Here is a 144179-nt window from a genome sequence, read left to right on the forward strand (position 1 = left end):
TGTTCAATCTCCAACATCTGCCGTCTGTGCTTTTGGGTTATTTTCTTTGTCAGGCTGTCAGCTGACATTTCTTATAGCTGTTAGTCCATTTGCTTGTGGCCTTTGCCACCCTTTCTGATTTCATAAAATCTCAAGTGGATGGAACCTCAATTATAGCTAATTTGCTGTGGTTGGAAAGCAGGCAAGTGTGCACTATACGTGTACTTAAGAATGAACAGGCAGAGGGGCAGAGGAGGGCTCCCGTGGACAGCATGCCTTGTGACGATAGGGTTGGGCCCTTTTGGCTTACTGCCCCGGAGTTCCTGATTCCGTTCAGGTAAGTGTGGTTTGGCCATCCCTCCCAGCACATACCGGTAACCTTCCACTTCCAAAACCCACCTCCACATCCTCCCTCCATTCCTTTTAAGAATCTCCAAGTTCATCTTTGTAACACTTCCACCTACATTCCATCACATAGTCCATCCTTCTCTCCTCATTCCTTGGAAAGTCTGTCTACAAATGATCACGCACATATGTTTTTAGGTCATGCCTTTATTTTGGTGGCTTATCAGTATTATACATTATCTAATGACTTCCTGCTTTGGATGAAATGAAATATAGCCTTTTCATCCCTTTGCCCCATCCCTACCACACACACGTCTTTCCCTAATCATCCCCAAACAGTTACTACAGTTTTAGGTTAACTCAATAATCAATATTTTTATGATATTTTTCACCGTACATTGTTTACTGAAGAGCCAACTAGTGGATTAGGATTACATTTCCTTTCTTGTTGAGTTTTGTCTTTCTTGGAATTAATAACTGCCTCGTTTTTTTCATTTGCTTAATTTTCTAAGTATTTAATTTTGGGGGCAACATTTTCATATCTGTCAGATACCCATCAGTATTGTCTTCTAAATGGCCAAACATATCAGATTAACTTTCAACTCCATGCCCACGCTCTCTGGTCCTGGTTGTAAGGGGAAGGGGACCAGACAATGGCTGCAGAACAGAGATTTACCTAATCCCGTTTTCAGCCCTGCCTCTCAGCCTGGCCCACCACCGTGTCCAGTGTCTCCAAGGCCTGAACGTTCATAGTTCCACTTCTCCAGAGCGTAAACCCCCCACTCTCCTGCCTGGCTGAGGGTGTGTACCTGGCTGCTCAGGGTGGGGAGGGTTTCTGGGGCTCCAGCCACTTTCCCAGCTTTGAACCAATTCCTTGCTTCTCAACCTTGCCTCACACCTCAGGACCTCTCTACCCAGTGTCTGCAAGCCTTGAGTCTTCGAGGTGATGTTCTACAGGATGAATTTTGGTTTTTTTCTTTGCGTTGATTTTAGTTGTCAACACTCCATCATCCTTTCCATCTCCCGAATTACTGAACCCTGCCATCCACTGCTGTCTCCTCTACCATTCGCTTGTGGGTTGTCCTTGTTGGTTTATAACATCTTTATTCCTTTCCTCTTCTTTTAGTGGGGCTTTGAGAGAGATCAACTAATACATGACTAATCTACTGTTTAGAGTCTCTGGTTATTTTTTTAAAAGTAGACTAAAAGTATATCTAAGTTTATAGGGATATAGGAGATTGGCCTGTTAGTTGTTGGTGGAAATTTGAACTTAATTCCACATGTGGTATTTTCTTCTAAAGCAGAGGTCATAACTCAAATGCTATAGGAACTTGGAACATAGTTACACATGGGTAAAGGAAGACAAGGAAGAGGTGGGGGACTGTGGCGAACTGGAGAGGTCAGAACTATCCAAAGATAGCTCAATTTCCCAACTAGAAGATATGTATCTAGGAGTTGGAGCTACATTCTGCTGTCTTCCTTAGTGATTTACTCCCAGGGGCATTTAAAAATATTTGGGGGACTTCCCTGGTGGCGCAGTGGTTAAGAATCTGCCTGCCAAAGCGGGGGACACGGGTTCAAGCCCTGGTCCGGGAAGATCCCACATGCCGTGGGGCAACTAAGCCCGTGAGCCACAACTACTGAGCCCGTGCGCCACAGCTACTGAAGCCCGTGTGTCTAGAGCCCGTGCTCTGCGACAAGAGGAGCCACTGCAATGAGAAGCCCGTGCACCAAAACGAAGAGTAGCCCCCGCTCGCCGCAACTAGAGAAAGCCCGCGCACAGCAACGAAGACCCAACACAGCCAAAAATAAATACATAAATAATTTAAAATAAATAAAATAAATAAATATTTGGTTTTCTCAGGCACATCAGCCAGTGAAACAAACAGGCATTGAGATGTGTATGACATTAAACACAGGAAAAAGATATCAAAATCTGTTTCATTTTAACAGATGCGGTTTGAATTATGATAAACGATTTCTGGTGCTCTGGCACCTCGCCTCTCAAGGACAGCAGCATGCTTTGGGTAGTAGGTCTTGATGGCTGGTGTAACACAAAGTCAGCAAAGGCCCTGTGCATTTACGCCGGGAAAGGCTTTTGTGACTTATGTCAAAGAAACTCAATAATGCAAACATGGCTGGCTCTATGCAAACAACTGCTAACAGGACGAAAGTACTCTGCTGCCCAAGGCAAGTGTTTTAATGAAATAGATTAGTGCAGTTTTAAAAATTCTTTATTATAGGTGCCCAAGGACTTCAGTTTCATCCTACGTGAACCACCATTGATCCAAAACCAACTGAACATAATCAGTGCAGGTGTTTTGACTTTCCTGTCCAACTCGCTCCTGTAATTTTTCAGTGTAGGGTTAAGAGTGAGATGACGACACTTGTCACTCCAGGGCAGTTTCTGATATCCACAACAGCAGGTGTTTGATGGAACCGTCACTAGGGAGGTGGGCCAGCCCCCTTCTCCTTTCCAGGCATTACAATCCGCTCTGACAGGGGTATAGAATGGTGGGTAGGTAGAGCCACTGCAGAACTAGCTGATTCTGGACGTGTGAGAGTTAAGTGGGTTCAACAACCTTGTCTCCCCACCAGACTGGTCCTTCACCCTCCTCCTCACCCAGCTCACAGCAGATGCTCAATAACCACCTCCTGACAATGGGCATTCTCTAATGCCCTTTCAAGTCCTAAGATGTCACTTGGTCCCTTTTCTGGGGCCAGGACAGGATTATAGTAAAGCTGGTACAAACACTATCCTTGGGGTCAGTACCACAAGACAGCCCCTGAAATGTAATGGCTGGAAAATAAAGTCCTTTACGTACTTCGGTTATTAAATCTCCTCCATGAAGCCCGAGGCAAACCAACCAGCTGAGCTGGGAATGTTTACAGTAACCTCGACCTAAACCAAGATTTCTATTTATCCTCACGAACTTCACACCGTGGAAAGGTCAGTTAGAAAGTCCTATATAATGTTTATTAAGTAAATAAAATAGCCAACTAAGATTTTAATGGCCTAGAGGGCCAAGTGAGAATGGAGGAAAAGTAGAGCAGCCGTTTCTCTTGGCTGGCTCGTTACACGCAGCTGGGTTACCCCCTCCTGCCACTCACCCATCAGTGATGTCTACTGCTTGGCTTTAGCTCTCACCTGTCTCCAGAGCATCAGAGCCATCATTTAAGTGCCTAACGGGCCTCGCCTATGGGCAGCAAGTCTAAAATGAAACATTTTCTCCTCCCTACCCACAGCTATACCCTCTAGCATTCAATTCCTGTAATATTTACAGCTAATTTTGAGTTGTCTGGTGACGGCCTGAGTGCCCATCTGTGTTGTAGCACAGACAGAGTCCTGTCTGGTGGGGGGAAGAGACGTTCGAAGACCTAAGTATAATCTAACAACTGCTCCATGGCACGAAGGAGGGAACACTTCATCCATCCTGCAGTCAGGACCGCGTCACAGAGGAGGGAGGCACGGAGTCTACACACTGCCTGGGGTATTCTCCTTGGCTCCTCACCTAGTAAGGGCCCTCCAGGCAAAATCCTTCCCTTAAATGTTTATTTCCTAGCAGGTACTTTGCACACAGCAGCTAGCAAACCCTTGATGACGCTTGGGCCAAGGAATCACTGACCCAGGTGCCGGGGAACAGGCCACTGGTGAACACGCCCAGCAGCCCCTCTTGCCTGCACGCTGGGCTTTTCTGTGTGGCTCCGGCCTGAAGGAATTTAAATGTAGCAGAATGTCTCTCTTTTTTAAATTCTCAGGAAGACTTTCCCCACTGAACTGACTGTAGAGATGAATTCTACCAACCTTTTCCAGATCGTTAAATGCAGATACTCCTGCTACATCTGTGTCATCATCGCAAACAGGCAACACTTAACATTCGTCCGACTCTATTTAAAGTCCTTGATATACGGGTTGTGCATTTAACCCTCACAACAAGCCTACGTGGTGGGCACTATGGGTATCTCCACTTTACAGAGAAGGGAAAGGAGGCAGGAGTGGCTAGGGGAGTTGCCCAAGGTCACCGAAGGGAAGTGCTGGCCAGGCTCCCTGCGCTGTGCCCCCAGTCACCGCACCCCTCCTTCTGATCTGAGGTGGTGCCCTAGCACATCTGTCTTTTGCACTCTAGGATCCTTAAGGACTAAGTTGGGGCATCTGCAAAAACAAGAAAAGTGTTCACCAAACTACCAGAAGGAGAGGGAGCAGCCATTTATTTAGCCTTGCTCCCTCCCATCCAAGACCAAGCTGATCTCTAAACAAGCATCAAAACCCGAAGCTCACTAACACTGCTGTGTGCTTCAATAAGGTGAGCACCATGATAATGGACAATTACAAGCTAATAATCCAGTGCCCAAGAGCCCAGTAAAACAATTGCAAAGGCCCAGGATCATGACAGTATGCAAATGCACTAGGAAAATCATTACCTATTTAGTCCCCTTCATTTTGGTGGGTTTAACATGAGAAGAAGAATCCATGCTGCAAGATGAGATTTCATTTTACAGCCGTAGTAACCAAGTACATAAAAGCTTGAATCTGTCCCAATAGCTTCTGAAAGATTTTTCCCATAGTGTCAGAGGCAAAAATAATGAAATCTTGCAAATGTACAGTTAACAGGACCCGGGTGGACACTAACCTCAAAAATGTACGGTCTGTAAGCATCAAAGGCTTGATGTTAGTCTCTGCACTGTTCCTGTTAATAACAATGTCTAATTAAAACATCTGTAAAATACTGATAGTTTTAATTTTACATAAAATTTCCAAAACAACTGTTACACAGTATAATAGGTATCTGCAATGAATAGGTTATTAATGGAAATATTTTAAATTAAAATCAGGTTCTAAATTTAAATTACTCATCTCTGGCTAACGAAGAGAAAAAGAAGTCACCTGTGCTGGAAATAATACAGTAGCTAATCTAGTTTTCAACATCTGTTAAAGCAAATTCACTCCTTCACTTGGGCTAAAGGACACTGTATTTTGTCTCTTCTGTCCTGTACCCCACTTGGCACTTCTGATGGATTTCACAGTTGAACTCAGTATTAAAACTACAGCCTAATGCACTCTTCAGTGCAGTACTTTATAACTTAAAAAACACCATTCAACTTTATTCAGAGTCTGAACCCCTCCAATTTACCAGTGAGGAGACAGCAGAGAACAAGCTCCCTGCAGCAGACTCTTCCCCAGTGCCGCTAACCTGATGAATATTTTAAAAGGAATGGCACAAAATCTCAGCTTTCCCTTTCTTTGGATCTCATCTTCTTTTTTTTTTGTTTTGTTTTGTTTTCTAATTTTTTTGGCTGCGGTGGGTCTTCCTTGCTGCACGCAGGCTCTCTCTAGTTGCAGCAAGTGAAGGCTACTCTTAGATGCAGTGCACAGGCCTCTTATTGCAGTGGCCCCCCCTTGTTGGGGAGCACGGGCTCTAGGCGTGTGGGCTTCAGTAGTTGTGGCGCACGGGCCTAGCCACTCCACAGCATGTGGGATCTTCCCAGACCAGGGATCGAACCTGTGGCCCCTGCATTGGCAGGCAGATTCCCAACCACTGCGCCACCAGGGAAGTCCCAGATCTCATCTTCTTTTACGAAATAAAAGGGATGAGCCAGGCTTGGTGTCTGGCTGCAATTCAATACCTTTCTTTCTAATTACTGCCCAATAAAAGAGGGTTAAATGGTGACCAAGCCTGAGTGGTCTCTGTCTGTCCATGCTGGCATTAAGCTGTTGAGGGATTCTTGCCAGACAATGAAAAGCTGCGTTTCAGGTTGCTTCTGATTCACATAATGGCTCACAGTAGATGCTGCAGAATGTGGTCCACGGCATGCGGGAAGCTGTCACAAGTTAAGTAAGGAGCTGGATTAATTTTTTCTTCGTCTGCTGCTCGGTATTTCCCTGAAATGAAAGTAAAGCCAGTGAACAAAGGCTACTGGTAGAACACCAGATTAATCACACCCTGTGAGCACCTGGGACACCAGGGACCACCCTTACAATGATGAGAGAATCAAGGTCTCCACAGCTCCCAAGGCACCTTTTATCCAGGCTTCAGGAATGCCATGAGGCAATTCAAAGCAAGGTCATATTCAGCATTTCCCAGGCCCTCTGGTCTTTCACGATGGACAGTCACAGGGACTGGGTCACCTGAGAGCTAAGGGTGCCTTCGAATCTCCTCAGCTGGTGAAATCATTTTCTTCCCCCAGCAGCCCTACAGATAGGGATGGTGATTAAATCAGTGCTTTTAAATGAAAGCCCAGACCCCACAGGGCAGAGGCCTTGTCAGCTCCAGAGGGTGACTGGAAACAGCATGAGCTGCTGCCAAACAGGAGCCCTGCGAGCGGGCAAATGAGGGCGCCCGGGGGTGGGGGGGGAAGGAAAGATGGGTGCTCACGGTGCTCACAGGCGGGCCGGCAGCACAGGCGGGCCGGCAGGGCACCGATGGGTGGGCCTGCTGCCGAACTCTCCCTGGACTCTGCAGTTCAAGACCCACAGCTGAACAGCGCAGCACGGTCACAGACTCTTACACATGTACATCAGACCATGCATGGCCCCTGTTTAAACACCCTTAATGTGTTCCAATGCCCTTCAGAAAGAACCCCGTATCTCTGTTGTTGCCCACCAGGCCCCTCAGTCACCCGGCCCAGGACCCCTCACCTCAGCACGTGCCACTCTCACCAGCTGCAGTGCTGTGCTGGACACACCTGCCGCTCCCTCTGCCTGGGACATTCTTCTCAACTGACAACCTCCTTCAGGCTTCGGGTCAGTCCCACCTTCCCATCCAAATGAGATCCCCTCCCTGTTATTCTCTCTCTCTCTCTCGGTACCCTGTTCTTTGTCTCCACAATATTTATAACAATTTGTAATTATATATTTATTTGTTTAATGTGTGTCTCACATCTAAGACTATAAGTTCTCTAAGAGCAGGGACTATGTCTGTTTTGTTCCCCAAGGTATTCCCAGCACCTGACATAATGACTAGCACGTGGTGAGCATTCCATAGCATTTTAGGAAGGAAGAAAGGAAAGAAGGAAGCAAGGAAGGAAGGGAGGGAGGGAGGGAGGAACACTGTTTTAGACGAGGCCTTGGGGGAACGAGGCCGACTGCCCCGTAGTCTCAGCGCTGCCTCTGCACTTGCCCTTTCTCCTCACTCCCTCATCCCCTTTTCTGTGATCTCTGCTATTTATTCTTCTGCATTTTTCAGTATTCTCTGTCTAAATCTGGGTTCCCCAACAATAGACCCACCACTTTCTACAATCCCTTCTGTTTTCTATAACTGCTCTTTAAGAGGCTTTGTTCAGCAAACACCAAGCCTGAAAACCCCCCTTCCCCAACTTGACAATGTGGTGGTGAAGATGCTTCCTGTCCTGGCTTGCTGACTGTGAATTCCTACAGGAAAGGAGCCAGCATCTAACGTACAAAGCTAACTTACTTTAGCGTCCTCAAGGCACCTGTCCACAGTATGGTCCATACAGCAAACTCTACTGCTAGTTTTTCCTCAAGCTTAAATCCCATTGAGTATAAACTCCTTTGCAAGGTTTCTGCTTGTTCTCACAGGTAAGTTAATGACTAACTTTTGCTATACCACCCACTTCTTGGAGCCAGTGGTCTAAAGGCAAATGTGTGAAAGTCAGGTTTCTTAGCCATAAGCTTCCAGAATGCTTCTGTTTAGTCTGGCTCTGCAAGTGGGGTTTCTACAAAGTACAAATTGACACAGTGGCTCATGAATGTGTGATAGTTCTAGCAACGTGCATTTTGTCTGGCATATGGCAGATGCTCAATAACGTTGGCTGAGTGAATGAAGCAGGCCACCATCACTCAGGCCTGACTCAGTGTGGCAGTCTATACTTTCCTGGACGAATAAATGGTGAATGGAGGGAGAATGCAGGAAGCCATGTTGACAACAGTGGACAAAGGGTGATCCCATCTTTTCTAGGTGATTGTTTTACATGCTAAACAGAAATAGATTCTAGTTATGGCTAGTCAAAAGTCTTTACTAACAAATCGTGGAGCAAATGTATATTGAGCATCTATCATGTGTTACTGAGAAAACAAAACTGCTCAAGACTATCACTGAATAATTTAAAATCTCTCTGGTAATTTTCAAACACTGGGAAACTCAGCAATTGTTCACTGCACTGAGTTCAAATTTATGAGTGGAGCCGGCTGCTCTGTACGCTTTCAGAACAGTGGGCTTACTTAGGACTTTTTTCTGACCAAAGATGAGCAGTACACATGGGCCTGTTTTCATGAGCTGTACTTAGCTACGTTTCTAAGTTAGACATTTTAGATTTGATTGTGTGGAGCTGCTGGCTTCTCTAAGACTAACTGGATGCCTCTGTGACAGGCTGACCACAACCAACTGCCAGTCAGAAAAGAAGGCAGAGCCAATGGAGACCAGCTAGGGAAGGTGGGCCTACAAGACCCTGGCATAGGACCAGTTTTCATACTTGGTGTAAATCCTTAGTTATGTGACCTAAAGAAAGGAAATGTTCATGGGAACAATACCCGAGAGGAAAATAGTTATCTGAGGGTTTCCTCAATGACCAGATCATAAAATGATGAGGAACGACAAGAGTCTGAAAATTCAGATACAGGGGAGGATGAGGAGTGTGGCTGTTCTTCCTGACTCCCTGATATATCCTCTTTTTTGCTTCCATCAAAGGGCATGTTTCTGGGAAGACGGTGATCATTTTGAATTAGAAATGTGAAAAAACAATACTGTTAATTCTAGAGTGACTGGAGTCACTATCTGCAAGGCTCCAATGGTTCACTCCAGACGCCCAGCATGACAAGACTGTTCCCATTCTTTGTTCACACAGGGCCTAGAAAATACTTCTTATTCAATTGTAGCAACATCTATGTTTTCTTGTTCCTCTTTTTAAATTCAAAATAGCTTTTATGCAACCACATTTTCTTGAACATCACAGTCATGAGTAAATATACTCTTTCTAAAACATTTCCCAGTGGCAGCTCGTCGGTGACTTAGTGTTTAAATCTTCCCTTTTCTGCACAGCCTGCATGAAGCCAGGCATATGAACTCACAGAGCCATCTATGGAACCACTTAACTGCTATTTAACTGGTAAGAGCCCGATGACAATTCTCGGACCAGACTCCTGGCTGTCATCCTCAAACACGTGCTATTAGTTTTAAGCTCAGCAGGTGCCAGCTGGGGGCAGGTGCAGGGGAGACCTTTTCATTTTATCTGGAAAGGCTCATCAAGTTCCTAGTGCAACAGCACACAAGCCCACACACAGCTCCCATGACTATTCTTTCCGTACCTTGAAAGGACTTTATTAATCACACTCCACAGTGTAATACGCATATACTGTGAGAGCTAGAAGGGACCAGTCCAGCCCCATCATCCGTAAATGGCCCAAAGAGGTGAAGGGCCTTGCCCAGAGTCTCACAGTCAGTGCAGAGCTGAGACCAAGACCCAGGACACCAAACTGGTCCACTGTTGCCATGATACTGTATTAGCTGAGTCTCCCCTATTAGTTTCTTTCCCTTTCCTTAAATTTATTTGAGGGATCACACCCGGTTTACCTAATTTTGGTACAGGAAATTGTTACTAAAACAGTAAGTGAAAAGACAAAAGTTTTTTGTGTGTTTTTTAAAAAAATGTAAACATTAACACAAAGTATCACATCACTTAGCTAGCCAGTTGCTAAAAGATCAACTTCATCTTATAGCTGGTGCAAAAAGAAAACATATTTTTACAGAGCCCCACATCAATGGTCTTTTGGTCAACTTTGGTGATTTGTATATCCAGAAAATCATACAAATGCTAATGGTCAATTGTGTATGGTTATCTCTGTGTAACTGTTAAAATACCTCTGAACTCTGATCTGATCTTCCTAGCTTTGCACAGCATGGGCCCTTTCACATTGTCTTCTTTCCCTGCAATCCTAAGCCCATTTTATTTTTGCTTTGTGGCAGAAAGAGAATTAAAGTGCCCAGTGGGCTTTGCCATTTCTTCAAAGACTGTTCTTTAAGCAGCTGTGTATTCTACCATTCTGTTTTAGAGAAACAGAATATTATACTGAAGATACATACCAGTTTTGACTAAGATGCCCAGCATGCCGACATTCTGAGCCCCACCAACATCATCCCTGCAATCCTAGAAAAGCATAACGAAGCATTTAGTCCAGGGTCATCAGTGAGCTTGCCAACAAAACTGACCAATTGATTTGATTTATTAGGCTAGGATGGCCAACTGTAATCCCATGTTTTTTTCCTTAAAATGAAAGAGAAGCAGGTGTAAAAAAGGATAAACCCACATCTGAGGGAGCATACCATTGGAAAAGGGAAGCGTAATAGAGGTAGAGGTAAAAAATAGAGTAGTAATCCTAGTAACCAAACATAAAAAGCACAGTTACAGTGCTTCATGTTTTGCCACATGTACATCTATTTCCTTTTAAAACAGATCATGGAAAAAAAGTATTCTATCATTTGGCAGCTTTTAAGGTAAATGATCCAACTGCAGGACAGTGAATGAACTAGGTTCAGAAGACAGCTCTTGTGCTGTCCATGTAACATATTATCCTTACTTTCCATCCAATCGTCCCTAACAGGGGGAATCAAATCAGATCAGTTTACTTAAACAGATTCTGAGACTGTCTGATATTCACTTCACACTTAGGAATAACAGATCAGTTTCAAAGGGAAGCTTTTGTTTTCCAATTCTTACTCAAGATTGGGGTGAATATACTTGGCTAATTGTGATGACAAATGCAAAGTAATAAAAATCCAAGAACTGGAAGAAACATCATCAATAAAATCAGTCCTACCATCTCATGTGTATAAGCAGGATTCATTCAGATCACACCCAAAGAAAAGTTTTTTCCTTAAAAATCATTCATATTATTCAACAACAGCCCTTGGAAATGAGTCTTAAAATGTCAAAATCTTCATTCAAGGTCTAACTTAAAACCTTTTTTGTGCACCTAAACTTGCCTTGTTGAAGCAGGGGAGATGGGGGAGAGGGACAGAAGGAAGGGAAGTGGGGAAAAAGTGAACAAGGAAAGGGAGGGAAAAACTTCCACTCTCTTGAATAACAACCCTCCGTGCAGCTGAACACTGCTATTGCGTGCCCTTCCCACCTTCCATCCTGCCCCAATGCCAGCATCTCCAGGGATAAAGAATTCTGAAGTCTCCAGACTAAGATAACCACTTTCTCGAATACACATTTGCCTAGGAAAGTCAGCTAAAGGCCTTCCAAGAGGAAAAAGTGTTACTGAAAAGATGGTTTTTCAAAACAGTATTGAGTCCAGCGATGATCCTATTGGGTTTCAGGTGCAAGGATATAGGAGCGGAAGAGGGAATCGGGGGACCGTGATCCATGTGCACCAGCACAAGACAGCAAGGGGTCTACAGTTCGTTCTGGAGGGAGTCCAGGGCCTCGAGTTCCACTTCCAGCTGTGCCACTCATTAGCTATGGGAATTCCGGCATGGAGGTTTGCCTCTCTGGGCTTCAGTTTCTCAGTCTATAAAATGAGGAGGTTTGGACCAGACAATCTCAATGGTCCCTTCTGGCCTAATGCGTTATTATTCAAAATTGAAATATAATCCTTGCCACCTACTTCCACAAGGCAGTGTGCTTTCTAGCACTTTTCTCCTCATGGCACACATAGAAAATAATGTTTTCCCAGTACACTGGGGTAAACTGACAAGGTACTCACAGCCAGAGGTCACTGGGTAGAGCCCCCGACTGTCCAGGTTCAGCCCTGCCACTCCTAGGCCTGAGGCAATTGATATCTTTAGCTATTTGTGGCACACTGACTGGGAAGTTCTTCCATAAAGCATATACTAGCAAAAAAATCAATAACGGGAGAATTCTTTGTGTATAGGTGTTCTCTGCATTAAGGAATAGTCAAAAAAGTCTAAATCTATGTAGAAGTTTTCTTCAAAAAGACATATAAAGCATTTAATTGCCTTGCAGTTGATGGTCTTTTGAATTCTATATATCTCATCACACTATGAAGAATGTCAGAAACAATATTTCAGTTCTTTAGAATACCAGTAAACAACTACTGGAAAGCCTGTTTTATGGGTAGCCTCTTATTACCATCTGATATCATCAATAAGAGCCTGCTTGTGTTTCAAAGCAGTGCTTCGAAGTTGGTTCCTCCCAGCATGACAGGTAAGCCCAGGGCATTTCCTGGGCTCTTCTACTTACATCTCCAATCATGATGGCCTCCTCAGGTTCACAGCCAGTGCTCCGCAATGCCTCCAAAAAGAACGTTTTCTCTGGTTTCCCCACGACTGTGGCTTTGGTATCGGCGGCATGCTCTAAAGCAGTCACAAACGGTCCAGGCCCCAGGGCTAAGCCGTCCTGCCTCTTGTAATACCTGGCTTTGTGGACTGCTATCAGAGGCGCCCCATCCAGGAGCAACCTAGAGAGACAGAGAAAATGGAAATTGGCTAAAAGCAAGGTTTTTATGACTGGAAAAGAATGTCAGACTTACAAAGTGGTTTTATTCACACTCACAGAAACAAATAGTTTCTTATTAACTTTTAATGACTTGCTGTCTTCTAATGAATTCGCTAGGAACTGCTGAGAATTACACTCAGATACACTAAAGAAAGGTGATAGATTATTAAATTAGGGATTGCTTCAACCTTTTACCTTTAGTGGTTTCAGACATATTACCCAAATCACCACGGAAAGAGAATTAAGGGAAGTAAAGCTAAATAAGACACTTGAGGGAAGAAGCTTAACTTAATGAGACAAGTTGTTTCAACCTCCCTAATGGTAAGCAGCAGGCTCCTGAGCCTTTTACAGTACGACTCAACTGATGCTGCAGTGACATGTTCAGCTAACTCCTAAAATACCTGGCTTCCTCTTTCCTCTGCTCCAAAATATGATTCCTTCGAATTCAGAAATTTCATAGAGCATTTTACAAATACTTTCTGCTTGTATCTTTCCCTCTTCATTTTACCTTTTGACTGCTTCGGACTTTACTTGGCAAATCAGGCTGTCTTCCCTGAAGGACACAGCAGTAAGGCTTAAGGGTGAGCCTATACTGTCAAGTCCCTTCCTTCTTCTTGATGTAGGACAAATACTCTCATACCAACCGAAAGGGCATAAAGAGTTTTCTCGTTAGAGAACTAAACTCTACATATAGTCAAGGATCCTCATTACTGAGTCAGGCAAAACATAACAAATCTAAGAAACCCCTCTAACCTCCATCCAAAAAAATCTGCCAACCATCCCAACAGTGCAGCCTATAAGTCACACAGCACAGAGAGTCACACACATATTATCATCTAACCGAATGCAGGACATGATATTCTTCTTAAACTGCTTTTAACCAATGTAATAAATGATCTCACTTAGCTTAATTTACTTTAAGTCATCTACTTAGTTAAATATTTAGTATGTCCATCGAGGAAGAATTCATCACATCTTACCCTTCACAATTATGAGTAATTAAGCGCTCAACTATGAAACTGCTAAATTATTCTTGTCAGTGGGCATGGAAATGCCTTCCTGTGGGAGATGCAGGATTCAGACATTTATGATTAAATATTTTATTAAGTAAAAACCAATACTGGACTATTACAGGGCCTTATTGTTAGTTACTACGAATTGCTCACAGCACAGGACGGATCCTTCAAATTTATTCACTAATAGTAATACAAATTTATTTCTTAAAGCAGATCTTAAAATCCAACTGTTAGGAAACCTGAATAAGGCCACTATGTTGGCCTTAAAGAACCACAGCTGATAGCAATGAGATAATAACGGGTGATTTATCTATCTCCCCTCTTGTCACCCTGCCCCCAATCCCATTTATTTGCTACTCTACCACGGAACTGGAATTCTTTATGCAACAGACCTCAAAATTGCTTTCCACTTACATAGCTAAACTAAAAACTCATTTGATTTAGCTTTGTTAATATTTTATTATATATTAACTGGGGATGAGACTTATCAGCTTGATTGATGTGTGTACTTAATTCCCGTGCCTTCTCTGGAAGGGCTGAAACTGTGGGTTCCTCTACATTTCTCTAAATGGGAACTGGTTCTTCAGGAGCTTGGAGAGGATGGGCATCTCTCAGGGAAGTGGTTCTTGCTTCTGTCATTCTTCTACGTACAGCATAAGCTTTACTGACTCTTTGAAGAGCCAAGGCATGTTCAGGATAGATTGAAAGGTAAATATTTTCAAGGACACAGATTAAAAGATTTTTGTATAGTTAAACATTTTCAAAATGTAAGAAAATAGACACTCCAATACTTGGGACTGTTTTCACACTTCCTAGACAGGGCAAAAAAAAGTTGGTTGTTTTGTTACCAGAAGTAATGTATCGGGAAGAAATCTGAGAATTTTCTGTCTCTATTTAACTATAAGCCCGTTGAGGTGCAAGAAACAAGAAAAAAAGGCATAAAGAAGGCCTGATGCAAAAATCCATGGCTATAAATTCCATGTAGGCAAAGGAAAAAAACTATAAAAAGTCCTAGCCGGGGAGCTGGACCACATTATAAAAATGTTAGGCAGAGCAGTGAGAGAAAAGCTAAGGGGATGACTTAAATTCAGAGCCACAGTACGTTACTGAAAGGGACCATAAAGAACACCAAGTCCGACACGCCCCATTTTACAGATGAGAAGATGACCTTGCGATGCTGGCCAAGACCAAGGAGAGTCGGAACCCAGAACTCCAGAAAACCAATCCAGCACTCTTCCAAATAAACTCACTTTTTTAGAAAAAATGATCAACTTTTCACCATTTCTGCTGAAGATGGAGCATGTGGAAATGAAATTACACGGCAGCTTAATAAACCTAATATGCCTGACATCGAACTATTGAGTCCTTTTCTTCCCACCCCCCAAAACGACCCTCCCCCAATCTTTCCCAACTCAGTAAATTGGCCCCATTGCTCAAGCCAGAAACTAGCAGTCATCCTTGATTTCTCACTTTCCCTCACCCTTCCACATCCCTATTATTAGCAAATCCAGTCACTTCCAAGTCCAAAACAAAAACAAAAATTTCTCAGAATGGTCTTACTCCCTCTGGAGAACCTCTGCAATAGTCTTAACTCATCTTTCTGCTTTCTACTCTTCCCCTGTTATTCCAACCCATCGTACATGCAATAGGGGGAGTTTTAAAAGTACAGATGGGATTGCGTCCCTCCCCTGATTAAAACCTTTCAATAACCTCTCATTGCAAAGAGTATAAAAAACCCAAAGTCCTTACCGAAGCTTGTAAGGCCTGGCCTTACCTGGCAACTGTCTACATCTCCAATCTCACGTCACCTTCCCCGTCACTGACTATGTACCAAAAACGTACAGTCTTTTCCTGCTTCAGCCCCCACACCTGGTGTTCCCTCCTCCTGAAACAGAGCCCCATACTTTGCACACAGCTATCTTCTGCTCACTTGTCAGGTCTCAGCTTGAATGTCAGCACATCAAAGAAGCCATTCCCAATCTCCCTGCAAAGTGGACTTCCTCCTCACATTTCATCTCTATCTCATCCCCTTTTTCCTTTATATCACTTCCTATAGTTTATAATCCTTACTCAACTGTGTTTGGTTTGTCTTCCTCACTAGCTTACAATCTCCACTATGCCCATTAGTTTTACTCATCACTGTATTTCTTACTTCCAAAAAAAAAAAAATCCAAAACAAAAACAAAAACAAACCCTGGTACCTTTCACTAAATATTTATCGAATAAGTTAATTAATGGATGAAGCACTGTATGCCTTAGTGTCCTGATCTATAAAATGGGGAATAACGCTTACCTTCTTGGGGAATAGAGATGATATATGCAAACTTTTTCATACTATCTATCTGACAGTGATGACAATTATTTTTATTCATAAATATAGGAAGTGTACTGTGTGTGCTACTTAAAATAGGTAACAGCAAATCACTTCACATTTGTGGGCCCCGGTTTCTTATCAAATGAAGGAACTGAATCAGATCAGGTCTTTTCACTCTCAACACTTCTGACATTTTTTTACTGAAAAATGCTTTATGTGGGGAGATCTGTCCTATACCTGTGGGATGTTTAGCCGCATCCATGGCCTCTACCCACTAGATGCCAGTAGCACTCTTCTTCCCCCAGTTGTGACATCCAAAAATGTCTCCAGACATTGCTGAATGTCCCCGGAGGAAAAATGTCCCCTGGGGAGGAAAAATGTCCCCAGTTGAGAACAAATGAACTAGGTGATGCCAAAATCTTGACATTCAATACATTTAAAACTAATACCAATCAACCTGACAAACACAACTATCAAAAGTTCAAATTAAAACAATAGCAAATCATGAAATATATCAAGAGAAAATCCCATCAACACTTAATTAATTGAAACCCCCAGAATATCTCCAATATCATACTGACACAGCAATTTTCTCATTAATAGTAGACTACCTACTATCACCACTTCTATCTGGTATTGCAGTTCCCAGAGAGTGTAATAAAGCAAGAAAAAGAAATGAAAATACAAAGATTGGTAGGGGTGAAGTAAAATTGTCATTATTTGTGGTTGACAACTGTCCATGTAGAAAATCCGATTCAAAAGATTCTATAAATAAATTATTAGAATTAGCAAGTGAATGTAAGAAGGTCATGAATACAAGGTTAACATATAAAACCTCAATTATACTTCTATGTATTAGCAACAAGCAATTAAAAGTGAAATTTAACAAAATACCACTGATAATCGCATAAAACAACATGAAATACAAGGATTAATTTAACAAAATTTCTAAGACCTATACTCTAAAAACTGCAAAACACTGCTGAAGAATGTAAGACTAAAATCTAAATAAACGGAGATATATTCCATCTTCATAGACTGGAAGACACATTACTGTTCAGTAAATTCGACCCAAATCCACAGATTTAATAAAGTAGCAATCAAACTCCTAGTGAGCTTTTTTTTTGTGGAAATTGACAAGTTGATTCCAAAATTTATATGGAAACGATGTAGAATCTTAAAAAGGATTAAGTTGAAGAATGTATACTACCAGATATTAAGATTTATTATAGAGCTACAGTATTCAAGACAGTGTGGAAGTGCACAAGTATAGATAAAAAATCTAGAAACAGAGCCACACATATATAGTCACTTGATTTATGTCAAAGCACTAAAACATCACTGCAATTCTGTGAGGCTTTTGAAAGAATGGATCTATGCAATAAATGTTGCAGAAGCAACTGGATATCTGTAAAGAAAAAATGAAATTTACTTCACATAATTCACAAAAGTTAACTCAAAATAGACCTTAGACCTAATTGCTAAAGGTAGAAAAATAAAGCTTGCAGAAGAAAACACAGGAGAATATCTTCATGACCCTGAGGTGGGCGAAAATTTCTTAGGCATAACAGAAGAAAATATTGACAAATTGGACTCCATCAAAATTAAAAACTTCATGTTCTCATACTGTTAAAAGAATGAACTGGCAAACCACAGACAGGGATAGGACATCTGCAGTACGTATATCCAACCAAAGACTTGTGTGTACATAACACATACATAACCCCAACAAATCACTAAGAAAACTATAACCCAATCAGAAGCGATAAAAGACTTGAATGTGTAGATCACAAAAAAAGTTACCCAATATCCAATAAGTATATGAAAAGGCTTCAACAATATTACTCACCAGGGAAATATGAATTGAAACTCAGTAAGCTACCACTATACACACCAGAAAGAATAGCTACAATGGTATAGACTAACGAGAGACTAGTGAGAGTGTGCAGCAACTGGAACTCTTGTTCATAGCTGGTGGGTCATAACATATGACTCTACATAATCACTGTGGAAAATTGTTTAGCAACATTTACTAAAGCTAAGCAAGTACTTATCCTATTATCCAGTAATTTCACTTCCAGATACAGACCCAAGAGAAATGAGTGGATATGTCCCCAAAAAACATGTAGAAGAATGTTCATGGCAGCTTTCTTCTTAACAGCCAAAACTGGAAAAATCCAAATGTCCATTAACAATTGAGTAAATTGTGGAATATACATACCATAGACTACTACACAACAACAAAAATAAAGAACAAAACAAAAAAAGTACTGCTACATGCAACAATTTGGATAAATCTCAAAAACAGACCAAAAACAAAATGCTACAACTGTGTGATTTCATTCATATGAAGATCAAAAACTGGCAATATTGATAGAAGTCAGAGTAGTGGTTACCTTGAGGAAGGGGTGGTATTGACTGGGATAGAGAGCCTTCTAGGGCGCTGGAAATGTTCTGTCTCGTGATCAGAGTGGGGGTTACACAGGTATATCTATGTGTCAATTTTTATTGAGCTGTACACTGACAATCTGTATACCTTATTGTACCTGTTATACATCAATTTTAAAAGATCAGTAACAATATATTTATGTGGTTTATTCACCTAAAGCTTTTATTTAGAGTAGCAAGAGTTGCCTTGATCATAAAAGAATCTCCCCAGTTAATTAAATAATGAGTAGTGACTAATTTTTTTTTTTTTTTTTTAAACTTCCACCAAAGATGGCTTTTTAAAAAAATTTATGGCTGTGTTGGGTCTTCGTTTCTGTGCGAGGGCTTTCTCTAGTTGTGGCAAGCGGGGGCCACTCTTCATCGCGGTGCGCGGGCCTCTCACTATCGCGGCCTCTCTTGTTGTGGAGCACAGGCTCCAGACACGCAGGCTCAGCAATTGCGGCTCACGGGCCCAGTTGCTCCGCGGCATGCGGGACCCTCCCAGACCAGGGCTCGAACCCGCGTCCCCTGCATTGGCAGGCAGACTCTCAACCACTGTGCCACCAGGGAAGCCCAGTGACTAATATTAAACTCAATTCTGTATTCTGTGTTCTTCAAATTGGCATATAAAGTTGTTCTGCATATACTAATGGAACGCTTTAAATAACTCAAGTTCTTAAGTCTTCAACAATTTCTCATCTCCAGAGTGTTTTATTTTTATAGTCTGGACCTTAATTAAAAAGACTGCATAGCAGTCAGCCCTTTCAAAATGGAAACAGCTCACAGAAATATTTCTAATTTAAGCCTACTGCCACACTGTTCTAGAATTCCTTACGCCCAGGGCTCTTAGAAAAGATTCAGGAGCTGCTGTACAAATGCAGTAACTGAGGCCATTATTGTTGATTTTTCCCCTCCCCTTCCCTGCTTCCCTTTGTAAGGAACTGAATATATTAGTAATTAAACTTTTTATTCTTTTCTTAATGAGAAGGGGAAAAGAAAGCAATCCAACATTCAACAGAAACCATTTACGGGGATAAGAATCTCTTCCCCAAACACACGAGAAACTAATTTCTGCACACCTCTAAGACTTTTGGAGGATTCTTGTACCTTGTAACAATTATAGGAAAGAAGGCATTAACAAAGCTTCAAAACATTATTCTTAAGCAGCCTTCATCTCCGCATTTAAATGTGAAAGTTATATGATGTCACTTATCTTCAATTGTAACAACATTTTAATAAGCTCCTCGAGAAGCTAGAGGGCAGCTGCTCTTAATGTAGAAAAATTTTTTTTTCTGTGAACAATTTTTTTTTTTTTAATTTTGGGTATATAACACATCACTATTTTTTTTTAATTTTATTTATTTATTTATTTATGGCTGTGTTGGGTCTTCGTTTCTGTGCGAGGGCTTTCTCTAGTTGCGGCAAGTGCGGGCCGCTCTTCATCGCGGTGCACGGTCCTCTCCCTATCGCGGCCTCTCTTGTTGCGGAGCACAGGCTCCAGACGCGCAGGCTCAGCAGTTGTGGCTCACGGGCCCAGTCGCTCCGCGGCATGTGGGACACCTCCCCAGACCAGGGCTCGAACCCGTGTCCCCTGCATTGGCAGGCAGACTCTCAACCACTGCGCCACCAGGGAGGCCCTCTGTGAACTATTCTTAAGTTAAGCAATTTCCATGCAGCTTTTTCCCAAAATTCCTTTGATCCAGCAACTGTACTTCTGAGAAAATATGTTATGGAAATATAAATATTGCTTAACAAACATGTTCAGAAGTTTTTTTAAAAAACTAACTCATGAAACCTGAAAATAACTAACAATCAGAAATACATGGCTATGCAATTTATTGCACTTTTTAAAGTGGAATATGCTCTGGGAATCAAATATGTTTTAGAAGAATATTTAAGAATATAGAAAAACACGCACAATATATTGTCGGGTTTTTAAAAGGCAATTACCGCATAGTATGTATACACTCTCATTTTTGTCTAAATATATATGTGCATGGAAACAAACTAGCTATATGCTAAAATGTTAACTGTAGTTTTCTTAGGTGGAGAATCACTGGTAATTTTGTTTATTCATGTTTCTTTTTTGAGCATTTGAAAATTTCCACAATGAGGACATATTAATTTTTTTTTAACATCTTTATCGGAGTATAACTGCTTTACAACGCTGTGTTAGTTTTTGCTGTATAACAAAGTGAATCAGCTATATGTATACATATATCCCCATATCTCCTCCCTCTTGCGCCTCCCTCCCACCCTCCCTATCCCACCCCTCTAGGTGGTCACAAAGCACCGAGCTGATCTCCCTGTGCTATGCAGCTGCTTCCCACTAGCTATCTATTTAATATTTGGTAGTGTATATATGTCAATGCTACTGTCTCACTTAGTCCCAGCTTATGCTTCCCCCTCCCTGTGTCCACAAGTCCATTCTCTACATCTGTGTCTTTATTCCGGGAGGACGTATTAATTTTGAGGTTAGATATTTTTTAGTCTTGTTAATACCAAGTTCATTTAGATTAAGTGATCTGCTTGCCCAGGTAGGCTTTCTCCTAATAGAATTTAATTAAAATTGGTCTCTTACTAAAATGCTCAAGCTTTTTTTTTCCTAACAGGTCAGAAGATGAAAAAAGACCTTGCTACAAGCTATTACTACAACTGTGAAAATGAATGAACTGGAGTTATAGGTATTCATATCGATGAATCATACATTATTTCTAGGGAAGAAAGCAAACTGATGCGTACATAAAGTATAAAACATGCAAGAAAATACTACATATTGTCTAGAAATACCTACGTATGTGTTACAAGTATAAAGAAATGCAAGACAATGATAAACAGAAATTCACAATCCTGATTACTTTTGGGTCTTGGCTGACAAAACTGAGGAGGGATACACAGGGGATATCAAACATGTTGATAACCTGTATTTCTTAAACCGATTGACAGGCATATGGGTATTCATTATATTACACTTTGTACCTTTTAGTATTAGGTAAAAGGAAAAAAGCCATCCATGGCTCTCAGGATTTGAATGTTTCATAGAATCCAAGCCCAAATCACGTCTATCCCCTGTAAGTGGTTCATATCCTTCCCCAAAATCAATTCTTTAAAATTCAGTGTTTTCAATTTTATTCAGACATTTAAGACATTTTTGTAGACAGAGCATACTACGCATTTCAGGGGGGCCTACCCACTCAAAATACAGTAAATAAGAGTGTAATGTGGAAGGTTGATGTATCTGGCTGAGGGCAATATGCCCCTAAAGCTGGTATTCAAGGCAGCTATGCAACGGGGTTTAAAATACAATGTTTATTCTCATTAAGAACCTGAATAGTAATTTAACTAATTGGCGGTGCATTTGAGATGCCACAATCCAAACAGCTGTAGTCATTGGTTGGAAGGCATAGTCTCTGTGGAGACATCAATATGCAAAGAAGGGCAACACCTAAAATCCTTTTGTTAACTTTCCACCCAGCTGTTAAGTGCATTTGTGAAATTAGAGTTGACTTATAAGTGCACTGTAATACTCTAAAATGTGTTTAAAAAAATCAATATGGTCAGGGAAGTGTACTAATTAGACAGCTTCCAAGCAATTACAAAGTCAGTATTATATCAACATACATTTTTATTACCCTGAGTCTAGTATTTATCTAAGACAGAGACCTCCCAACTTCCTATTACATAGGTCCTTCCTAAATTACCAGCTAAAATCAACCAATACCTTCTCCTTGAATTCTGTGGTTCAGAAATGAATAAAATGTAGCAGGGGGTAAATTTGGAAGTAAGAAATAATAGCAGGTTCTCTATTCCAAATGAAAACTGGTTTTGGTTATAGCTATAAACCTTAAGGAGCAGGTGAGATAATCCCTTTGTCCCCCTGTCCCCCAAGAAGCTAGAGTAGAAAACTGAAGTAGGTGAAGCAAAGAAATTTTAATACTCAAGCAATCTGGCACAATAGTGGATCTTCGGGAAATAATGTCTACTGAGCAATTATAAAAAGTGAATTTGTTTTTATTTAAACAAAGGCTTGACTATCACAGTAACTAAGAGAGTCACAAATAAAAGTACATTCAGTAGCCATAGTTTTCATAACCGAGGATCTAAAATTAATGTGCAAATGGAAAAAAGGTGACTGTTCCCAAAGGGCTCTTTCTGGCCATAGATTGTACACAGGGTAGCCATCTTCAAGATCAAATAATCCTTGTAGTGAGTTTTAACATTTTGATTCTAGAACATATACATCAAGAAGTGAAATCTACATCAAGTATAAGTTAGAATGATTCTTGAATATCTTCGTATTGGTAAGAAAATGATGTTAAATTCCCAAAATTTACCAAGCTATTAAAGAAATTTTTTTTAAAGTTAGTTCAATGTACATCTATGCAATATGTAGGACTACTTAACTTGTCATAAATTTAAAGGCAAATTACACTGTTTAATGTTCAACAAGAAGCAAAAGGTAAGATGAAAAATGAAAAATCTATAAAAAATGAAAAATCCAAGGGGAAAAAAAATCACAATCTCACTCTAGAGTAGACTTGCGAATAAATTCTGATCCAATTTAGTTTAGGAAGTATGAGAACCAGTATGCAGTCTGCCTTTTGGAAGTAGCAGTAAAAAGTTCATACAGGTAAAATGCACACACAAGCGAAGATCTATAACATTTTACATGTTAGTCGTGGTTCCCCAATTTCTACCAACAGCCACTGGAACCCCTCCATGTATATAGCCCACAGTTCGAAGAGTCCCACCCTAAACTCATCACCTCCTGAACCCACACAGGGAGTGTTCTCTATCACAGGCACTTAGGTTAGATATCTAGATGTCGACTCACTGTTCTTCTTCACCCCCTTGACCCAACTGTCCATCAAGTCATGCTGACAATATAAGAATCTCGTTTTCTTCATCCCTACTGCCACAATCACAGATCAGACTACCGTTATCACTTGTCGAATAATTTCTTTGAAAGTGTGGTCAAACTTGCCAATTTTTTTCGATAACCTGGATTCTCGCTGGAGGAGGAATCACATTTACTGTTTTGGGTGAATTAGCCTGGATCTTATTTTCCTTCAGAGATCATAGTCAGTGAAGAATCACAGGAGTGATAATAAAAGATAAAACTCCTAGCTTTAGATTTACAATTTGATTATGAATTTCTGCCCTAGAATATTGATCCTACGAACGAGAAAAACCCCAGAGATCATCACGTTTTAACATATTGATTATTTTTTAAAAACTAAGGAAGACAGTAATAAATATTTAATGTTGATCTTGAAGTGATCTTTAAGATATCTGTCCACCTACAATCTAGGTGGCCAGAAAGTAAATTATGTATAACCTTACATGACAAAGACTTAAGAAGAGAAGGGAGTATATGATCACATGAAAAATAAACAGCTAAAGACTTACCGGAATGCTTGATTCAGAATTTGATAATGAAAATGGTCTGGTGCCAATCCTATGACCACAGCATTAGGGTCACTTGTTTGTATTCCTGGGAATGGAAAGAAAAAATTATTGAAAAATGCAATTAACAGTAATGTCACATTTTATTATAAAGTAGTTTTAGTCAATCAAGTACAAATTTTTGCCATAGCAATAATCTGAAGTTTAAGAGATTATCCTGCCCAGTGTACTTTGGAAGTATCAGCTATAACTTAAAAAAAAAAAAGGTCTCCTAGTATTTCTGTATATTCCTTTTGCATGGTCTAACAGCTACTGAGTAACTAGAAGATCTGAACTGAAACTTATAACCTGATGTTCCCAAACAAGCAACAATTCCTAACTTCAAAAAGCTTTACTGATTAAAATCAACAAGAAGAGCCACAGTTCTCTATGAGCTATCAGATCAATAGCAACTGATGAGGGACTGAAAACCTAACAGGCAAGGGAAATTAGACTCTCTAGGTGACACAGCTGAGGCTAACGCCATCATGATAAATACGGAATGCACTGTAGGGTCTATAGTTTCCTACATAATAATACCTAATCCACTTCTAGTTTCACAAATATTATTCTATAATTAAAGCATGTTTTAAGGCCTTGGTACCTGATGACAAGACTTTATATACAAGAACCAAACAAGTACTTTCACCATCACAGATATTAAAACTCTGATTGAAGTGTCTGTGCATTATCCATATGCCGATTCCTATTTGCCTCTCTTATTGCCTGCCTTTAAGCATTCTCATTATCGATTCTACCAAAATGTGAGGGGAAGAAACAGAGCAGATACGCAAGATTTCCAATTTCCTCCTTACCAGCAGCCATGAGTATTGAGTAATTGGTTAAAGTTTGTTAAAGGAAGAAAATAAAATCAATGGCTACAGTTAAGAGTTGGAGTTTTATGTGTTCTTTTTATTATCTCCATCTACCACTGGCTAAGATATTCAATATTAGCCAAGATATTTCCATTCCCTTCAAAAACCTATCTACTTTGGGTATTTTCATGTATACAAAGATGTTGCAAGATTAGTCTTACATCAAATAACAAAGATTTCTTCCAGACCAGAGACTGTGCTTATATATGTCAACTCCAGCTCACTACTGCACAACTAGAAACTTTCTTCAAATAAAGTAAAAAATCTGAATAAAAAATTGTTTTGCAGTACTTCAGCTAACTCAGAAATATAAATACACTGATTATAGAATGTATTTGTCATTGTTTTTGGTAGCCCAGTTTCTGAATACCATTTTCATAATTAGGGAACCCACTAGCTCATAAGGCTTAGTGAGGAGCAGAGCTCACCCTCTCCTGAGAGGGTGAAAACACCAGATACTTATTTTCCAGGCTCTCTGCAGCTACGGGTACTGGCCTGAGACGGAGGTTCTGCCAATCAAAAGCACCCCCCCCCCCAGGGCTTTAAACTGGGAGCTAGGAACATAAAGCAGCAGGGAGAACCTCACTGGAAATTCTGAGGCAGCAGTGCTAGCTGGAACTTCCAATCTCCAGTGCTACTGGGGTGAACAGGCAAGCTGCAGAGGTCAGTGTTCAGCAGGGACACTGAGGGCGCCGGATCAGTTCTGCATGAGACGTCGCATGCTGTTCCTCAGCGCACAGCCCCTGAGGCTAATCTCCAGCTCCCCTGGGCAGTTAGTTCTGTGGGCTACAGTCTTTTTTCTTTTTGTCATGGACATTTAAAAAATATTAAAAAACAGAAAGACTAGCTCATAATGAGCCCTGATGTACCCATCACCCAGCTTTAGCAGTCATCAACGTTTTGCCAATCTTATTTACCATTCTCTACATTTTTTAAAGTCTTTTAAGTATATTCCAGTATCATCTCACCCTTTCATATTTCAGTACGTATCATTAGCTGATAAAGACCTAAAAAAAAAAACCCACCTTAACATTATTACACCAACAAAGTTCATAATAATTCTTTAATATCACTCAATACCTAGTCCACATTTGAATCTCCCCAAATGTCTCAAAATGTCTTTTTACATCTGATATGTAATTGGCACCCAACAAGGTCCATATATTGTATTTGATTGTTATCTTTTACATCTCATTCTACAGCAACATTCCTCTCCACTTACTGGAGCAACTAGATCATTAATCTCGGAAAAGGTCCTACATTCTGGATTTGGCTGATTGCTTGTGACATTATTTAATTTATTCCTTTACTCTTATTATTTCCTATAAACCAGTAATTGAATCTAGAGGCTTCATAAGTTCACATTCAATTACTAGGCAAGAGTACTTATAGGCAATGCTATGAATTTCCAATTATATCACATCACGAAGCACAAGAGTTCTGCTTGTTCTACTTCCAGTGATGTTAAGACTGATCAATAGGTTCAAGTGGTGTCAGCCTGATTCCTCCATTTTGAAGTTCCCCATCAACTCTTTACCTAATGTGTTTAAAATCTATTGATATTGTTGCCTATTTCACTAGGGTTTGCCAAATGGTGATTTTCTAATTCTGCCATTCCTTTTGCATTTACTAGCTATAATTCTTCTATAAAGAACTTACCCTCATCAAATGTTTAGTTACTATAAAATATAGTTAAAATAGGAAAGGCAGGATAAATGCTTGTTTCATTTATCCATTTTCAGAATGAGTTACTGCCCTAACAACTTCCCATAGTGACCAATGAGTTTTGTGGGGTTGAATATCATTTTGAACTTTTTATATGTATGATGCGTTACAATCTATTGCAATCAGTATTCTTTTTGACGCTCAAACTATCCCTTCAAATTGGCTTCAGTGTCCTTTAGGCATGACCTTATTAGTTTTCAATAGTTTCCTTGCTAACAATTAGTTATCCCAGACTCATCTTATACAACGCCTGCCCAGATCTGGAATCACCCATTTCTCCAAGGAACTAAAGTGGGAAACCATAGTAGACACCAGTCTGACCACTGGGCTTCACTGCTTCTATGCCTTTTTAGTAGAAGATCTAGATAATATGTACTTTTTGAGAGAACAAGGGAGTTGATAATATTTTTAATTCAAAATTAATACATACCTCATTTGATTTTTATATTTCTATCTCTTTTCACTTACACTTAAAATCTGAAGTACTAACAATACTAGCGTAACTACTACTTTATCCTATAATACATCTATAATTACAAAATAATATCAACACTACTAGTAACACTAATACTACTGAATGCAGTTTTAGATTTCTTTGCAGTTCTTTTATCCTTAAAATTGATCCCCCCATGAATGAACATGAAATTCAAAACACTGAATTTTAAAGTCATCTGAAGTAATTCTTTTCTCTGAGTGGTTATGTCACCAACTTTATTATATAGAGTTCATTTGTTTCAATCTGTTTTTGGTTTTCAGGGATTGGTTTGTTTTTAACTTTTTAATTGTCTTTTAAATATGTAAAATATTTACATGGTTCCAAAGTCAAAACTAGATAATAACGTACTTTTAGAGAAATCACCTCTCCTCTTCCCACCCTCCCCCTTTAGATAACCATTTTTACTAGTTTTTCATTTATCTTCCTTCAGCTTCCTTTCACAAATATAAGACAAATACATTTATATCCATTTTCCTCTCATTTTCTTACACAGAAAAAAGCGTGTAAGGCTTTCTATACCATAATTTTTTCACTTAATATATCCTATGAAGATCACTCTTATCAGGATATAGAATTCGCCATTACTTATCTTTCAGCTACAAAGCATTCCATTTTGTGGACATTTCATAGTTTTAATCAGTCTCTTCCAATGAACATTTGGGTTGTTTCCAATCTTTTGTTATTACAAATAAGGTCATAATGAACAACCTACCTTATTCATATGTCCTTGCACATTTTTGTCACTGCTTCTTGGAGATAGATTCCTACAAGAGGCAGTACTGCTTCACACGCAATTTTGAGAGCTACTGCCAAATTCCTCTCTGCAGGAGTTGTGCCATTTTATATCCTGTCAGCAGTCAGATCTTTTAATAAATTTACTTTCTGTTTAATTCACCCAAAGTTGGTTTCTGTTTTTTGCAAATTCTGATTGATATACAGTTATATTTCCTGATAGTATAAGTTTTGAGGTTCTGCCTAACCATATATCCATGCTGAAGTTCTCTAATCATTATTTGTAAAGCTATCACATGGTTTTATAATGATGTATTTATACCCATTTTTTCTATATTGTGTATTTCACTCTGAGTATCATCTACAAAAAGCAGTGTGGCAAAGCTTCATAACACAAGGATATTTTTCCAGTTTGTTAATTTTTCCAAAGAGAAAACTTTTATTTTCTCTTGATTGAAAATATTTCATGGTCATTGCAAAAACTTCACACCATACAGAATGACATCTATTTTTAAACAAGTTGACCTTGGTTTATCTCATATAGTCAAACTAATACAGTGGCTCCAGGAATGACGATTATAATACTTAAAGAAATCTTAAACTGTGTTTTTTCAAACTGTGGGCCATGATCCATTAGTAGATGGTGAAACTAATCTGGAGGACTCTAAGCAGCACCAAAATCACACAGTTAGGTAAACCAAATGGAAAACAGAGTACATCTCACAAGTAAGAGTATTGTTTAACATATACAAATACACATACATACGTCCTGGATTTCTATGTAATGTGTTTCACTTATTTTGGAGTGCAGTCAAAACAGGTTTGAGAAACACCAATTTAGATTCAAACTACTGTTGACAGAGGAAATCTGACTAAACACTTCTAAACATCCAGTTTTAAGAATGATTTATAAGCAGATATGAAGAACCAATTTTTAAATCTTTCTGAATTTCTCCTACCTTTAAAATCAGGTAGGGCCCGATCATCAACCAGCAGCATGGGTCGGACTTGTTTCTGCTCTACCAGGTTTCTGGCTGCAGTCAGAGAAGTGAATATTTCATCTTCAGAGATATCAAACTCCAATTTTTTCAATCTTCCCAAGAGGTCTTTCTTGCTCTCTTTGGTTGTATTGGTCACAAACCTAACCATTACAGAAGTAGCACGTAACCTGGAAAAGTAAAATTCAGGTGTCAATAGGCAATTTTACATTCCAGCTCCATAAAACCTAATTTGGTAGCACTTGCCAAAGGTCAGAAAATTAAGGGTAAGTCACTGAGTAAGTGTTTTTGTGGCCAGTAGGTTTTATAATCTATTCAAAATTGCTTACAGATTATCCACACCCTGTGGACTGCTTCATCTCCAAAGGCTGTAAAGTCTACCTTTTCAAGGGCCTTCTATACTTTAACTGAATTTAACTACAGGGTTTTAGTAAAGAAGTAAAAAACAAAAACAAAAACAAAACAAAAAACCCCAACACTTAGTAACCACCATACTCACAGAATATGAGAGGTGAAAGTTATCTTAGAGATTATCTACTAGTGTAACCTTCTGAAGACGAGACAACTCAGGCCTAGAGGATTAATGACTGGGCTCAGCTGTACACAGCGGGGCAGCAGTGGGGCTGTGACAAGAACTCCAGCCTACGTCCTAGACAGGGTCTGACCCTCTATACTAAGAGAACAGAGGACACCTCAAGAGTTCTTCCTTCTTCTTAGCCAATTAGACACTGGCTAAGCCCTAATGTGCTACTAAGTTTACAAACAGAAACTACTTGGAGAAAGAAACATTCCATTTTTACAGACTGGAATGTGTTTTCCCTTTGAACTACTTTTGATTCCATAATCTGCTTTTGGAACCTAAACTGGCAATCAGGTATCAGAGAAAGAATTCATGATAGTCCAGCTTTCTTTCAAAACAAAAATTATTTTCTTGGTCCTACAGTCCTTTAACCTAAAAATAATTTATCTACAATTAAAATTTTTATATTAATACCCTGTTGCTTTTTATCTTATACCTGCCCCAAATAGACACAAGGCATAAAGCACTATCCACAATTTAAAATAAGCAAGCAAATAAAACAGAAAAGAGATCTTTAAGAATTCAAAGACCATTCATATTTATATGATTAAATAGTTCATTATAATCATGATTATCTCTATAATATCTGTATAGTAGCTTTTCTGAAAAACACATTAAATTTGGTAGTTTATCTCTCAAAAGAAATTGAATACTTCAACATAACTATTATCTTAAAAATGAACAAGTCTAAGTACTGAAATGATCATATCATTTTTAACGAGCATTTTAAAAACCTTTTCTTTTTGCTAGTCCCTCAACTTCCCTTAGTCTGTTTGTTTCTATAGAAACCAAAACTGGCAGTGACAGTATAGCAATCTCTCTGGGATGGAAACCCGCCAGTGTCAGTGAGAGAACAATCTGTAGGCTCCTGCCCCTCCAGAATGGCAGGCTCATAGTTTACAGAGGTCCTTAGAGATGTCATTCATTGTTCACCAGAAATAAGATTTTTCTTTCCATCCAGAGCAGAAAGCTCATCTTTGAAGCAGTAAAAGCTCTTGTCCAACAGGAGAGGAGACTGATCGACAGACATCCTTTTCCCTAGGAAGTCTGAGAGAGACCATGGCAAGGAGTCAAGAGAAAGTCCCCGTCTCCAACTGATTTACTTCAGGCTTTAAACATGTTGTTGTCCACCTGTAAAATGAATGTCATGACTGCTGGCTAAGTCAACAGCTTCCAAATGACGCCTACCAGATCTAAAATCTCTTCACACTTATTGAAGCCCCAAATGGAGAGTAAGCTCCTTGAGAGAGTGCCAAGTCAGTGTTGATCTCTTGCCGTAATACCTGGCACTGTGATACTAGTCACTAGATTTCCTTATCAACAGCATACTTTGTGAATATTGTAAGGTTTGAAAATGATAAAGCACCACATGCTAAGTATTGTTGATTTTGAAAATCAAAATTATTTGAAGATGAGATGCTGAATAACATTACTAGTTCTGTTGTACTGAGGAGTACTTTTTTGAGGAACAAACATTCACATTCAGTTCACTTTAACAAGCTTTCATTATGTATTTTGTATCTAGACTTATGGTGACGCATCAGAAATGTAAGACAATCTCTAACCTTCAAAAGCATTAAGTTTAGTTAATGGAAATAATTCTAAAATTTCAAGTTCCTTAATTAAATTTTAGTTGAGCAGCTGCACACTCAGTGTTAGAGCTTAGCTGAAAAAGAGTACGCGGAACTATGGCTTTATATATGTGTGTATTTCTTTTTGGGATTCCAGGATTCATTTGTGATTTTTCCAACGCTACTTATTCCACATTTCAGAGTCTCGAGTTTTCATTCCCAAATTTACACTACTGACTTAGAAAAAGATACACATAAAGAACAAAAAGACTAAATCAAAAGGCCAAACCTAACAAAAGGCTTAGAGAACAATGTTTGGAAGATATTACAATGCATACATCTTCTAGCTAAACCCAAGGCAGTTCCTGTATATATGGTAAACTGGTGAAATGCCACCTTAAGGCCATCCATTCAGCTAATGATCTGCCTTGGTAAAACGGCACCTACAAACATATTTGTCAGCTGAACGTGGAGGATAGCTTGCCTTTGAAGAGCTTCCTGTGCGCCTGGCACAGCTGTATCTTCAATGTGAAGTGTGCCACTGAGATCCACCAAAACAGCTTTTAATGTACGGCGTGCTGCCATCCTTCATTCCCTAAGAGAGAGCAAATGAAATTAAAAATACACTTTAGGAAACAATGGACAATTAAAAGCTGGTAAGTCTTCAAAATATCATTCATATCTAGAAAGATACTTAGTGTTAAGCTGCCTCCCTTTCAGAAAAAAAGTTTTTTAAACGACAAATAACATACAAGGGAACTCCCATAAGGTTAACAGCTGATTTCTCAGCAGAAACTCTGCAAGCCAGAAGGGAGTGGCATGATATACTTAAAGTGATGAAAGGGAAGAACCTACAACCAAGATTACTCTACCCGGCAAGGATCTCATTTAGATTTGATGGAGAAATCAAAAGCTTTACAGACAAGCAAAAGCTAAGAGAATTCAGCACCACCAAACCAGCTCTACAACAAATGCTAAAGGAACTTCTCTAAGTGGGAAACACAAGAGAAGAAAAGGACCTACAAAAACAAACACAAAACAATTAAGAAAATGGTCATAGGAACATACATATCGATAATTACCTTAAACGTGAATGGATTAAATGCCCCAACCAAAAGACATAGACTGGCTGAATGGATACAAAAACAAGACCCATATATATGCTGTCTACAAGAGACCCACTTTAGACCTAGGGACACATACAGACTGAAAGTGATGGGATGGAAAAAGATATTCCATGCAAATGGAAATCAAAAGAAAGCTGGAGTAGCTATACTCATATCAGATAAAATAGACTTTAAATTAAAGAATGTTACAAGAGACAAGGAAGGACACTACATAATGATCCAGGGATCAATCCAAGAAGAAGATATAACAATTATAAATATATATGCACCCAACATAGGAGCACCTCAATACATAAGGCAACTGCTAACAGCTATAAAAGAGGAAATCGACAGTAACACAATAATAGTGGGGGACTTTAACACCTCACTTACACCAATGGACAGATCATCCAAAATGAAAATAAATAAGGAAACAGAAGCTTTAAATGACACAATAGACCAGATAGATTTAATTGATATATATCGGACATTCCATCCAAAAACAGCAGATTACACGTTCTTCTCAAGTGCGCACGGAACATTCTCCAAGATAGATCACATCTTGGGTCACAAATCAAGCCTCAGTAAATTTAAGAAAATTGAAATCATATCAAGCATCTTTTCTGACCACAACGCTATGAGATTAGAAATGAATTACAGGGAAAAAAACGTAAAAAGGACAAACACATGGAGGCTAAACAATACGTTACTAAATAACCAAGAGATCACTGAAGAAATCAAAGAGGAAATCAAAAAATACCTAGAGACAAATGACAATGAAAACACGACGACCCAAAACCTATGGGATGCAGCAAAAGCAGTTCTAAGAGGGAAGCTTATAGCTATACAAGCCTACCTAAAGAAACAAGAAAAAGCTCAAGTAAACAATCTAACCTTACACTTAAAGAAACTAGAGAAAGAAGAACAAACAAAACCCAAAGTTAGCAGAAGGAAAGAAATCATAAAGATCAGAGCAGAAATAAATGAAATAGAAACAAAGAAAACAATAGCAAAGATCAATAAAACTAAAAGTTGGTTCTTTGAGAAGATAAACAAAATTGATAAACCATTAGCCAGACTCATCAAGAAAAAGAGGGAGAGGACTCAAATCAATAAAATCAGAAATGAAAAAGGAGAAGTTACAACAGACACTGCAGAAATACAAAGCATCCTAAGAGACTACTACAAGCAACTTTATGCCAATAAAATGGACAACCTGGAAGAAATGGACAAATTCTTAGAAAGGTATAACCTTCCAAGACTGAACCAGGAAGAAATAGAAAATATGAACAGACCAATCACAAGTAATGAAATTGAAACTGTGATTACAAATCTTCCAACAAACAAAAGTCCAGGACCAGATGGCTTCACAGGTGAATTCTATCAAACATTTAGAGAAGAGCTAACACCCATCCTTCTCAAACTCTTCCAAAAAATTGCAGAGGAAGGAACACTCCCAAACTCATTCTATGAGGCCACCATCACCCTGATACCAAAACCAGACAAAGACACTACAAAAAAAGAAAATTACAGACCAATATCACTGATGAATATAGATGCAAAAATCCTCAACAAAATACTAGCAAACAGAATCCAACAACACATTAAAAGGATCATACACCACGATCAAGTGGGATTTATCCCAGGGATGCAAGGATTCTTCAATATACGCAAATCAATCAATGTGATACACCATATTAACAAATTGAAGAATAAAAACCATATGATCATCTCAATAGATGCAGAAAAAGCTTTTGACAAAATTCAACACCCATTTCTGATAAAAACTCTCCAGAAAGTGGGCATAGAGGGAACCTACCTCAACATAATAAAGGCCATATATGACAAACCCACAGCAAACATCATTCTCAATGGTGAAAAACTGAAAGCATTTCCTCTAAGATCAGGAACGAGACAAGGATGTCCACTCTCACCACTATTATTCAACATAGTTTTGGAAGTCCTAGCCACGGCAATCAGAGAAGAAAAAGAAATAAAAGGAATACAAATTGGAAAAGAAGAAGTAAAACTGTCACTGTTTGCGGATGACATGATACTATACATAGAGAATCCTAAAACTGCCACCAGAAAACTGCTAGAGCTAATTAATGAATATGGTAAAGTTGCAGGATACAAAATTAATGCACAGAAATCTCTTGCATTCCTATACACTAATGATGAAAAATCTGAAAGAGAAATTATGGAAACACTCCCATTTACCATTGCAACAAAAAGAATAAAATACCTAGGAATAAACCTACCTAGGGAGACAAAAGACCTGTATGCAGAAAACTATAAGACACTGATGAAAGAAATTAAAGATGATACCAACAGATGGAGAGATATACCATGTTCTTGGATTGGAAGAATCAACATTGTGAAAATGAGTATACTACCCAAAGCAATCTACAGATTCAATGCAATCCCTATCAAATTACCAATGGCATTTTTTACGGAGCTAGAACAAATCATCTTAAAATTTGTATGGAGACACAAAAGACCCCGAATAGGCAAAGCAGTCTTGAGGCAAAAAAATGGAGCTGGAGGAATCAGACTCCCTGACTTCAGACTATACTACAAAGCTACAGTAATCAAGACAATATGGTACTGGCACAAAAACAGAAACATAGATCAATGGAACAAGATAGAAAGCCCAGAGATTAACCCACGCACCTATGGTCAACTAATCTATGACAAAGGAGGCAAAGATATACAATGGAGAAAAGACAGTCTCTTCAATAAGTGGTGCTGGGAAAACTGGACAGCTACATGTAAAAGAATGAAATTAGAATACTCCCTAACACCATACACAAAAATAAACTCAAAATGGATTAGAGACCTAAATATAAGACTGGACACTATAAAACTCTTAGAGGAAAACATAGGAAGAACACTCTTTGACATAAATCACAGCAAGATCTTTTTTGATCCACCTCCTAGAGTAATGGAAATAAAAACAAAAATAAACAAGTGGGACCTAATGAAACTTCAAAGCTTTTGCACAGCAAAGGAAACCATAAACAAGACGAAAAGACAACCCTCAGAATGGGAGAAAATATTTGCAAATGAATCAACGGACAAAGGATTAATCTCCAAAATATATAAACAGCTCATTCAGCTCAATATCAAAGAAACAAACACCCCAATCCAAAAATGGGCAGAAGACCTAAATAGACTTTTCTCCAAAGAAGACATACAGACGGCCACGAAGCACATGAAAAGATGCTCAACATCACTAATTATTAGAGAAATGCAAATCAAAACTACAATGAGGTATCACCTCACTCCTGTTAGAATGGGCATCATCAGAAAATCTACAAACAACAAATGCTGGAGAGGGTGTGGTGAAAAGGGAACCCTCTTGCACTGTTGGTGGGAATGTAAATTGATACAGCCACTATGGAGAACAATATGGAGGTTCCTTAAAAAACTAAAAATAGAATTACCATATGACCCAGCAATCCCACTACTGGGCATATACCCAGAGAAAACCGTAATTCAAAAAGACACATGCACCCGAATGTTCATTGCAGCACTATTTACAATAGCCAGGTCATGGAAGCAACCTAAATGCCCATCAACAGACAAATGGATAAAGAAGATGTGGTACATATATACAATGGAATATTACTCAGCCATAAAAAGGAACGAAATTGAGTCATTTGTTGAGACGTGGATGGATCTAGAGACTGTCATACAGAGTGAAGTAAGTCAGAAAGAGAAAAACAAATATCGTATATTAATGCATGTATGCGGAACCTAGAAAAATGGTACAGATGAGCCAGTTTGCAGGGCAGAAGTTGAGACACAGATGTAGAGAATGGACATATGGACACCAAGGGGGGAAAACTGCGGTGGGGTGGGGATGGTGGTGTGCTGAATTGGGCGATTGGGATTGACATGTATACACTGATGTGTATAAAACTGATGCCTAATAAGAACCTGCAGTATAAAAAAACAAACAAAACAACTAATACTAAACTTTCATTGGGTTATTTGTATGGAAACATGTTAATATAAATGTTTCAGACATTACATGAAATTTCTAAAAATCTTATATTTGTATTTGTATGGAAATATGTATGGAAATATGTTAATATAAATGTTTCAGACATTACATGAAATTTCTAAAAATCATATTTGTATTTGTATGGAAATATGTATGGAAATATGTTAATATAAATGTTTCAGACATTACATGAAATTTCTAAAAATCTTATATTTGTACTTGTATGGAAATATGTATGGAAATATGTTAATATAAATGTTTCAGACAGTACATGAAATTTCTAAAAATCTTATATGTTCTGGTATAATGTTATAAGTAATAATCCTATTTATTACTTTAAAATGTATATCTCAGAAATAACTAATTTTCTTGTCAACTGCATTATTATGAACTGTCATCAAATCTTTAACCGTGGTCATTTTTAAGTCTTTTGTCATTTACAGACAGTTCTGGGTGTACTCTGATGATTTTGCAAATATGTTCCTATAAAAGGGTTTCATCTTCAAGAAATACATGGAAAAGACTCTGACAAGTACAGGTTTCTGGTAACGGACTGTACTGCTGAACTGAATGAATAAGCATTTTCAGAACTCTAATGAAAAACTGATGAACTCATAAAAGTGCTAACAAAAGATCAAGATGAAAAAAAAAATTAATTACATGGGACTGAGTGAACTGATGAGGATGAGTATAATTTTTGTGACTTTCTGTCTGAATTTAAAAAAAAAAAAAAATTCCACAAGGACTCAGAGGCAAAGAATATACAAATCAATTTTCACTGCAAAGTAAAGGAGCTGTTACAGTGGAGGATTACTGGACTGAATGTCAATACTATGACATAGTATGAGTGTGTTTCATGTTTGGTAATTGCAATCATTGTTGCTTTTGTTGTGGTCATCCATGTACAATGCTTGGTGTCAGTCGATTTATCTCTTGTAAAAATAAAATACAGTGTGTGTGTGTGTGTGAAAAAAAAAAAAAAAAAAAAAAAAAAAAAATCAAAAATCCAGGGGCTTCCCTGGCGGCACAGTGGTTAAGAATCCGACTGCTAATGCAGGGGACACGGGTTCGAGCCCTGGTCCGGGAAGATCCCACATGCCGCGGAGCAACTAAGCCCATGCGCCACAACTACTGAGCCTGCACTCTAGAGCCCATGTGCCACAACTACTGAGCCCACGTGCCACAACTGCTGAAGCCTGTGCACCTAGAGCCCGTGCTCTGCAACGAGAAGCCACTGCAATGAGAAGCCCGCACACCGCAACAAAGAGTAGCCCCCGCTCTCAGCAACTAGAGAAAACACACGTGCAGCAGCGAAGACCCAATGCAGCCAAAAATTAAATAAATGAATAAATAAATAAATTAAAAAAAAAAAATCAAAAATCCAAATTTGATCCATAAAACTTTTATAATGGTTAGGGGTTTTTTTTTTTCAGTCTTAAATTAAAACCATAGGAAGGAAAATGTTAAAAAAAGAGGTTACTATTTACTTCAGGTTTCTTAAAATAACTCTTCGTGGAACAATTCATTCATTTATTTTTAAATATGAGAAAATGTACTCTGAAGAATGGGTGGATGGAAGGAAGCCCTAAATCACTGGCAAAATCTTTTTCCTCTTTGGTTATATACAATGAAATGTTCTAATAGCCCATCTCCATTGTTATATCCTGAAGCAGCATATATGGCCAAAGAGCTACCAGTATTTATACTGGTCAGTGAGGAGGAAATTTCAAGTTACACAGCAACTTTAGTCAGGAGATGTTTTCCTTACCTTACAATGTCTGACTTTCCTTTTGCATATTTTCCCTTTAAAATATGTTTATTATGAGCTATATCATATATACAGTGGAGCATAAGGTATATCTGTGGTTTAAAGATAATAAGGGAGTGGGTAAGAATAGTGTGGAAGCTAAAGAGAATAGGATGGGACTTCATTTTTAGTTTTTTTAAACTTATTCTTTTTTCCATTCCAAAAAAATTTTTTTAGAATAAAATATTTCAGACATACAAAGGGTATCAAGGATAATACAACCCCCTTTACCCATCATTCGGCTTCAAAAATAAAACATCATTGAAGGAGTTGGAGCCCTCTGTGTACCCTCTCTGATCTGATTCCACTTCTCCCCCTCCCCAAGGCTACTACTTTCCTGATTCTGATGTGCTGAAAGCTTTGTATTACTGTTCTTCTACGGACACTTCATGACTTGCTTTACCACTCCACACTGTTTGTGAGATGTAGCCATGTTAACACATGTAGATATAGGTCATTCATTTTTCACTGCTGTGTGGTATTCCATTGTGTGAAAACACAATTTATCTTTTCTCCTGATCATGAAGACTTAGGTAGTTTTGCACATTTTATTATAGTGAAGAGCGCCTCTATGGACATCCTTCTGCATGTCTCCTGGTGGCCGTGTGTGTGAACATTTCTCTGGGGTCTTCCTTAGTCTGAGGGCATGTGCTCATCTTCACCCTTACAGGATGTTGCCAAGTTGCCCCATTCATTGTATCTTCATAGGGCAAATGTGTACTGAGCACTTACTATGTCAAGCCCTGATGTGACAGCAGAGCTGGAAGAGCCATCTTCTTTAAAGTGAGAAGCAGAGAGAAAAGGGGGAAAGAACCAGGGGAGATATAAGTAGTCAATGAACAAGAATTTGTGGAGAATTCTACCAGAAGAGTTCTCAGGTGGTTTATGACATCCATGGGACACATGGTGGATGGAGGGGAAGACCTCTCTCTCCTAGCTAGCTCCCTCTGAGATGTCAATGTGAGAGCTCAGGACTGGCAGTCACCAGGCCCAGGTGTTGGTCCTGGTTCTGCCTCAAATTCACTGTGTGACCTTGGTCTAGTGCCTTCTCTGGTTTTAAGTTTCTCTTCAATATGTGGGGCAGGGAGGCAAGATGAGGCCTCAATCTTTTTTTTTTTTTTTTTTTTTTGGTTTTTTGGCTGCGAGGCATGTGGAATCTTAGCTCCCCAACCAGGGATCGAACATGCATCCCTGCATTAGAAGGCGAAGTCTTAACCACTGGACCACCAGGGAAGTCCCGAATCCTCAAACTTTACTGCCTACAGTTGGGCAACCTGGGATGAAAGAATCAGTGTATCACATACCACTACCCCCCGCCCCGATTTTCTCTTCTTCAACATCGGCCTGCTAGTCCCTGCTGGGTCCATCTCCCAAAGCTGCCAGCAGTACTCCAGAGTGCCCAGTGTTACCCTTTTAAATGTTGCTTTCCCCTAGGTGTAGTCCTGTCAGGAAGCAGAGGGATAGCAAAGATGACCCCTGAATTCCCTCCCAGCTTCTAGCTTTTAGCTCCTTTGCTCCTCTCATTTTCCAGACCCCGCTCCTACTCCAAGTCAGCTATCTCTGCACACAAGGTATAAATACAAAAAATAAACCCAGACTGAACCCAGAACTGTAGCCAATTGCTGGCAAGTGCTAGCTGCTGATTATTGCCACTGGGCATATTGGAGACAACTGCATTTTCCCACAGCATCAGCTGTCAGCATGGTCCAGACTGGGGAGGGATACAGAGGGAGGAAGGCATAGAGACGGTGCTCCGGCTGGATCCAGGCCTGCTCTGTTCCTTATATGTGCTCCCCAAACCGGAGCGGGGTTTCCCTTCAGTGAGCTAGAACCTGGGTCCTAAGTGAGGGAGATGCAGAAGGTGGGGAAAGCAGGGCCAGGTGGTGAGGGTGAGGTAGGTCCAGGGTCCAGGATTAGCTGAGTAACCTTGGGCAAGAGCATTCATCATCCTAAGCCTCCATTTCTTCGTCTGTATAAGAGGAAGAATACTTGTAAAGACTCTGCAGGGATGTGAGGCTTCGCTGAGTTAAAGACAATGCCTGGCAGTGATAAGCACAGAGTAGGAACATAAAGGATGTGCGCTCTTCCTTCCCACTCATCCCTGTGTAACAGGTACCTCCCTCCACCTGCCCACCTACCCCACCCCATGCATAGCCTGGGGTCACAAACCAGGAAAAGTAAAAAGCAAGAGAAGCGACTGGGAGGAATTCATAAAGAAAGAAGGGAAATAAGAACAGCTCATATTTACTGGATGCTGTAGGTGTTCTGCACTGTGTTAAACGCTCTGTAGTCTTTACTACATCATTGAAATCCTACAGAGGAGGAAATTGAGACACTGAGAAGTTACTAACTTGCCCAAGCTTAGTTTTGACTTTGAATCATGTTAATGGTTTATATATTCTAACAAAACCAGCCCTAAAATGGAATACAAACACAAACTAATCTAAGACAACTTCTGCAGAGTGCTGACTCTAGCCCTGCCATAGGATATATGCAAAGGACAAAAGAACTGCAAGGAAATCTTGAACTTTACTTAGTAAGTTTGTTGTTGGTAATGGTATGAGTTCCAAAATAATTCGTGCATGTTATAGGACTGAGCAAATCAGTATAAATATATTGTTGATGTTTAAAAAAATTAGGGTTCTTAAATGGAAGAAAAGAGCTATAAACATGGAATGGGAGGACAGGAAGAACCCTGTGTTGGTTTGGAATCAGAGGTGTCATTATGAATTTGCAATTTAAATATATATACATTTCTTAGCACCGCCCACTAAAAGGAACAAGAAGCAACAAGACTCCAAGAGCTATGAGCGCAGCTAAAGTGCACTAAAGAAAACCTGGACTGGGTCAGCCAAAATACAAGGTGAGCCAACATATTGTTTTACCAGATCACAGGTGGACAAAAGGACACATGAACCAGGGGTTCCAACTAGCCAAATCTGGGGCACCAAAAAGAAAAAATAACAGAAATGAGTAACACATGATAAAACCATTGGATGAAAAATTGTTGGGGAATAGTACAGTTGACCCTTGAACAATGCAGGGGTTAATTCATGCATAACTTAGAGTCCACCTTCCACATCCAGGGTTTGTCTGCATCCTTGGATTCAACCAACCAGTGACTGTGTAGCATCCTTGGAATCTACTACTGAAAAATATCCAAGTATAAGTGGACCTACGTGGTTCAAAGCCACACTATTCAAGGGTCAACTGTTTAATCACTCAGGCTCAAATAATCACCCACAAATTAAGATTCTCCACTAACTACAAAGGAAAAAGATACTTTTACAGTGGAGAAAACAGCCAGATACCCCCTTAACCAAATGATCAAAGTAACACCATTAATAATGGGAAAAACTGACACTATGTGCTTCCTGAGAAGACCACTGTAGTCGTCCTGCCTTTGTAGAATTTCTGCCAAAAATGGTTAACACAAACCAATCATGAGGGAAACATGAGACAATTCCAAATTGTATAAAACAACTAACTTGAGCTTTTCAAAAATATCAATGTCATAAAAGACAAAGAAGGGGCTGGGGAACTGTTTTAAATTAAAGGAATGTGAAAAGACATGACAAATAAGTGTAATGCATGAGAGAAACATAAAACAAATATAGCAAAATATTAACAATTAGTGAATTTTGGTGAAAGGTATATGGTTTTCATTGCAATATTTTTACAAATTTTCAACTTTTGGAGGAAAACAAATTTTACAAAGATCTCTCTTAAAAATGGGCTGAAGGCAAAAGAAAGACATTTTCATACCTAATAATAATAGTAATATAAAAAATGAAACTTGTGTGTTTAGCCAGTCCCTAGTTTAAGATTAGAACACTGTCAATACTGCTGAGGGTCCTATATGAGCCCCTTCAATTACATTCCTGTCCTACCTCCCAGAAGTAATTAACATAATGAACTCTGTGATAATCATTTTCTTGCTTTTCTTTATATTTTTACCTGTCACACAGCTTTAATGTCTTTTAACTTTATAAAAATGAAGTCATAATTTTGCAACTTTCATGTTCTGCTCAACATTGTATTTCTGAGATTCATCTATGCTGATGCCTGTTATTTTCCATCAAAACAAACACCAAAACCCACCTTTTGGGATTCTGACTAGAATTGCACTGAATCTATAGAGCAATATTGGGAGACTGAGATCATTACTATATTGAGCCATGGAACTTCTTTAAGTTGATAAGAGTATCTACAAAAAGTCTATATATAGCCAACATTAGATTTATCAGTAATATACTGATATTTATCAGTGTGTAACTTATACTTTATACTATGATATCACTTTTCAGTAATATACTGAAAGCACTGAGATAGGGAATAACACAAGGATGTTACTTTCACCACTTCTATTTAACATTGCAAATGATACCTTAGCTAGTGCAGTAAGTCAAGAAAAAGAAGGTATAAGGATTGGAAAGAAGACACAAAACTATCGTTATTCATAGATGATTTGACTGTATATACAAAAAATTCAAGAATCTAAAACAGACTAACAAAGTAAAAAAGTATAGCAATTAATATAAAAAAGTCACTACGTCACAAACAAATAATTAGAAAACTAATTTAAAAAAAGATATCACTTACGGTAGTATACAGTTACCAGGAAAGTCTAACAAAAGAAGTCAACACTTCTATGGCAAAATTATAAAACTATAATGAAAGACACATAAAAGACAAATATACAGATAGATCTATTAAAGGACCCAATACTACAAAGATATCAGTTTTCCCTTTTAATGATCAACAGATTCAAAGCAATTCCAATCAATATCCCAAAAAGGGTTTTGTGGAACTTGATAAGCTGATTCTAAAACTTACACACCAGTGCAAATAGCCAAGACACTTCAGCCAAGATTGAAGAGAAAGAAAATGGGAGCCTTGATTTCCCTAATATCCAGACAATTAATCAGGTCTTGTAATTAACTAAGATGTTATGGTATTAGCACATAAAGAGACAAAGTCAATAGAACAGAATAGGGAACCCAAAAAAGGACCCCCCCACCCCCTACCCCAACCAGTGTGTGGAAACTTGATATATGACAGAGATAGTGTTTGAGATCAGTGAAGAAAGAAAAATGGTGTTAGAACAACTGACTATCCATAGGAGAAAAAAATGGAATTGGACTCCCATATCATACCACATACACGTTTTTTCCCCAGGAAGATTAAACAACCATATGTTTAAGGCAAAACTGTAAAACTTTTAGATAGGAGAGTATCTTCATGATTTGACGGTAGGAATGGCTTTCTTATGATATAAAAAGCATAAAGGAATAAAGGAAAAGACAGATATTTCAAAAGTACTGTAAAGAAAGAGTAGAAATATACAGAGTGAAAAACAAATTTGTAATACATGTGAGAAAGGATCAGAATCCAGGAAATATAAACTGTAAATATTAAGAAAAAGACAAACAACCCAATAGAAAAATGGCACAGGATCTCAATATATCCTTTAAAAAGGAACAAATATGAAACAAATGAATAACCATCAACATATCCTTTACAAAAGAGCACATAAACAAATGAAGATGTTCAAAACTCACTGGTAATCAAGGATATGCAAATTTAAAGCAGAATGAGATCACTACAACAAAAAAGACAGGCAAAATTTAAAAGTCAGAAAATATCAAGGGTTTTCAAAAGCAACTCCCTAGCCTCTTGAATAAGTGGTGCTGGGAAAACTGGACAACTACATGTAAAAGAATGAAATCAGAACACTGCCTAACACCATACACAAAAATAAACTCAAAATGGATTAAAGACCTAAATGTAAGGCCAGACACTATCAAACTCTTAGAGGAAAACATAGGCAGAACACTCCATGACATAAATCACAGCAAGATCCTTTTTGATCCACCTCCTAGAGAAATGGAAATAAAAACAAAAATAAACAAATGGGACCTAATGAAACTTAAAAGCTTTTGCACAGCAAAGGAAACCATAAACAAGACCAAAAGACAACCCTCAGAATGGGAGAATATTTTTGCAAATGAAGCAACTGACAAAGGTTTAATCTCCAAAATATATAAGCAGCTCCTGCAGCTCAATATCAAAAAAACAAACAACTCAATCCAAAAATGGGCAGAAGACCTAAACAGACATTTCTCCAAAGAAGATATACAGATTGCCAACAAACACAGGAAAGGATGCTCAACATCACTAATCATTAGAGAAATGCAAATCAAAACCACAATGAGGTATCGCCTCACACCAGTCAGAATGGCCATCATCAAAAATTCTACAAACAATAAATGCTGGAGAGGGTGTGGAGAAAAGGGAATCCTCTTGCACTGCTGGTGGGAATGTAAATTGATACAGCCACTATGGAGAACAGTATGGAGGTTCCTTAAAAAACTAAAAATAGAACTACCATACGACCCAGCAATCCCACTACTGGGCATGTACCCTGAGGAAACCATAATTCAAAAAGAGTCATGGGGCTTCCCTGGTGGCACAGTGGTTGAGAATCTGCCTGCGAATGCAGGGGACACGGGTTCGAGCCCTGGTCTGGGAAGATCCCACATGCCGCGGAGCGACTGGGCCCGTGAGCCACAACTGCTGAGCCTGCGCGTCTGGAGCCTGTGCTCCGCAACAAGAGAGGCCGCGATAGTGAGAGGCCCGCGTACTGCGATGAAGAGTGGCCCCCACTTGCTGCAACCAGAGAAAGCCCTCGCACAGAAACGAAGACCTAACACAGCCATAAATAAATAAATAAACCCAAAGTTTAAAAAAAAAAAAAACAACAACAAAAAAACGAATTTAGGTCTCCAGCTTCCCACTGCCCAGCCCAGCATTTAAAAAAAAAAAAAAAGAGTCATGTACCACAATGTTCATTGCAGCTCTACTTACAATAGCCAGGAAGCAGCCTAAGTGTCCATGGACAGATGAACCAATAAAGAGGATGTGGCACATATATACAATGGAATATTACTCAGCCATAAAAAGAAACGAAATTGAGTTATCTGTAGTGAGGTGGATGGACCTAGAGTCTGTCATACAGAGTGAAGTAAGTCAGAAAAAAAAAAACAAATACCATATGCTAACACATATATATGGAATCTAAAAAAAAAAAAAATGGTTCTGGGGCTTCCCTGGTGGCACAGTGGTTAAAGAATCTGCCTGCCAATGCAGGGGATATGGGTTCAAGCCCTGGTCCGGGAAGATCCCACATGCCACGGAGCAACTAAGCCCGTGCGCCACAACTACTGAGCCGGCGCTTTGAAGCCCGCAAGCCACAACTACTGAGCCCGCGCACCTAGAGCCTGTGCTCTGCAACGAGAAGCCACCGCAATAAGAAGCCCGAGCACTGCAATGAAGAGTAGACCCCGCTCGCCACAACTAGAGAAAACCCCCATGCAGCAACAAAGACCCAATGCAGCCAAAAATAAATAAAAATTAAAAAAAAAAAAGGTTCTGAAGAACCTAGGGGCAGGACAGGAATAAAGACACAGACGTAGAGAATGGACTTGAGGATACAGGGAAGGGGAAGAGGAAGGGGAAGCTGGGATGAAGTGTGAGAGTGGCATGGACATATATACACTACCAAATGTAAAATAGCTAGCTAGTGAGAAGCAGCCGCATAGCACAGGGAGATCAGCTCGGTGCTTTGTGACCACCTAGAGGGGTGGGATAGGGAGGGTGGGAGGGAGATGCAAGAGGGAGGGGATATGGGGATATATGTATACATATAGCTGATTCACTTTGTTATACAGCAGAAACTAATACAACATTGTAAAGCAATTATACTCCAATAAAGATGTTAAAAAAAAAAAGGCAACTCCCTTATACTGCTAGTGAGAGAATAAAACAGTACAATCATTTTGGAAGCTGGTTTGGAATCACTATGCTCTATAACCCAGCAGTTCCACTCCCAGGTATTATATCATTGGGAGAGTCTTTCATACTCTACCATTAAATACAAACAAAAATGTCCAAAGCAGCACTGTTTGTAAAAGCCAGAACTGGAAACAATACAAATGTCTATCAACAGAAGAATGGACAAATAAATTGTGGTATATTCATACCCAGAATGCGAAAGGCAGTGGAAATGAATGAACTACAGTTACATCATCCTAGGTAACCCTCCAAAATCTTCTACAGAGTGAAAGAATCAAGTCACAAAACACTACATACCATATGGTTCCCTATTATAGCACACATAGGTGATAAAACTGGAAAGAGAAGCAAGGGAATGATTAACACAAGAGTGAGGACAGTGATTCCTCCAGGCGATGGGGAGGAGATACAAACCAGGAGGAGCACAAGGATGCCTCTAAGGTCTTCTTGACCTAGACAGTGAGTGCACAGGTGTTTTTTATTATAATTATTTAAAACTTACATATGTTTCGCATACTCTTGTGTAGACGACATATTTCACCATAAAAATTAGTCTTGTTATGTTTTAGTCAGTCATTTCTCATATATTTAATTTTATAAAAAACTAAATTAGTCCAATCATTACACATCAGTATAACCCTCATCAAGTATTTTGATTTTAAAATATATCTCTGGTTCTGTTTGCCTTTTATAGTGAATCTGCCGGGGGATGGGGGGAGAGTGCAGAGGCAAAAAAAAAAAAAAGATATTAAGAGCTCTGGTTAATCAAGATTCCACCGCAAAATCCTTTCTTTTATAACAGTCCTCATATGTTATTCTATTTCTGATCTTTACTATGACCTTGAAATGGAGGATTACATCAACAATAGCATCAACTATTACCTGCCTGAGAGGGGAAACAGTTACTCAAAAGACTAGACTGTTGCTAGCAACTCTATCTGGATGTGTGACAAAGGATTCTTTAATTTAAAATACATTGCACCACAAAAGGTAAGGCTATGCAAAATGTAGACAAAGCATTCTCTTTTATATACAAAAGAACCTAAAATTCCTTCTCTCAAAACCCAACTTTTATGAGAGGCACCTAATATTCAATTAAAAAATGTTAACTCCATTTGGAATTCCCTAGCGGTCCAGTTGTTGGGACTCGGTGCTTTCACTGCTGGGGCCTGGATTCGATCCCTGGTCCGCGAACTAAGATCCCGAAAGCCATGTGGCCCGGCCAGAAAAAAAAAAAGTTAACTCCAAAGGTGATTAAAGAATAAAATATAAACAAGACTAGAAAAACAACAAAAGAATTGTACTGTTCAAAAAAAGAAAAAACTGTCCAACTAGAACCACTAAACGGTCATAAAAATATTGATAATTCTAATCTTTACTGAAGGGTCCACATAGACTTAATATTACCAAAGCGCTTTCATCAGTTCCATAGAACATATCTTTTAAACTCTAAAATGCTCTTATAGAGCTTATTTGAGAGTGACTGAGGCCTATAAGAACATAACTGAGGTGTACCACTCAAACCTCAAAAAATACTTCTTCAGTTAGCCCCACTACAGGCCTTTACCACTTCTGCCATGATCTCTTTTCTTGTCTAAATCTTTATAATACTTGTTACCGAAACTACAAGTTAGTACTTGATAAACTAAATCTTTATAATACTTGTTACCGGAACTACAAGTTAGTAATTGTAAACTATTAGTATCACCCCAGAAAACTGAAAAGGCTTCAAAGCTGGTCCATGTTTGTTTATATTGAGTCCACGTCCCACCATCTCGCACGGCTTGAACAAGTTATGTGGGATATACTTTAGAAAGTCATAAACAATTGATATTGGTACATATTCAATGCAAAGAAGAAAAGTAAATTCTCTCTCATCCCAAAAGGAACTCTTCAAGATACTTCAGAGGACATCTCCCCTTGAATATTCCAGGGGCATCTCAATCCAAGTCCTTGTTACCCTCTAAGCTGCTCTTCATCCTGCAATCCTTATGAGCGAATGGCAGCACCATCAATATAGATGTACCCACCACTCTCCCAAGCCTTCTTCCTAACCAGTCAAGGGCCAAATCAAATCATGTCAGTGCTACCTCCTGTACAGTCCTGAATCCACTCACTTCTCTTCACTGCTACTAAAACTATCTTAGTTTTGAAATCATCATCTCTCATCTAGCCTATTTCAACAACTTCCTAAATGTCCTCTCTGCTTCGACTCTTCTCCCTATTTCTAGCTTCAAATCCATTTTTTGAAATGCAACAGTGCAGTGGTTAAGTACAAGAACTATGGAGTTGTACATGCCTGGATTTGTATTCACTAGCTGTGTGCACGTGGGTAATTTTCTTCACCTCTCAGCCTGAGCTCCTTCATTTCTAAAGTAGAAATAACACCTCTAATGGTTGATTGAAAGATTAAAGGAAGTAATACATATATTGTGAACAGTGTTCCACACATAGAAAGGCTGGGTTATAGGTCATATATGCGGATTGGGTGTGTGCGTGTGTGTGTGTGTGTGTGTGTGTGTGTGTGCTGGCGGGGGGGTACATGATGGATGTGTCAAGGGCTACAAAAATCACAGGATAAATATGATACAGTCCTAAAGCATTAGTATAATTTGAGGATATGAGAAAACATTTTATACCAAAGTAAGGATATACTGTGGCTTATCATTAAGAACGTGCATAAATATTTAAAAAAGATTTCAATATAAATTTTCTCCTGGGAGGTTGGGGCTCTTCTGAATATGTCTCTGGACATATTTATACTCACCCCCTGGAGAGTACAAATTCTCTTTTCTTCCCCATATGCTTCCAGTGAAAAAGTCTGGAACCACACTGCATGCACTCAACAAATGTTATTATGCACTCACTCCCCACTGCGCCCAGGATAAAATATGAACAAGGTACACTGGTGTCCAGAGCCCTGGTTTACCTCTCCAACTCGTTTGTGTCTACTCCTGCACCAAAGTTCAACGGCACTGCAGTCGTCCACCAGTCCTGTACGTTACCTCCCTCATCGCTGGACTTTTGTCTGAAACCGTTTTTGCTCCCTGAATTCTACTATCCCTGTGGCCTACATCCTCCCTTTCCCTGACCAATTCCTTCAGTCCCTGGGTCTCAGACAAACATCACTTCCTCCGTCTTTCCTGAATCCAACTCCTTTTCTCCCAAGGCTGGGCGGGCCAGGACCCCCCAGCGTGCGCCATTAATACACTCCTCACTCTGTTCCATCCGTGGAGCCCTGTGAGTCAAAGAGCTGTTGCCTTTCTCCCTGTACTATACTGATCGGTCAATAAAGAGTTTTTAATTAGCTAAACTCATGAATCCCGGCCTCCATAACTGGAAGGATTCCACGAACAAGGCTCTTTCAGCACTAACTCAACTGCGATCCCCTCCTTCCCCCGGGTGGGAAGGGGCCTCAAGACTGGTCACGCACCCTCCCTCATCGCAAGTTCCAGCACCTGGCAAACGCCAGACTGACCCGAAGGGACGCCGGCTTCGAAATACAGTTCAGGGGCACGTTCGGGGCAAGGACTAACACCCCAGAGTCACCATCCGCCCCGCGCACGCGAGACCTGGCGAAAGCGCGGCTCGCCCCGCGCCGCGCACGCGTAGTGGCGCCGCGCCAAGGGCCGCGAGGGGTGGGCAATCCTCACGGAGAGAGCGCCCGGTTGGTCCGGGCCCCAGGAGGGTGGTGGCCTAGAAACCCAACCGGTATGTCCCCAGCCAGCTCACAAAGAAATGCAACCTCCAGACAGGCGGGCGCTCGCCTGTCCCAGTGCGGCTCCTCACCGGGCTCCGCACGCCGTCCTCAGCAACGGCAAACGCCCCGCTAGCAGAGAAGTCAGCACAGAAGCTCCGCCCCGCAGTGTCTTTGCCGGAGAAAAAAGCACCAGAGCGGCTGCCTGAGGACGCCGGAAACCGGGCCACGGGCCGTGCCGGAAGTCCCGCCTCTCCGCACATGTCCCCGCCCCATCCGTCCAGGGCTACTTTCCGGTTTTGAAGACCAACTCTCCGGTCTAATACTGCTCCTTCCTCACCGTGTAACAGAGCGATAAATTATCGAGACCTGCTCCGTCAAGGGCGGGGCCTACTGGGCCTGGATGCAGCAGGAAAAACAAAAACTTCTGCCTTTGCTCAGTAGCAGTTTCTCATTCCACTGCAGTGTTGTCAGACCAAGTATTATTACCTTTCTTTGCCGCCACCCTTGCTCACTCCACCACTTCTGTTTTCCAGTCCTCACAACCGGGCAAAAAGAGGTGTTGGGGCAAGGAATGGTGACTTTATTTGGAAAGCCAGCAGACTGAGAAGGTGGCGGACTGGTGTCCCAAAGACCCGTCTGAGTTGGAATTCAAGGCTTATTTTACACTGAAAGGAGAGGGGGTGTGGCTGGTTGTTGCAGACTTCTTGGTGCCAGCCAGACCCCAGAGGGGATGCGATAATCCTTTGTTCTTTTAGCTGTCCACTTAAGTCAGGTCACCATGTTCCTGTCAACCTCCAAGAAAACAGATGTTATCCTCTGTTCTGCAACTTTTTATCTCTACAGGAATGAAAAGTATGACACCTTTAAAGCAGCGGTCCCCAACCTTTTTGGCACCAGGGACCCGGTTTCGTGGAAGACAGTTTTTCCACCGACAGGGTGGCGGGGGACTGGTTCAGGCGGTAGTGCACGTGATGGGGAGTGGCAGATGAAGCTTCGCTCGCTCGCCCGCCGCTCACCTCCCGCTGTGCAGCCTGCTCCCTGAAAGGCCGAGGACCAGGACCCCTGCTTTAAAGGGCAAGCCTGGGAGGCAGAGCCTTGAGAATGGGCTGTATTTCAGGCTATGGGCAACATTCCCTTACAAAGGTGCAGAGTCACCGTAACTAAGAACAGACAACAGAGCACACAGATTAAAGATGAAAGGAACAGATCCAATATGGAGTCAGGTTTGTTCTCCCTTACACTTCTCACCCATTCTCGAGGGCTATCTCAGAAGTCATCTCCTTGATACTTCCCTTGAAACACCCAATCTCTGAAGTCATTTCCCGCTTTACTACTTGAATAGCATCTGGCACTTATTGCTGTCTTTTATTAACCACTACCACTGGCAGCAATGTCCCTCTTTTCTTGTATCAGCTATTACAAAACTTTACACTGTCAAGTTTCCTACCCTGCCTCTCTGAGGGACAGCTACCACAGGTCTTGCTGATTATCCCTAGGGGAGCAATATCTTGGGATACATAGAACCACCTCCCTCACTGCTCCCTTCCCACACACATGCTGGGAGTCTCCACTTGTCTCCCTTTGATCCAAATAAATTAAACCCCTTGAGTGCAGAGACGGTCATCCTATGCACTCTATATGAAAATTACTAAATGAAAAGCCTTCAGGAGCAGTCTGACATAATAGAATACAGGCTCTAGTTTACACCTATGGAACCCCTTGACAAAACTTGCTGATCTGCCCTTGACTGGGGACTCATTTACTGCTAGAACACCAACGTCCCCTCTGCCCACTGCTGCAGTCAGCCATGTTGTAAGCTATAACACTTTCTGTTCCCTGGACTAGGGACCCTTTGCTTTTCCTCCTCACTGGGTCTGGAGGTTGTTTTCGTCTTATATTTACTAAGTCTAAGTTTTCTGTTTGAGGGCCTACTTGGTTGAAGGAAATGGAAACTGATCCTAGTTTCCCCTTCAGAATTAGGAGCTGTCTTTGAACAGATTAAAACACCACCGAAGGTGGGTAATATTAAGACATGCATTTTTCTAAATGCTTACTCTGGCTGCAATATGGAGAACAGATGGGAGAGGTGCCAAAATGTGTGTGAGATCAGATAAGAATCTATTGCAGGGCCACAGAGAGATGCTTAAACTAAAAAGTGTGGAAACAAAGCAAACAAAACAAATTTAAGAAATCTTTAGGAGGTAAGAGAAACTGGTGGTAAATTAGATTAAGGGTAAGGGAGAGGAAGGCATCAAGATAATTATTAGGTTCCAGGTTTGGGCAATTGGGTAGTATGGTGTCATTCAGTGTGATGTGGAATAATGGAACATGACTAATGGCTTCCTCCTTACCAAAAGACTCAAATGGCTTTGCCTGCCAAAGGGCAAGATGAGTAAAGATGGGATGGGACTTCAAAAGGAGAACTTGAGAAAGAAAAAGATGGGATAAAGAACCCAGAGGAGGAGCGGAGATGTAAAGAAAACAGTATCAGAACTAAAACAAAAAGAGTAGAATTCCATAACTTACCTTGATCATTAGTATCGGTGGACACTGCCCACTACGTGTCCCAGATCCTTGCACAGATGTTTTCACTATATCTGATATCTAATGGCCAATCAGGGGCCAAGGAAAATTTTAGCAAAAAAGATTTCCATTTTGGTTGGTATCAAAATTTTATTATTGGTAATAACTTTGAAGCTGTAAGTCAGTAAGAAAGTAATTTATTTCACCAAAAACATTTTACTTCAGAAGAACATCTCTTTGACCTAGGATCAAAGGTCAGTGACCTGGAAATTTTATATATATATATATATATATATATATATATATATATATATATATATATATATATATATATATGTATGTATAATCTGGAGCAGACTTCTGTTCTAAAACAGTTATTGACCAATTTTACAGAGGAAGGAACCAAAAACAACTGAGGTCTTAAGAAGTTTATTTAAGTCATATGATAAAAGGTGGTTCTGGCTAGCATACTAGCAATATCCTGCCTCCTATTTTACTCAGATGTATTGCTTTGTCTCAGGTCATTTCACGAGTACACACACATACACACACAAGTGATTGCAAATATCTATAGAGCACAGATCACCGTGCCTACTCTACCTAAAGCAAGGATTTTTAAAAAAAAGATACTTCATAACCATGTTTTTGAAAGCTTAGGGTTTCGTGGAAGTGCCTTAGGAAGCTTGTTAAGAGTGAGGTGGAGGCTGAACAGTGGGCCTATGGGTCCCATTCCCGCTTCAACTGATATATGGTCCTCCTCCCATCTGTTTTAGATATCGGACGATTACACTTCTATGTGATTATTCTTTTGAAAATCCAGTTCTGCTGTTAACAATCAAAGTTTGAAAACCACTGTACTTGATTAAGGACTAGGGTATGAATTTGAGTATGTACACACTGCAGCCAAGAGCCTTCACCACAGGTCACAGGCATATAGACACAGGGTCAGAATACACAGGCCCATTAACACCACAGATATTTGGAGTCCAGAATAATCACAAATTGTTAATCCTGATAATGGCTAAGGGGGAAGATGTTGGCAGGCAGGCAGGCACTTAAGTTACTGTCTACTAAAACAAGATGCTATCGTTACTGAATTGCAACTTTTCTGGATAAACCAGGGTTAACCTGTGAAAGCTTACAGACCTGTCTTCAGGCACAGTAAAGCTAGAACTGTGTAAGAGTCCTTTAGAGATGAAATATTTTGATGTCAATGCTGCACTTTCCTCAGAACCACTTTGCTACAGAAAACTCTGATCCTGCCCTGCTATGACTGCTCTCCATTGGAGTGTGAACTTGGACAGTATTCTGACAATTAATGAATATAAAGGTGCGTTGTAAGGTCTTAATGAAAATGGTATCAGGCCAAGGTCTCTCTTTTCTTTCTCTTTAAAATTCTATATGGCTCACTGCCTGTGGAGAAACAGGAGTGCCCTCAATTAACTGCTACTTTTGAATCTGTTCAGCAGCTTAAACTTGAACTTGTGCGTCAGATCCTCCTAAGGCCAAAAGAACATGGCCTTTAAGTGCCAAATACGTTAGTTACTCCCATGAGCCAAGTTAGGATCCCTGGTACATTTCTTTGGTTCAGCTGCAAGGTCCCCCTGCTCAGAGATCTTCTGCTTTTCCATCTCCAGCTCAGGCATGGCCAATAGGCATCCAATACCTGCTCCGAAGTTTTAGAAGTAACTTAAGTCATAGAATCAAAATTGCTCACGAGTCTTCCTGATTATGTCAGCAATTCTGTTAATTCATTGAAGAAAAAAAAAAAAAGGAATGTGAATGTTTACTTTCATTAAATCTGTGCTCAATGATTTTACAGTAAAGAACATATAAAAGTGTTGCACACAAAATGAGATTGACAGGTTATATACTGAAGTACAAAAACAAGTGTTTGACTTGGAAACTGAACTTTATTTACAAATAAAGTTCTCCTACAGACAAAGATTCCATTCCACCCCCTTTAAAATATTATAACTAATACTTCCCAGAAAAACCATTTACATTGTTTTAATCTTTCTGCATAAAACAGTATTATGGGATAAGCAAATATGGGATGGTCTAAGACATAAAAAAACAAAAGACAATTTATCCACCATGAATGCTCTACTGACTGACAGAATGAAGAATTACAAATCACACCCCTTAATGTGCTACTCCAAGAAACGGAAATGTGATAATTTGGGGAGGTAAATGCTTCACAACAAAGTCTTCTTACGTAGTATGGTTTAATGGTGATTGTTTAGGATTGCTCCTGCAGGCTGCTATTTATGCTGATTTTAAAAAATAAGTCATCATTGTTAAAAAGGGCATAGACTTTTCTATATGGATTTTTTTTTACTTATGGAAATATGTAGATACTGACCTGGTCTCATCATTCAGGCCAATTAGTAAAATAACAAACGCATGAAAAGAACTTAAAACTTAAAAACACAATCATCATGTGACTAACCGACTTACAAAATTAGAATTCTCCCAGAAATCAGAGTATTGCTCTTCAATAGTTACTATGAATTTGAATTTTTCATAGCTGAGGCAGTATACAGATAAAATATTTAACCAAAGAGTCCAAAATAAAATAATCCAAATTTCCTATCTAACATTTTATATTTTAAAAATCCTTTAAATTTTATCTAGGAGAATAATCATTCTCACATCATAGCTAAGTCACAAGGAACTTTGAAAAAAAAATTCATCCCTGAGAAGTCAAAGAAAGAAACCTCTAAAAACACAGAAGTGACAATCCTGCACCCTTTTAACAATCTTTACCATAGCATGAACTTTTATCAGCAGTCAGCAATCAAATGTAGTCCAATCTGGCCTCTGATGATCTGATCTTTTTGCAATAAAACTATAAGTGCAACATTTAAAAAAATCAGATAAATAGGGACTCCGGTTTTATTGGCAGGTTTACATTTTTGTCAAGTCCAAGGTCAGCCAGCTAAGATATGTATATTCCAATAAAGACTGAAGTAATAACTTCTGCTGGCAGCTCTTCTGAGTCTCCATTTCCCCCATTGATCTTCACCCAAATAGTAAAAGTAATACAATTGCAATTGAGTTTACTATTATCAATGGCACTGCAAAGAAAAAAAAAACAAAACAGTTTTTTATTATTAAAAAAATCAGAAAAACACGAAGACATAGTTACTAGCATCCAGGAAGGATGGAAATACAGTATGTCATCAGAATCACGTTGCAAATCCTTATAACAAAGTAACATTCAAAAATGCATTGGATCATAAAATCCGAAACTTATTGTAAAGTGGGCTTGTGTGACTGGGGATAAGGGTCACACTGGTACAAGATCAATACAAAGTCATCTGTGGATAGTGCTGGTGCAGCTCTGGGAACACAGAAGCATACTGGACCCAGGTGGAAGTAGACCCACATGGCTGCCAGTGACAACTGACATTAGAAATACAGTGCAAAGAAGATTCTGTAGCTTCATCACTAAATTAAGAATCAAACTTATCCTACCCAAAGCTGTGATGAAAGCAGCTAACAGAGAGAGAGAGAGAGATGGAAAGAGACCCTAATTTTAATGGTTTCAAATAAAAGGTTTTGAATTCCTGAGTTGCTCTAAAATATTTTCTAATAAAAATAGCAGATATGGGACCTGTATTTTTCTCTTGAAAGTCTTACAGGACTCTAGATGACTTTTCTACTTAGAAGCAAAAGAATTTCTAAAAGGCAAGAACACCATTGTCTTTCAACTCTGAGCGGTGACATACAGGTAGCATACAAATATTACATCACTGAGCATTCCATCTGCATCAAGTGGCTTAGATAGAAATAAGAGGCAAGCTAGGAAAGAAACTAGTAACTTTTAAGCAGTAAAGCCAAGTTAAATATTATAGAAAAAAGTTCCCACTACAAAAATGGCATTCACACTTGGAAGTTTTGCTACTTAAATCAAACCACAAAATTAAGAGTGTTCCACTAGTTTTTCTTCTTACCTCTCATCACAGTTCTCACAGATCGAATAAGGTTCATTAGCTGAGATTTAATTCCAGGCTCTTCTCCGAATCCACCAATTCCCTGGTCTGTTCCCCAGCCAACTGCATAATATAAAGATGATTAGCTGTGATAAAATTTATTATGCACTCACCTTGCTCCCTCATTAGTCACCTTCTAAAGATGATTTTGAGCCTTTGTTAGACATAAAGTATAGTTATATGACTTAAAAACTTGAGTATATTTTTTACTTTTGATAAGCAGCACAAACTCATTTAATTTCAATTTTGATTTTATAAAATAAACTACAGTCTAATAAATTCTTCCATGGCACTGTATTCAGTAAAGATGACTGTTGTGACACCCTGATTGTTTTCTTTCTATTTTTCTAAACTAACAAACAAAATATTTTTCAGGTCAGAATTAAAAACAAAGTATATTGTCAAGTTGAATAATTAGCTCAATTCAGAATTCATAAAACCCAAAGTAATTATCAGTATAAAAGTGTTGCAGCTGAGCTTCACTCTCTGTTCACCTGGGGAAATGTTAATGTAAACCTGGTCCCAGCTTGGTTAGGCCTTCATAGCATGCTCTAACCTGACAACAGAGGCACATCTTTTTAACTTGATCATTCCTCTTCATTTCTCAATTTTGAGGTAAGGAATTTAGCCTATTATCTAACCCTAACCCCACTTATTTTCAGTAAATGAGTCTTTTACCTTCTTCTATCATTTTCCTGATAATATAAATCATTATTTCTTTACCTTTATCTGCTAATTCTTTTTTTATTGCCTTACGCATTCTTCTGGAGGCTTACATGGCCTCATTTCTGCAACGTCCTTCTCTTGTCCTCATTTCAGGTCCACTTTTCATATCTCACATGACTATGTAGTTTTTTACTGTCATATAACTACAGGGCTTAATTAATTCCTGACATGTTAACCCTTCAACTTGAAGACAGAGAACAAGTTTTTATTTTATACATGAAAGAACCATGTATCAGGTAACAAGATTTCACTTTGTTTAATCAACTTTTACTTGGTTGAAATAAAGGTTAAATAATGGTTGCTTGCTTGTTTTTTGTTTTTTTAAAAAAATTTTTTGGTCACATCAACACTGAGATGTGTTGTGGTATAAAACTAATGTAAAATTCAAGTTCACAGCAGAGCTGATGTGTTTTCACTCCCACTCACCCTTCAAGGCCTAGCTCACTTGTGCTTACAGTCTTCCCCATTCACAGGGCTGTCACTCTTTTTTGAGCTCCCGCAGCACAACTTCTATCACAGTGGTTAATATCACAGCCTCTACTATCTCTTGCCAGACTCTCAATAGATGCCTCTGCAATTTCGTCTCGACTTCTTTCTCCCTTAAAGTGTCAGATCTTTCTAGCTCACAATGTGTGATGATTCCCATTGCCTACTGAGTGAAGTTAGAAACTCCTTAAATTGACATGCTAGCCCTGTATCATACTACAACCCTCCAAGTAACTAGTGGTTACTCAGTTACCCACTAATTGCTATACATATTAAAGGCAGCTTCTGAATCTAGGTTTGTCTGACTTCAATGTCAGGGCCTTTCCTAATTCCCTCCCATGTCATAATAAACCTTTCTCTTTGCTCCCCAAATAGTAACTACTGATTGTAAGTTACATTATAAATTCCTGGAAGACAGGAACTGAATTTAGTCTGTCTTTACCTTTCCCCTCTCCCCCACCCAGAGCAAGTACTTAGTAAATGTTTGTGGAATTAATCTGAATTTATAGCAGACCAAGTTAATTTTGGATAAAGAAAGATAAGGTAAATCCTAGAATCGCAGATAAAACTTCCAAAGAAACATGTTTCTTTATTTTTAAGACACACGAAGTGTAACCAATCATTCAATTGCAGCTTTGCGGGAGGGAGGAAGAAATCCTACAATATTAAATGTACACATCTCTCCAAGATAAAAACAATCTCAGAAGATACACCTGCATCTTGCTTCCTACTTCTGGATCTACTTCTCTCTCTGACAAGCAAATACACTTACGCTGTTTCTCCAACACTGACTTTTACCATATAACAAGTTCTACTGTAAGTTCTTTCTCCCACATACCTGTCTCACTCTTCCAGGGAGCTCAATCAGCGTTCTCCACTACATGGCAGTCCTCTTTTTGTAATTTAAGTTCAAAGGTGTAGTACCAGCCTTTAACTACTTATAATGTGGTAAAAACTATTTCATAATAGTGTCTCTAGAAAGACATAAAACGCAAAATGACCACCACCACCAGTTGTATCATTTTCCAAACCAGTTTAGTCTTACTCATATAAACCTACTTAACAACTCTGCACAATAAGAAAGCAGCCTGGTTTTGGTTAAACATAATGGTTACTGTAACGAAGGAGAAAGTTTTCCTTGACCCTCTTAGGGTCCCTGGCTATGTCTGAAAATTAAACTGACAAAGACAGGTTAACAGGAGAAAAGCACACAAATTTTATTAAGTTTTTACATGTACCTGGGAGTCTTCACAAGAAAATGAAGATCTGAAAAACTGACCAAAGCAGGAAGTTTTTCTACCTTTTAGACAAAAGAACAAATTTGTGAAGAATTAACAAAACAAAGGGGTTTGGGCTATGGGTAGGAAATGTAATAATGTCTGTTTATACAGTCTTCCCGGCCCTAAATTCCCTGTCTCTGGTGATAAGAATGTCTCCTTTCCTCCTGGTACAGGAAGGATACCTTTCACACGGGAGATTTATCTCTCGCTTTCAAGAAAGAAGGGCCAGGGAGGGAGGAGGGCGGAGTGACCTCTCTGATTCTGGTGTTTTCTCTAACTCCTTCAGCTTAAGATATTCAACATACCACGGTGCCTTATTTGGGGGTAGCATGTCCTGAACTCCATCAATGGATACACACTTTTATCTTAGCTTTCTCCTGAAACCCTACTAAAAATGACATTAAAAGAGTAACAAGAAAGAAGTCTGCAGGCAAGAGAAGTCAATCTGGACAATGAAAAATAAAGGGAAGAAAAACTGACTTAGTAGAGAAGGCTGAAACCTAAACATCCAGGGAGCACACAATAAAAAACTGAGGTGAATCGTGCTGAGAACCCTGGAAACTTGAAAGAAACTTCAAAATGCCAGTGAGGGCGACAAAGCTGAAACACAGGAGGACTAATTGAAAAGTCTCCATAAGAGCAGTTAGCGCCGCTCCTCCTTCCCCTCCCATCCCACCCCATCCCCTTCCCTAGACTGAACTGATAGGAAGAATGTCCCTCTCTTATACCCTCAGAAGACAGAGGTTTACTCTCAGCAGAGACTGAAGCATGGAAGCTCTGGACCTGGGGACATCTAGGGAGGGTGGATTGAATTAAAGTCTGCAAACCTAAGTGTCAGACTCCTGCCCACTTTCCTTGCTTGTGTCTCAAGTAAGCCTGGAAATAAGAACACTTATATTCTGCAGACAGGAAGTTGTAAAATTACTCTGGAAATTGACCAGCTGCCCAAGAATACTTCAGATACTGACATACTGGGGGCTTTAATGAAAGAGCGAACTTACAGAGAGGCCCACTGGTGAGCAAATCCCAACCACATACACAGAGCTTCCTAAGAGCCTCTCAGTGCTTTACTCTTTAGAATGAACTGACAGTCAAGAGGGAACAATTCTTAACATGGAAAGACAGAACAAAACCAGAAAAGAAGACTTTGAGGAAGAGACAATGCAAGAAGTAGAAGTTCATTTAAAAAAAAAACAAACATCCTTAGAGAGAGAACAACTACTGTAGCTATAAACCCCAGAGAACAAGATGCCATAAAAAAAGGAGACATAAAAAAGAAGGAGTGGGACTTCCCTGGTGGTGCAGTGGTTAAGAATCCGTCTGCCAATGCAGGGGACACGGGTTCGAGCCCTGGTCCGGGAAGATCCCACATGCCGCGGAGCAACTAAGCCCGTGCACCACAACTACCGAGCCTGCGCTCTAGAGCCCGTGAGCCACAACTACTGAGCCTGCGAGCCATAAGTACTGAGCCCACATGCCACAACTACTGAAGCCCACACACCTAGAGCCCATGCTCCGCAACAAGAGAAGCCAGCACACCGCAATGAAGAGTAGCCCCCGCTCGCCACAACTAAAGAAAGCCCGTGCACAGCAACGAAGACCCAACGCAGCCAAAAATGAATAAATAAATTTATTTAAAAAAAAAAAAGGAGAGCTTGTTCTTGCTATATTAGCATAAAAAGTTCAAAAGAAGAGGCCAACACACTAAGTTGAAGTCACCTACCAGACAAGGCAAAATTAAAGAAAAAAGAAAGTATCAATATGTCAAAATAACAGGAGTTCCAGAAAGAGAGAAAAAAAAGTAGGAAAAAATTATCAAACAAGATGGTCAAAAAGCACATGAAAAGATGTTCACCATCACTAATTATCAGAGAAATGCAAATCAAAACTACAATGAGATATCACCTCACACCGGTCAGAATGGCAATCATCAAAAAATCTCCAAACAATAAATGCTGGAGAGGGTGTGGAGAAAAGGGAACCCTCTTACACCATTGGTAGGAATGTAAATTGGTGCAGCCACTATGGAGAACATTATGGAAGTTCCTTAAAAAACTAAAAATAGAACTACCCTATGACCCAGCAATCCCACTCCTAGGCATATACCCAGAGAAAACCATAATTCAAAAAGATACATACTCCCCAATTACTCCCCATAATTGCACTATTATGAACTTTCATCAAATCTTTAACCATGGTCATTTTTAAGTCTTTTGTCATTTACAGACAGTTCTGGGTGTACTCTGATGCTTTTGCAAATATGTTCCTATAAAAGGGTTTCATCTTCAAGGAATTCATAGAAAAGACTCTGACAAGTACCGGTTTCTGGTAACTGTACTGCTGAACTGAATGAATAAGCATTTTCAGAACTCTAATGAAAAACTGATGAACTCATAAAAGTGCTAACAAAAGATCAAGATAAAAAAAATTTAATTACATGGGACTGAGTGAACTGATGAGGATGATTATAATTTTTGTGACTTTCTGTTTGAATTAAAAAAAAAAATCCCACAAGGACTCAGGGCAAAGAATATAGAAATCAATTTTCACTGCAAAGTAAAGGAGCTGTTACAGTGGAGGATTACTGGACTGAATGTCAATATTATGACATACTATGAGTGTGTTTCGTGTTTGGTAATTGCAATCATTGTTGCTTTTGTTGTGGTCATCCATTTACAATGCTTGGTGTCAGTCTATTTATCTCTTGTAAAAATAAAATACAGTGTGTGTATGTGTGAAAAAAAAAAAAAGCATACATTAGCTATTCCAAATGAAGACAAACCATGGTTTTGTGGAATGAACATAACATCAGTATTCCAGTCCTCTTTTATTAAACTAGTTCTTGATACAAAAAAAAAAAAAAAAAGATACATACTCCCCAGTGTTCACTGCAGGAGTATTTACAATAGCCAGGTCATGGAATCAACCTAAATGTCCATCAACAGAGGAATGGATAAAGATGTGGCACATATATACAATGGAATATTACTCAGCCATAAAAAAGAAAAAAATAATGCCATTTGCAGCAACATGAATGGACCCAGAGACTGTCCTACTGAGTGAATACTGAGTGAAGTAAGTCAGACACAGAAAGACAAATATCATATGATATCACTTATATGTGGAATCTTAAAAAAAATAAAAGGTATAGATGAACTTATTTATAAAACATAAGTAGAGTCACACATATAGAAAACAAACTTATGGTTACCAGGGGATGGTGGCGGGGGTGGGGTGGGGGGCAGAAAGGGATAAATTGGGAAGTTGGGACTGACATATACACACTACTATATATAAAATAGATAACTGATAAGAACCTGCTGTATAGCACAGGGAACTCTACTCAGTACTCTGTAATGGCCTATATGGGAAAAGAATCTAAAAAGAAAAAAAAAAAATAGAGGATATATGTATAACTGATTCACTTTGCTATACACCTGAAACTAACAACATTGTAATCAACTATACTCCAATAAAAATTTTTAAAAATTATCAAACAAATATTAAGAGATGATATCCTAGAACTGAGGGATATGAGACTTTAGGCCAAATGGGCCCAATCAGAGCACAGCCCAATGAATGAAAAGGAGACCCACATGTTGCCACATTATTGTAAAATCTCAGACCTAAAAAGATAAAGAGAATACCCTAAAGGCTTTTAGAGAGGCAACTTAGGTTACCTACAAAGAATCAGGAAACAGAATGGCATTAGACTTCTTAACATCAAAAAAGAAAACGAGAAAATTAAATGGAATAATGTCTTCAAAACTCTGAAGAAAAATTGGTTCCAATCTAGAATTCTACAGCCAAACCATAATTCAACTAGAAGAAAGGATAAAATTATGATTTTTTTTTACTGTTCAGCTGTAATATTCATAGTCATAGTAATGTAAATATGGAATACTGATATCACCAATAATTGGTTGGAGATGGGAGAGATGGAGAAGGGAAGTATGTGTGTATTTGTGCTTACACAAGAATGAGTGTGCTGCTGATGGCATAATAGTGCTAAACCCTTCCACAGTAGTAGGTCAGTGACTTAAAACTTGGAAGAGTTGAAAATAATTGCTTTTGAAGAACAGGGGAGGTTGAGGAGAGATGGAGCAGAAGGCTTCTATCTTTCTTTACAAACTGAAGGGGCTTTTCTGACCTTTTTTCCACACACATATACTGCTTTGATAAAAATAAAAATAACATTTAAAAAGAAAGCCTGTAAAGCTGCTCCTCTATTGGAGAAACCCCTCTGGAATGAGGCCTTCCTCTCCAGAGCATGAACATCCTGACGGCAGGAACGGGTTCCAAAAAGTAGAGGGGTTTCAACCACGAATCACTCTGAATATTTAAACTTGCTTTATAACCACCTTTAGATGGTTTCATTTCCTATACTTGCTTTTTGGAAGTTTATCATTGCTAAAATTATCAATCCTTTCCATTCATGGCCACAAGCTCTTACATGGTAAAAAAAAGAACTTGTTTTAACCACTTTGTGGATCATGCACTCAGTTTTTATGAGAAACCATGATTTCCAACAATCTTTTTATCTTTTAGACCTGTTCCAAAAAGATATTTAAATATATGCTTCTACATAATGGGAGGAGTGACTCTCAGAAAAAATTTACCTTCCAACTGCTCTTCAACAAAACAGGATAAAATTCTACAATATAGGGAGGGAATAGCATTGGAGTAATTTTTCAAAAATAGTAAGTTATCAGAGGGGGTGCCTTCAAGATGGCGGAGGAGTAAGACGTGGAGATGACCTTCCTCCCCACAAATACATCAAAGTACATCTACATGTGGAACAACTCCTATAGAACACCTACTGAACACTGGAAACTTCCCCAAAGGCAAGAAACTCCCCACGTACCTGGGTAGGGCAAAAGAAAAAAGGAAAAACAGAGACAAAAGAATAGGGACGGGACCTGCACCACTGGGAGGGAGCTGTGAAGGAGGAAAGGTTTCCACACACTAGGAGGCCCCTTCACGGGCAGAGACGGGGAGTAGCAGTGGGGAAGCTTTGGAGCCATGGAGAAGAGCGCAGCAACAGGGGTGCAGAGGGCAAAGTGGAGAGATTCCCGCACAGGGGATCGGTGCCGACCAGCACTCACTAGCCCGAGAGGCTTGCCTGCTCACCCGCCAGGACAGTGGGGGCTGGGAGCTGAGGCTCGGGCTTCGGTCAGATCCCAGGGAGAGGAGTGGGGTTGGCGGCGTGAACACAGCCTGAAGTGGGCAAGTGCACCACAGCTAGCTGGGAGGGAGTCCAGGAAAAACTCTGGAACTGCCTAAGACAGAAGAGACCATTGTTTTGGGGTGCGCGAGGAGAGGGGATTCAGAACACCGCTGAAACGAGCTCCAGAGACGGGCGTAAGGCGCGGCTATCAGCGCGGACACCAGAGACAGGCATGAAACGCTAAGGCTGCTGCTGCCTCCACCAAGAAGCCTGTGTGCAAGCACAGGTCATTATCCACACCTCCCCTCCCGGGAGACTGTGCAGCCCGCCACTGCCAGGGTCCCGTGATACAGGGACAACTTCCCCAGAGGGACACACGGTGCATCTCAGGCTATTGCAATGTCACGCCGGCCTCTGCCGCCACAGGATCGCCCCGCACTCCGTACCCCTCCCTCTCCCCAGCCTGAGGGAGCCAGAGCCCCCAAATCAGCTGCTCCTTTAACCCCGTCCTGTCTGGGCAGGGAACACACGCCCTCAGGCAACCTACACACAGAGGTGGGTCCAAATCCAAAGCTGAACCCCGGGACCTGTGCGAACAAAGAAGAGAAAGGGAAATCTCTCCCAGCAGCCTCAGGAGCAGCGGATTAAATCTCCACAATCAACTTGAGGTACCCTGCATCTGTGGAATACCTGAATAGATGACGAATCATCCCTAAACTGAGGAGGTGGACTTTGGGAGCAACTGTGGACATGAGGCTTGCTTTCTGCATCTAATTCGTTTCTGGTATTATGTTTATCTTAGTTTAGTATTTAAAGCTTATAATCACTGGTAATTTGTTTACTGATTTGGTTGCTCTCTTCCTTTTTTTATTTTATATATATATATTTTTTTTCCTTTTTCTCTTTTTATGAGTGTGTATGTGTATATTTGTGTGATTTTCTCTGTATAGCTTTGCTTTTGCCATTTGTCCTAGGGTTCTGTCTGTTTTTTTGTTTTTGCTTTTTTTTTTTTTTTAGTATAGTCTTTAGCACTTATTATCATTGGTGGATTTGTTTTTTGTTTTGTTTGCTCTCTTCTTTCTTTCTTTTTTTATTACTTTTTTATTTTTAATATTTTTTTCTATTTTAATAACTTTAATTTATTTTATTATTTTTTTTCTTTTTTTCTTTCTTTTCTTTTCTCCCTTTTCTTCTGAGCCGTGTGGCTGACAGGGTCTTGGTGCTCTGGTGGGGAGTCAAGCCTGAGCCTCTGAGGTAGGAGAGCCAAGTTCAGGACACTGGTCCACCAGAGACCGCCGGGCCTCACGTAATACCAAACGGCAAAAGCTCTCCCACAGATCTCCATCTCAACGCTAAGACCCAGCTCCACTCAGCAACCAGCAAGCTACAGTGCTGGACACCCCATGCCAAACAACTAGCGAGACAGGAACACAACCCCACCCATTAGCAGAAAGGCTGCCTAAAATCATAATAAGTTCACAGACATCCAAAAACACACCACAGGACATGGTCCTGCCCACCAGAAAGACAAGATCCGGCCTCATGCACCAGAACACCGGCACCAGTCCCCTCCACCAGGAAGCCTACACAACCCACTGAACCAACCTTAGCCACTGGGAGCAGACACCAAAAACAACAAGAACTACGAACCTGCGGCCTGCAAAACGGAGACCCCAAACACAGTAAGTTAAGCAAAATGAGAGGACAGAGAAATACACAGCAGATGAAGGAGCAAGGTAAAAACCCACCAGACCAAACAAATGAAGAGGAAATAGGCAGTCTACCTGAAAAAGATTTAAGAGTAATAGTAGAAAAGATGATCCAAAGTCTTGGAAACAGAATGGAGAAAATGCAAGAAACATTTAAAAAGGACCTAGAAGAACTAAAGAGCAAACAAACAATGATGAACAACACAATAAATGAAACTTAATATTCTCTAGAAGGAATCAATAGCAGAATAACTGAGGCAGAAGAACGGATAAGTGACCTGGAAGATAAAATAGTGGAAATAACTACTGCAAAGCAGAATACAGAAGAAAGAATGAAAAGAATTGAGGACAATCTCAGAGACCTCAGGGACAACATGAAGCATACCAACATTTGAATTATAGGGGTCCCAGAAGAAGAAGGGAAAAAGAAAGGAACTGAGAAAATATTTGAAGAGATTATAGTTGAAAACTTCCCTAATATGGGAAAAGAAATAGTCAAAAAAGTCCAGGAGGCACAGAGAGTCCCATACAGGATTGATCCAAGGAGAAACACACACAAAAAGACATATGAATCAAACTATCAAAAATTAAATACAAAGAAAAAATATTAAAAGCAGCAAGGGAAAAGCAACAATTAACATACAAGGGAATCCCCATAAGGTTAACAGCTGATCTTTCAGCAGAAACTCTGCAAGCCAGAACGGAGTGGCAGGACATATGTAAAGTGATGAAAGGGAAAAACCTACAACCAAGATTACTCTACCCAGTAAGGATCTCATTCAGATTCGAAGGAGAAGCTAAAACCTTTACAGATAAACAAAAGCTAAGAGAATCCAGCACCACTAAACTAGCTTTAAAACAAATGCTAAAGGAACTTCTATAGACAGGAAACACAAGAGAAGGAAAAGACTTACAAAAACAAACCCAAAACAATTAAGAAAATGGTAATAGGAACATACATATCGATAATTACCTTAAATGTAAATGGATTAAATGCTCCAACCAAAAGACATAGACTGGCTGAATGGATACAAAAACAAGACCTGTATATATGTTGTCTACAAGAGACCCACTTCAGACCTAGGGACACATACAAACTGAAAGTGAGGGGGTGGAAAAATATATTCCACGCAAATGTAAATAAAAAGAAAGCTGGAGTAGCAATTCTCATATCAGACAAAATAGACTTTAAAATAAAGACTATTACAAGAGGCAAAGAAGGACACCACATAATGATCAAGGGATCAATCCAAGAAGAAGATATAACAATTGTAAATATTTATGCACCCAATGTATGAGTACCTCAATACATAAGGCAAATGCTAACAGCCATAAAAGGGGAAATCGACAGTGACACAATCATAGTAGGGGACTTTAACACCCCACTTTCACCAATGGACAGATCATCCAAAATGAAAATAAATAAGGAAACACAAGCTTTAAATGATACATTAAACAAGATGGACTTAATTGATATTTATAGGACATTCCTTCCAAAAACAGCAGATTACACTTTCTTCTCAAGTGCTCATGGAACATTCTCCAGTATAGATCATATCCTGGGACACAAATCAAGTCTTGGTAAATTTAAGAACATTGAAATTGTATGAAGTATCTTTTCTGACCACAACGCCATGAGACTAGATAACAGTTACAGGAAAAAATCTTTAAAAATACAAACACATGGTGGCTAAACAGTACACTACTAAATAACCAAGAGATCACTGAAGAAATCAAAGAGGAAATCAAAAAATACCTAGAAACAAATGACAATGAAAACACAACAACCCAAAACCTATGGGATGCAGCAAAAGCAGTTCTAAGAGGGAAGGTTATAGCAATACAATCCTACTTCAAGAAACAAGAAACATCTCAAATAAACAACCTAACCTTACACCTAAAGCAATTAGAGAAAGAAGAACAAAAAAACCCCAAAGTTAGCAGAAGGAAAGAAATCATAAAGATCAGATCAGAACTAAATGAAAAAGAAATGAAAAAACGATAGCAAAGATCAATAAAACTAAAGCTGGTTCTTTGAGAAGATAAACAAAATTGATAAACCATTAGCCAGACTCATCAAGATAAAAAGGGAGAAGACTCAAATCAATAAAATTAGAAATGAAAAAGGAGAAGTAACAACTGACACTGCAGAAATACAAAGGATCAGGAGAGATTACTACAAGCAACTATATGCCAATAAAATGGACAACCTGGAAGAAATGGACAAATTCTTAGAAAAGCACAACCTTCCGAGACTGAACCAGGAAGAAATAGAAAATATGAACAGACCAATCACAAGCACTGAAATTGAAACTGTGATTAAAAATCTTCCAACAAACAAAAGCTCAGGACCAGATGGCTTCACAGGCGAATTCTGTCAAACATTTAGAGAAGAGCTAACACCCATCCTTCTCAACTCTTCCAAAATATAGCAGAGGGAGAAACACTCCCAAACTCATTCTAAGGGTCACCATCACCCTGATATGAAAATGAGACAAAGACATCACAAAAAAAGAAAACTACAGGCCAATATCACTGATGAACATAGATGCAAAAATCCTCAACAAAATACTAGCAAACAGAATCCAACAGCACATTAAAAGGATCATACACCATGATCAAGTGGGGTTTATCCCAGGAATGCAAGGATTTTTCAATATATGCAAATCAATCAATGTGATACACTATATTAACAAATCGAAGGAGAAAAACCATATGATCATCTCAACAGATGCAGAAAAAGCTTTTGACAAAATTCAACACCCATTTATGATAAAAACGCTCCAGAAAGGAGGCATAGAGGGAACTTTCCTCAACATAATAAAGGCCATATATGACAAACCCACAGCCAACATCGTTCTCAATGGTGAAAAACTGAAACCATTTCCTCTAAAATCTGGAACAAGACAAGGTTGCCCACTCTCACCACTATTATTCAACATAGTTTTGGAAGTTTTAGCCATGGTAATCAGAGAAGAAAAAGAAATAAAAGGAATCCAAATTGGAAAAGAAGAAGTAAAGCTGTCAGTGTTTGCAGATGACATGATACTATAGGTAGAGAATCCTAAAGATGCTACCAGAAAACTACTAGAGCTAATCAATGAATTTGGTAATGCAGCAGGATACAAAATTAATGCACAGAAATCTCTTGCATTCCTATACACTAATGATGAAAAATCTGAAAGAGAAATTAAGGAAACACTCCCATTTACCACTGCAACAAAAAGAATTAAATATGTAGGAATAAACCTACCTAAGGAGACAAAAGACCTGTATGCAGAAAATTATAAGACACTGATGAAAGAAATTAAAGATGATACAAACAGATGGAGAGATATACCATGTTCTTGGATTGGAAGAATCAACATTGTGAAAATGACTATACTACCCAAAGCAATCTGCAGATTCAATGCAATCCCTATCAAACTACCAATGGCATTTTTCACAGAACTAGAACAAAAAATTTCACAATTTGTATGGAAATGCAGAAGACCCAGAATAGCCAAAGCAATCTTGAGAAAGAAAAACGGAGCTGGAGGAATCAGGCTCCCGGACTTCAGACTATACTACAAAGCTACAGTAATGAAGACAGTATGGGGCTTCCCTGGTGGCACAGTGGTTAATAATCCGCCTGCCAATGCAGGGGACATGGGTTTGAGCCCTGGTCTGAGAAGATCTCACATGCTGCAGAGCAACTGAGCCCGTGCATCACAACTACTGAGCCTGCGCCCTAGAGCCCGTGAGCCACAACTACAGAGCCCACGTGCCACAACTACTGAAGCTCATGCGCCTAGAGCCCGTGCTCTGTAACAAGAGAAGCCACTGCAATGAGAAGCCCTCACACCACAATAAAGAGTAGCCCTGCTAGCTAAAACTAGAGAAAGCCCATGCGCAGCAATGAAGACTCAACGCAGCCAGAAATAAAATAAATAAATAAATAAATTTATTAAAAAAAAAAAAAGACAGTATGGTACTGGCACAAAAAACAGAAATATAGATCCATGGAACAGGATAGAAAGCCCAGAGATAATCCCATGAAGGAAGCAAGAATACACAATGGAGAAAAGACAGCCTCTTCAATGAGTGGTGCTGGGAAAACTGGATAGCTACATGTAAAAGAATGAAATTAGAGCACTCCCTCACACCATACACAAAAATAAACTCAAAATGGATTAAAGACCTAAATGTAAGGCTAGACATTATAAAACTCTTAGAGGAAAACATAGGCAGAACACTCCATGACATAAATCACAGCAAGATTCTTTTTGACCCACCTCCTAGAGAAATGGAAGTAAAAACAAAAATAAACAAATTGGACCTAATGAAACTTAAAAGCTTTTGCACAGCAAAGGAAACCATAAACAAGACGAAAAGACAACCCTCTGCTTGGGAGAAAATATTTGCAAATGAAGCAACTGACGAAGGATTAATCTCCAAAATATACAAGCAGCTCATGCAGCTCAATATCAAAAAAACAAACAATCCAATCGAAAAATGGGTGGGAGACCTAAATAGACATTTCTCCAAAGAAGATATACAGATTGCCAACAAACACATGAAACGATGCTCGATATCACTAATCATTAGAGAAATGCAAATCAAAACCACAATGAGTTATCACCTCACACCAGTTGAGAATGTCCATCATCAAAGACTCTCCAAACAATAAATGCTAGAGAGGGTGCGGTGAAAAGGGAACCCTCTTGCACTGTTGGTGGGAATGTAAATTGATACAGCCACTATGGGGAACAGTATGGAGGGTCCTCAATAAACTAAAACTAGAACTACCATACGACCCAGCAATCCCACTACTGGGCATATACCCTGAGAAAACCATAATTCAGAAAGAGTCATGTATCACAATGTTCATTGCAGCACTGTTTACAATAGCCAGCACATGGAAGCAACCTAAGTGTCCACCGACAGATGAATGGATAAAGAAGATGTGGAACATATATACAATGGAATATTACTCAGCCATAAAAAGAAACATAATTGATTTATTTGTAGTGAGTTGGATGGACCTATAGACTGTCATATAGAGTGAAGTAAGTCAGAAAGAGAAAAACAAATACTATATGCTAACACATATATATGGAATCTAAAAAAAAAAAAAAAATTGTTCTGAAGAACCTAGGGGCAAGACAGGAATAAAGACGCAGACACAGAGAATGGACTTGAGGACACGGGGAGGGGGAAGCATAAGCTGGGACGAAGTGAGAGAGTGACATGGACATATATACACTAGCAAATGTAAAACAGGTAGCTAATGGGAAGCAGCTGCATAGCACAGGGAGATTAGCTCGGTGCTTTGTGTCCACCTAGAGGGGTGGGATAGGGAAGGTGGGAGGGAGACACAAGAGGGAGGAGATATGCGGATGTATGTATATGTATAGCTGATTCACTTTGTTATACAGCAGAAACTAACCCACCATTGTAAAGCAATTATACTCCAATAAAGATGTTAAAAAAAATAGTAAGTTATCAGCGAATTTTAGCCTCTCTGTTCTTATGCCACTAGAACGAAAAAGAAAACTGAATTTTGGGTAGAGAGAGTAAAACATTTGTCTAGATAGTCCATAGACAACTACAAAGGTGACAAGTAAAAGAGCAGCAAGGAATTATCTCTTACTATAACAAATAGTTTTCTCTCCAACTGCTGCTTAGAGTGTCAGTTGTTTTTTAAGGAACCTAGCCAAAGCTTTAAATAGCTTTGCTTTTTTTTTTTTTTTTTTTTAAGGAGAAAGAGTGAACTCTGCAGCTTTCTTGTCCATAGCTAGAGGGCCTAGAAGAAAACAACTGATAAGACCACCCAGCAGTTGCTGCTGCCAAATTTCAGGAATGAACTTAAATGGAAAACACCACATATACATACATCCTTCGACTGCCCAGACTTCAAAAAGTCACACACAAAACGGTAATCCATTCAGATTCAGTCAACACCCCTCAGCTAGATACATTTTGAAGAAAAAGTTTTAGCTACAGTTTTGAGGACTGGCTGACTCTGGCAAACCTCAGCCTCTTTGAGGTCAGTTTCCATTTCTGTAAAAGAAAATGAATGTGCTTTACTTTGTCAGTGTCACCAAATTTGCATGTGAATCAAATGCTATCATAAATGTGAAAGTACCTAATAAACTACACAAACAACTCTGTTAATGTAAGTTTTAAAAAAATTACCTTGATCAAAAAGATCACTGCTGAAGTTAATGATCTAGTATACTTAGACCAATCTCTCTTGGTTCAATATAATTCCCAATCCAACACAGTAATTTCCATTTTTTCCCTGATGAAATTAAACAAATGTTTTTCAGGAGTATATATTTAAATAGAAACTTACATATCCAGATGGTTTCTTCAATGTTTTATAAACTGCCATGCTCATACTATGTCTATCATATGCAAGGCCTGTGGAATGCCTTGTTCATTTCTCTGTACATTTATGCAAGCCTGATTTACTGTTTAAGGTCTACCTCCTTTAGGAATTCTCTTTCTATTACTTAGGCTCACACAGCTCTCACTATTCTAAAGTCTAATATTACAGTGGTCTGGAGCAGTCATTCAAACCTGAGTCAAATAACAACTTGTAATATTTTAACTGTTTGCTATGGACTGATTTGTGTTCCCACCAAACTCACATGTTGAAGCCCTAACCCTCAAAGAGACTGTATCTGGAGATAGGATCTTTAGGAGATAATTAAAATTAAAGGGAATCTTAAGGGTAGGGCCCTAATCTGATAGGGCTGTGGCCTTACAAAAAGAGGAAGAGAGAGATCTTGACTCTGCCCAGCCATATGAGGACACAGTGAGAAGGTGGCCATCTGCAAGCCAGGAAGAGAGTCCTCACCAGAATTCAAACATGCTGGCACCCTAATCTCAGATTTCCAGCTTCCAGAACTGTAAGAAAATAAATTTCTGTTGTTTAAGCCACCCAGTCTATGATACTTTGTTATGATAGCCAGAGCTAATACAGTTTCATGTGTGAAATGTTTCTTCTGTATTACTCATAACTACTACTGAAACCGAATTCCCCTAAAACCAAGTTCCTCTGCTGAGTTTATGATTAACATCTCTAACAAACTTATGGTTAGCAGAGGGGAAAGCAGGGGAGGGGGAGGGATAAATCTGGAGATTGGGATTGACATATACACACTACTATATATAACACAGATAACTAATAAGGACCTACTGTATAGCACAGGGAACTCTATTCAATACTCTGTAATGGCCTATATGGGAAAAGAATCTTAAAAAGAGTGGATATATGTATATGTAAAACTGATTCACTTTGCTGTACACCTGAAACTAACACAGCATTGGAAATCAACTATACTCCAATAAAAATTTTTTTTTAAAAATCTCTAAGCAAAATGTTATTCCCTTCCTTGTCCAACACTTGTTCCCCTCAAGATTGAGGAGTATCAAAGAAAAGGTGGGACTGAAACCAAGCAGGACCCTGTGGGGCCCTCCTGGGTACACAAGCCTTCTGTGTTCCCCATTTCTTGTTTGGAGGAAAAAGGCTTTCAGCCTCCTAGATCTTCCCTGAGTTCCAAAGGGCAGATTCGAACAGTTGCTAATTACGGGAGTGAGGGAATGCAGAAACAAAGGAAAGGCAGTCAAGAAACGGTAGTGCAGTGATAGGGCAGGGTCCTGGTTCCTCCTCAAGGAATATACATAACAATCTAACACAGATGTCTGAGTTCTTCTACAGGAACTAAGGCCCCACCCAGGTGGAGGATGGTAACTTCAGGCTAAGCATAAGCACATGGACCCCAGACTGGCTGGGACCAGAAGGCTGACTGGAACACCACCCCGTTACCTCACCCAACCAGTCAGAGGAAGGTCACATACCCTGCAGCCCTCCCTCCAAATTTTGCCTATAAAAACTCTTCCCCAAAATCCACTGGGGAGTTCAGGCTTTTTGAGCATGAGCCACCTGATCTCCTTGCTTGGCCACTGCAATAAACCTTTCTCTGCTCCAAACTCCTACTTTTCGGTTTGTTTGACCTCACTGTGTGTCAGGCACACAAACCTGGATATAATAAATATATGTCAAATTGATACTGGGCATCACAAACGAAACCTAGTAAGAACAATTTTGGCAGGTATTAAAATCCATTAGGTAGGGGATTCCCTGGTGGCACAGTGGTTAAGAATCTGCCTGCCAATGCAGGGGACATGGGTTCGAGCCCTGGTCTGGGAAGATCCCACAGGCCATGGAGCAACTAAGCCTGTGCACCACAACTACTGAGCCTGTGCTCTACAGCCCACAAGCCACAACTACTGAAGCCCGCACCATGCCTAGAGCCCATGCTCTACAACAAGAGAAGCCACCGCAATGAGAAGCCCACACACCGCAATGAAGAGTAGCCCCCACTCGCTGCAACTAGAGAAAGCCTGTGCACAGCAACGAAGACCCAATGCAGCCGAAAATAAATAAATAAAAATCCACTATGTGATTTTTTTCTTGTACATAAAGGAAATTAGCGTCATTGTGGAGCACTAAAAGAAACAACACGGTCTCTGCACTATTGCCAAAATACTGGGTAACCTATGTGTATAACTATGATAGCTTTCAAGTCAGGAATCACAAGAATATGATAATGGAAACATAAAGTTATTTAGAAAACATTCATTGACTGATGGAATGAATTGTAAAGATGAAAGGACCCTTGTTGTCAGTCTACTGGAGGAGACAGAAAAGAAACTGCAGTGGTATATTACCCACAAAATGGGTCAGAGATGGTTTCTGGGAAAGGCAAATGCCAGAAGTAGGCCTTAAAGGATAGGCTGAAGAGTTAGCCAGTCAAAGAAATGAGGTAAGTCAAGGTCATCACAGGCAGAGAAAATAATTTGAGTAAAGGCTCAGCAGTGAAGAAGAGTATCATGGTAAAAAAGGTACACGGTAAATATTAGGGAAGGGTAAAAGAGGGGAAGGACAGAGAGGAAGGGAAACATTATGGTGGGTTTATAAGTCACACAAGGGAGTATGAATTTTACGTTGAAGGCTATGGATATTGAAGAACTCAGAATTTCAAACACTGAGGAACACGGTCAGCTTCCTATAGAAGGGAGAACAAAGAGAAGCAAAAATGGATGGAGTGTGACCAGTGAGGAGGTTACTATGAAAATCTAGGTAAGAAGAGTTAAGAGCTTATATAAACAATATTTAACACTTAAAATATTTTAAAATTCTATCTTAAAACTATTCAGATATTTTAGAACAATGGCTTATCCACTTAGTCAAGGCAATGTGGTGTTTTCCCTTAGTTCTGGAACCATATTCAAAACACATGCTCAAACAAAATATTTCTGTACTATTTCTAGATAAAAGAGGAAATGTGGAAAGCAAAGTTCTGGAGGGCAAAGTACTAACAATTCTAGGCCATTCCAATAGTTTGTGGCAGTAGTTGTCATCTAGGAGCACAAATCTCAATCATCTGTAGAAATTCTGGAAAAGACACACTGCTCAGCTTCACTTCTGGGAAATTTGAATGCAGGTCTGGAGTAAGGTCTGGGCATTGTATTCTCTTTCGAAGTTGTTTTGGCTATTCTGGATCCCTTGAATTTCCTTTAGGACCCAACTTGTCAGTTTCTGCCAAAAGAAAGCCAACTGGGATTTGGATAGACATTGCATTAACTCTGTAAATCAGTAATATTAAGTATTGTTATCCTAACAATATTTAGTCTTCCAATCCATGAACATGGAGTGTTTTTACACCCATTAATTATCTTTAAAAATCTTTATTCTTCTTTAATTTCACTCAACAATGCCTTGTAGTTTTCATAGTATAAGACTTACACTTATTCTGTTAAATTTATTCCTAAGTATTTTGTTCTTTTTGATGATATTGTAAATGATGTTTTTTTAAATTTCATTTTTGATTGTTCATTGTTCATGTACAGGAAAACAAATGATTTTTGTTCCTGATCTCGTATCTTGCAACCTTACTAAACTCATTTCTTAGTTCTAATAGTTTTTTAGTGATTCCTTAGGACTTTCTATATACAAGATTATGTCATCTGCAAACAAGAGATTTACTTTTTCAACCTCACAATCTGATGTTTTTTATTTCTTTTTCTTGTCTAATTGCCATGGATAGAATCTCCAGTACAATGTTAAAAAGGAGTGGCAAGATCCTTTTCTTATTCCTAGCTGGGGAAAGCACTTAGCCTTTCATCATTAAGTCTGTTAACTGAGGGGTTTTCAAAGATGTTCTTTATCAGATTGAGGAAGTTCCTTCCTATTCCTAGTTTGTTGAACGTTTTATCATGAAAGGGTATTAGGTTTTGTCAAATGTTTTTCTGCATCTATTATATCATGTGATTTTTATTTATTTTATTAATATGATGAATTACATTAATTGATTTAAAAATGTTAAACCAACACTGCACTCCCAGGGTAAATCCCACTTGGTTTAGTTTGCCAGTGTTCTGTAGAGAATTTTTGTGTCTATATTCAGCAGATACTGGTCTGGAGTTTCTTTTCTTGTGCTGTGTCTGGTTTTCATATCAGGTTAATACTGGCCTCACTGCATGAGTTGGGATGTCTTCTCTTCTCTCTATTTTGGTGTTAAGTCTTCTTTAAATGTTTGGTAAAATCCAGCAATGAAGCCTGGGTTTTTCTTTGTTCAAAGTCTTTAAGTTACTAACTCAATCTCTTTACATGGTACAGGTCTAATCAGATTTCCTAGTTCTTCTTAAGTCAGTTCAATAGTTTGTAGTCTTTCTAGGAATTTGTCCATTTCATCTAAGTCATCTAATTTGTTGGCATACAGTTGTTCACAGCATTCCCTTATAATCCTTTTCATTCTCTAAGATAGTGATGTCACCTTTCATTCCTGATTTTAGTAATTTGAGTCTTCTTTCCTTTTTTCTTGGTCTAGCTAAATGTTTGCCAATTTTGTTGATCTTCTGAAAGAACTAGTTTTTAGTTTTGTTAATTCTATTGTTTTTCTACTCTGTATTCCATTAATTTTGACTGTAATCTTTATCATTTCCTTTGTGTGTGTGTGTGTGTGTGTGTGTGTGTGTGTTGGGGAGAGGAAGAGCTGGTTGTGGCTCAAATGCCAGAGATTCTCACTGCTCTTACTGAGCTTTAATAGATTTTCTTGGGGGAAAAAAAAAAGTTTCTTCATTTGTTGTACACTCTTATGACAGTTCCCAGAGACTTCAAATGTTCGTTTTTTAAATAATTTTCACTAGTTATAGTTGTTTTATTGGAAAGAGGGTCCAGTGGAGGTTCTCACACTACCACTGTGGAGGTGCTTTCCATTAATAATTGTATTTTCAAATAATTCGATTAAAACTGGGCAGAGGACTTGATTAGGTATTTTTCCAAAGAAGAAATAAAAATGGCCAAGTACACGAAAAGGTGCTCAACATCACTATTCATCAGAAAAATGTAAATCAAAGCCACAATGAAATATCACCTGTTAGAATGACGATTACCAAAAAGACAAGAGACAATAAATGCTGGCAAGGATGTGAAAAAAGGGAACCTTTGTGCACTGTTGATAGGAATGTAAACTGGTACAGCCACTTTGGAAAGCAGTATGGAGGTTCCTCAAAAAATTTAAAATATAATAGAACTGCTATATGATCCAGCAATCCCATTTCTGGGTATTTTTCCAAAACAGATGAAGTCATTATCTCGAGGAGATATTTGCACTCCCATGTTCACTGCAGCACTATTCACAATATCCAAGACATGGAAACAATCTAAGTGTTCACTGACAGATGAATGGATAAAGAAAATGTGGTGTACATATATAATGAAATATTATTCAGCCATAAACAAGGAAAACCTGCCATATGTGACAACACAGATGGACCTTGAGGACATTATGCTAAGTGAAATAACTCAGAGGAAGACAAGTACTGTATTATCTCACTTATACGTGGGATCTAAAACCATCAAACTCATAGAAAGAGAGAGTAGTATGGTGGTTGCCAGGAGTGGAGTGGTAGGGGAAATGGGGAGATGTTGGTCAAAAGGCACTAATTTTCAGTTATTAGATGAATAAGCTCTGGGGATCTACTATACAGTATGGTGATCCAACACTGTTTACTTGGAAGTTGCTCTGAGAGTAAATCTTAAATGTTCTCACCACAACAACATTAACAACAAAATGATAATTATGTGAGGTGAAGGATATGCTAACCAACCTTACTGTGGTAAGCATTTTGCAATATATACGTGTATCAAATCATCACATGTACATATTAAACTTAGACAATGTTATTTGTCAATTAGATCTCAAAGCTGGGGGAAAAAAGAATGATGTCTCACATTTATAAACGGTTATATAGATACCTGCTTAATAGCCTCAGTTCTGCCTCCTGGCCGGCAAAAGCCTACTATTTTTAATATGGCCCTTTCAGAAAAAGTTTGTTTTCTTCTAGCTTTGTTTTACCTTTCTCATTTAGATCTACAATGCTCTTGCAATTGGCTTATGTGTTTAGCCTGAGGCAGAAGGTCAAGATTCATTTATTTCTTTTTGAATATCCAGTTAACCTAGAATCATTTATTGAAGGACCATCCTTTCTATCACACGCTACTGTTAACTTTATCATAAATTAAGTGTCCATGTAAGTATGTGTCTGTATTTGGATTCTCCACTCTGCTCCACTGTTCTATTGTCCAACAACATTTTAGTAAATTTCTTTCTGTTTAATCAGGCAGAGTCAGCTTCTATTACTTGCAACCAAGAACCCTGACAGGGATGAGTAATCTCAGGACTCAATCCTTGAACCTCTTCTCCCTCTGAGAAATAGCCTTCATTCCAATGGTTTCAAATTACCAGCCAACACCGAAAATCCCCATGTGTCAATCCTTCCCAGACCTCCTCCCTTCTGGGCACCAAACCTGTATATGCAAATGCCTACATGATATCTCTAATTTGAAGTCTTAAAGGTACCTAAAAATAGGCTAATTCCTATTCCTATTCCAGGACTTAGCTTTAAATGCTATTTCCTTAGGAACTGATGCTGTTCTGATTCAACCAGGAAGTTATATTCCCATGGTTCTCACCCAGTTCTCTTCCTTCAAAGCATTTATCCTAGACTCAACTATTTGTATAATTATTTATCTGTTCTACCATTAGACTCTAAGATATGAGAACAAAGATACTGTGTTATGCTCACTGCTACATCTTTTCCACCTAGCTCACAGTGACTGGCCTATTTGTTATAAGGAATGAAGAAAAACTTCCTGCCACCAAATCTGGGAACCTCCTCCTTCTCCAGCTAATCCTTCCTCCTTTTTCAATGAAGAAAGTATCCCACCTCCCACTTAATGCCATCTCCTCCATCTGTGCCTTAGGACCCATCCCTATCCACCTTCTCAGAATCCTTGAGTTATCAATTACCTCATTTCTCTCCTGTACCTTTTATTTTTCTCTCATTACTAGATCTTTTCCCCTAGCAATTCCTTTTCTAACCTTTAATTATGAAAGTTTTAAAACATACCTATCACTCAGATTTAATAATTATTGATTTTTTGCCTACGTGCTTCATCTTTTTTTCTGCTTGATTACTTTAAAAATAAATTACTGGTACTGAAATATTTCAGTATGCATTTTTATCACACTAACAAGATGTACAGTGATTCCTTAATATCATCTAGTATCTACTCCATACTCAAATTTCTTCAAATGTTACCAAAATGTTTTTTACATTTGATATGTTTGAACTAGAATTCAATCAAGGTCCACATGCTGCATATGAATATCTCCCTACATCTCTCTCTCTTTTTGTCTTTTTTATATTTTGTATATTTGCCTCAGTGGTCACTTCCTCCCCACTTATTTCATGGCATTGACTTATTGAAGAGACCTGACTAGTTCTCATTGTCACTGCTGAGACCTAAAAAACAAAAGAATCATAAAACATATCTCTGCATCGCCTTCCAGCTACCATTTCATCTCCTCCAACTCAGTGATACATTTGGATAATTGTGCTGTCTCCATTCTATGACTTTCCACTCGCTCCTCCCCATTCCAATGTGGATTTTACCCACTGTTGTAACTGCAGAATCACCAATGACCTCTACTACCCTGAATCCTCAGGACACTTTTCAGTCCTTATCTTGCTTGGTTTCTCAGAACATTCCACTGTTGTATTCTCTCTCCTGCTTCAAACACTCCTTGGCCTCTGTGAAACCCCACTGTCTAGATTTCCCCATCTCTCTGTTTTGCTCACTCATCAATTTCTCCTGTCAGCTCTTCTATCATTACCTGAACATTAAATACTGGAAGAGATTTTAGGACTGTCCTGGTCAACAATTCTCCTTTGTACTCTAATCCTTCCCTCAACAATTTCACCTCTTCACATGGCTTAATTTATCATCTGTGATTGACAAACTCAAATCTCAGCCTCCGCTCTGGTTCTTGCTTCTGGTCTATGGACTTAAGTCCAACTGACTATTCCATATCTCCACTTGCGTATCTCACAGAAATCTCAACCTCAGCATGTGCGAAACTTCTTTCTTTATCTCTTCACCTTGTTACCTGCACCACACCCCACAATTTTCCACCAGTGCCAACTCAGTAAAGCTACTACCCTTCACTCAGTTGCTTAAACCAGAAAACCAAGAGAGATCTTTGACTTTTTCCTCTCTCCTCATTCCCAATGTCCAAACAGTAAATTCTATCTTTTCTACGTTTAAAATATCTTCTGATTTGTACTAGTTTCCTAGGGCTATTATATCAAAGTGCCACAAACTATGTGGCTTAACACAATGAAAGTTTATTTTTTCACAGTTCTGGAGGCCAGAACTCCAAAACCAAGGTGTTGGCAGAGTTGGTTCCTTTTCGGGGCTCTTGGGCTAATGTCGTCTATGCCTCTCTCCTAGCTTCTGGTAGTTACTGGCAATCCTTGGCATTCTCTGGACTGCAGCTGCACCACTCGTCTCTGCCTCTGTTGTCACATGGCCTTCTTCCCCCTGTGTCTGTGTGTCTCTGTATCTCTCTCTCCCCATAAGGACACCTCATTGGACTTAGGGTCCATCCTTTTCCAGTGTGACCTCATCTTAACTTAATTTCACCTGCAAAGACGTTATTTCCAAAAAAGGAAACAAGGGTTAGGACTTTAATATATCTTTTAGGGGCATACAATTCAACCCACAATGTGATTCCTTCTACTTTTCTGGATGGTATAGTGGTGAAGAGATGAACTTGAGTCAGACTGCCTGAACTGAACCCTAACTCTGCTGCTCTCTAGCTGTGTGATCTTAAGAAAGCTACCAACTCTTTTGTGTTTCTGGTCCCCATCTGTAAAGCAGGAATGAAAACAGTATTTGTCTCATAGGGTTGTTGTGAGGGTTACACAAGTTAATATGCAGAAAGCACTTGATACAGATCCTGGCACATGGTAAGTGTTAAGAGTTAGGTATCATTATTGTTATTATACCCATTCAACTTATATTATACCCACCATCTCTACTTGCCCTATTTGGAATGGTGCTTTCCACATCCACTCTTCTACACTTCTGATCTGTTCTCCACACAGTAACCAGCAAATAACACAAATCAAGTCATGTCACTGCCCTGCTTACAACTTTTCCACACCAATTTTCACACCAGCTCTTACTCATCACCTCCCGACCCTTCACCTAGTTAATGTTTACTGACTTATCTGATTTCGGGTTAGACACACTTCCTCCAAACTTTCAAAGATTCGCAAGTTAGTATCTCCCAGCACTTCTCTTTCGTAACATTCTGCATACTTGTTATTGGTACTTGTTCAGTTTTTATTTAGATTAACTTTCATTAGGAGGGCAGGGCAACTGTTTTAACCTCAGTTTCGCCTGGCACATAATTTGTGCTCAATAAATCTCTCCTGAAGGAATAAATGAAACCAGTAAATCTTGCTCATGGGTTTGAGTTTCAGTGATCTACACAGACACATTTGGTACGCTGTAACAAATGATGCACATCATGCAGTATCCTGCCTTAACTGTGCCTCATGCAGAAAAAAGCAGTCTGCCCAGGTGGCATGGAGGTCGCTGGATTGTGAGATCCCGGTAGGCATAACTTCTGTCTTCTCTGTATTCTCAGATTCTAGCCTGGCACATCCTAGGCACCCAATAAACTGTGCTGAATAAACTTTTCTTGGAACATGGATGACTGGATGGCGTGATAACCCCAACACGTCTCCTTTCCTCTTATCCCCAAAGCCCAGGAACCCCTATGGCCTTCCATCAGTTCATTCTTCTGATTACCTACGCTCCAAAATGAGCCACACCCCTCCCTTTTTCATTGAAAACTCACACCCCAGGTTTCTGACAACTAAAAGCGGTCACAGAGAAGGGTACTAAATTCCTAACCTAAACTGGACGCAGGCAGTGGCGTTCCCTGGCTCACCCCCGCCTCCCCCCATCCCGACACCCAGGGTCCGACACACAGTGGGCGTCTGCTGAACAATCTTCACCCCACTGAACAATCTTCACTCCACTGGTGAGACGAAAGTGGCTCGGCTTCCCCACCCAAGGAAGGGCCCCAAGAGGAGAGCCCTCGGCCGCCCGTCTGTCCCGGCCCAAGTGGTCCACTCACGCGGCCCGAGTCGGGTCCGCGCCCCCGGAGCTCGCTGCCGCCCCCTCGGCCCGCCCCCGCGGCCCCACTCACTGTTCTTGAGGAATCGCTCCTCGTGCAGCACGGCGATGGCATTGACGCAGAGCAGGGCCGCCTGCAGCAGCGAGTACAGCGTAAAGACCATGACCACCCGCCCCGAGTCCCAACTGACCGCCTTCCCTCCGCGGCAAGGGACGTGGCGCCGCCACGGCCGGCGCTTCTTACGGCAACCGACGAGGCCCAAAACGCGTTCTGAAAAGCTCCGCTCCCATCTGGCTAAGACCCGCCCCACGCTCACATCAGCAAGGCCTGTAGAGCTGCGCTGTCCAATGCAGCAGCCAGAAGTACTGAACCCTTAAATTGTGGCTGGCCCGAACTGAGGTGTTGTAAATGTAAAATACATAGGACGAAAACAAGAACGTAAAATCTCCCAATAATTTTAAAATGTTGATTACAAGTTGAAATATTTTGAATATATTAGGTAAATAAAATAATTACTAACATTAATTTTTACTGTTTATTTCTATATACTATTTTTAAACTGTGGCTATGAGGTTACTGATAATGGCATGTGAGTCTTGTCCAATACTTCTATTGGACAGCGCTGCATTAGATGCTCCTAAGAGCTGTATGAGATGTTATTAAGTAATTCCTATTTTACAGATGGAAAAAAGGAAGGCTTTGGCAAATAAAGTTTTTTAAAAAATTAAACTAAAATAACATGTTTTGGGCTGTACCCCACAGGCCTGTAAGGCTGTAGTTGTCCAGGTTCAAGACCAAAGGAAGAGCCCGGAGTCAGCAACAGAGACATGATTTAATGGATTGGGGCGGGTGGGGAGGGGGGGCGGTGCGGAGGGGAGGATCTACATGTCGGAAGCAAGGTCCTGGAGCGACACCCCATGGCAGGCAGGACATGGTGGCAGTTTTTGCTCTGGGAGTGGGGGAGGAGCGTGAAGATTACCAGTTATAGGGGGGCAGTGACGCACATACAGTCACTAGCTGGGGTGGGGGCAAGTATGTAGGAAGATCAAGGTCAGTCATGAGAGCAGGGTATAGGTGAAGCAGGCACTGGTCAAGTAGGGGATGTACAGAGAGCAAGAGAACAGCCATCTTGGGTGGCCTGACCATACAACATGTCTTAAAATTACTCAGAGAGAAACATTCTCTCCTTGATCAAACTCTAGCAGGCCCTCTGAGCCCTCATCTCGACTATACCTCAAACCTTGGCCTGTAAAAACTACAGATTCTCAACACAAATGATTTCATCCACTCCCTTACCCCCATGTTAAAAGACTTTAACATAGTTTCTAACAGCTCAAGTCATCCCTAGGATGACCCTAGACCCCCTTCAAGTGCCCGCCTAAAAAGCTCAAGGCTCCCCAAAGAATTTACTGTTTGGTCTACCCAACACCTGAAAATAGGCCCCTGACCATCCTTTCTTAGAGCATTTATTAAAATGGATTTACAATTGTGAATCTTTCCTCTATCCCTTTGAGATATATATGTAGCTCCTACAGTTCAAGGGTGTCTTTCTCAAGGACCTGAAAGCCATTCCTTTCAAATGTAATCACCAGGAAGGATAGGGCCTCTGTCTCCCAGTCTCTGTATGAAGGAAGAATCCTAATTTTGATAATTGCAGCTAACAGACACAGCTGGCCTAATCAGCATTTACACTGACCACCCCTTGGTAATTTTTCTGCTTCCCCAACTCTACTGAGCCCCTGCTCACCTCCCTTTCTACTCCCTCATTCTCCCTTTAAAATGCCCAGTCACTTCTGTACAAATCGAAATTGCAATAGTATATTACTGATTAAAATCTGTCTTACCAGTCTGATGTCCAGTTTTATCTTTGACAGCAGCAGTAAGAGGCTGAGTCCAATCATGTTAAATTTTAGATATTTTTTGAGAGCAAATATACAAAGTAATCATCTCCTGAACTTCTCAGTTTCCCCTAAAAAAAAAGGGAAAAGCAACACATTAGACCCGGAAAGGACTTTGGAAGCCTGTGTGTTGCAGCTGCTGGAAGAGACACTAGCCAAAAAAAAAAGAATAATTAGTTAAACTCCCAAGAAGAAATTAAGCTTAAATAGGCCAACTAGTTAGTGCCTACAGGGAAGAAGAGATGTATCACTTCCCACAGATATACATAAACACTATCTCCAAAATCGGCCCTAAGTGCAAATCAGGTAGGGAGAAACACAGGAAGATAAAGTAGAGGGAATAAAAGAAACAACAGGATGCCAACAAATCCTCCGGTTTTTCAAGGCCCACAAAACCCTAGATACTAATGACAGAGAAGGAAGGTTGTTCTTGTAAGCGGACAGTGACCATCCCAGGATTTCTACGCTGGGCTGGGTGGCAGGAGGGGGTGCCTGGGGGCCTTGTCTGGAAGCTTTGGTTGAGCAGTGACTTACAGTTTTTACTAGACTGAAGCTTACTGAAGAGGGGGTAAAGAGGGTTGACTGGAGATTATGGGGACGGATGGAGTGGAGGTGAGAGAAAAGCATCCCACAGTCACCCCTTTCTGTCACCAGCCACTGGGTTACAACTCACATGATCTGATTCTTTTATTGTCAAAAGAATCAGGTTAACCTCCGTGGGCCTCTGTTACATCATCTATAAAATTAGGCAATTATGATCTCTAGGGCTCCTTCAGCCCCCAAAATCTCTAGATCTACCAAAAGCAGCTTAAAATATAAATAGTGTACAAGTACTTGTACCATGTTATCTGATACATTACTTTTCAAAAATCCAGACTTGTAGCCTAAGCTAGTAACAGCAGATTATATCCTTAAAAAGAATTGTTCCTCTGATCTCTGTACTTCCAAAAAAATTCAAATTCCGGAATTTGAAAATGTATTTATAAAACAGTTGTCTCAGTTAAAAAAAAATCTGTCCCCAAACAAAGAACTGGGTAATGCATAAAATATTCTGCATATTAGTGGCTTGAAAAAATTACTGGCTATGGCCTATTTAAAATTAGAGCTTGCTGCTTGGTGCTGAGCTTCTGATGTCTGTATGATACGTTTTCAGGCATCCATGTTAGATATCCTATCAGACAATTCTACTGAGGTTGAGACTGTTTTTCCAGTTTCAGACACAAATGTCTCCTTATCATATTCTTCTTCAAGTTTTGTTTTGCTTTTATTCTCTTCAGACTGTTAGATGGCACAAGTTGGCACCCTGGACCATCTTGCTTCAGACTTTCTCCGTAACTAGTAATATAGAGTCCATGTTTTTATTCCGTTGACAAGAATCAAAGAATGGATGCCTTCAATGAAGTTCCTTTAGACAAGGGGGAGCAATGGTTAAGATTACGTCTAGGGTAATACATTTGGCCACTGATTAAATGTGGGAAGCAGGGTCGATACAGAATTCAAGCTTATCTTTTAAAGTTAAGATGACTCAAGATGGAGTCAGTCCTTGGACTTGTGAGAGACTGCAATAATGAACTCTACTTTTTACCCTTTCCTATATCAATGCCTTTGCCTTCCCATTTTGCTGGTCCTTGACTTTGGGTTCAACTATGTGACTTGCTTTGGCCAATAGAATGAGGCAGAAGTAATGCTGTGCCAGCTCTAACCCTAGACCTCAAAAGGCCTTATATATTTCTCCTTTTCTTCTTGTGCTTCTGACATTGCCATGAAAAAACAACAACAACAACAAAACCTAGTCCACTAGTTCTAGGAGAAGGATGAGAGCCACTTGGAGCAGAACCAAGTCATCCCAGTCTAGCCCAGCCTAGATCAGCAAACCCTCACCCAACCACAGATCCATGAGAATAAATGATTGTTTTAAGTCACTAACTTTTGGGGTTGTTCATTCCACAGTATTTTTGAAGGAAGAGATCTCTATCTACTCTGTTGGTGATCTAATTTATTCTAATAGCTTAAAAACATTTATATACTCTGAAGACTCCCAAATTTATATCTCCTACCCAGAACTCACCCATGAACTCTTGGCTGATATTTCCAGCTGACCACCACTTAGATCTAATACATATCTCAAATTTACCTTGCCCCAGACTGAACTCCTGATTTCCTTCTGAAACCTGCTTCTCCTGCATCCCATTTCAGATAATGGCAACTCCATTCTTCTAGCTCTTTCTCTCATACTCTATACACAATCCATCAGCACATTCTTTTGACTTGAACTTCGACATACATATATCCAAATCTGGCTACTTCTCACCTTCTGGACCACTAAAACCCCGATCCAACTCACCATCATCTCTTGCATAGAGCAGTGCAATAGCTCCTAACAGGTCTCTGTGTTTTCCCCTTTCCTCTCTACAGTTTATCCTCCCCAGAGCAGCCCAAGTACTTCTTCTAAAACCAAGTAAGAAAAGCAATTTATTTGTTGAGAGGATGAGGTCATTTTTCCTGTAAAACTTTCCACATTCTGGATTTTTCTGATTGCATCCCCATTGTTCTGGATGACTGAAATGCTATGCACAGTACCCGAATCATCTGTGAAAAACAAAAACACTTGCTGATTGAAGAAAATAGTCACTATATAAACTGACTAAAACCTTTTACTAACTCAATGAAAAATATCAGGTATGTGATAAAGAAAAAAATTTCACAAGTCAGATCTTAGAATAATTCTTCAATAAACGTGTTGGCTGCTCTCTTTCCATGCCTATTTTTTCTGCATTCATTAAAAAATAGCTCATTAAGATAAGGATTAGACATGTTATTTATTAAATATTTAGATTCACCATGAAGAATAAAAATGGATTATTGGTTTTTAACATTTTTATCCTAATATATTTTAATAGACATTTATTTTATTGTTTATGTCTGAGATATGAATCAATGATGACTGAGGTATGTTTGCTTTTAATCCTGCTATTTACAGTGGCTACCTTGAGTTTAAATGAGTTTATGGCAGCAGTATTCACCCAAATGGATTCTATTTGAGGTAAGCATTGGACTAAAATAGGAAAATCCCACAAGATGAGCCTCATTCATGTTTATGGATTCATACAAGCTGGTATGAGACTCAAATGAAACCATTTGCAAGCTGAAAGCTTGTGCAATATGAAGTGTTTCTGGAAATAGGGCTCTTGAAAATAGAAAGTTTCTTTAAAAAATAAAAATGTTACTGTATCTATTTTTAAAGGGAATTAATCCTGAATGGCTGCATATAGTTGACTAGTTCTATTTTTAAAAATCTGAGTAAATGAAAGCAGCATAAAAAGACTAGAGAAACAAGTTACTCAAATGCATATCATTCCTGCCCTCATTCATTCATTTTTCATTCTTTTACTCAAGGAGAATTTATTGAACTTGTAAGATGTACTTTACATTGTACAAGGGCTAGGGTAAGATGCAGTAGGCTAAGCACAAGTAGTAATCAGATATTCTGCTCTGATGACAATCATCAACCAGTAAGAAAAATGAGCCATAGAATGCAAGGAGTTACAAAGCATTAAATGCTCAGTGCTTAAAATAAAGGGAAAGTGAGAATAAAAGATAGTTTGGAACAGTGTCTCCCAAATTTAGCACATCATCAGAATCACCTGGGAGCTTTTAAATATATATGCATTTCTACTAGTTCAAGATGGCACATAAAGCACATGTATTTTTCTTCACTATTTCCTAAACTCCATTAAATCATAAAGGAATAAAAAGGTGACATACATTTCTAACAGTAAAGATATAGAGGAACATAAGAAATTTCAACAGTCTCTGGAAGACAAAAAATAGAAGGAAGCATATCATTGAATGACACTCAGTAGATAAAGCTGTAGCCAAGAATGAACCATGAAAGGGTTGCATGGAAGTGGAAGTTACTGTCCTGAAAATTTCATGAAAGCTCTTGATTCAGAGGTACACCAGAGATCCAGAAGGAAAATTGGGGCTGAAAACAGGTGGATTGACTGATGATCTATTTATGAAATAGTCGACTTCCCCAGCCTGACTCCTAAACTACTTGGACAATATAGTGAACAGTCTGCATTTACCCCTGGGCAAGACTGAAAGTACTTTCCTTTTAGGAAATTAACTACCTGAGGAGAGCTAAGGTTTCTAATGTGCATAGTGCTGCTCTAGTGTAGGGCCATTCTTATTTTGACATTGGGGAGGCTGTTAGCTTGATGACTGATTCCTTAGTAGTTGGGTCTACAGCTGAGCTGCTGATTACATACTTTTCCAAGTACATAGAGCTTCTAGTTAGATATTTCTCCCCACACCATTATACAAGTAGTCACTCAAGTTCATTATTATTAAATATAAACAGGCAACCAGGACATGATGAAAACCAGCAACATGGAGAGGAAAGATTAAGATGAAAAATCAGTAAAACTGACTTCAGGAGAAAATGAGATAATTCAGTAAAAAAAGACCAATTAGTGATAATGAAAGTGATTTGAAAGGCATTTAAACAGAGTCTCCCACCCACCCACCCACCCACACAGAAATTTCTATACAAAAGGAAGAATCAGAGGAAAAGGATGAATTCTTAAAGTTAAAACATGATAGCCCTCCAAAAGGGCTTATTGGAAGATAAAGTTGAAAGAATATTCAAGAATATAGAAAAAAAAAGTACCATAGAGACAGAAAATATGTGACAGAAAGAAAACATAGGAAAAGTGAGTTTCATAAGGACAGAAATGCAGGATAGGAAATAAAAACAAAAATCAAAAACTTCAGAGATGAAAAATACATGAATGTTCAGACTGAGAAGACTTACTGGATACTTAAGAGTTTAAATGCTTAAAAAAAACCTGGACCCACCATCATGAAATTTCAAAGCTTAGTAAATCATAAATCTTAAATTTCAAATCCTCTTAAAAGAAGATTCTAAAAGATTCAAGGGAGGGATAATGTTATCTATAAAGAAATGAGAAACTGATTAGCACTAAATGTAGAAGACAATTATGTGCTTCTTTCAAGGTTTTGAAAGAAAATAATTTGGAGCCTAGTATTCTATAGCCAATCAAACTATCTATTAATGGTGAGGGCAAGATAAAGATTTTAAAAACAAAGGCAAAACTCACATTTTCTAAACAAAACTCTTTTTAAAAAATATTTTTAAATGTACAAAAGACTCAGAAAGCTTTTGCCTAGTCAGTCAACAAATATTTACTGAGTATCTATTTTGGCATTATTTTAGGCAATAGACATACAACAATAAACATGACAGAGGCCTTGCCCTCAAGAAATTTATGTATAGGTAATTTTCTAGAATCCTTTTGGAGAAAGTTATTTGAAGATGTACTCCAGCAATAGATTGGTAAAAAACAAAAAGTTATAAGAATTGACCAAAGTAAACTAAGCGGTCAACGAAAAAAACCTAAGATGAATGGTATGCCATAGTCCTAAAAAGCATTGATAAATTCTATGTAATAGATAAAATGAGAATCAGCTGGAAGATAGAAGTGATCAGGTGTGGTACTGATCATTAGTGTTCAGCAATACCTAGTTTGATCCTTCCTAGGTACACAACATGTCTACATTTCTCAGTGTTCCCTACAGTTAGGTGGGACTGTGTAATTGAATTCTAGCCAATGGAACTGAATTTCATTTTCAGGTCAAGGCAGTTAAGAAACAGGGGATTTTCTGTTTGATCTTTTTTTCCCTTTGGTAGCTGGATGGATAGACTGAAGCCAATGGAGAGCTCCAAAGATCTCAGGGTTGTTAGAGCCACAGCATAGAAGGAAACTTTCTCCTGTTCCACTGTGGACTGTGATATGATCAAGAAATAAACTTTCATAATATTAATCCACTGACCAAGTGAGATTTCAGGGTTTTATTTGTTAGTGCAACATTTCTTAATCTATCCTAACTAAAAATATAGTGAAGAAGAAGAAGGGGGAGGAGGAAGAGGAGGAGGAGGAGAAGGAGGGAGAGAAAGAGAAAGAAAGAAAGAAAGAAAGAAAGAAAGAAAGAAAGAAAGAAAGAAAGAAAGAAAGAAAGAAAAAAAATAAAAAAGAAAGAAAGAAAGAAAGAAAAAAAAGAAAGCAAGAGGGAAAGAAAGAAAGGGTGAAGAAAGAAAGAAAAGGCACCCTTTTCTCTCAATAAGAAATATAATCAGGACTCAGCAAAATAAAATGCAGACCAACAAACTCATGATACAATATAATGTCAAGTTGAATGTGGCCATTTGTGAGGGCAGAAGCTGGGTTCCCAGGAGCAAATAAATCTACAAAGGATTAAGAAAAAGGAATTGGAAGTGACAGGAAGGAGAAAGAAGGCAGCAGCTTGAGGAAAAGGCAGGGTTCAAGAACTGTGGTAGGTTCATTTATTCTTAAATACGTGGCACTGTGCAAACTACCTTCAGAGTCATCTGTTGGTGTTGGTGGAGTTAACCTTCTTTGGATATGGAGCAAAGCTCCATACTAGATGGAAGTTTGAAAGTCAAGAAGCATCTGTATGTATAAGTAGAGGACAGATAGAGACTATGAAGAGAATAAGTGGGGAGGGAGAGAGGAGAGGTAATAATGAAGGGAGCATGGCTCAGAAAGACGATTAGCTTGGTTGGCCACATTTCTGTAAATTGAGCCTTCCCCAAATTCTGATAGTTCTCTACAAACCTATATACAAGTTTAGATCATTTAAGACATCCAAGTTATCTGCATTAGAAAACACTTATGGAGCAGCTGCATTTATCCAGCCAAGAGGAGTATGTTGTAGGATCAGGACAGCTTGCTCCTGCCCTAAAGGAGATTACAGTCTCATTGGGCACACATAAGATAGAGCGAGTAATGAGAAACCCAAGGCAGTACATAAGAAAGGCCAAGTGACTGGTGCAGAAAACCAACTACCCTTAAAGCTTTTAGAGGAGGGAGAAAATCTGAAGGTTCAGAGCCAGAGCCAGGGGTGGGCTTAAGCTGCTGAACCTTGAGGATTAGACAGAGTTTAGGCAAGAAGAGAGAAAGGAAGAAGGGTCTTTCAAGTGGTGAAATGGTGTCAGCAAGGGCAACAAGGTAGGAATTGGGATCCAATGTAGGAAAACAGTCCTGCTACAAGATGGCAAATGTAGGTTGGGTCCAAGTTACAGGTTTACCTCAGAGATATTGCGGGTTTGGTTCCAGACCACTGCAATAAAGTGAGTCACACAAAATTTTTTAGTTTCCCAGTGCATATAAAAGATATATTTACACTATACTGTAGTCTATTAAGTATGCAATAGCATTATGTCTAAACAAATGTATATACCTTAATTAAAAAATGCTTTATTGCTAAAAAAATGCCAACCATCATCTGAGCCTTCAGGGAGTCATAATATTTTTTCTGGTAGAAGATCCTGCATCAGTGTTGATAGCTGCTGACTGTTCAGGGTGTGGTGGCTGCTGAATGTTGGGAAGGCTATGGCAATTTCTTAAAACAAGACAACAATGAAGTTTGCCACGTTGGTTGACTCTTCCTTTCATGAATGATTTCTCTGTAGCATGCATTTTACCCATAGTAAAACTTTTTTCAAAATTGGAGTCAACCCTTTCAAATCTTGCTGCTGCTTTATGAACTAAGTTTATGCCATATTCTAATCCTTTGTTGTCATTTCAACCAGATGCTTATACAGCATCTTTACCAAGAGTAGATTCCATCTCAAGGAACGACTTTCTCTCCTCGTTCATAAGAAGCAACTCCTCATCCATGAAAGTCTTATCATGAGATGGCAGCCATTCAGTCACATCTTCAAGCTCCACTTCTAACTCTAGTTCTCTTGTTATTTCAACCACACCTGCAGTTACTTCCTCCACTGAAATCTTGAACCCCTCAAAGTCATTCATAACAGTTGGCGTCCATTTCTTCTAAACTCCTGTTAATGTTGATATTTTGACTTGTTCCCTGGAAAATCATGAGAGTTCTTAATGGCATTTAGAATGGTGTGTCCTTTCCAAAGGTTTGCAATATACTTTGTCCACATCCATTGGAGAAATCACTATCTAAGGCAGCTAGAGCCTTATTTTTTTTAAAAACATCTTTACTGGAGTATAAATGCTTTACAAGGTTGTGTTAGTTTCTGCTGTATAACAAAGTGTATGTATACATATATCCCCATATCCCCTCCCTCTTGCGTCTCCCTCCCATCCTCCCTTTCCCATCCCTCTAGGTGTTCACAGAGCACCGAGCTGACCTCCCTGTGCTATGCAGCTGCTTCCCATTAGCTATCTATTTTACATTTGGCAATGTATATATGTCAATGTTACTCTCTCACTTCGCTCCAGCTTACCCTTCCCCCTCCCCTTGTCCTCAAGTCCATTCTCTACGTCTGCGTTTTTATTCCTGTCCTGCCCCCAGGTTCATCAGAACTATTTTTTGTAGATTCCATATATACGCATTAGCATACGGTATTTGCATTTCTCTTTCTGACTTACTTCACTCTGTATGACAGGCTCTAGGTCCATCCACTTCACTACAAGTAACTGAATTTCGTTTCTTTTTATGGCTGAGCAATATTCCATTGTATATATGTGCCACATCTTTTTTATCCATTCAGCTGTCTATGGACACTTAGGTTACTTCCATGTCCTGGCTATTGTAAATAGTGCTGCAATGAACATTGTGGTTTTCCCAGGGTATACGCCCAGTAGTGGGATTGCTGGGTCATATGGTAGTTCTATTTTTAGTTTTTTAAGGGACCTCCATACAGTTCTCTATAGCGGTTGTATCAATTTACATTCCCACCAACAGTACAAGAGGGTTCCGTTTTCTCCACACCCTCTCCAGCATTTATTGTTTGGAGATTTTTTGGTGATGGCCGTTCTGACTGGTGTGAGGTGATACCTCATTGTGGTTTTGATTTGCATTTCTCTAATGATTAGTGATGTTGAGCATCCATTCATGTGTTTGTTGGCAATCTGTATATCTTCTTTGGAGAAATGTCTATTTAGGTCTTCTGCCCATTTTTGGATTGGGTTATTTGTATTTTTGATATTGAGCTGCATGAGCTGCGTGTATATTTTGGAGATTAATCCTCTGTCAGATGCTTCATTTGCAAATATTTTCTCCCAATCTGAGGGTTGTCTTTTCATATTGTTTATGGTTTCCTTTGCTGTGCAAAAGCTTCAAGTTTCATTAGGTCTCATTTGTTTATATTTGTATTTATTTCCTTTCTCTAGGAGGTGGATCAAAAAGGATCTTGCTGTGATTTATGTCATAGAGTGTTCTGCCTATGTTTTCCTCTAAGAGTTTTATAGTGTCTGGCCTTACATTTAGGTCTTTAATCCATTTTGAGTTTATTTTTGTGTAGAGTGTCAGCAAGTGTTCTAATTTCATTCTTTTCCATGTAGCTGTCCAGTTTTCCCAGCACCTCTTATTGAAAAGGCTGTCTTTTCTCCATTGTATATTCTTGCCTCCTTTATCAAAGATAAGGTGACCATATGTGCATGGGTTTATCCCTGGGCTTGCTATCCTGTTCCATTGATCTATATTTCTGTTTTTGTGCCAGTATCATACTGTTTTCATTACTGTAGCTTTGTAGTATCGTCTGAAGTCAGGGAGCCTGATTCCTCCAGCTCCGTTTTTCTTTCTCAAGATTGCTTTGGCTATACGGGGTCTTTTGCGTTTCCATACAAATTGTGAAATTTTTTGTTCTACTTCTGTGAAAAATGCCATTGGTAGTTTGATAGGGATTGCACTGAATCTGTAGATTGCTTTGGGTAGTATAGTCATTTTCACAATATTGATTCTTCCAATCCAAGAACATGGTATATCTCTCCATCTGTTTGTGTCATCTTTAATTTCTTTCATCAGCATCTATAGTTTTGTGCATACAGGTCTTTTGTCTCCTTAGGTAGGTTTATTCCTAGGTATTTTATTCTTTTTGTGCAATGGTAAATGGGAGTGTTTCCTTAATTTCATTTTCACACTTTTCATCATTAGTGTATAGGAATGCAAGAGATTTGTGTGCATTAATTTTGTATCCTGCTACTCTACCAAATTCATTGATTAGCTCTATAGTTTTCTGGTGGCATCTTTAGGATTCTCTATGTATAGCATCATGTCATCTGCAAACGGTGACAGTTTTACTTCTTGTTTTACGATTTGGATTCCTTTTATTTCTTTTTCTTCTCTGATTGCTGTGGCTAAAACTTCCAAAACTATGTTGAAAAATAGTGGTGAGATTGGGCAACCTTGTCTTGTTCCTGATCTTAGTGGAAATGGTTTCAGTTTTTCACCATCGAGAACAATGTTGGCTGGGGGCTTGTCATATATGGCCTTTATTATGTTGTGGTAGATTCCCTCTAGGCCTACTTTCTGGAGCGTTTTTATCATAAATGGGTGTTGAATTTTGTCAAAAGCTTTTTCTGCATCTATTGAGGTGATCATATTTTTTTTCACATCTTTATTAGAGTATAATTGCTTTACAATGGTGTGTTAGTTTCTGCTTTGTAACAAAGTGAATCAGTTATACATATACATATGTCCCCATATCTCTTCCCTCTTGCATCTCCCTCCCTCCCACCCTCCCTATCCCACCCCTCTAGGTGGTCACAAAGCACTGAGCTGATCTCACTGTGCTATGCGGCTGCTTCCCACTAGCTATCCATTTTATGTTTGGTAGTGTATACATGTCCATGTCACTCTCTCACTTACTCCCAGCTTACCCTTCCCACTCCCCATATCCTCAAGTCCATTCTCTAGTAGGTCTGCATCTTTACTCCCGCCTTGCCCCTAGGTTCTTCTTACCATTTATTTATTTTTTTAGATTCCATATATATGTGTTAGCATACTGTATTTGTTTTTCTCTTTCTGACTTAATTCACTCTGTATGAGGGTCTCTAGGTCCATCCACCTCATTACAAATAACTCAGTTTCGTTCCTTTTTATGGCTGAGTAATATTTCATTGTATATATGTGCCACATCTTCTTTATCCATTTATCTGTTGATGGACACTTAGGTTGCTTCCATGTCCTGGCTATTGTAAATAGAGCTGCAATGAACATTTTGGTACATGACTCTTTGAATTATGGTTTTCTCAGTGTATATGTCCAGTAGTGGGATTGCTGGGTCATACTGTAGTTCTATTTTTAGTTTTTTAAGGAAGCTCCATACTGTTCTCCATAGTGGCTGTATCAATTTACATTCCCACCAACAGTGCAAGAGGGTTCCCTTTTCTCCACACCCTCTCCAGCATTTATTGTTTCTAGATTTTTTGATGATGGCCATTCTGACCGGTGTGAGATGATAACTCATTGTAGTTTTGATTTGCATTTCTCTAATGATTAATGATGTTGAGCATCCTTTCATGTGTTTGTTGGTAATCTGTATATCTTCTTTGGAGAAATGTCTTTTTAGGTCTTCTGCCCATTTTTGGATTGGGTTGTTTGTTTTTTTGATAATGAGCTGCATGACTTGCTTGTATGTTTTGGAGATTAATACTTTGTCAGTTGCTTCATTTGCAAATATTTTCTCCCATTCTGAGGGTTGTCTTTTGGTCTTGTTTATGGTATCCTTTGCTGTGCAAAAGCATTTAAGTTTCATTAGGTCCCATTTGTTTATTTTTGTTTTTATTTCCCTTTCTGTAGGAGGTGGGTCAAAAAGAATCTTGCTGTGATTTATGTCATCGAGTGTTCTGCCTATGTTTTCCTCTAAGAGTTTGATAGTGTCTGGCCTTACATTTAGGTCTTTAATTCATTTTGAGTTTATTTTTGTGTATGGTGTTAGGAAGTGTTCTAATTTCATTCTTTTCCATGTAGCTGTCCAGTTTTCCCAGCACCACTTATTGAAGAGGCTGTCTTTTCTCCAATGTATATTATTGCCTACTTTATCAAAGATAAGTTGACCATATGTGCGTGGGTTTATCTCTGGACTTTCTATCCTGTTCCATTGATCTATATTTCTGTTTTTGTGCCAGTACCATACGGTCTTGATTACTGTAGCTTTGTAGTATAGTCTGAAGTCAGGGAGCCTGATTCCTCCAGCTCCGTTTTTCTTTGCCAAGATTACTTTGGCTATTCGGGGTCTTTTGTGTTTCCATACAAATTGTGAAATTTTTTGTCCTAGTTCTGTGAAAAATGCCAGTGGTTGTTTGACAGGGATTGCATTGAATCTGTAGATTGCTTTGGGTAGCAGAGTCATTTTCACAATGTTGATTCTTCCAATCCAAGAACATGGTATATCTCTCCATCTATTTGTATCATCTTTAAGTCCTTTCATCAGTGTCTTATAGTTTTCTGCATACAGGTCTTTTATCTCCTTAGGTAGGTTTATTCCTAAATATTTTATTCTTTTTGTTGCAATGGTAAATGGGAGTGTTTTCTTATTTTCACATTCAGATTTTTCATCATTAATGTATAGAAATGCAAAAGATTTCTGTGCGTTAATTTTGTATCCTGCTGCATTACCAAATTCATTGATTAGCTCTAGTAGTTTTCTGGTAGCATCTTTAGGATTCTCTATGTATAGTATCATACAATCTGTAAACAGTGACAGTTTTACTTCTTCTTTTCCAATTTGGATTCCTTTTATTTCTCTTTCTTCTCTGATTGCTGTGGCTATAACTTCCAAAACTATGTTGAATAATAGTGGTGAGAGTGGGCAACCTTGTCTTGTTCCTGATCTTAGTGGAAATTGTTTCAGTTTTTCATCATTGAGGATGATGTTGGCTGTGGGTTTGTCATATATGGCCTTTATTATGTTGAGGAAAGTTCCCTCTATGCCTACTTTCTGGAGGGTTTTTATCATAAATGGGCGTTGAATTTTGTTGAAAGCTTTCTCTGCATCTATTGAGATGATCATATGGTTTTTCTCCTTCAATTTGTTAGTATGGTGTATCACATTGATTGATTTGCATATATTGAAGAATCCTTGCATTCCTGGGATAAACCCCACTTGATCATGGTGTATGATCCTTTTAATGTGCTGTTGGAATCTGTTTGCTAGTATTCTGTTGAAGATTTTTGCATCTATGTTCATCAGGGATATTGGCCTGTAGTTTTCTTTTTTTGTGGCATCTTTGTCTGGTTTTGGTATCAGAGTGATGGTGGCCTCGTAGAATGAGTTTGGGAGTTTTCCTACCTCTGCTATATTTTGGAAGAGTTTGAGAAGGATAGGTGTTAGCTCTTCTCTAAAAGTTTGATAGAATTCGCCCGTGAAGCCATCTGGTCCTGGGCTTTTGTTTGTTGAAAGATTTTTAATCACAGTTTTAATTTCAGTGCTTGTGATTGGTCTGTTCATATTTTCTATTTCTTCCTGGTTCAGTCTTGGAAGCTTGTGCATTTCTAAGAATTTGTCCATTTATTCCAGGTTGTCCATTTTATTGGCATATAGTTGCTTGTAGTAATCTCTCCTGATCCTTTGTATTTCTGCAGTGTCAGTTGTTACTTCTCCTTTTTCATTTCTAATTTTATTGATTTCAGTCTTCTCCCTTTTTATCTTGATGAGTCTGGCTAATGGTTTATCAATTTTGTTTATCTTCTCAAAGAACGAGCTTTTAGTTTTATTGATCTTTGCTATCATTTCCTTCATTTCTTTTTCATTTAGTTCTGATCTGATCTTTATGATTTCTTTCCTTCTGCTAACTTCGGGGGTTTTTTTTTTTGTTGTTGTTGTTCTTCTTTCTCTAATTGCTTAAGGTGTAAAGTTAGGTTGTTTATTTGAGATGTTTCTTGTTTCTTAAGGTAGGCTTGTATAGTTATAAACTTCCCTCTTAGAACTGCTTTTGCTGCATCCTATAGGTTTTGGGTTGTTGTGTTTTCATTGTCATTTGTTCCTAGGTATTTTTTGATTTCCTCTTTGATTTCTTCAGTGATCTCTTGGTTATTAAGTAGTGTGTTGTTTAGCCTCCATGTGTTTTGTATTTCTTACAGATTTTTTCCTGTAATTGATATCTAGTCTCAGAGCGTTGTGTTTGGAAAAGATACTTGATACGATTTCAGTATTCTTAAATTTACCAAGGCTTGATTTGTGACCAAAGGTATGATCTATCCTGGAGAATGTTCCATGAGCACTTGAGGAGAATGTATATTCTGTTGTTTTCGGATGTAAGGTCCTATAAATATCAATTAAGTCCATCTTGTTTAATGTATCATTTAAAGCTTGTGTTTCCTTATTTATTTTCATATTGGATGATCTGTCCTTTGGTGAAAGTGGGGTGTTAAAGTCCCCTACTATGATTGTGTCACTGTCGATTTCCCCTTTTATGGCTGTTAGCATTTGCCTTATGTATTGAGGTACTCATACATTGGATGCATAAATATTTACAATTGTTATATCTTCTTCTTGGATTGATCCCTTGATCATTATGTTGTGTCCTTCTTTGCCTCTTGTAATAGTCTTTATTTTAAAGTCTATTTTGTCTGATATGAGAATTGCTACTCCAGCTTTCTTTTTATTTACATTTGCGTGGAATATATTTTTCCACCCCCTCACTTTCAGTTTGTATGTGTCCCTAGGTCTGAAGTGGGTCTCTTGTAGACAACATATATACAGGTCTTGTTTTTGTATCCATTCAGCCAGTCTATGTCTTTTGGTTGGAGCATTTAATCCATTTACATTTAAGGTAATTATTGATATGTATGTTCATATTACCATTTTCTTAATTGTTTTGGGTCTGTTTTTGTTGGTCTTTTGCTTCTCTTGTGTTTCCTACCTAGAGAAGTTCCTTTAGCATTTGCTGTAAAGCTGGTTTGGTGGTGCTGAATTCTCTTTGCTTTTGCTTGTCTGTAAAGATTTTAATTTCTCTGTTGAATCTGAATGAGACCCTTGCTGGGTAGAGTAATCTTGGTTGTAGGTTTTTCCCTTTCATCACTTTACATATGTCCTGCCACTCCGTTCTGGCTTGCAGAGTTTCTGCTGAAAGGTCAGCTGTTAACATTTTGGGGGTCCCTTGTATGTTATTTGTTGCTGTTCCCTTGCTGTTTTGAATATTTTTTCTTTGTATTTAATTTTTGTTAGTTTGATTAATATGTGCCTTGGTGTGTTTCTCCTTGGATTTATCCTGTATGGGAATCTCTGTGCTTCCTGGACTTGATTGACTATTTCCTTTCCCATGTTAGGGAAATTTTCAACTATAATCTCTTCAAATATTTTCTCAGACCCTTTCTTTTTCTCTTCTTCTTCTTCTGGGACCCCTGTAATTCAAATGTTGGTGCGTTTAATGTCCCAGAGGTCTCTGAGACTGTCCTCAATTCTTTTCATTCTTTTTTCTTTATTCTGCTCTGTGATAGTTATTTCCACTATTTTATCTTCCAGATGACTTATCTGTTCTTCTTCCTCAGTTATTCTGCTGTTGATTCCTTCTAGAGAATTTTTAATTTCATTTATTGTGTTGTTCATCATTGTTTGTTTGCTCTTTAGTTCTTCTAGGTCCTTGTTAAAGGTTTCTTGTATTTTCTCCATTCTATTTCCAAGATTTGTGATCATCTTTCCTATCACTACTCTGAATTCTTTTTCAGGTAGACTGCCTATTTCCTCTTCATTTGTTTGGTCTGGTGGTTTTTACCTTGCTCCTTCATCTGCAGTGTGTTTCTCTGTCTTCTCATATTGCTTCACTTACTGTGTTTGGGGTCTCCTTTTTGCAGGCTGCACGTTCGTAGTTCCCATTATTTTTGGTGTCTGCCCCCAGTGGCTAAGGTTGGTTCAGTGTGTTGTGTAGGCTTCCTGGTGGAGGGGACTGGTGCTTGTGTTCTGGTGGATGAGGCTGGATCTTGTCTTTCTGGTGGGCAGGGCTGTGTCTGGTGGTGTGTTTTGGGGTGTCTGTGAACTTCGCATGATTTCAGTCAGCCTCTCTGCTAATGGGTTAGCTTGTGTTCCGGTCTTGCTAGTTTTTTGGCATGGAGCGTGCAGCACTGGAGTTTGCCGGCCGTTGGGTGGAACTGGGTCTTAGTGTTGAGATGGAGCTCTCTGGGAGAGCTCTCACTGACTGGTATTATGTGGGGCTGGTAGGTCTCTGGTGGTCCAATGTCCTGATCTCGGCTCTCCCACCTCAGAGGCTCAGGCCTGACACCAGGCCAGAGCACCAAGACCCTGTCAGCCATATGGCTCAGACGGAAAGGGAGAAATAAAAGAAAGAAAAATTTAAAAAAAAAAATGAAAATTTATTAAAATAAAAAATAATAATAATAAAAAAGAAGAGAGCAACAAAACCAATAAATCCACCAATGATAACAAGTGCTAAACACTAAACTAAGATAAACATAAAAATCAGAAACAAATCAGTTGTAGAGAGCAGACCCCAAGTCTAAGTTGTTCCCAAAATCCGCCACAATTTTGGGACAATTCGTTGTCTATTCAGGTATTCCGCAGATGCAGGGTTCATCAAGTTTATTGTGGGGATTTATTCCGCTGCTCCTGAGGCTGCGCAGAGAAATTTCTCTTTCTCTTTGTTTGCACAGCTCCTGGGGTTCAGCTTTGGATTTGGGCCAGCCTCTGCGTGTAGGTTGCCCTCTGGAATCTGTTCCTCACCCAGGCAGGAGGGGGTTAAAGCAGCGGCTGATTAGGGGTCTGTGGCTCACTCAGGCCAGTGGCAGGAAGGGGTACGGAATGCGGGGTGAGCATGCGGTGGCAGAGGCCAACGTGATGTTGCAACAGCCTGGGGTGTGCCATGTGTTCTCCCAGGGAAGTTGTCCCTGGATCACGGGACCCTGGCAGTGGCGGGCTGCACAGGCTCCTGGGGGGCGGGGTGTGGATAGTGACCTGTGCTTGCACACAGGCTTCTTGGTGGCTACAGCAGCAGCGTTAGCATTTCATGCTTGTCTGTGGCATCTGAGCTGATAGCCGCGGCTCATGCTGGTCTCTGAAGCTCGTATAGGCGGTGCTCTGAATCCCCTCTCCTTGTGCACCCCAAAACAATGGTCTCTTGCCTCTTCGGCAGCTCCAGACTTTTTCCCAGACTCCCTCCCGGCTAGCTGTGGTGCACTAGCCCCCTTCAGGCTGTGTTCACGCAGCCAACACCAGTCCTCTCCCTGGGATCCGACCTCCGAAGCCGGAGCCTCAGTTCCCAGCCCCCACCCGATCTGGTGGGTGAGCAGACAAGCCTCTCAGGTTGGTGAGTGCTGGTCGGCGCTGATCCTCTGTGTGGGAATCTCTATGCTTTGCCCTCTGCACCTCTCTTGCTGTGCTCTCCTCTGTGGCTCTGAAGATTCCCCCTCCGCCACCCCCGGTCTCTGCCAGTGAAGGGGCTTCCTAGTGTGTGGAAACTTTTCCTCCTTCACATCTCCCTCCCAGAGGTGCAGCTCCCATCCCTATTCTTTTGTCTCTGTTTTTCCTTTTTTCTTTTGCCCTACCCAGGTACGTGGGGAGTTTCTTGCCTTTTGGGAATTCTGAGGTCTTCTGCCATTTTTCAGTAGGTGTTCTGTAGGAGTTGTTCCACATGTAGATGTATTTTTGACGTATTTGTGGGAGGAAGGTGATCTCCACGTTTTACTCCTCTGCCATCTTGAAGGTCCCCAGCTATAGCCTTATGAAAAGTATTTCTTAAGTAATAAGACTTGAAAGTGGAAATGACTTCTTGATGCGTGGGCTCCAGAATGGATGTTGTATCAGCAGGCATGAAGACAATGTTAATCTCTTACATTTCCATCAGAGCTCTTGGGTGATCAGGTGCATTGACAATGACCAGTAATATTTTGAAAGGAGTCTTTTTTTCTGAGCAGTAGGTCTCAACAGTGGGCTTAAAATATTCAATAAACCACGTTGTATAGTGATGTGCTGTCATCCAGGTTTTGTTGTTCCATTTATAGAGCACAGGCAGAGTAGATTTATCATAATTTTTAAGGGCCCTAGGATTTTCAGAATAGTATATAAGCATTGGTTTCGACTTCAAGTCGCCAGCTGCATTAGTCCCTAACAAGAGAGTCAGCCTGTCCTTTGAAGCCAGGCATTGACTTTTCCCTCTCTAGCTATGAAAATCCTAGATGGCATCTTCTTCCAATAGAAGGCTGTTTCACCTACATTGAAAATCTATTGTTCAGTGTAGTCTCCTGCATTAGTTATCTTAGCTAGATCTTCTGGATAACTTACTGCAGCTTCTACATCAGCACTTGTTACTTCACATTGCACTCTGATATTATAGAGACAGCTTCTTTCCTTAAACCTCAAACCAACCTTTCTAGCTTCAAACTTTTCTTCGACAGCTTCCTCTCCTCTTTCAGCTTCATAGAATTGAAGAGAGTTAGGACATTGCCCTGGATCAAGTTTTGGCTTAAGGGAATGTTGTGGCTGGTTTGATCTTCTATTCAGACCACTAGAACTTTCTCTATATCAGCAATAAGGCTGTTTTGCTTTCTTATCATTCCCGTGTTCACTGGAGTGGCACTTTTAATTTCCTTCAAGAACTTTTGCTTTGTGTTCACAGTGTAGCTAACAGTTTGGCACAGGAGGCCTAGCTTTCAGCCTGTCTCCACTTTCGACACGCCTTCCTCACTAAGCTTCATCACTGGATTTTGATTTTAAAATGAGAGACGTGTGACTCTTCCTTTCACTTGAACATTTAGAGGTCATTGTAGGCTTATTAATTGGCTTAATTTCCATATTGCTGTGTCTCAGGGAATAGGAAGGCCCGAGGAGAGGGAGAGAGTTGGGGGAATGGCTGGTCAGAGGAGCAATTGGAATACATGCAACATTCATCTCTTTAGTTTGCCGTCTTATGTGGGCATGTTTGTGGCACCCAAAAACAATTATAATAGGGTCATCTAAGATCACTGATCACAGATCACCATAGCAAATAGAATAATAATGAAAGTTTTGAAATATTGCTAGAATTAACAGATATGACACAGAGACAGGAAATAAGCAAAAGCTTTTGGAAAAATGGCACTGATAGACTTGCTTGACGCAGGTTTGCCACAAAACTTCAACTTGTAAAAAATGCAATATCTGCAAAGTGCAGCAAAGTGCAATAAAGTGCAATATAATGAGGTATGCTTGTATATAGGGCCTTGAACAACAGGTAAGGATTGGGGATTTATTTTGTAGACAATAGGTAGCATCAAATATTTTCAAGGTAAAAGTAGTGGTATAAAACCTTAGACCATATTTATTTTTCTAGTATTAGTTCTTAAGCCTTCAGATATCTGAGAATATGATACCAGTTCAGTTTGGTTCTGGAGTAGCTACAAGGATCAATTAACCTTGACTTATTGTGAGTTAAGAATAAAAAGTTCTGTTCCAGAAGATGGAACACCCATCTGTTGTTGCCAAGATTTTTCCCTCTTTGTTACTCAACGTTAAAGGAAGGAAACCTCTTAGGAGTTCTGAGAATTAATTAGTATCTCCCAAGGGATTTTCCTATGTCTGTCGTTATTTATGTAGCTTGTTAAATAAAAGAGCTCTCTTTACAAATATTTCCTTATTAATCTTTGTTGAATCAACCTCATAGACTCAGGAAAGATGGGGTGGGTGGGTGGGGTAGGGAAACCAAAGTATATCAGGAAGGATGCCCACAGATGTTAGAAAGGATATGGGGGCTGTGAGGGCTCTGAAAACCTGTTATATTATGGAATATCTTTCCTCTTTCTAAGTAATAGGAAAACCACATGGTTTTCTCCCAGCATACTTTCCTGGAGCAGGGAACATAGAAAATGTCTTTTATGTCTTTAGACCTAGCTGTAAGTAAAATTGGGACTATTAATGCAACACAAGTAGTGGGTTAAGCATTTGTTTGTATGGTTTACTTTTAGAGGTCTATTCAAGTAACTTCAGGCAATCGGACTCAACTGAATATATATATATATATATATATATATATATATATATATATATAAAATATATGTATTATATATATATTCCTGAAAACAGGAATCTGTCTGTGCATCCAGGCCTCACAAGGACCCAGGAGCACCATGCAACTGAGTTCACAAAGACAGGGATGGAGCTTGGGAAGTGACCTAGATATTGAGTTCCCAGCCCAAGAGTGGGTCTGTAGCTCCCTCTTTTCATGCTTGGCTGTTATGCTGTTAAAAGGTAAACTGAGGCACATTAAAATTTGTTTTCTCAAGAGTTTATTTGACCAGACATTGATTTGAATAGGGCAGTGCCAAACCAAAGTGGTTAGGAACGCTCCAGACAGAGGCCAGGGTTTTTTAGAGAGAAGATGCTGAAGCAGAGCAAAGCAATTACTTGATTGGTTATAGCTTAAGCAGTTGCCTTATTTAGGGAAGCCTAGTTGGCTGTGTGTGATTGGTTGTTCTTAAGTTTCACTCTCTTGGACTCAAGTGCATTGACTCTGGCCTAGGTTTGGTTTGCTTACATAGGCTACTGAGGTATCAGAGTCACACCAGTCTACTTGCCTCCTCATTTAATTATTTTAAGAGTTGACTTTGGTTTTTGCTGCCTCCACTTCTGCTGCTCCTGCCTCTGACAACCACTTTCTCTCAACTCTGCTTTTCTTGGCCTTATTGCTTCTGATTACTCACAGAGTCTGCTTCCTCTCAGCTGCTGCTTATTAATTACTCCTACTGCCCCATGACTTCTGCTTATTGATTTTTTCTCTCTGTATTTTGGCTTCTGCCCCATGCCACCAGCCACTCACTCTGTATGTCTTCAATTCGGATTGCCTGAATCCAAATGCAGGTCTAGGTTCAAGAGCACAGCTAGATGTTGAGATTTGAATTGGATGAGGGGAAACATCATCCTTTTGAGACTGAAGGGAAAAGGTGAGGTAGATGTTTCTATAGGTGGGGAACAGGAAGTTGAGAGAGGTCATATCCAATGACTTATGTCTCCTTACTGGAGTAAGAGCACTGCCTGCTGAGAGTGAGGGAGAGGGTTTGCATAAGGCGCTTGTAGAGCAGTGGAGGGCTGGACTAGCTTTACAGGGCAATGGGAGAGGAACTGACCAGAAACAAGTGAAAACATTGAGAGGTGGAGCTGAGAGCTGAGATTCTGAGACTAGGCAGGGCAAATGTGCAAATCCCTGTGGGTTGTGTGATTTCTTCCTGATTGCATGATTTCTGCCTTGCCCAACTCTCCCACCTTCTGAGCAGGAATGATGTGGGCAGGTGAGAGGAGAGCTCAGGAAATCAACCACTTGCGCTGAGAGAGAAGAAAGGTTAGGAGGAGGCTGAGAAGATCAGCAGGTCAGGAACTAGAAGTCTTGAAGAAGCTGATGTAAATGCAGAAAGAAGGGGTGGTTGAGGTTAGAAAGTAGGACATTTGAATGACAAGAGATGGATTTCAGAGGTGATGCCACAGTGTGGCACATGTGGTGGATTAACCCTGGCCACAACTTCTTTGCAACTCCTTTATCCACTCTGAATCTGCGCTGGCCTTTGGACTTGCTTTAATCAATAGAACGTAGAAGAAGTGACATAGGTGCAAGTTCTGGAATCTAGGCCTCAAGAGGCTTTATGGTTTCTGCCTTTTCCTTCTTGGAGCACTGCCTCAGGTCTGCAATGGCATGAAAAAGCCCAGATGAAAGACCATGCATGGAACGAAAGGCCCAGAAAGCTCAGCTGTCTCAGCTGAGCTCATCCTTACCTGCTGCTGCCCGAATGCAGCCACAGGAGTGAGCCCAGGGGAGACCAGCAGCAGAACTGCCCAATTAGCCTATAGACTCACAAAAAATGACAAATCATTGTTTTAAGCCACTAAGTTTTAGAGTGATTTATTCTAGCAATGGGTAACTGATACCCTATGGGAGTGCCATAGTGGTGTATTGCTTCCTCTGCCTCGAACATTCTCCCCCCATCCTGGCATTCCATTCCCTTGCATTCACTCTTCATTTGGTCAACTTCTTATTTTATAAGGCTCAGGTCACATGTCATCTTCTCACACCAAAGTGTATCAAGGAGGACAAGATGTTAGAAGCGCCTTCTCAGTCTCCAGTAGTCAAGGTCAGGTGTTCTTTATGTTCTCAAGGCATCCTGTGTGTGCCCACTATAGTACTTCTACCGCATTATAAATGTTTGTATTCTTCACTAAACTGTGGTATTTTGAGAGCGGGAATTTCCTACTCTCAGTGTCTTGCACTGTGCCTGGAACATTCACGTGTTTGTTGAAGGGATGACACAATATTTTACCCTTCAGCTGAAACCCTGCTTCTTCACTTACAGAGAACTAGCCCTGCCAATAATATAACATGACCATAATCACACTATCTGTACCGAAGAAGACACTCATATAGTAATGGCAGAGATGACTGCTCATAAATGCCTTTCCCCTTCTCCTTGCTCATCTAAGTCTTGTTGGTGCAGCTTAAATCTCACTCCTCCATGAAGTCTTGCCTACTATTGCTACCCCACATTGATTTCTCACTCACTCTGTTGCACTCCCATAGCACTTACCAGCTGCCTGGTTTAGTAGTTCAGCACATGGGTTTTGAAATCAGAGAGTCTTAGGTTCAAATCCCAGCTGGGTTATTTACTAATTGGACAAATCACTTGAACCCTCTAACACCCAGTTTCCTGAATCTGTAAAATGATCATAAGAATCCCTATCTCACAGGGTTGTTGTATTATATGATAAAGTATTTAGTACTTGGCACAAGGCAAGTTCTTAGTAAGGGTGGTTACTATTAGTAATCCATAAAAAAAAATAAAAAGAGTATAAGCAAAGAGCTAGATTCAACACTCCTCCTGGAAGGATTTAGAGAGAGGTCTGTTTATTCTATGGCTCTGAGCAGAACGACATTCATGCCATCCTGTAGAGCTGTCTTCAGCATCTCAGAGAGGATTCTTGGCAAGATGGCACTTTCAGAATCCATCTCATGGGAAGTCCTTCCTAATGCATGAATAATAACAAGCCTGGGTTTGTCATTGGTTGAAGAGGTGATCCTTTAGGGACATTTACCTGGATTTCTTTAGTAGCAGCTTTGAGGAAGGGCTTCCTCTGTGCAGCTCAACAACTATTCTCTACTGATGTTCCATTCTGGGCTCTCATGGCTAGGAACATGGATAGCTCAATCAGTTCACATTTGCTGGTTCTAACAGCTCACATCACACCATGCTTCCATGGGGGAATGCGTGGAAATGGAGGTGATGTGTAGTGAAAAGTAGGTCAGCCTGTACTCTCAGAGGGAGAAGTCATCATCATGAGGTCATCTGTGAGGTTGAAAGGTACAAGGACTGAGGTGATAGAATGAGGGGCTCTAAGTTTTCCTTTATGAATCAAGAGGGGGAACTGAGAAGCAGAGTAGCTCTTTCCTGAATGGATTAGCCTCTATCTTTCAGATAAAGAAGAGAAAGGGCTGGGGATGGGGGACAAAGAGGAAGGATAAAGACAAAGGAGGAGGGGAGGAGGAGAAGTTGACTAGTTGATTAAATGCTGGGCATTTTTTTTTTTTTTTAATTTTTATTTTATTTATTTTTGGCTGTGTTGGGTCTCCGTTTCTATGCGAGGGCTTCCCCCAGTTGGGGCAAGCGTGGGCCACTCACTATCGCGGCCTCTCCTGTTGCGGAGCACAGGCTCCAGACCTGCAGGCTCAGTAGTTGTGGCCCACGGGCCCAGCCGCTCCGCGGCACGCGGGATCCTCCCAGACCAGGGCTCGAACCCGCGCCCCCCGCATTGGCAGGCAGACTCCCAACCACTGCGTCACCAGGGAAGCCCCAATGCTGGGCATTTTTGAGAAGGGTAATGCAGAATGATGTGGTGATGTGTCTGCAATAGAGATTCTGTGTGCTTTTATTGTTGGTGCACCTTTAAAAGGGAATGATGGGCCTGAGGAAGATCTGAGTAATAGTTCTCAACCTCAGCTGCACCAAAGAGACACCTGGGGAGCTTAAAACAACTCAGATGCCCAGGCTGCACTCCAGACCAGTCAGATTAGTCTCTGCTGGTGAAACTTTCCGAGGTGATTCCAACGTGCAGTGAATAAGGGAACCACTGGCCTGGACATACAACTAAAATGATTAGGCATCATGAGGGCTGCAAATAAATGTAACCCAAATAAGATATGAATAAGATATGGATCATTACCATCGTCCCAGGAAGTTCTGTCTTGTCGTTTCCCAGTTAATCTCTACCTCTACTCTCCCAGAGATGACCACTGTTGTGATTTTTACCCTGTATTTATTGGCTGAAACCATTCTAAATTGTCAAATAATTACAGCATATACTCTTATGTAGGACTTCTTTCATTCAGTAAAATGCTTTTGAGATTCACCCATGTTATTGTATGCATCATTAATTCATTTCTTTATATAGCTAATATTTCATCATATGAATATACCACAATTTAAAAATCCATTCTCATACTGATGGACACCTCGGCTGTTTTCAGTTCTTTGTTATTATGAATAAAGCTGCTATGAACACTCTTGTACCAGTCTTTGGGTACATATTTTTCATTTCTCTTAGATAAATACCTATGAGTGGAAGTTCTGTGTCATAGGGTAAGTATATATTTAGTTTTTTTTTTTTTTTCTGTGTTGGGTCTTTTTTGTTGCGCACGGGCTTTCTCTAGTTGCTGTGAGTGGGGGCTACTCTTCGTTGCAGTGCACAGGCTTCTCATTGTGGTGGCTTCTCTTTGTTGCAGAGCACAGGTTCTAGGCACTCGGGCTTCAGTAGTTGCACGGGCTTAGTTCCTCTGCAGCATGTGGGATCTTTCAGGACCAGGGATTGAACCCGTGTCCCCTGCATTGCCAGGCGGATTCTTAACCGTTGAGCCACCGGGGAAGTCCTATATTTAGTTTTATAAGAAACTGCCAGACCTTTTCCTAAAGAGTTTATATCATTTTACATTCACATCAACAATGTATGAGAACTCCAGTTGCTCCACAACCTTGTCAACATTTGATGTTGTCAGTCTTTTAAAATTATAGTCATTCTGGTGGGTGTGTAGTGGTATCTCATGATTTTAATTTGCATATCTTGATGATTAATGGTGTTGATCACTTTTTCATATGTTTCTATTTAGTGAGCAAACATTTTCATCACTCAAAAGAAAACCCTGTACCTATTAAGCAGTCTCTACCAATTCTCCCTTCCCCCTGGCCCCTAGAAGCCACCAATCCGATTTTTGTCTCTATGGGTTTGCCTATTCTAGGAATAGCATATAAATGGAATCATGCACTATGTGACCTTTTATGTCTGGCTTCTGTCACTTAACATAATGTTTTCAAGGCTCATCCATGTTGTAGCATGTGTCAGTACTTCATTTCTTCTTATGGGTGAATAATATTCCATTGTACGCTTATACCCCACTTTGTTTAATCATTCATCTGTTGATGGGCATTTGGGTTGTTTCTACCTTTTGACTATTGTAAATAGTGCTACCATGAACATTCATATACAAATATTTAAATACCTGTTTTCAATACCTTTCGGTTTACACCTAAAAGTGGAATTGACGAGTGATATGGTATTCCTATGTTTAATTTTTTGAGGAACTGCCAAACTGTTTTCCACAGTGGCTGTACCATTTTACATCCCTACCAGCACTGTACAAGAGCTCCAATTTTCCCCACATCTTCACCAACACTGTTATTTTTAAAAATTTATTTATTTTTATTTTTTTGGCTGTGTCGGTTCTTAGTTGTGGCATGCAGGATCTTCGCTGAGGCATGTGGGCTCCTCTCCAGCTGTGGCGCGCAGGTTTTCTCTTCTCTAGTTGTGGCGTGTGGGCTCCAGAGCGCGTGGGCTCTATAGTTTGTGGCACACAGGCTCTCTAGTTGAGGCACCTAGGCTCAGTGGTTGTGGTGCGGGGGCCCAGTTGCCCTGCGGCATGTGGGATCTTAGTTCCCCGACCAGGGATCGAACCCGCATCCCCTGCATTGGAAGGCAGATTTTCTACCTCGGAAGTCCACCAGGGATCACCAGTTCCCGGGGACCACCAGGGAAGTCCCTCACCAACACTGTTATTGTCTGTCTTTTTGATAAGTCATCCAAGTGGGTGTGAAATGGATTTGAAGTGAATTGAGTTCATTGTGGTTTTGATTTGCATTTCCCTGTTGACTCATGATGTTGTGCCTCTTTTCTTGTGTTTATTGTGCATTTGTATATCTTCTCTGGAGAAATGTCTATTCAAATCCTTTTCCCATTTCTTTTTTTTTTTCCACTGTGTTAACATTTTAATGCAACCCCCCCACCCCGCCCATGATATCCCATGATATCTCAACAAGATCCACCCAACCCTTACCCCCTACCACAAAAAGGATCATCTGTAAGGTAAAGATAATCCACAACCATGCATTTCTCAAAGTCTGAGTTACTCAGTTAGAAATAATGCCATGTAGTTAGATGGTGCCCAGAACAATCCAAGGGAGGTTTCATTTCTCCAGTTCTTGTTCTCTTCAGGGTCCCTCTGCCAGATGTAGTCAAGATACCCCTCCTCATTCTTCCTGTGGTCTTCTGATTGCCTGAGTAACTCTCAGATATCTCTCTCTCTCACATGTACACACACACACACACACACACACACACACACACCCACCCAAAGACAAACCATTAGTCTCAGTCCAAACCCATATTAAGGAAGGGAGGGGAGAATCTTCCTACACATAGTCCAATCTTCCAACATATTCTCCCCAACTAAATCTAAATGGGGGCATACCTTACTTTTGTTATGCAAAGCAGCTCCAATTCCCCTTTTCTCAGCTCCCACCTGTAGACTATGCCCGTGCACTAGAAATGCTGCCCATCACGGTGCCTTTCTAAACAGAAAGACCTCTACTCCTTACGTCACCCCCTGCTACCTAGAAACTCGGTAGATGTGCCTTTTTGATACATTGAGCCACATCACATTCCTACCTATGACTTCCTCCACTAACAGATTCCATTAGGATGTGAATCTGCACCCTCTGTCCCCCATCCATGGCAAGCCCTCAAGAGTTGAGATTTTCCTTCTAGTTACAGAAAGGAACCCCAAACTTTCCCATTTCTTATTTGGGTTATTTGTCTTTTTATTGTTGAATTGTAAGAGTGCTTCATATATTCTGGATAATCCCTTATTAAGTACATGATTTGCAAATATTTTCTCCCATTCTGTAAGCTATTTTAATTTAATTTTTTTAAACTTTTTTGATGGTATTGTCTGCAGCACAAAAGTTTGTAATTTCGATGAAGTCCAATTTACCTGTTTTTTCTTTTGTCTCTTGTGCTTTTGGCGTTGTATCCAAGGAACCATTGCCTACCCCAAGGTCATAAAGATTTACTTCTATGTTTTCTTTTAAGAATTTTATTATTTTAGCTCTTTTAGACCACACTTCAAGTAGTACTGTCTTAGAGTACCTATCTTTCCAGGAACATATAATACCTTAGTCAAAAGAATCATGTTAATGGTGGAATTTCATCTTCAAGTGAGGTTGGTGAGGGGAGATATTTTTGTTTAAGAGAGGTCTCCAACACCCTTCAAATTATGTCAGTCAGGGGACTCCCAATTCACCCATGTGTACAGGAGGCTCTTGCTTGGCTTACTTGGCACTGAGCAGTGGAGTTTAGTGGTTAAAAGCAGAGGTTCTAAAGTCACAATGGCAGAAAGTTCAAATTCCTGATTTTCCACTTATCAGCTGAGTGATTTAACTCCTTCCAGTTTCAATTAAATAGTTAAATACTGTAGTCCCTGCCTCGTAGGGTTGTGGAGAGAATTAAATGAAATAACGCATTAAGACACTTAGCACAATGTTCGGCTTATTGTCATCAGTCCCTGAAAGTTGGCTGCTGTTATTATTATTGGCTGCCAAGTAATTGGATGATAGTGCCATGTAAGTAGAGGGATGAAAAAGCAACCACATATAAAATCACAGTTTCACCAATGATTGTTTAGTACTGAATTCAAACAGTATTTAACTATGTTTTAAAGCACACGATTTGGGGGAAATGTTGATTCTTTATAAAGCCAATCTCTAGAGGGCCATAAAAGCTATTTTAATCACTACAACTAATTACAAGGAAGTATAAATCAATAAACTTTGCTAAATGGTCTAAAATATAATAAAGGAAGCCATCACTAACAATCATCAGGAAGCCACTGTTCTTAATAGTGAGAGGATATAAATGTTGGATGAGAAGAATGAGTTTTATTATTTGAAAACTTCAGATGTTACCAATGCTTTCAGGGAAGTTCTTAATTTAGTACAGAGTCGTGAATTTTCAGAATGATTATTTACTTCAGGTAACTTGAGTTTATTACTTCTAAATTATATGTATATTAGGCCTGGTCTGGAAATTTGCAGAAAGGTATTCTCAGCTCTTAGTGTTCTTCCCATACTTCCTTAGCTCAAAACAAGCCCTCTTTCCATTCCCCCTCCCAAAGCCACAGCACTGTTTCAAAGCCCGAATCAAGACTGGAGTCAAGGGGCATTTAGAATGCTTTAGCTCTCTTCTAGTTTTGTGTGGCAGTTTCTGACCCAAGTCCGGGAGCCCCAGGGCTACCACCTCATCTCCCAAGCTTACCTTGCTGCCCTCTGACTAGGAGAGCCAATGCCCATATGGGTTCCTGAGCCAAATTCCTCTCTGCCTGTCACATCCCTGAGTCAAGGACTGAGCTTGCTTTTTGCCACACTATTTATTCTTAGTGGTGTGTTTCCCTGAGGATGGAACCTGCCCATGAAGGCCAAGTGAGTATCAGGAGCCTGTTGTCATGGATAATGATGATTGACAGCCTCCTGCTCTGGAAATGCCTGTGCTGCAGAGCTCTGTTCCCTTGTGGGGTCCCAGCTACACACCTGGTCACGGCTTTGCTCGCCTTTTGGACAGCGTACCTTTCCAACCCAGTTTCTTTCCTACTCTGGGGAGCAGACCAAGTTCAGGTCCAGCCCCTCCCCCCATCTTCACCTGTCTATATTGTAGTTGGGGATATCAGAGAAGTCATAGACCTGCTCAGCTGTGATGATGAGGCCATGAGATTAAGTAGGAAAAGCTTGCCACGGCAGTAAGAACTGGATTTGAGGCTTGACTTAGCAATGAAATAGACTTCATAATAGTCCTCAGAAAGACTGACCTCCTTTAGCTAAATCAAAGGGTTAATGAGAAGGTAAAATGATGTAACCAGCATAAATATGCATTGGGAAGTTGTCACACAAATAGGAAGTTGTGTTCCTGTTGGCTGATCACAGCCCCCACATAAAGAAAAGAGTTTTGTAATCAGAGTTAACAGAATATCTAAAGTAACAGTGGTTAAACAAGATAGAACCTCATTTCTCTCCTATATAAAGGCAGCTTGGAAGTGGGCACTCCAGAGTTGGCATGGGGGCTCAGTAGCTGTCAGGGGCCCGGGCTTCTCTTACCTTTCTGTGCCACGCTAGCATATGGTTTCTACCTTAAAAGTCACCTAACGGTTCAAGAAGACTTCTGAGGCTCCCTCCACCTTACAGACATCAGAAAAGAGGGAAAGGGAAGAGAAAAGAGAAACGCTGCCTAACGAAGCCAAGCTCTTTTGAAGTGATCTTCCTGAAAGTTCTACATATTTTTACCTACATCTTCTTGGCCAGAACACAGTCACACAGCCACATCTAACAGCACGTATGCCTGGGAGATGTAGTCTGATTTTTATCTAGGTGTATTGTCACCTGAGAATGGTCTGTTGGAGGGCAACCAGCAATTTGCCACATATAGTCATTCGAAACCAAATGAAATGTCAACATTCTTTGAGAGAGAGTTTAAAGTGATAACAGTGAAATGTGCCGCTCTTATGATTGACCCAAATAAAATAAATGAGACTCACTCACTTATTCAATAAAAAATGTTTTGCGTAGCTACTGCATGCCAGGGACTATTCTCAGCACGAGGAAGGTGGTAGTGGGCTGAAACAAAGGTCCTTGCCCTCATAATGTTTACGGTGTATACCTTCCCACAAAGGAGTGTATAATTACAAACTGTGATGTAGGTTGTGTGTGGGGAATCTTGTAAGATGGTCACACTTGAACTTTGTGCACTCAACTCTGTAGAGGGAGACAGAGGAGCTCTCCTCATTGGGCCTAGAATTGGCTGGAAATACCCCACTGAATGACGTGGTTACACATTCTCAGCATGGCGATTGTGTCCCTCTTCTCTGACCTTCCTCACTGCTGACCAAGGCTGCTTTAAACTCTTACCCTTAAATGAAAGTGATCTTCTCTGCTTGATTGTATCTCCTGTAGCTAGGAGAGAATTCTTCTCTATTTTCCAAAGAGCTGAGGCTACACTTTTTGTACAATCAAAGGTAATTGGGATATGATGTCCCACTCTCCTTGCCTGTGGCAAATAGATGAGCAATTACTCAGGCATTCTGAGGATCAAAAGCATCCGTCTGAAATGTCTAGTCTACCCCAATAGGATAGGCCTGGATTTCTGCTTTGATTTGCTATGGCCCTTTCTGATCTTATAATTTCATTTGGAATTAAAACAGAACCTTTTATTTGCATTGCTTGTATTCTTCATTAGCTAATATTTGGGTTGACCTTGGAATGATAAAATAGTCGAAGAAAAGAACACAGCATTTTTTGGCTGTCATTTTATTTGCCAAGAATTTTATTTGTCCTTCTGAAGAGTGGCTTTATTTTTAGCCTCATGCAGCACTCTAGATGGATGTCCTGTCTGTTTCCACAAGGCAGCTCAGATAACCCAATCACATCCAGTTTTAGGGACAAATTCTTTTTGTTCCAACTTTGAAGCATCAAGCATTGCTAGAATAGAGAGGAGGTATTCACTCGCCTCAATGAGAAAATATATGGGTTAATGATGTTTCCATATTATATGTTGGATTTCCTTCTGAAGGTTTTGGCTTTTAGTGTATAACTTCATGGCTGCATGGAGAATTGATAGTCTCTAGTGTTTGAAAGGAATAGACTCAGTCTGATAATATACCTCAAGGAATGGGGAGACTCTAAGGCCATGAGGGAAAGGACAACAGGAGTCTCCTAGTGCTCAGGGAAAGATGCACAGCTGAGCTTCCATGGAGCCTGGAATTTAGGTGGAGAACCAGAAGGCACTAATGTAGTTTCAGCATCCTAGTAGCAGAGGCCAATGGACTTCCACACTGAGCTCAGCTATTAACTCAATTCAGAGTTATGCCACGATGAACTCCTCTAGGCTCTAAGACATACCTGTCAAGTTATCTCGTTCTAATTTTTCTTTTGCTACAAGATCATTTGCTGATATTTTAGCACTAATAACTCTGAGACATTTAAAGTTGCAATTGGAAAAAAAAAGAACGTTTCAGGCTCGTTTACATGGACAGATGATGTAGCTGCAGGACAAAGACCTTAAATTCATCCACAAATCTTAGCTCCCTCTGGAGCTGCTGCCCTTGCTCTGAGAAGCTATCTGGTCCCTGAGTTTGCATTGGGTTCTGCAGAAAATGACCTATGCTGTCCCCTGGTGGCTGGTCATGAAGCCAGGTTTGTGTCCTCGCTGGTCATTTTCTGTCACTTCTGGTATTACTGGCTGAGAGTACAAAGCTAAGGATGCTAGGCTTCCATCCCTATGTGTAATTTAAAGCTTACATAGGAGAAAAACCTCCACCAACTTGACTGACCAGCTACTCCCCCCGTGCCAAGCACAGCTGTCAGTTTCAGAAGCGTGTGCCACATCTGAAGGGCTGTGTGAGCCCCAGTCCCAGGCTCCTGGAAGAACAACCTTCTCTCCGCAGTTAGTTGCAGCATCTTCACATTATTTTTTTGCTAGTGGTCACTGGGAACCTGTCCTCAGACTCCAGGACTTGGTTTATAACCCTTCTCTGACCCATTGTCCCATCCTTCATGGGCTGGGAAGAAAATCACTAATGAGTATCCCTCCTTTGGTTTCTTAATGTGGCAGCTAAGGATAAGAAAATTTATCTTAAGGGAGAATTGTCAAGATTTTTTTTGATAGTTTATGATAATGAAGATGGTGGGTAAAAGTATCAAATATCATGGCAATGCATTTTAAACTTCTTTTGAAATCTGTCGAGGGATGCCATTGGTGAGATGCCTCTTCAGTTAGGATGGTCTTTGGCAATTCCAGGGCCAGAGATCATCCACAGCAGACTTCTGTTCAACCCAGCATTACTCTAGAAATCCTGGCTCCAAAGGGTCACCATTTGGCCCTTCTATCTCATCTGAGAGGCAGAATTTTTGGCATAAAATGATCTCATGGATTTTGATTCAACATCACAGTAAGGAGGAAGGCACACTATCGACTTCCTCAGTAATGCTATTAGAAGACCTAGCTGGAATTTAGAACCTTCCCTTTCCCATACAACGATCCTATCATGCTGGGGAGGACTCCAGCTGCTGACAAGGGCCAAAGGCTAATTTAGACTTTAATAACCATTTTTGAAGGAATTTCATTTTCAAAAATAATTTATTCAAATATTTTATGCCAAAATAATTCTAAAAAGTATTAGTTTCTATTAGTTGCCCCCAAGCAAATGTGCATTTAACTACATGAACACAACCATTACTTCATAGTTTTTTTATTATAGACTTTTTTTATCCACATGAATGTTAAAGAAACTACAACAGAGTTAAATACCATTTTTGATAACATGATTATATTCTTAATTACACTCAATATTAAACTGTAAAATATTTCCAAAGGAATACAATCTTCATTCATATAGCAGGCAAAATACCAGAGAGGAAGGGGCCAAACATAAGTCTGTCCGCTTTGCTGGGAAAAGCAGGTTTGTACGGCTGATGCCATCCTAGCTGTCGAAACGTGATCCCCCCTCCTAGGACAGGTCTTGTGTTGTCTTTTCACCAAGAATCACTTCTTCAAACGTAAAAGACGGTCTCATAGAGCTGCTCTCTCCAAGTATGTAGCACAGAGATCCCCTGGGACCGTCCATGGATTTCCCACCCCGGTTGGCTAACAGCACTCCCGCGCTCTGGGTTCGGTTGGCCTTTAAAAACACAGACTCAAACTTTGGTTCCACCAAAAGATGCAACAAGTGTTGACTGCTCTGGTTGGCTCCCCCCTCCCCCAACTAATGAATGGCTGCTACAGTCTATTTTACATGGTTGTCCATGCTGCTTTGAGGTCACTTGTCCTTGGGTTCTCCCGAACCTGATTTTATATTTGATTCCCAAGCCCTTTCAATTTGCAGTCTCTGTGCGGGTCGGAAGTGCTCAGGGGCAGTCTGTATCTTACAAGAGAACAAGAGTAAGTGGTTCTGTGCACCTGGGATAAGACAAAAAGCACAGAATGACAACCTCAGTGTGATACAATCAGATAATTTAAAAACATTTAAAGTAATATTTAGTATATCCTTAAGAGAAGACATTTTTAGTACAGTTTGAATAAAAATGTTTAAACAGTGACCATGAAAGCATCTTCCTTTTCCCATATATTTGCCTGCTACCTTACATGATGCATCTCTGCTGACATTGAGCCAAACTAGAACTATTACATCAGAGCGTGCTGGTTTGCTATGCCTTCTTTACAGTAAAGTCATTTTGCTGGGTTCCAGAAGCTCCAATTTGTTGTTGAGCAAACATTAAGACAGCCTGTGGTAAAAGGGGCAGACAGAATTTCATGCACTGGTGCCCTGCTGGCTTTGGCTGAATGGTCCAAGTTACATCCATTTATCTTGTCCTGGGGTGTTAGGGCAGCTACAGAGGTTTTGCGATTCAACATCAATGAAACCACTGGATTGGTTATTAACTGCATATTTATAACTGATAATGGAAGATGTGAATTAGGCCACGATTTCAGGTCACAAGTCAGGGGAGAGCAGATGAAGTGTGGGCTGCAGAGCCAGGCGGCCTGGTTCAAATTCTGCCACTTGTTAGCAGTGAGACCACACAACTTACTCATCTACGCGTTTCTGTTTGCTCAGCTGTAGAATGGTGAGAGTAGCAGTACTTCTCTCAATGGGTTGTTTTGAAGATTAAATAAGATAATTGACTTAAAGCCCTTAAAAGTGTGGCAGCACACTGTCATTCTCAACGGAGATTCAAATAAGATAATTGACTTAAAGCCCTTAAAAGTGTGGCAGCACACTGTCATTCTCAACGGAGATTCCTGAAAGAACCTGGTTCTCTTTCGTTTGACGACAGAGGCTAGAAATGGACATGCCCCCCCCCCCCCGCCTCCCCATCTTTGATTGTTACAAAAGGAAGACACAGAATGTTCAATTACAATCCCTCCACACCCCTTTAAGACCTTTTTCTTGCTATTCTTTTCGTAGCAATTATCCCAGAATTAAAATAAAAATAACAAAATAAAAATAACCGTTTACCGAAGAGTTAGATATTGTTAGGATAGGGGAAAAAATGATATTTTCAAACTCTCTAGAAGGATGCAAAGTAGCAATTAGTGATGAAGAAAATGAAGACCTAAGGCAAAAAGTAGGTGGGTTACACCCTCAGGTGTTATATAGGGTTTTGTATGAACAGATTTTAATAAAAGCAGGCCCTTTGTGAGAGAGAATCTGGCAGAAGACTGGCATGCAAGAGTGACAGTCAAAATTTAGAGCTGGCAGAGACTTTGATCAGGTTTGGCCATCCACAGTTCATAGATAAGAGTGAGCCTCGAAGAGATTAAGTGATATTACTTCAGATGACATAGGGAAGTAGTGTCAGATTTAGAAGCCAGACTCTCAAAACCAGCCCAATGATCCTAGAAAGACAGAGAAGGGGCTTAGAGTCAAATAGAGCTGTATTGAATCCTGGCTTTGTCACTTTCTAGCTAAGTGACTTCACTGATCCTCTGCGTTCTCATGTATAAAATGGAGATAGTAATAGGATCAACCTTATGGACTTGTAAAGATCAAAAGAGAGAATGTGGCAGCTTAACCCAGTATCTGGCATGGGTAGTGCTCAATGAATGACAGTTATCATTATCTCCAGCTTGTTCAGCAGGTTTCTGTATGACTATGAATGAGCCATATCCCATGATTCACTTTCCACTTACGTAAAATAATTGAGTTCTCTGTGAAAGACATGAGTATTTCACTGAGTCACAGGGACGACGTTTGCATAATGTTAAAAGGAGCTTGGGGAAAAAAGAATGTAAAGTAATATTAAACTGGTGTTATTATCATGACATTTTTATTTGGGGTGCAGATCTCACACAGATTATCCTGGAGCGTCTGTGTAGGAACTGGGGCACATTAATGACCAAAGGTAAGGCAGACCATCAGGAATAATTCCGGTGTTCAAAACAGTTCCAGATGAAAGGATTATACACACAGCATTTTGAAATATTTTTTCAAGTCACTTCCATTGTACTCGTGAGCTCACAATAAAGCAAATATGCAGAGCTGTACCACGTCTAATCTACAAGGGCTTGTTTTAGAAAGTAGTTTGAAGATAAATAAAATAAACTACAGTTTACACAGCTGGTAGCTAAACAAATAGAATTCATTGCCCCAAAGGGGCTATGCCTAGGTTGAAGAAACGTTTAGATAAATCCATGTATAATGGATCTTTAAGGAGTTATCAAGGGAAAGTTAAGAGTTATTCAGTGTACACGCCTAAAGTTTGAGGTTGGTGTTGTTAAGAACAACAATTTGGCTCTTCTAACGGAATTGCACTGTTACTCCCCTGGTATGGGTGGACTTTTATTTTGATTCGACATGGAATTTCTTGTGTCCTAACATAGGGCAAAAATGATTTGTAGAGCAGTGATATGTGGCAATACTTGCTCAGCTTATTAAGTGGATTGCCTGTGGTTTTGAAAAGCTTCCTCCTCTTAATAGTCATATTGGAATTCACTGGGTGGCAAGAACACAGCACACTACCTTAAGGGTCACTCTTGCATAAGACATTAATGTATCAGTCCCTAATTTGGAAACCTGTGGTCACTCAGCAAGACAGAACTTGTTTCTCTCCCTTGGTGTAATGATTTTTATTTTGTCATCTCTCTTGGGGTAATTCCTTGCAGGCTTGGCATGTTGAGAATCGAATACTGCCTCTCACAATATGGTTGTGATTCTCTGCTTGGCTGATTTAGCTCAGCATTTAAGTAACCACTAATCTTCTGAAAGCACCAGGGTCTACTTAGAGAAATCCCTGTTGTCTGCAAGGATGGAAACAAAATCAGCATGGAGGAAGCATTAGTTACTAAACACAAATCAATCTTTTTTTTTTTTCCCACCTCACTGTACACTATGTCACCATCAAAGGCGTGGTTTCTGGGCAGTAAGTCTTCATTTTGTAGGTGCAAGAGCAGCTCATGTCTGACAAGCAGAGAAGATGAGTCAGGGAAGTGGAAGGGTAGAAAGAGAGTTTATTGAAGTTCCTAAGTATAAATCAAACTACATTCTAATGGATGAATCACAAACGTGGAGTGAAAGAAGCCAGATACAAGAGAACGTTCTATAAAATGTCCTTTACTAAAGTTCAAAAACAGGTAAAACCAATCTTTTGTAACTGGGTAGGGGCACAAGGTGCTAGAAACCTAAGCAAGTTCACTGAGCTCTGATTTGTAGACTTCATGACTTGTATGACTTGACAATTTATAGGCTTTGGAGAATGTGTGTTATATTTCAATAAAAAGGTTACTTAAAAAAACACATCCCAATATATACTTTTTGATTTGAAAGGAAAGTAGTTTGACATTTTCAAACTTTTATACATATGGGTTTATCAGCGTTAATTTGGATGATTCTTGCTTTGATTACCTTGATATTCTGCGTTAAGATTTATTAGACTCTGAATGTTCTAAAATTATTCATTTCACACTGCTGGGACAAATCTGGTCTACAATGATGAGAAAGAAATCACCCAAAGTCAACTTCAGACGTAAGAAAAATACTTGAAGATATAGAATGAAACCAAACTCACAGGTCCATTTGTGTATGACTTCATGGAGATGGAAACAGAATGACATTATCTGAGCATCCCAAAACAGAATGACTTATTATCTGAGCAACTCTGTTGCTAAACATCTGCTCACAGAAGACAAGAAGTCCCTATTTAAGGAGCAAGCAGGCAATGCATTTAAAATCAGGAGCCCTAGAATCTCTTCCTGGCTTTGTAACAGAGACAAAATACATCACATCTCTCTTCACTGTACCTTGGTTCCCTGTGCGTAAAATTAAGGGAAAGCATGTGAATGAGAGACTGTCTTGGAAAGAGTTTTGAGCTCCTAATGAAATGTGACATACATATAACTGTTTAAGACAAATACTGAAGATTATCACTAATAAAGATAATGGCAAGAAGTAGAACTGTCATGTGCACATAGTAGAGGAGGCTTGTGATATGCAGAAAAGAGGCATGAAGGAAAGAAAAGGAACCATGACCCTGCATTGCACAGAGTTTTTTGGCCAGTAAATTCTATTGAATTGAAAATATGTTCCAGAGGGAAGGAGTGGGAAGAATCACTCTGATGGGAGCAAATAAAACTGATAAATGACCACAATCCTAGTTAGCCATGAGCACTTATAAATACCACCTCTGACATCTGAGTTAGCAGTTCCAATTGCTAGGTCATCCTAACGTATTGTTAGAGAAACAACAATATCCTAGTTTTTGCATTCCTTCAACTCTAACAATTATTTATATCTTCTGCCATATAATCAAAAAGTTGCTTTTGAAATGTTTAGGTATATTCTGAATATAGTCATTGAATGTTTACTGTCTTCTTTTCCTTAGGAGTCCAGAATATTTGTCTTTTAAATTGCTGCCAGGTATGTGACATTGGATCTGGCTTCAGCTGTAGAGAAACAAGGATTGTTTTAGGGAAAGAATGAATGACTAATCCTGCAGCAGAAGTTCTCAAAGGTCTATGTCGCACGCAGTTATTCACGGCACCATCTGTCAGTAACTCACTGAAAGTCGGGTTTCAGGAAGACATTTTGGAAGCAAAGGAGAGACAGAGAAGAAAAAACATAATAAGCATGGCTTCTGACACTCCGGTTTCCTTCAGAGGACCAGGAATCAGGGTGTCAGGAGGAACTGGAAGGAGTAGAAAACCTCAAAACAGAATGAAGATCACATCTGCAAGACTGAATTGAGAATTTCCTTCGTTTTAGAAATTTTCCACAGAATTTATAACATGCACTTAGCCATTTATTTAGGAAGCCCCATGCCTAGAATGAAGTTCAACAGTGTATCGGCTTAAACAACATCATCAATCCCCTGGGCTATTTCAAGTACATCAGTAAAGAATACAGCCAAGCAATACCAATTCAGGGAGTTAAGGAAAATCTGTTTCCTCTGGTGAGCTCACCTTTTAGCTTTTGCTGAGATGGGCACCTAGCTTTTCTTTCCTGATCAAGCTTGCTGCATAGGGAATCTGTAAGATAAAAACAAGCAAAACTATCCAGGTGAGCAAAATTTGGAGACATGTATAATGGAGAACCTTCATTGTGCCTAAATTTGAATGCTGGTGGATCTGCCCTGAGGACAAAAGGTCTCCATCTGCCCAGCAGTATGGGGCTTCTGGGGTATAGCATTTCTAAGGCCTGTTAAAAAGCATATCAGGACAGAACAGGTGATCCCACTAGGTTGTTGCTACAGCTAGTCTCTGAGGTTCCTATGTGACATTTCACTTAAGAAATTTTCAAAAATTTGCACTTAGTAATATGGTATTCTTATTTTTATTTAGGTATGAAAATTAAGTTATTATGTTATAACGTATGTCCAAGGTCACAAAACAAGAGTGTGATTACAAACTAGTTCACTGTAATTTTTCATTTAATTAGAGTGAGGAAATATGCTATCATTATAAATCACAAATAAGATTAACTAAACACAAACTATTACTCTGGGTAATTTCCCAATAACTACTAAGAAGCATCAGAAATAATTGCACTGAATGGAAAATATGACCCTTGAGAATTCTACCTGGATAAACTTGAAAAGTACTTTTCAGTACTGGGGTTTTGAATGAAAGTCTATCGCATTTGATATGCTACTTTTCATTAGAGAATTCAGATTGTTGAAATTGGACTACATGTATTATTTAGATTTGCCTCTCTACTAACCCTAGTTATGCTACTTATCTTCATCATTATAAGGCTAAATTCAGGACTCTAATGATATAAATCTGTTTTACATTTAAAGAAATATTCAGCCTTCTAGAATGTAACATGAACTATGGCTGATATTATGTAAAAGCAGTGAAGGAAAGAAAATTATAGTCATTCAAGTAGGTAATATTTTGAACACTGTTATATACATTCCCCATATCCCCAGCATATTTATGTTTTGCTCTCCTGATCTAGCAGTCCATAAACATGAACCTTTATTAATGGGAAGGAACTACAAATCTATAGGGATGCTTGTGGCTAAGACCAGCTGGACCATTTTGCCATAATAACTGGTTAGTTGAATCAAACAGTCTTTTTTTTTTTTAAATTTATTTATTTATTTTTGGCTGCGTTGGGTCTTCATTGCTGCGCACAGGCTTTCTCTAGTTGTGGTGAGTGGGGGCTACTCTTTGTTGCGGTGAGCGGGCTTCTCATTGCGGTGGCTTCCCTTGTTGCGGAGCACAGGCTCTAGGCGCGTGGGCTTTGGTAGTTGTGGCACGCGGGCTCAGTAGTTGTAGCTCACAGGCTCTAGAGCGCAGGTTCAGTAGTTGTGGCGCATGGGGTTAGTTGCTCCGCGGCATGTGGGATCTTTCTGGACCAGGGCTCGAACTTGTGTCCCCTGCATTGGCAGGCGGATTCTTAACTACTGTGTCACCAGGGAAGCCCTCAAACAGTCTTTTTAATGAAGAAAAGAGAGAAGACTAAAATAACCACCTCACTATCTTGATACACAGCCACAACATGGATGTATACGATAGAGACATATCTGATAAAGGCCTTAATAGCAGCATCGAAATTAATGGTTCATATAGGACCATAAATAGTTGTCCTAATCTCATATTTAGGATGAGAGCTGAGATTAGCTAGATAACTATGACAAGAATAGTTACACAGGGACCTACTCTAGTTACCTCTTCTTTCCACTCTGGGTTATGCTATACCTGCTATTAACAGAGACATATTTGAATCCTGATTTTCCATTATGGTGTATGAAACAACATGCCAAAACACATGGATCACCTCTTCCTTTAAATGCATGATATCAGAGAGCTTTGAATGGAATTCTATTATTTAGGATAACAAGTAGAAATGATGTAAACCTTGGGGTATAAGGATTACCTAATAAAATGTATTTGTGTCACTCTCGCATTTAGAAAGCATTCTCAACATCAAGATTAGATGCCACGAAGATTTAGTAAGTGTCTGTTCTGCCAGGCACTGCACGATATAAGTTAATATCACCATGCGCCATCTCATCAAAGCCAGTGAACTACTCATCCTAACCCAAAGAAAACTGCCTGAAGGGCACTACTTTCCGATCTAAGTCTGAATGCCTTTTTCTTTTTTTCAGAAACAACAATGCAGCATTTCATTAAGATGGGAAGCTGATAAGGAAATTTAAGAAAAGGACTCAGGAAAAAAAGGACATTTCCAAATAAGCACATTTGATCCCCAAATCTCCAGACTGAAATTTAAATCTGTGTGAAGAATTATTAATCTCAGGTTGTGAGCTGACAGTCATTAATTCCAAGTCTAAAATCATGAATGATTAATAAAGAATATATTAGCATATGGCCCGATTGTTCATGGAAACTATCCTATTTCATTGATTCTAAGATGCAGTGTTTTCCCTCACATTTTAACATTTCTGAAGTTGGATGTACTATAATTGATGGTATCTGAGAATAATAGTTGGAAATTTCTTTTCTTATGATACATCAAGTAATGGGCACCTTTATGATTGATGGTGCTTCAGGTTCTATACTCCCCAACTGGGGGAGCTCAGGATCTTAGAGGCTCCATTAAAGATAATTATGCCATGTAAATCTCCTATAATAGAACTTATAAGAGCTTTCGTTTCATTCTGACCAGCTTGGAAATCACCAAGATTGGCATGGACAAAACTCCTCAAAGTTGCTATATAACTTCTAAATCACCTAGTTGGCTCTAGTCTATCAAAAGTATTGAGATTTTACCAAAAAAGATAATTTCCTAGATTGTGCCGAGAGAGTTAGCCTGAGCTCAGACATTAAGGTGGGTCAACATCTCAAAAGGAGAAAGACGAGAAAAAGGATATATAATTAAGAAACGAGTCATTGCATTGTCAAGATGCAAGGCAATAGATCAATAATTGGAAAAGGACCCACTGTAGTCAAAGTCTGTCTCCTGGAGAATCTTAAGGCAGCTTCCAAGGAAGTTCAGACTTAACGTCAAGTCCTCTACTTGTTACATATTTAGTCACAAAATCAAAATCTTCTAGGGGTCCAGGGATCTTTTTCTAAAAATAAAGTGCTCTATCTACCTTTTAAAAATATGTAAAACATATTTTAAAAAGCTCTCCGTGTTCAGACGGTAGAAATCTGGGCAAGTTCCCATCCTAATGAATACTGGAGAACCTCCAAGAAAAGACCACACAGAAGAGCTGTGCCCTTGCCAAAGAGGGAGCACTCCTCCAGAAACGATAAAGACCTGTCACCGCTCCTTTCCCTGCAAGGAAGCACAGCGCTCACACCATCAGAAAGTTGTAAACTGACTCTTTACAAGTCCACGGTGAACGAAACATTAATACTAAATCTATTGGTTGAACGTTAATTTTAATTGAGGCTTTAATGAGGAACTTTGAGACTGGTTCCCTCTGGCTGTGTGTGACTGCAGTGTTCTGGAAAAACAGCAGAGGGCACTTCAAGACTAGCATATTTTAAAAGCACTTTTTCTCAATCTACGCGCCCCTTGGTAGCGATCCAGCAAGTTCAAAGGATGTGAGTCTGGGTCTAGCCATTTAGCATGCGTTTTCTGTTGCAGCTTCACAGCGTCCTTCAAGAGCTATGACTAATGTCTTCAACAACTATGTCTTCAACTATGACATGCCTTCAACAAACCTACGGTAGTAGCTTATACATACATGTACTTGCTTTAAAAAATTGTTGCCAAATTAGCAATAAAAAATTAAAAAAAGGTTATGAAGGCATCACAGTAGTCTCGGCTCATGTTGTAAACTACATTATATTCCAGTCCTTGGAAAAACTTTAATCAAAAGGTTATACACTGTTGTAGACGTAGAAAACAAACTTATGGCTACCAGGGGATAAGGGGGGAGGGATAAATTGGGAGATTGGAATTGATATATACATACTACCATATATAAAATAGATAACTAATAAGGACCTACTATATAGCACAGGGAACTCTACTCAATATTCTGTAATGGTCTATATGGGAAAAGAATCTAAAAAAGAGTGGATATATGTATATGTATAACTGACTCACTTTGCTGTACATTTGAAACTAACACAACATTGTAAATCAACTACAGTCTAATAAAAATCTTTTAAGAATGGTTATACACTTAGTAAAATGCCTTCACTTTCTTCTTTAAAAATGTTTTAAAAATTGAGATATACTTTACATATAACATTGTAATGTTTTCTTCACCTTCTTCTCAATCCTAAGGGATGATGGTTTTGTTTTAAAAATTGAACACTTTTTTCCTAGAATCAGAGCTCACTTGTGAATGAGAAATCTTTTGCTCTTTATTATACTAAACACTAACATCTTCATGAACGTGCTAAATTCTAAAACTTTTGTATTTGGCTCATATTGAGAGGAACATATTTCTTCGCTTGTATAAATAAATCTGGTTTGGTAATGAAAACATTTTAAGCATTTGAAAACCCAGAGCAGAGGTGGTGGACTATAACACAAACTGTGTTAAGGACTGTAAAACTCTCATTTTAAACTATTTGTAAAAAAAAATATTAGCTTGTGGCCCATGTATAAATGTTAAATAAACTGCATATGCTTTAAATCTCACATTAGGTAAATGCACATTTATTTATAAACACACAAAGAGAATCAATCATTTGAGCCTATGGTCATCACAACTTTGCATTTAACAAACTGTAAAAGGAAGCAATGGTGTAGAAATTACAGTCAGCGGAGAATCTAAAAATGCAGGAACCAAAGAAATTCATAAGTTTTCTTTCTATGGCAATGATACCCAAGATGCTTTCGATATCATCTTGAATAAGAACACTGTGCAACAGCATAGGATAAATGCGTTGTGGGTCTATGGGAATTGTTACAAAATATGATGGTTTTAATATATTTGAATTCTCCATGACTGCAGAATAGAGTGGGTTTTTATTTCACCTAAAGGAAAAGATGCCTATTCTGTAAGCACATGACTATTCTGTAATACATGCTTTGTAAACTTTAAATATAAAATAATTTAAACATAAAAGAATAAAATAATTTTTGGTGAATTGTTCTGTTCTCAAGGAGCAAAGCACGTAACTATATTTACTGATGAATTAGAGCATTCAACTAAAAATATTGAGAAAGTCAATAATTGTGATACCTAGCAACTTCTTGATAATCTTTAGGTATAATTTTCTAAAGACATTTTTCTCCAGTTACTTTAGCAAATACAACAAGCTGAATAAGGGACAGGATAAGTTTCTGTTCAAGTAAACTTGAGCTTGCTGCCTCAGTTCTAAAGCAGATGGTATAGTGTGAACAAAGGTCCTTCCCGCACAAATATATCTCTAGCCACCAGGGCTCAAATAGTTCCACTAATAGAGGTACTACTTTGAGAAGGGGCATGCCATTAAAATTGATTACTTGTATCGGCACACCATTTTATGTTTATATGTGCATTTCATGTTTATTAAACACTTGTGCCTTATCATATCCCTATCAGGGTACTAGGTTGGACCTTACAACAGGTCCCTTTGGTTTAGAAACTGATACAATGAACTATATAGGATGAATCTTGAACTCAAGTTTGCAGACCTTAAAGCTTGTATCTGTTAGTCACAAGGACGGTGCTGTAATACATAAGTTCCCAGCAATTCACTTGTATGCCTTCTTTTAGTAGTTTTGGTAGTAGTTACCCAGCACAAAAAAAATTTGAGGAAATCAGGACCAAGCCAGGAAAATTTGGAAAAGAATTAAGAGGATTGCTAAATGACAGTATCAGAGTTGGGTCAGGGGACATCCATGGGTGGTGATTAATTCAACAAATGTCTACTGATCCCTATTTGATGTTAGACACCATGCTAGGTGTTGAAGGTAGCACGAAGACCCGGGCATCTAAGGATAGGGGACACAAAAGAAGGGGGAGAAGCAGAAGGGACAAATCATGTCTATTTCACCAATTTTCATGTTGGTAGTCTGGATGTACCTTTGTGGATTTCAGGAATTATACGGTACCTACAAGGCTGGGGGAAAACATTCCACCTCCTCCCAAAGAATTTAATTTGCAACCAGGAAAATTTACTATCTAGAGGAATATGAATTAATAACACTTGTCTAGATAAATAAATATACAAGGATAAAATATTTTGCAATACAATATAATAAATATATTTTGTAATACCAATTTGTATCTTCCATGTATCAAATATCTCAAAAGATAAGAGATATTTTTTATTAATACGGCCTGCTTATTACATGGATGCAATATCATTTCCTCTTTTACTAAAGAAACCAAATGTCAAAGAAAATTAAGACATTAAAATTACATAACTGGCCTTAAATAACTGGCACTGAAATAATTATTTAGTTTCCTTTCCTAATGCCCATTTTGCTATGCTTATCACCACCCAGCAGTCACACATTTTTGGTTGCATGTGTGGCAATTTTTGTTTTAAGAGTCTGGAAACGATATCCTATGTATAATAAGTAAGGTCTTAAAATTTTATATCCTTCTACCTCTGATTCTATCTTTACATTCTTCCTTTGGACAAATAAAACAATACATAAATTCACAGCAAGTAATGAGTAGCTCTTATTATCTAGGTATCAAAAGCTAAGAAGAGTAGACACTTTTTTTTAACCCCTGTGGGGGATTAGTTTTCAATTGATTAAGAAAATCCTTCTGTTCGCCAGTGAAGTTAGGTGCAAATAAAACTAACACAAACAAAACCAAAACAAGAAGAAAGATCCTGTTTAAGAGGGTCTTATGTTGAGGTGGTTTTCAGAACTGAGAGTTGTTAACCAGCACTTGAGATCCAGGAAAACCTCAGAAGGAGGGTTAAAGTTAGAAGCAGTACTTTTAATGGAGCCCCTAGAATGGGGGAAAACATCATGAACTACAAGGCTGCTTTCAAAATGACTCTCAGCAATCTCCATTAACGCAAGCATGATTTCTCCCATGCAGATAGGAAACATCAATAACCATCTTTCTTAAATAATCCTGACAGAAAGCTAGATGCCTGGCTCTCTAGACAAGACAGGCGGGTCTGCATAGATACATGTTTCATGGTATAAGGATAACGTGGACCAGCTCAGAAACACCAAGCAACCCAAATTATAATAATCATGCTGTGAAGAACACTAAGGATCAATGTATGTCTTTACCCAGGTGATTAAAAATATCTTATAAATGGACTTCTCTTGTGGCGCAGTGGTTAAGAATCCACCTGCCAATGCAGGGGACACAAGTTTGAGCTCTGGTCAGGGAAGATCCCACATGCCGCGGAGCAACTAAGCCCGTGAGCCACAACTACTGAGCCAGTGTGCCACAACTACTGAAGCCCGCGCGCCTAGAGCTCGTGCTCCCCGACAAAGAGAAGCCACTGCAATGAGAAGCCCGGGCACCGCAACGAAGAGTAACCCTCGCTCACCGCAACTAGAGAAAGTCTGTGCACAGCAACGAAGACCCAACACAGCTGTCAATGAATAAATAAATAAATAAAAACTCTTACAAAAACTAAGCAGAAATTATTTCCCCATTGTACTCATGAAAATGAGGAAGCTTGGGAGACTGCTTTCAAAGCACTAATAAATAATACCAGATGTATCTGCATGGGGACAAAGGGTGAGGAATTCAGGGAAAAGAAAAAAACAACTCAAAAAACGAAAAACATAAAACCTCACAACATTTATTTATCAGACATTTTCCTGTTTCCCTGTTTCTGTATAAATAGATCTTTGTCAGTGTCAACTTTCAGACATGATTAGGATAGAGTAACACACTTCATTTGGAAAGAATTCGTTTCTTTCCATCGTCCTTCAAGTGAATTTAATTGATTAATTGTATTTATACTAAGTTCTATTGACAGCAGAGGGCCTGCTCAGGTCTGGGTGGTGGAAGGAGGGGGAAGACAAAGACAATGGCCCTTCCCTGAGCTTCTGGTGCAGCCCAGCGCTGTGTTTGGAAGTTTGCACAGTGGAAGACAATGCAGGTACCTCTGGTTCACCCTCAGAGACAATGTACACATCTGTCTATTAACACATGGTAGGTAGTTACATTTAGAGGAAATGTACTGACACATCTGTTTATCCTGCATCTAAGTAAATCTCTTGGCAATTAGCATCTAAACCAGCGGAGAGGGAAGTGGACCAAAGGATTTCAAGGCAAAAACATAAACAGCTTCATACATATTGGGTGGTTTGAAAACAAACCCATCACCTTGCATTTATTTTTAAGTAGAAATGCATCTTACAATTTGTAACTGTTGCACCATTTCTTCTCGGTAGGCTAGTTCCCGTTTCATTTGATCCTGAAAATTATCTGGTAGGAGTGAGAAACAGAGAAATAAATTAATTAAAGTGCAAAATCTACTATCGGTATATTTAGTAAAAATATTACTGACAGTCCCATAGAACCGCCTCCCCGCCCTTTGGTATTTTTAAAAGTAAATACTATAGTTGTTTGAAGAGATATTTTCTTCAAGACTGTGATTTAATCAGAATAGACAGTAAATCCTGAGAGGCTAAGGTCTACCTCTTATATTTCACAGTATCACATAGCCCATCTAGTATAATCCCTTGCACATAATAACTACTCAGGAATGTCGAGGGCAAGCATGTTCTCTAGTCTTTGAACACTTGAGCCAGTCACAGTACTGAGAGCTTCCACTGTCTTCAGAAGTCTAGTGCTGGTGAGGGGGTGAAGGTCAGACAAAGCCGATCATAGGAAACGTGGACCCTTGTGAACGCGAATCCTTGGGTGATAAGACGTAGGTCTGTTAGATGTGCTTGCCTGGCTTCACTGAAGCTCATCTCACGTCTAAGAGAGTGAGTGATAAATGTATTCTGACTGGACTCTCCCAACCTGCAAACTCTCCCACCCGGTAGCGGCCTTATCTTACGTCCTCCTTGGGCCTATGTGGTTCTACAGACCTTGCCTCAATCTGAGAAGGAAGGAACTTTAAGACATATTGTGCAAAATATCTTTGCCATTCTACATATTGATCATTTTTACTGTATTTCCAGAAAGGAATGACTTCCTAATGTGCATCTTGTTCTTTCACCCTTTCCATTGATCTTTTTTAAAGTGTGGACTTGGCTAACTTCAGCTTTTTCTGCTTTAAATGAGAAATTAGCATGATTTCATATGAATCTGTGGTGGATGGTCAGGGCAGTGGCTTGAAGAAACCAGAAACTCTGTCATCATCTCTTCTCTCCCTTTCATCTCTACAGCCAACTGGTGTGTGAGTCCTGTATATTCTACCTCCATTCTCTCCTCTCTTTGCCATTGTTACCTCCCGAATGCAGACACCTCTTCCCTGAAAAGTTTCCCAACTGACCATCTGGCCTCCAAATCCCTTTCATTCTCCTGCTTAAAACTCCGTGATGGTTTCCCATCGCTTTCAAGGTAATAAACCCTTTACCACTCATGAGATTCTGGATACTTAGAAACTAAAAACATTGTTCTTTTTATTTTTTTGATCTATCTTTCTACACTATTTGCATTCCTTCCCCAACTTCAAGCATGTATTTTTAACTAATTAATTTTAAAAGACCTTTTTAAAAGAGCAGTTTTAGGTTCACAACAAAATTAAGAAGAAGGTACAGAGATTTTCCATATACACTCTGTGCCTCCCCCCCACCCCACACAGCCTCCCCCATTATCAACGTCACTCACCAGAATTTGTTTCCACGGATAAACCTACATTGACACCTCATTATCACCCAAAGTCCATAGTTTACCTTAGGATTCACTCTTAGTGTTGGACATTCTATGGGTTTGGACAAATATATAATAACATATGTCTGTCATCACAATATCATACAGAGTATTTTCACTTCCCTGAAATCCTCTGTGCTCTGCTTATTCATTCCTCCCGTCCACTCCACCCCTAGCAGTCATTGATCTTTTTACTGGCTCCATAGTTTTGCCTTTTATAATATACATATTTTGAAAAAGACCCATTTCCTACTCTCACCTCAGAATTTGATGTGAAAGTTACTGTAATAAAGGTAAGCCTGTGGTACTATGCAAGGGTCAGGGAAGGAGCCCTCATTCCCTTGGAGGGTTAAGCAGGAGGAAAAGCTTGAGGAGGTGTGATCAGCGTTCTTCGCTAAGATGTGGAGGCGGGAGTAGGGAACAGCAAGTGGCTCAGCTGGTTGCAGCAAAGGGGGCAGAGGAAACGCCTTCCACCACATCGCCCACCAAACCACTCTCCAGTCTGCACATGCACTGCACTCCCAGCCGCTCTGTGTTTGCCGCTGCTGTGGCCTGGCCCTTACAGCGAACATCTCCCTTTTCTTTAAAGTCCAGCTCAAATGCTCTGTCTTCTGAAACGTTCTCTCCAATTCTCCTGCCCTCTCCTGCCAGAACTAGCCACGTTTCTCTTGTACTCCTGCAGCACTCCGTACATACCTCTCTTAATGCATCCATAATCCGTACTACGATTAGTTGTTATACGTGTATCTCTCAGTGAAACAGTGAGGACAGGAAGATAAGTTTTAGACACTTTTAAAATTTCCAAAGCCCACCGCAGGGCCTGGCACACAGCAGGGGCTAGTTAATGAATGAGGAATGAATAGAACAATGAAGTACCCACCAGAAGGTCTGGATTCTGCCTTGGACAGTAATGACCCCACTCTGGAGGCTCAGACCCTTATCTGAACAAACAAGGGTGTGGAACGATGTGCTCTGTAAGGTCCTTTCTTGCTCTACTGCTTTAAGATTTGATGACAAGGTAAACTGATTTGGTTGGGCTCCACACACCCAGTTCTGTCTTCCCTGTGCTGGAAAATGGGGAGTGGGTAATTTTGACTTATACTGATAAAAATTAGAAGTCAGGTACTCTATGAGGGGCTGCCACCCACCTGCCACCTCAGGATGCCCTGGAGGTGGGTCAAAGCCCATAGGCTGGGTGCAAGCCCACAGGAGCCAGTGCTCCAAAAACTGCCCTGGTTCCAGTGCCCTTGGCCCTGTACCTGGGCCAGAATACCTTCAGAAGATCAGTGTGTTTTCCAGACACCAGAGCACATCCCAAGCAGGTCTCCCTCTGTGAAGGAGAGAACTGCCCTCTGAACCTCAGCAGCTTCTTCTGGCCCTCTCGGGCTCCGCAGTGCCTCTGATCAGGGTGATGCTGAGGTGGGTGGGAGAGGAAGGGCTGCCTGAAGCTGGCTGTGGCACCCCCCTGGCATCCCAGGAGAGTCTGATGTTGGAGAAGGAAATAGCTAAGGGTAATCTGGAGTGGAATGGTGATAACTAGTCCTTACTTAGTTCATGCTCATTGCTCTACGATGGCACACAGTACAATTCTTTACGTTAAAGTTGAAAAAAAATGAAGCTGTTAAAGTGCCGGAAAAATGGTGAATATTTTTATAAAATTGGAGTGAGGAAGGGCATCAAAGACAAAAAGCAAACAGGAAAGACTTACAGATTTGATTGGATAAAAATTTAAAACTTTGGTATGACAATAAACACAAACACAAAACACCATAGTCAACATTTAAAAATGGACAGAAACTAAAGAATATTTGCAACATGACAAAGAATTAATATTTTAGTATATAAAGAGTTCACAGAAACCAGAAGAAAATGAACATGTCAAAAGAAATATGGGGAGAGAATACGTGGGCATTCACAAAACATACAAATGGATGACAGACATGTGCAAAGTGTTCAATATCCCTAGCAATGAAAGAAAAGGAAATAATATGAGGAACCACTTTTTCCATTTAAGTTAGCAAAGATCTAAAGAAAAGATGATACGTGGTGTTCCAAGGATGGAAGTATAAATTAGTACAACCTTTCTGGAAAGCAACATAAAATTATGTATCAAGAGCTTTGAAAAGTTCATTCTCTAACAGAAATTCTTTTAGAAGTTTATCCTAAGGAGATAACCATGGATTTGTACAAAGATTCAGTAACAACGATGCCTAAAACTTGGATAAACTTTAATGTCCAATATAAGAGTGCATTTATAGACTGCTAGGTAGTCTTGAAAAGAAGCTCATGTTAAGTGAAAAAAAGGAGGGTAAAAACTGGTGTGTATAATATTTCATTTTGTTTAAAAAATAATTTAATATGCACTAGAAAGGCTGAAACTCCAAAATGTTAACACTGGTTTCCTCTAGGTGACAGGATTATGGGTGATTTTTAATTTTCTTTCCTTTACATTTCTGTATATTTAAACTTTTCTACAACAAGCATGTGTATAACTCTAGAGATATAAAGATTGTTAATTGGCAAGAGAAAAAAAAAACTAAAAGTTTTGCTATGTTCTAAGGTTGATGAAGACACAATTTAACTGGAGATGAAAAAATCATTAAGCTGTTTTCTCTAATGAGAATCACTTGAAACCCAACTATTTTTGGAAGATGATAGCATAAAAGGAGGTGGCAGAGAAAAGCACTGAAGGCTGTGCTCTGCAAATGTGGACAGTTTGAAAAGTCAAAGAGTTTTTCAAACAGCAACGAAAAGTATCCAGCCTACATACCCGGCACTAGAAATAAGAAGAGAACTCATATGGTAGATCTAGTTCCCCTGGTACAGCAATAGGCTTTGAGGCTTATTTCATTTACATAGTCTTTATTTTGTTATCACTGCTTTTAAACAACGACAGAGACTTTTGATCTGTACCATGTTTTAGAATCCCCATCCCTCCTTCTCCAGAGGATGCTACAACAAAGAGAGAGGAAGGAAGGATGGAAACCACTGAACATAGAATGAATCTAGTAACAACCACAGGTGAAAGATGGGACAACCATATTCGGGTAGATGAAATGTAGTTTGTTTTTAATAAGAAGTAACCTTAAAAGTAACTTGGAAATGAAACTTTTTATAAAAATCTAAAACGATGACATGATCAAAATCTACCAGTTAAGTTTTTCACAAAACCCCAGTCATTAGGTCTTCCCTGTTGTAAACCACTGGCCTTTCCACTTGGTTCTCTCAAGTGCCATGAACTTGTCATCATACCTGCAAATCCAAGGACTCAACTCATGAGTCCTTGCTAATCTCCTTTATCAGTGACCCAATCTCATCTTCACTGTCAGCTTTAATCTCTTCGAATACGACTCCAATATTTATATCAACCATTGATTGCGAGTACGTCATGTTCCCACAATTTGCTGCATGTGCAGCAACAGAAGACTCTTCCCTGCAATTATTTACAACACTGTCGGGTAGAGGGTGAAAGAATCAGAGAGGAGTGAACACAAAACACCCACGGAACTAGAAATAAACACAGGAGGACTTCAGCACAGAGCGCATACTGCAAGAGTGGGAAGGCTTCCTGGAGGTGGCAGAGCTTGAGCTGTGTCCCAAATGATGAGGAGCACCTAGACAAGGGAGGCATATGGACTAGAGAAACGCAGGGTGCAGAGGTGGAAAGGGAGGGGCGAGGGCGGTCTGCAGGGTAAGTGGAACTGAGTAGGGGGAGAAGTGGAAATAAGCCTGGGTGGGCTGATTATGGAGGGTTGTAAAAGGCAGTCAGGAGTTAGATTAGACGCGATATGGTCAGCAACAGGGAATCACTATAGTGAGTGGAAGACGTGGTGCCAAAGGCAGATTTTTAGGAAGGCAGGGCTAATAGCAGCGAGCAGAAAGGGCTGGAGTGGGGAAGGGAGGTGAGGACCCAGGGCACCCCGCAGCAGTGACACAGGAGAGGGAGAAGGTGAGGGTCTTCTCCATTCATGGCCTCATCCAGCAACCCTTTGGCAGGTCCCAGTCAGGCCTAGGCTCCGAGGTTATACAGATGGCCAGTGGCAAGAGAGTAAAATGAATGAAAAACTACAGCAAAGGCCTGAATACTGTAATAAAGGAAGGTGCAGGGTGTTGGAGGAGAAGGGAGGAAGGAGAGATTCACTAGGGAAGGCAGACACAATGTGATGGCTAAAACGACTTCTGGATTTGCAGCCACAAAAAATGATCAGACCAGTCCTTAGTGGGAGAGCTCGGAATGGTGGCATCTTGGGGGCAGGGTCTCCAACCATTTATTCCTGTCCAATTAAACATGACTGTCATTGCAGGATGTGGGACCAGCTGTCCTACTGTCATCTCAGTGACCTTGATAAAGATGAAGCTCCTCCTCATCCATTTCCTCCAAACTCTTATTTCTACCCAATCTAGATTACATTTCTCCCACCTTCCCTCAGGATCCCCTCCTGAGCTCTCTTCTCACGTTCTACCCAGTTGGTCAACTAAACGGATTGTCTCGTATCAAAACAAGTTTCATTGCCTGTTTCATCCTCTATAACTACAGCCCAGGAAAGCTCTAGAAGTTCTGATTTCTAATATCAGCTGGTTTACAATAAAGCCCCTGCAAGAACGTACATATTACCCTTAAAATGGTAACAGTAGCAGCAACTCACATTACTACGGATCAGTCACTAGTCACTATGCGAAACACTTTATACATTTAATCCTCTCTGCAATGCCACGAGATGGGTAGTAGTATTGTTCTACAGTTGAACAGGGGGTTAGGTAACTTGCCTAAGGTTACTCAGTGGGGGAGTCGGTGTCCAAACCTGGAGACCCCGCTACTAGCCGCCAGGCTCTCTGCTGCCTCCACCTGAACGGTAAATGCCTGCTTGCTCTGCGGTGTGAGCTCCTTTCCTCCTCCCTGCATTTCCCCATCAGAGTCTTGCAGCTCTGGAAGCCTCTGTCCAGCAAGTGGAGAGACTTGCTTGGCCTTCCTCCTCCTCCCAACCTCTGCCCACAGAGTATGGAGGCTTGCTTTCTCCCCCTCCTCCTCTTCCACTTTCCTCCCTCCCCCACCTCCTCCTTCTCTTCCTCCTCCTCCTTCCTCTCATCTTTATCCTCACTATTCTGTGCCACAGGTCATCACTCACTCCCAAAGCACAATAGGAGAAGCTCAGAAGTTTGTACCCATTCTAGAAATGCTTTTCGAGAGCTCGATGTTAATAGTTTCCTCTTCCTCCCCCTGCTTCGTCATCACCATCACCATCACTGCTGATGTTATTGAGCACTTATCCTGTGCTAGGGATGTGCTCACACCTTCAGGTGGATCCTCGCATTTGGTCCTCATCTTCCTGTGGGACAGGAATGATCTGGCCCACTTTACAGTTTCCAAGGTCCTACAGCCATGAGGTAGCAGAGCCACAAAGTATCTCAGGGTATTTTGAGCCTGGATTCCTAAGTGTCACAGGTGACAGCTTAGCTTAGGTCCCCAGTGCTCTAAGTGAGCTGGGTTTGAAGTGTTGTGACTGTGAGTCTGCCTCCTAGTGAAAAGCTCTTGCTGGGATTCCTCTCTGCTTCCTTCTGATGCGGCTTTACAAAGTTCCGTCCTCCCCTTTCCATCTGAGCGAATCTAAATCTGTCTGCCAGCCTCACGGCCTCTCACATTTAGTTAACAAGCACATAATGTGCATTTGCTATTTTCACTGGTGTGAAATTAACTGCCTCTTTGTGGTGTGTCTAAACCACGCATTATTCAAACTTGGGCACCACTTCCTTGGTCAGTGGAGTACACTGTAGATAAAAAAGGGCAAAACTTTTCTGTTGCTGTTTAATTGAAGTGTTTCACATACGTGGCAATCACTGAGGATTCATTTTAATTCACACCAAAAGGATGAGTGATGGGTCTGAATGGAAACTGGACAGTTGTACTACAACATCCTAACTTTTTAAGAAACAGAAACATGTACTTGTTGTATGGTAGATTAATTAGTAAGAAAATGTATAAATTACTTAATTCCTTAAAATGATTGATCAGCTTTTATTAATGGGATAAATTATGGCTACACTGGTTTCACATGGAGTTAGGTGGATACTTTGGGGATTCAGTGGGATTTGGACTCACTCTGCTGGATCTGCAAACTCAACAATTAGATAAACATCAACTTAGAAGGGACACAAATCACTCAGTGTCTGCTCATCGCTGCAAGGAACTGTGCAGTCTTTTTTAAGATGTGGTTTTAGAAATGAGAGAATCCTGGATCCCTTGGAAGCACCTGTTTTTCAAGGTTTCAAAGATATTTTTAATATGTTTCTCTTTTTCTTGAAGCTACAAATGTCATGATGATCCCAACACACTATCAAAAGCTACTGGCCATTCTCCTCCCTTCCATCTTGTTCTAAGCCTCAGCAAGCATTCTCCAAATTCAAAATACTGAAGCATCGTGAGCTCCAAACCTCCCTTGCGGATACTGACAGATCACAAACTTGACCGACCCTATCACTCCTTGGGGCCAGAACTCTCTTCCATCATGAGTCCTCTTCATTTTTATCCCTGCTAAGCAGTCTGGTGGAACTTAGTTTGACATGTTACCAGGAACCCAGTACTATTCAAAAATGCTACCTGAGAGGGCATGCCTTTCAGTTTGTGTTGATGATTACATTTGAGAAGCTCTGGCGAGTGCAGACCTTTGTGCTCATACTATTAAAATTGTCACAATTACTGAAAAATCTTTTTCTGGATGTTTGCCTATGGCTCTACCACAGGAATTACCAACATGAGTTTTGTGATGTCTGGATTAAAAAACAAAGGGCACTGACATTCTAAAAAAGTGTCCCTGAAAAAATTAATATTAAATGTATATAATTTAAAATATGACTAAATGAAACTTCAAAAAGCTTGAAAAATACTACTGTGATGTATTTGTCCAAAAGTGATTCAGAACACGACAGGTGAATTTTAGAAATCTGGACACCTATCGTAGGTCTTTCTGAAATTCCAGGACTCTGGGAGTAGAACCAATAGTTTTTATGCTACAGTTTCTCTTGCCACCAAATTTGGAATGGAATTTTAATACTAAATATGGATGGAGAATCCCAAACTACTAAAATTATACTAATTTTAATTAATAAAATATGTGTACATTGAATTGTTAAATTTTAAATCTTCATATCTCAAGCACCAGGCAGCTCTCTAGCACTATCTGAGAATAAGAATTGTTCTTTTGTTTTTCCTACCTTAGAGAAAAAAATACCTGAGTAATTCTTTTGTTTTAAAAAAAATAATATTTCTAACTATTTAACTATATCTACATATTTAATGGTATATTCACATACATGTTTTAAATGTACACAATACATATGCACAGATACACATATACCAATAGAATAAACACCAAAAGGTTCTTATAAGAAATTTTGTCTGTCAGCTGATTCAAAGCATAAATAACAGGCTAAAATTTCCAAATACTCTGAGACCACCGGAAGACCCTGTGGTACTTTGTGTAATCACTTAATATTTAGAAGCCTATCCTTATGCCTAATAATAGAAATGTCATCAAATATCATAAGGCAATGAAATAAAAGTGATTTCTTACTGAATACTGGGAAAGATGTATTTCCTTTTAACACCTGGAATTCTTGTTCTAGTCGTCTCCGCAAATCTATTTGTTCAAATAAAACCTTCTGAAGTTCTTCTAATAAAGAAAAAAAGAAGAGTCATTTTACTAATCTTTACAAATAACTCTCCAGAGAATTGTTATATATGGCAATCTATTATTATAAGACAAAATATTTTACCAGTTTAAAAAGTGTCGCATAGACATAGGATAGATTTTGTGCAGAAATCCATGAATATAAATCAATGTAATATATTATTTTAAAGTATTATTTTACAGTGTCATGTATTGATTGATATGTATGCATTAATCTCAATTATATCCACCCCATGGTCCATATATTATTCATATGTTGCTTGTCAAGCTTAAAATATAGTATAGAACAAAAATATCCTCCTATTATCTCTTTAGTCTTTTAAAGCTAAGAGAAGTTCTACAGAATTAAAACTTTTCTTTACCTTTCCCCATATTTTCTACATCCTTTCTGAGTGAATGAGGTGAATTCGTCTCTTGTGTGTGTTCACCTTTAAAAAAAAAAGGAGAAAAAAATATTAGTTTTGTGTAGGCTATTTTCTGCAAGTTGTTATTTTCACTTTCTATTAATATCTACAAAAGAGTTTTTTTAATATAACTTCAAGGTGGTGGAAGTCCTCGGAGCCAAACGTTGTCCTCATTTACTCGTGTATCATTCCCCTGAACCATGGAGGCGAGTGACAGAAAATGAGGGCGGAGTCCACCTAGACTGTGAGGACAGCTCCATGAAAGCAGACTCCTGATGTCAGCCTCCCTCCCAGCCCCTACCACTGCCCAGCCTTTACAACCCAGCTAACTGCTAGAAGGGCAAAAGAGGAGGTTGAACAGCTGACATTTCTGGGAGAAATCTGATCAGACTCCCTCTCCTTCTAGAAGTGAAGATTTTATTGGGAAGGCACCCAAGACTATGGAAGCAGAAGCCTCCAGCCTTCTTGGGCCACCAAAATGTGGGGTGGTGAAAAAGAAGTGGGAGGAGGCTTTAGCTGTCCCTGGGAGAGAAGTTATGAGCCTGGAGTGGTTTCCTAATAATTGATAGTTTTTTAAAAAGAAATCAACCTAAAAGAAAGAAGTGAAATAAGTTATGTTACTTTGTAATAGTCATATGCTTGCTGATGATAGTTTCTTAACTACTTGTCTTCAACCAGTATAAACTGTATTGTGGATAGAAGTTAGATTGCTGTTCTTACCTATTTTGCTTCTGTGCTAACTAGAATGATGACAAGCTAAGAAAATGTATATATCTACAGTCATAAATTGAGTCTATATAATCCAGAAAACATAAACAAAGCAAAGAAATGCAATCATTCAGCTATCAGAATTTTAAGAAGTTTCAACTTGTTATCTGCAATTACCCACATAATTTAATTAAGCTTTCCGTTTTCATCTATAGAGATATGGCAGTGCAGACAAAGGTGCTCTGAGGAAGTTCCCTCTATCCCCCTCCCCTGCCCCGCAGGTTAGCTCGTCCATGTCCTTGGTGCCGTTTGCTTCCAGCCTTCTCCACCTACTAGGCAGGCTACCTGGAGGCGGGGCTCTGTCTTTTCTGCATGGCCAGTGCTTTGCACAGTGCTAGACACATACTCATATTCAATAAAGTGTCTTCAGCTGTCACTGAAAGGGACCCTAGGAGGTCGCAAATTCTAAATCATAGCACAAGTTAGATGCATCGTTTCAATTCTGTTCTCATATCTTTTCATTTCCCTTCCTCAGCAAGAAATGGAGTGAAATGGTCCCGGGCACTTCCAGGAATACTGGGGAATTTCATTGTCAAGGGAAAAATTTCTGCCAAGAGGGAAACAGAATTTCTTCCCAAAGTGGCAGCCTACAATATCAAGGATGGACAGAAAAGTCCTCAACATGATATTATAAATGGCGATTCTGCAGTCCACATGATGACTGTCAGGCGTATGTGTGTGCAGGTATGCATGTGTGCATATGTGTGTTTGAAAATACAAATGTACAAATATTCCCAAGCATGTGCACAGTTATGGGAAGGCACTTCCTCTGGCTCCCCATCATCAGGACAACAATATCCAGGGCATCCTGAGTTCCTTAATGGCAGTCATTTTCTGTACAATCTAGATCATATTTGCACAAACTTATTCTCATTTTCATCTTGGACATGACCGCTCTCTGTAGGCTTTTGAACATTAATACCTTGGCTTTCTTCTCCATATAATAAATAATGAGGAAATACCGGTGAAGCATTTTAAATACAGACCTCAACGTAATTCCTATAAACTACTATTATCTAAAAGAAGAGTAACACAAAGGTTGATAACAAATCGTAAATGTATAAACCAAGAATCATGATATTTTAAAATGAAGATAAATGCCGTTTATGTGCAGTTTTACCTATGTTTACTTTAGTCCCAGTTAACTAGATGTTAAATGCATAGATGTTTCATACCCACATATAATATTGAGGTTGAACAAGAAAAGAAATGAGCATGCACACATCTCTGCATCTATCTACAGAGCATGATGAGATTTTATCATTCTACAACTTTCCTAACCCTTCAAGACATGATTTAAATGAGATAGTTTCTGAATAGGCAACTCTAGAAGCCATTTCCTTATCACATTATAGACCAGCTTCTTTTTGACCTACTAGTGTATTTTGTGGACTGTTTACCTTATATTACATTTCAACTAGATAATTAACTTAAAAAATTAAAATAATATGTGTAAAATTGCATTTCTTTTCTACTTCACAGTTAGGAGGTTTACATTGGTATGAAGCATTAAACAAATAGCTAGTAAATAAAACTATATTAACCACAGGCGAATCTACCAATGACATTAATAATACGCTTTTCATCCACTTTGTGAAGGATTAATTAATATTTTACAAGTGTCTATTTTAAACAGGTATTTTGCTGCAACTTCTCAGAAAATCTGTCAGCTTTGAGCTGAGAAGATTCAAATTTCTCACTTGCAAAGGGTTTTAAAAAGTGGTTCAATGTTAGGTAAATAAGGAGCACAGAAGCTTCAGCTGCCCTTTGTGTATCTTTCACTGGACCGTTGCCTTCTGCATATTACTAATCTGTGAAAACCAGATTGTTAATGGTGGTTAAAAATGACCTCTGGGAGCCTGGATATGTTTGTTCACTATTACTGCTAATGTTTTCCATCTGGTTTAAAAAAAAAAAAAGGCAGTCTAATACTAGATTAAATAAATGAGATTTAGTTGACAATGAGCTTTCCATTTTTATAAATATTCCATCAGGTTAAATGCATTTTACTTTTCCAAAATTAATGAATGCATTTGGAGAAATCCCCAAGCTAAAATTCTTACTTTCCTTCCCATTATATTCCCCCTTTAAAAAAAAGTGACAAAAAGGCCAGGGTGGAGGGGGGCCATAGAGATCTTAACTGTAAAAGAAAATAGTTGAGTGGCTTAAAGTTGGAGAGTGATGGATAATCAGGGCATAAAATGCATCCAGTGGACTGATGTGATGAGGACCTGCTGCTCAGGGATGAGTCCACACCAGTTCTCCACAAGCACATGTTCGCAGGGCCAGTTAACTGTGACCTGCATCGTTGCCCATGAATCCTGCTCGCCCCGGCGGGGCAGAGGCAGTGTGATACCACATCAGAGAAACTATACCTCTGCTGAGTGCAGCAGGGAGCCTGGAGCCACGTGGTCCCTGCTTCCCTGGTCTCTCCAGGGTCCTTTAGGACCAGGTGGTCCCACATCCCAGGGGAATGCACCACCCCACCCTTGGATCTGCCCTTACACAGCCATCAGAAATTGGAAGTACAAGAGGGATGGATGTGAGAATACACCATGCCAAAGCAGACATGAGCAGTAAATAGCAGATGAAGGGGAGACTGGAGTATCCAAAGGGGGAAAAAAAAAAGACTAAAACAGCCAATAGATTCACCAGCACTACGTTTCAAGGCACAACGGTAATGACTTTCTCTTAAACATTATGGCACACCTCTGCTCGAGAACCTGCAGTGTTTCCCCACGGTCTACATTGCAGAATCCACTCAACTCCTCCCCGGGAGACTCCAGGTTCTCCTGTAACCTTGTTCCATCCAGCTCAGCCAACCTGTATTTCTCTGTCACTAAGCACAAACCTTTTACCCAAAACAGACTTTTATTTCTCACATCTGCTGGCTCTGCTTTATGTTGTTTCTCTTCCCTAAGGTGTCCCCCTCCTCTCCCCATCCACCCAAAATCAGAAAGCCACCCAAGTGTCATTTACTCTTTCATAAAACCTTTCCCAACTTCTGCAGATGCCACTGATCTGTTCCTTCCTGGGCTGAAGTTCTAAGTCCTTATCATCTTTACTCTGCCACCTTGTACCCAATATTCTAGTGCTTCACCTATGCTAGTCTGATCTTCCCCAGCTAGAAAATCTGCTTTCTGAACGCAGAGAGATCCTGCCCTACAGGTAACCCCCATCACCTCTACCTTAGGGAGGGGTACAAATGTATTCCACACACACTTGTTGTACTTCATTTAATCCAATTTGGTTTGTGAAAGAAATACAAACTAATGCTATTGTAAATCCTCAGTTGTCATAAAGTTTTTAAAGCACTAACTCATTCCTACGAACGAACAAGCACATTTTGATCCATTGTATGGTCTAAGAATTACTCTATATTTTCCGTTTACTGGGGAAGTTTGTGATTGTTTCCATTTTTGTTCCTATCTGACATTTTGAAAATTTCTTTCAGGGACAAATAAAACTGTAGCACTGAATGTTAACTGAGACATGAAAATACTAATTCACGTATGTGTCTGCCGTGGCCTCCAGCAGCAAAAATACCTTACAATTTTTAAAAGCTCACTTAATTTTAAGAGCCAAATGAGTAGGTCAGATGACCTGTTCTGTTGGTGGTCATGAGATGGGAGGAGAAGTTGATTAAAAGATATTACTGTTCTCAAGCTAAACTTGAATTCAATAAATAAGATCATTTAAGTATTGTACCCTGTATGTGTATAGGGCATCAAAGTATATAGGGTACAATATAAAATGCCTGACATTGGACGAAGAGTAAAAATTTTAGCATTCACCCATCCCTTCTATGGCAATACATCCTCCTTCTTTCTCCTTTCAATCCCACTCC

General features: G+C 39.7%; 3 protein-coding genes across 8 annotated transcripts in view; all 3 read right to left on the bottom strand.

Annotated features, from left to right (window-relative positions):
- Window positions 1-515: 515 nt before the first annotated feature.
- On the bottom strand, window positions 516-49620 carry HDHD2 (haloacid dehalogenase like hydrolase domain containing 2). Of its 6 annotated transcripts, none has more exons than XM_059893811.1 (7): window positions 49483-49620; window positions 31402-31512; window positions 28728-28936; window positions 23905-23989; window positions 12484-12700; window positions 10362-10425; window positions 516-6205 (listed from the first exon to the last, which is right to left on the bottom strand). In XM_059893811.1, exons 2-7 carry the CDS (start codon window positions 31500-31502, stop codon window positions 6102-6104), a joined length of 780 nt encoding a protein of 259 aa, XP_059749794.1. In that variant the 5' UTR covers window positions 31503-31512; window positions 49483-49620; the 3' UTR covers window positions 516-6101. The 6 variants fall into 6 exon arrangements, with proteins under 6 accessions (XP_059749794.1, XP_059749797.1, XP_059749796.1 ...); XM_059893814.1 differs by having other exon boundaries at window positions 49439-49620; XM_059893813.1 differs by having other exon boundaries at window positions 49426-49620.
- Window positions 49621-53809: 4189 nt separating this feature from the next.
- IER3IP1 (immediate early response 3 interacting protein 1) lies at window positions 53810-82069 on the bottom strand. The gene is made up of 3 exons (XM_059893818.1): window positions 81905-82069; window positions 55876-55977; window positions 53810-54996 (listed from the first exon to the last, which is right to left on the bottom strand). Exons 1-3 carry the CDS (start codon window positions 81993-81995, stop codon window positions 54941-54943), a joined length of 249 nt encoding a protein of 82 aa, XP_059749801.1. The 5' UTR covers window positions 81996-82069; the 3' UTR covers window positions 53810-54940.
- A 39693-nt stretch (window positions 82070-121762) lies between these two features.
- SKOR2 (SKI family transcriptional corepressor 2) overlaps window positions 121763-144179 on the bottom strand; it is a 33396-nt gene continuing 10979 nt past the window's right edge. The window contains exons 4-7 of the mRNA XM_059894943.1: window positions 139523-139588; window positions 139044-139142; window positions 130010-130077; window positions 121763-121825 (exon numbers count right to left, since the gene is read on the bottom strand). Of these exons, the coding sequence (XP_059750926.1) occupies window positions 121763-121825; window positions 130010-130077; window positions 139044-139142; window positions 139523-139588 (296 nt within the window). The remainder of the gene's footprint in view (window positions 121826-130009; window positions 130078-139043; window positions 139143-139522; window positions 139589-144179) is intronic.

Source organism: Balaenoptera ricei, chromosome 14, assembly GCF_028023285.1.
Source record: "Balaenoptera ricei isolate mBalRic1 chromosome 14, mBalRic1.hap2, whole genome shotgun sequence".
Lineage (NCBI taxonomy): Eukaryota > Metazoa > Chordata > Mammalia > Artiodactyla > Balaenopteridae > Balaenoptera > Balaenoptera ricei.

Coding starts and splice junctions, on each gene's coding strand:
- HDHD2 (XM_059893811.1), bottom strand. CDS start 31,502: ATGGCAGCACGCCGTACATTAAAAGCTGTTTTGGTGGATCTCAGTGGC. Junction 10,426..12,483: donor AGGCCATCATGATTGGAGAT/GTAAGTAGAAGA, acceptor ATGCTTTTCTAG/GATTGCAGGGATGATGTTGG. Junction 6,206..10,361: donor GGGCATCTTAGTCAAAACTG/GTATGTATCTTC, acceptor CTTTCATTTCAG/GGAAATACCGAGCAGCAGAC.
- IER3IP1 (XM_059893818.1), bottom strand. CDS start 81,995: ATGGTCTTTACGCTGTACTCGCTGCTGCAGGCGGCCCTGCTCTGCGTC. Junction 55,978..81,904: donor GGAGCGATTCCTCAAGAACA/GTGAGTGGGGCC, acceptor TATATTATGCAG/TTGGCTGGGGAACAGACCAG. Junction 54,997..55,875: donor TGTGAGAACTGTGATGAGAG/GTAAGAAGAAAA, acceptor TTTTCTTTGCAG/TGCCATTGATAATAGTAAAC.